At 47.2% G+C, this 144,179-nt stretch overlaps 4 long non-coding RNA genes across 4 annotated transcripts; all 4 read left to right on the forward strand.

The window, feature by feature from the left end:
- The first annotated feature begins 12,992 nt into the window (after positions 1 to 12,992).
- On the forward strand, positions 12,993 to 51,171 carry LOC144180634 (uncharacterized). Its single transcript, XR_013324482.1, has 3 exons — positions 12,993 to 13,164; positions 33,581 to 33,610; positions 51,106 to 51,171. It is a non-coding gene; the product is annotated as an uncharacterized LOC144180634 (long non-coding RNA).
- On the forward strand, positions 20,600 to 26,545 carry LOC144179452 (uncharacterized). The gene is made up of 3 exons (XR_013324230.1): positions 20,600 to 20,922; positions 23,374 to 23,458; positions 25,948 to 26,545. It is a non-coding gene; the product is annotated as an uncharacterized LOC144179452 (long non-coding RNA).
- Positions 51,172 to 51,250: 79 nt separating the features above from the next.
- Positions 51,251 to 78,557, forward strand: LOC144180635 (uncharacterized). Its single transcript, XR_013324483.1, has 3 exons — positions 51,251 to 51,372; positions 70,466 to 70,566; positions 78,116 to 78,557. It is a non-coding gene; the product is annotated as an uncharacterized LOC144180635 (long non-coding RNA).
- A 13,482-nt stretch (positions 78,558 to 92,039) lies between these two features.
- On the forward strand, positions 92,040 to 98,289 carry LOC144179453 (uncharacterized). The gene is made up of 3 exons (XR_013324231.1): positions 92,040 to 92,396; positions 93,559 to 93,828; positions 96,715 to 98,289. It is a non-coding gene; the product is annotated as an uncharacterized LOC144179453 (long non-coding RNA).
- Positions 98,290 to 144,179: the final 45,890 nt, after the last annotated feature.

Here is a 144,179-nt window from a genome sequence, read left to right on the forward strand (position 1 = left end):
CCGACCCCCGCGGACGAGGACGATGTCTAAACGCCGTAGCCCATTGGTTGTGTGGCAGTGGAATTCCCGACGGTTCACCCGCAAACGCCACAACGTTCAACAACTAATTTCGACAGAAGCTACTCCTCCCGCCCTCATCGCTATCCAAGAACCTGGTAAATACATTTAATTAACAGGCTATCAATCCTTTCATACTCCCAACAACCCGTACACAGCGGTGCTTGTTCAGCGAAGCATTCCTGAGGACCATCACACCTTCGACAGTATTTCTATTCCGCATGATTTATTCGTCCCCTATCCGCTAAAGGGCACTGCCTCTAGGCCATATTTCCTCAATGTCTATAGCAGCCCCAAAGCACACAAGCATAACTTCAGCAACTTACTTACGCTGACCAAGCGAGCGGCTGCTCATCACCCCCTCATTATACTTGGAGATTTTAAAGGGACACTGAAGTGATATGTAAACATTGCGGGATTACTAGCGCAAATTGTAGCCCGGAGTCCCCAGGCCATGTTTCGACCACTCTGGGCGCGTTTACGCGATTTTATTTAGTAGAAAAATTAATTCGAAAATGCTGTCCTCCTCTCTTTACGCTCGCCCATTTTCTGTGGCGTTTTCGTATGACGTCAGGAGGTGCCGAGCTCGCAATTGGCTGCGCTACTGCACGGCTCCCCGGCCTTCAGACAGAGTCAGTCGGCCCAGCGTTTCGTCCGCCGGCCGCCGACGGGTCGTCGCAATTCGTTCGCTCAGTTGAAACGAAGCGTACTACTACTAAGTGGTTCAAGTGAAAAGGAAAGGAGATGCACTGGGGATATTATTGAGCCCAGCTAGGGGCTCACATGAATACAACCCAATGCGGGGGGGGGAGGGGGGGGGGAGGGAGGAGGGGTATATAAAGATTAGAGGAGAAAGAAGCCAGGACACGTTTGTGAATGGAAGAATGTGCCTTTCTTTACTTGGTTAGTTTGTACACTGTATCTAGCTCCAAGTCAAGGTCGCTTCACACAAGCGCACATGCGACGCTTCGCTGACTGGTACGCCAGTAGGAAAATATAAGGCCTCTTGAAGGCGGGAGAAGAGTCAGCGAAGTCAATATAGGTACTAAGGAAATAAAATCAACTGATATTTTCACCGTACAGCGTAAAACTAGGGTGCGGGAAGCACTTTTTTGCGCTGGGCGAACAAGCACAGCGGCCAGCAGCACGACTACGCATCTGCGAACGCTTTTCCGTCTACGAAATGCAATTGCTATTGTGGAAACTCGGGGTACGCTTACTGCATGAGCGCAATACAACAAATAGTCACCTAAGCTGCTTGAAATGCCAAAACTAAATAAAAGTGTAAACGTGTTGTACAATATATACATTATATTACCAAGGACGGCTGAGCCGGTCTCGTGGCCTACCATGCGAGACGAACCAGCGTCGACACAAGAGCTCAAGGACCTTCCAGCGTGCAACTCACCTGAAGTACAAGCTGATAAGGAGGGCGAGGGAAAGGAAAATGACCGTTCGAGCTTCAATACAGATGACTTATCACAGCCACAAGTGAAGCAGGCTGCCCAGGGAGGAAGCATCCTGGAAAGCAACCAAGCGGACGGTGGGAAGGAGCCTGACGATGACAACATCGATATGGACACGAGCAACGACCTCGCTAGCAGCCCCTGCGGAAAACGTGGACACGAGAGCAACACCGAAACGACAGAAGGCGACAATGCGACTTTCGACGAGCCGCCTTGGAAAGCGGTGCCAGGGCGGCGTTCCACACATAAGCCCGAGCGTAGCGTTCCACCGTACAGGAAGGCAACAGCGTCGGCGCCGGCGAAGACGCCGACGTAGATGCGCGAGTGGTGTGCGCCAGTGCGCCAGCGTCGGTAATCCTTGTGTCTTCGAGACTCCTGGCCCGTAATGCAGTAGTTTATTTCTGCGCTGCTTTTGAGTCCACGCCCGTACTCGTGGTGCTGTCTGTAGTGTATGTGGGAGCAGGAGGGCGGAACATGTGCCATAAATTGGTATGGGGCACATGACAGCTTCTATGACATTTAGACAGTGCACTTGGCCGACTATACCGGTTCGCTACTTTTCCTGGCACGTATGAAAGCACCATCCTGTCCACACGCTCGTTAACGTGAATGGCAGGGAATCTCCTTTCAGCACTTAAGGTGGCAACAATTAACGTCAGGGGCCTGTCGTCAAAAAAGAGACAGTACCAGCTTAACCGCCTTTTTCTGGAGGATGATATCGATATAATCGCCGTTCAAGAGACGAAAATTGAAAGTCAGGAGCAAACGGACCGGATGGTGCAAACTTTCGGAGCACGATATAACGTTTGCGTGTCTCACTCGGTCGGCGCGTCGGCAGGGTGTGCGCTTTTTCTGCGCAATTCCGTGGGAATTGGTGAAGAAAGCGTCGGTGTTTGCGAACGCGGTCGCTCTATAGTATGCGATTTTTTGTACTCGGAAATGGCATGGAGAGTGATTTGTGTGTATGCGCCAAATAAGGAAGTGGATCGGCGCCCTTTTTTTGAAAGTTTGCAAGTGTATTTAAATTGCGAAAGGCACGTAATATTTCTTGGCGATTTCAACTGCGTTTGTTCGAGCGTTGATAGAACAAGAAGACCACCGACACAGGATTCGAGTGCGGTGATTTTAAATAGCCTAGTGCAAGAGTATGGACTGGAGGACGTGGCGTGTGTTCTTTCGAACATGAATGTACCATAGTACACACACTTTCAACGTGGAAGTCATGCAAGATTGGACAGAGCATACGTATCACTGGGTCTTGTTCCTCTGTGCGAGGCCTACAACGTGAAACCAGTGTCCTTCAGCGACCACAGCATGGTGACGTTTACAATAGGTCAGAAGCATAGGAAAACTTGCTTTAACTGGGATACCTGAAAATTCAATGTCAAACTACTAAATGATGAACTGTTCACAACTGGTGTAAAGAAGAGATTAGAGCAGGCAATCGGAACAGAAAGCGGTTCACTTATCACTGTCTGGGAACAGCTAAAAAGTGACGTTAAGATAAGTGCAATAGAAAGGTCGTCCATGATGCGTCATAAAGAAAAGCAGGAGGAAAAACAATTACAAGGTCAATTGCACTTCTTGCTAGGGGTCGAGTCTCAACAGCCTGGAACTTTTACAAAAGAAATAAGACAGGTTAAAAATAAGCTGGCGGTCATCGACATCGAGAAGTACAGGGGTGCCATAGTGCGCGCACGCGCAGAGCGACTCTGGTTGGGCGAAACGCCAACCAAACGTTCTCTGAGTGACGAAAAGGGTTATGCGCAGAGGAATGAGATTAAAGCTATTCGATACAATAATGTGGTTTCTAGGGACTCTGAAGTCATTGAGCGCGCATTTTTTGAGCATTATAAGGAACTGCTGGGAAGTAAAAAGCAAGGTAGTAAAGATTACGAGGAAACTTTTTTGCCGTCAATGCCAAAGTTAAGTGATGATGACAGAGCAAGCATGGACGCGCCGATCAGTTTGCAGGAGATAAATAACGCCATCGACGAATTAACCGTAGGAAAGTCGCCGGGGCCAGATGGATTGGGAGCCGAGTTTTAAGAGTTCTTCAAAGAAGACATAGCAGTAATTTTGTACGGGGTAATAATGGAAGCATATGAATCCAAGAGAACACCGCCTTCGTTCCGGAAAAGCCATATTGTGTGAATTCCTAAAACTGATGATCCGGAAAAGCTGTTGGCGGTAGAGTCGTATCGGCCAATCAGCTTAACGAATGTTGATTACAAAATTTTCATGAAGGTCTTGGCTAGCAGATTGCAAGGAGTCATAAAAACAATTGTTGGAACTCATCAAACATGTGGAATTCAGGGACGATATATTTTTACCAATATTCATGTCGCAAGAAGTGTATTAGAGTGTTGCGACGCACTAAGAGGCCACGTGGCGATGATTCAAATTGATTTGCAGAAGGCCTTTGACCGTGCTGCGCATAACACTCTTTTCTCAGTGTTAGAACACGTTAATGTAGGATCCGTCATCCTTGAAGGTGTAAAGATGTCGTACGCTCAGTGCTCAGCTAGTGTTATTGTAAACAAAAAAGTGGGAGAAAGTTTTAATATACTGTCGTCGGTGAGGCAAGGGTGCCCCTTGAGCCCCTTGTTGTTTGCGATTTATCTTGAGCCCTTTTGTTTAAAGATTCTTCAAAATGAGAATATACACGAATTCCGTTTGCACTACAGTGAAGTTAAAATTTTGTCATATGCCGATGACATCGCTGTTTTCTGTAGTGATAAGAAAAGTGTGAGTGAGGTGGTAAATGATCTAAAGAGATTTTGCGAGTTGTCTGCCAGTGCAGTTAACTGGAACAAGTGCATAGGATTTTGGCACGGTGACTGGCAGAGTAGGCCAGCGTTTTTCGAGAACATGCCTTGGACGACAACTCCGACGCTTGAAAACTATCAGGACGCTAGCGAGTACTGGGACAGAGAAACTGATAGAGTTAGAGAGAAATTAGCACAATGGGGGGGAAGGGATCTGTCAATGTTTGCCCGTGCATCAGTATGTAATGTGTTTGCCGTTGCCAAGGTATGGTACGTCCTTCAGGCGATTTGTATGTCAAGAAGGAACATACAAAAGCTGCACAGAGTGTTCGCGGTGTTTTTGTGGGGCTCAAGTTGGGAGCGCATGAGTCGAACTAATTTGCTTCGCTCGGTTAAAAGTGGTGGATTGGGACTGGCACATTTGTTTATCCGTCAAATAGTTTCCCGGTTTATGTTTCTGAGAGAGCAGAGAGATTGCTTACTACGTACTGTGGTGCAAGTCCGACTACGTGATGCTATTCCAGACTATGTAGTTTCAACTTCTGAAATCCGATGTGTACGCGTGCGTGGGTTCTTGCGCGAAGTCGTGGATGCTTTTAAGATTTTGAGGGTTAGGTTTTCCCCGGAGTATTTGAGTAGTGTACCACGGAAGAGTTTATACAAAGATATGATTGATGTGTGTCTACCTGTACCGGTTTATCGTCAGTTGTATGCAGTAGGTTCAGGAAAAGATGTTCTAAAAAGAGTGAAACGAATGCCATTACGTTCATCCGTCAAATCTTTTTTCTTCAAACTTCATAGCGGCACGCTACCGGTAAAACCCTGGCTGCAGGAAAAAGGACTATATGAGCACCCATGGACACTTAACTGTCGATTATGCCAAAGCTGGAAACAATTGAGCACATCTTTCTGGACTGTTGGGACGCAGTGTTCCACTGGGACATCCTCCAACGAACCTTGAAAAAAGACTTACCATTAACGCCTTATGGCATTCGCTTTTTGCCCGTAAACAATGATGGAGGCGTGCCCTATGATATGTTCATGGCACTTAGTATGCATTCTATGTGGAAAACTCGAGTGGCAGTTCAAAATGCTGAAGAGGATGCAGGCACGGTGCGGGAGTATTTAATTGAAAGCGTTGTTTATATAAGAGAAGTGTATAGAGTCATGCCGGGAAAACCTGAGTGGTTACCCATTCTGGATGTTCTAGCGCAGTTTAAGATGTTTTAAACCACCCCCATCAGCCGACTGGTGGCTGGAGCTACTAATTTGTGTACTGTGCAGTGCGTTGTGTGTTGTCGCCAAGCAGGCAATAAAGAAAAAAAAAGTCTCGTGGCCTAGTGGTCTGGGGCGCTAGGTGTGTTGTCGCAAGTGTTTTGCAAGTCACGAGTTCGAGTCCCCGCGGGTACGTGCTTTTTTTTTTGGGGGGGGGGGGGGCGCTAGGTGGGTTGTCGCAAGTGTCTTGAAAGTCACGAGTTCGAGTCCCCGCGGGTACGTGCTTTTTTTTTTGTAAGTTAACTTTTTCGTTTTCTGCCGATGTTTTCTACACTGAGTTCACCTTTTTTTTTTGGGCCGCAACGTTCATGGCTCCACGAACTAGTTCACAGAACGCGCGCAGGCTGGCACTGGCGCGCTAGCGAGTTCTCGTTGGCGGGCTGTTGCCATAAGCACCGACTGCTTGCGGGCAGTGGGCACAGGCCAGAATGAACAGACCCTTGGCCTGGTGCGAACACGCTTTTTACGGTACAGGCATGAGTGAGGCAAGCTCCAAATATGGGGGAAAAGCGCATGACATTTGGGCGTCTGCGGGTACGCGGAGGGCGTCCATGCACTGCGTAGGCCTCGGCTAGTGAATGCTACGATTCCAAGCCGTCCTGGGAGGCTTATCTTTATGCATTTTCACAGCTGACAACATGGCAGAAGCGCGGTACGATGATTACTGAGTTATTGAGAATGCCCATCCAACAACGCCACCAGTTGTGTTTTACAGAACCGAAACCGAAACGGAAACTTGTTTGGTTGCTCACCTTGGTAATCGTCCAATCACGGTGCCCGCTCCTCCTAACGTCACAGCTTTAGTTGGTGCGGCCGCCGCAAACCACGCATGGTAGTTTTTCTTCTTTCGCGCTTTGTAAAATAATTACCGATTTGTCAACCGGATAAACGATGAAAAGTGTGCTAATTTGAGCCAGTCTACGCAGTCCAAGCAAGAACGGGAGCTTGACAAATTCACTTCAGTGTCCCTTTAACACCCCGCATACAACCTTGGTTACACGCGTACAACCAAGAAAGGGAGGCTGCTCTGGGTGTTGGTGCAGGCGCGAAGGCTCGCAGTCGAATCTGATCCCACCGTCCCCACTCGGATCGGAAACAGTGCCCAAACCGATGCCTCCCCCGACCTGACGTTCTCGCGCCGAGTCAAAGAACTGAAATGGCACTGCACTCCTCACACTTTGGGAAGTGGCCATTTTATTATTCAGTCCACTCTCCAACTTGATACATCACTCGCCCCGCGGTTACGGCAGACCCACATCACCGACTGGCCAGCATTCAGGGAGACCTATCCGGGGCAGGAGCCTCCCGACGATGATATATCGGTCCAGAGTTGGCTTAGTTGCCTTATAGATATTAAGAAAACTCATGACCTCCATTTGGACCCGGACATTCCTTCAGAAACAGTCGACACGCGTTTGCAACATCTATGGGAAGCTCAAACAAGTCCCCAAACGCGATGGCGCCGACAAAAACACAATCGCCGTCTACGACCCAAACTAGCCCGCCTCAATAAAACGATTGAGACTTACACAGCCGAATTATGCAGTGCTCAGTGGGGGCAATGTTGCAACAGCAGGAGAGGTAACTTCGGCATGCGTCGTACATGGGCTCTTTTAAGGAACATGCTCGACCCAACCCACTCTAAAACGACTAGCGGAAATCGTCTTACTACAATCATACACAAGTTTGACGGAACCAACGAGCAACTTCTATCAAGACGCCGGGATCTATACCTAGCCCCTGTTTACGGGGGCTCTGAAAACTCAGACATGGACCCCGCAATCACGGTTACGGAGGCTCGCGCCGCATTAATCAAAATTCGCCCGAGCTTGGCACCTGGGGAAGACGGCGTTACCAACAAGCTTCTTCGTAACCTGAATGATCAATCCATCGAGATTTTAACGCGCATTACAATCATCATTGGGAAGCTTGTACCCCCCTCCCGCCCCCCCCTTCCCCTCCCGATGGGAAGCACGCAAAGGTCTCGCTCATTCCTAAACCCGGCAAGCCTCTCGACCTCGCGCATCTTCGGCAAATCTCCCACACCTCTTGTGTAGGAAAGGTCCTTGAAGATGTCATTCACTCACGCTTGGTACAGCATCTCACCCACACAGGACAATTCATCCCCTCCCCCATGTTCGGCTTTCGGGCCGGACTCTCCACTCAGGACGTTCACCTTCAACTAAAGCACGACATTATAACTCCCCAGTCTCGTGTAGACTCTGCAGCGATACTCGCCCTTGATTTGCGAAAGGCTTTCGACCGAGTATCACACAACGCCATTCTGCAAAACCTGACAGCCCTAGCCCCGGGGGCTCGTGCTTACAATTACATTCGCGATTTCCTTACCGATCGCACTGCAGTCCTTCAGATCAACGACATACGCACTGACATAATACACATACCCTAAAAAAGCACCCCACAGGGCGCTGTCCTGTCGCCACTGTTATTCAATATAGCGATGATTAATCTCCCCCAGCAGTTGAATAATATACCACCCCTTCATCACCGTCTTTATGCCAACGACATCACCTTGCGGACGACCGGGGGCAGTGATGGGCACATTGAGGATACCCTTCAACAGGGAGCACATGTCGTCGCTGCCTACGCTCATGGCATTGGACTTGAATGCTCACAGAAAAAAAAAAAACGGAGCTGCTAATCTTTCCTGATAAACCTACCAGCAGAGACACTTCTCCTCCGGACATTACAATCCGGGTTCACGAACAGCCCATTCCCCAGGTGCAATGCCTGAAGATCTTAGGCCTACACATACAGAGCAACCGTGCTAACACTACGTTCATAGCACGCCTAACTTCTCAGGTCAATCAAACTATCCATATAATACGTCGTACCCGACATCAGGGGCTGAAAGAGGCAGAGCGCCTCCGGCTGATACAGGCTTATATTATTATTCGCATCACTTACTCTCTTCTCTACTTGCTACCTTCGCCCACGGAATTACCTAAAATTGTCTAATTGGGAAAATTTGTAAAACAGCGCTGCAGGTACTTCAGAGCACATCCACTGCCCGCCATAAATCACTTGGGCTCTTTAACACCGCCGAAGAGTTGATTGAGGCGCATCTCTTGAGCCAGCTCACTCGTCTCACAGCCACGCTCTCAGGCAGAATACTTCTCCGACGGCTGCGCCTTGACTGCCCATTCCGTAGCGACGCGCCCATTCCCCTTCCCAGCCACATTCATGAGTTACTAACGGTGAGACCCATACCGCGCAATATGCACCCGACGTTTCATCGAGCGCACAGAGAGCACAGGGCGAGGACGTTAACGAAGCGGTACCCAATCACCCCCTCCCACTGTCTAAGTTGACGCTGCGAGTCACAGGAGCGTTGTAGCTTATGCGGTAGCGGTCATTAAGGGCGCTGACGCGCCCCCGCTCCCCCTTCCCGTTTGCTTCCCTTACTCTGCACACTCACTGCCCGGCGACCGCGGAAGAGGCGGCAGTAGCCCTAGCCTTCAGCCTCAGGCAGCCCCCTTCCACCGTAATCTCCGATTCCAAAACGGCCATTCAAAATTTCGCCAAAGGAATGATCTCGCCTTTGGCACTGAAAATCCTTCTTCAAAATTCTCCCACCACCCCAGTCGAGCTGGTATGGACTCCGGCCCATACGGCTGTGTGTGTGTGTGGCCGCTCGAGGGCTCACCGTCCGAGCTGGTCCTGGCCTTGCGCCCTTCCATGGAGCCCTGTGAGCCCGCGACAGACTTTCACTGACGGAGAGCGCTGGGCGAAGGCGTTGTGCAGCTCGGACCGAGAGGTCCAGGCTAGGTCATCCAGCGAGCTGCAATGGTCAGTGGCCGGTTACCACAGCCGGTCACCCACCACCCAGACTAGCCCCATGGGGCTCAAATAAAGTTTTTTTCTCTCTCTCACACAAGGAAAATGGCAAGGGGGATTCAGGAGGGGGAGAAGAGTTGGAAAGATGGTCCGCTAATTGGTTCGGAATATTCTGGCCATGCCCCTGTACCCGATGTACACGGGTAGTTAGCTGTTACGTTTTGTGGAGGCTCTGAGTCTGCTGGCAGGCCAGAGGTGTCTTCTTTATTTGCTTTAGATGCTGCACAGCACTGAGCGAATGTGTGAATATACATATACACATCTGTGATGTTTTGGAGTGGACTGGAGTAGCAGAGGCTCCGGAGTGTCAGTAGTGTGACAGAGCGGCCCTTTATTTCGCCGGTGCGTGGGACTGACGAAAGCGTCCGTCTTGCGTCCGGCTGGAGATCTGCGTCTGTGTAACGTACTCAGTGACCTTCAGGGACTGTGGTATCGCAGGGTGGCGCTGGCTGGTAACGGCGACGAAGCTTCGTCGTCGTATTGGTTGACATTGTCGTGTACCACCACGGTGGAAGATCGTCTAAGGTTGAAGTTACGGAAAGCTCATTACAAAAATGTGAATCAAGCGCTGCGGCCAATGGGATATACAAACACTTGAGCTTTCTTGCTTCTGCGTGCTGGTTTATAATCTCCGTTATAATATTGAGCTGGGCGTTTTTCTGTAAGATGGCTATCGGGGTACGACGAGGAAGTGCCGTGATGGTGCGCATGGCTTCTCTGTTTATAGTCTTCTGTTGCACCCATTGTTGCACGCTGCACGGTAGGCCTGTGAAATTGTGCCTCGTAGAGTGAGCGCGGCTAGAGAACAGCACGTACACGTCGTCTAGCCCCATCCGTTCGGGCTCCTCCACTAGGTGTAGCAATCCGGAGGCTCAAGTGAAAGGATATCGATGAGTCCTTGTGTGCCTTTCTGAGCCTATGAACACCGGAGCACTATTGGTGAATACAAAGTCCGAGCACTCGCTGCTCTTTTTTGGCTGTTATGGCAGCTAAGTTAGTTCCCGCGCCAACAAAGTTATGTGAGCAAGATTTTCTTTCGAACAGTAACCACTGCTCAGATTGAGAACTATAAAAGATTAGTACACCCATGAACACAAGTCGATGATCTCTTCACGAAAACTTCCTGAAGAAAAACCGTCCATTTGTACTTCAAAAGCAGCCATCCACTGAACACCTAAAGGCTGGACCGAAAGACGTAAGTCACTGAATAAAGCAGTGAATAAATGAGTTTGTAAAAGGGTAACTGCTTTCAATCAAGTTTTCTTCTATGCTAATGAACCTCGAGGAAAGAAGGTCGCGTGAATAAAAGCTCCGCCGCGCTTATACCCTTCTAATGAGTTGTGAATGTGAAAACAATGTCCAACTAAACCCCGCTGCGTGCTTCATCGAGCAGGTATGTCAACGTCACAAGAAGTCGGAATTGTCACTGCAGCAGTACAATTTACACAAATCACAAAGAGTATTGGTACCTGTGCCACACGTTGCAGAAGTAGCTATTTTTGATATCTTGTTTTTTTCTCTAAAGCACTTCAAGTTTTGTTTGCGAAGTGTGCCCCCCATTGTTTATATTCACTTTAGAAGTGGCTTTCATGATGTTATCTTGTGCGAGGCGAACATATCTTGTGAGGTGTAGTTGGTATATATCAGTATGACTATTCATGACCTCAATACTTGCGAGTAACCGCCAAGCCATCTTTCTTCCTTCTTTCCTATTTTGCGTGTGATTTGCTGCCAAGCTGAAGCATGAGAATATTTATTCAGCCTTGGTACTCCGGCTTCAACTGTCACGGGCCGATGCCAAGGACCGGGTATGTGGCAAATGCGAAGGGGTAAGCTGACTTTCAACACAAATGGGAATTACAGAATTCGCCGTGAGTCTGTGACGGGTAAATTACCTGTGCAACTGGCAAATCTACCACTGGCTAAGTGCCCTGAACGATCTTCACCGGGAAATCAACCTGGGTGGATTTGCTGCTCGCACCTACGCATTCAGATTTATATTTGTTTGCCATAACGTTCAGCCTATCTACGTGCCAAGTTTCGTCAAGCTCTCTGTAAATCAAGGAGCGTGTAGCGGATGACGACTTTACAGCTCAAAGCGTGAGGTCAGGCCTAACTTCGGGCAACTCGAAAAGTTCTGGGGTTAAGGGGTGGCCAATATTACAATGGTGTGTAAGTGCTACGCCCCGCAGATACTGGGAGGTTTATCCGCGCTATTGCTGCTGGCGACGCCGAATGCCGCAGTTTTCGTGCTGTAGGTCATTTCTTGTCCACGCAACAACAACCTTTAGATTGAAACATTTAGCGGCCCTCATCTCCGTATTTCTGTATCTTCTTTCTTTCTCAAACTCTCTATCCTCCCCTTCCGTTTACCCGCACTCCTCTTGCTTTCCCATCTTCTCCGTTTTCTAATGTAATCAGCATCACAAATTCACTTATCTTGCTTCTTCCCTGCATGATGGGGTTTATTTCCAATCCTCCCTTCCATTTGAATCCCTCGCGCGCCCCCTTCTTTCTTCTCCCCGCACCTTTCGCCGCTCTGCATTGTTTTTTCTCCTCTCTCACACACTACCTCTACCCCGCTTTCTCTCCTCCCCGCCATCTTTCCGCTACATTTTTCTCGTCCAATTTCCCCTCTTCCGCCTCTATTTCCCGGAACCTCTGTAACCCCCCTCTCCTCTTTTTCTACGTACACTCGTGTTCTTCTGCCCATTTCATTAGCGGAGCGGTAAACAAATCATAAAACCTTAAGTAAGCAAAGTATCAGTAACATTTAACCAACAGAGAGACAGACAGACCGACAGACAGACAGACAGACAGACAGACAGACAGACAGACAGACAGACAGACAGACAGACAGACAGACAGCCAGACAGACAGACAGACAGAAATGCCAAATTATCCTGGTCTTTCGTCTTCGTCTTCAATGGTAACAGAAGATACGCTCCGTCCTCTCGAAACCGGGCGCGGCGACCCAGTGCCTTATATCTGCGCTACTGCTCGCAAGGTCACTGTCCTGCTTCCTAGCTGGGGTTGTTTGTTTTCTCAGCGAGATTGGATAGAAGAACGCCACAGAGCAAACATTTTGCCAAGGATAAAGAACCCAGATGCGGATGACATCCACCGATAAGCCAACGTTAGCTGGTCGCGGAGAAAAAACCCAACTCGAGCGTAAACCCCAGAAGAAAAGCGGCGAGGCTGGAAAGGGTGAAGAAAATCATTGAGTTCGTCAACAGCAATTATCACAACGGGAATCACACTGCTAGCGTAGACTTCATCGCATTCATGATAAAGATCGCCACATCATTGTGCGTCCAGATGCCACCATGGGCCCATGGCTGCGTACACTGTGTACATGGGCTCATGGCTGCGTATGGTTGCAATGTGCGTATTCCCTACCCAGCCACCTGATGAAGTTGGGGGTCTTCAAGCTTTCACAACGTCTCCCAACACCCTACCATTACGAAACTAATCTTTCGTAAAGGGATGGCTTCTGCCTAAATTGTTTGAGCTTTATTCCACATTCCGGTGTTTCTGTCTTTGTTTTACGGCTTTTTAATTTGTAACATTTTTCCTCTTCCTGCGAAAACCCTACTTCATGCGCCGTATTTTCGGGGGCATTGCCGCGTGGGGTGCCGTGTGCAAGGAAGAAGAAGCGCAACGTTCGGGCAGAGTGCCAGCCATTTGCCTCGTCTCTGGTTCATCGGGACGAAATCCCACCTTTCCTCTGCTCGCCATGGGTAAGACCATTTTTGAAATAAGGCTAGGTGCGGTTTCCTGCGGAGATCAAGCGCTGTATCCGTCAGAAGTTGCGTAAAGCTTCGTGGAAGACGTGACTACACGTCTGCTGCTTCCCTTCTCAAACCTATTGCTCCGAAGCGAGAAGTCAAACAAAAAGGATACTTCTTCAGTTTGGGTACAGGTTCGGGTGAACTCAGTATGCTCCCCTTCAGTCCCCGTTAGACTAAGAGACATGCCCCACAAGTTCGGGATCGTCGAACTGAATTCCAACCCGATATGCTGGATCAAATTCATATCGAAGTGAAAAAAAAAGGTGTTTGGGGGTTTTATGAGCAACGCCGCGTGTGTTTAGATAGCACACGACGCCGAGAAACAATAGAGAGTTTCAGCTGACCGTTTCTGACGGTCCACTCCGCTCCGATAGCTAGCGGGAGTGCCATTGCGCATGCGTGGCGCGCAAGGGCACGGAGCGGGGCCCCACTCCGCTAAACGGGGCCTCTTAACGGACCGTCGCGGCAGCGTGCGTCACCGTGCGGAATATCAACATGGCTGCCCGCGATGCGAGCGCGCTCCCGCGAACTCCGTTTCTTTAGTTGAAACGCGAGCGACAAAATCACGAAAGCTCTTCCGAATAGGCAAACACTGCTCAAGTAGCTTTAGTACGTAAGAGAAAAACGTCGACCGAAGCGCGGGGCTGCTTCTATGCAGCGCCGAGAAAGACAGCCTTGTCTTGGCTATTCCAAAGTTTATCGGCTTCTTTAAAATAATTTAGAACCATTATACCGTGTAAGCGACTACATTGTATTAAAAAGGGGAAATAAGGCACTAGAGACGGTACTTTACTTTACTTGGGTGACCAAATTCTAATTCGTATCTTTACTTTGCGATGACGTTTTGGTTTGCAAACGCACGGAGCACGACCAGTGACGCGAATCATTCCCCATCGAGGTAGATAGTTATCGCTTAGCTAAAAGCCTTTCTGCCGCTGACGCTGCGGTTGCGCATAACGTCCCGTCGGGAGCATAGCGGAGCGTCAAAAACGGTAGGCTAAAACTTTCTAATGACGATGACGGTTTACACGGATGCAATACTGCGCTGTGGTCCACGCCCAACAATTGGCGAAGCTGTTTTCGTCATCCTAAGATTGACAATCGATAACGTTCCGGTTTTTGACACGTTTGTTCTTCTTTTGGAAACGCCCCTAACTCTATTTCACCTCGACCTACGCTGGAAATTAAACGATGTAATTAAAAGGAACATAAAACAGCGGAATATTTGCTGCACCAGCGTTAACCTGAGACGCTAAATGCTTGTAAAACACCCTAAATTTTACCGATCAATTCGAATATTTGGATATCTACGGTAATTTGTTTGGATTTACCGGATAGAGGGTGCGGACCAGCATTTTGCAGAAGTAACCTTTATTGAATCAGGTGCCAATATTTATGCATTGGTTAATGTGCGCAACGTTACGTCATTTTTTGTGATATGTGCGATCATGTGCGCTCGCCTCAGTTCCGCCGGGCATCTGCCTTATTATAGTTAGCGGCAATGGCAATTCAATGACGAATTATACTTCTACAAACTTGAAGTCGCAGTTCTGCCCTAGAAACAGCGGAGAGGGCTAATTTGTAGAGGGGTGTCTTGAATGTTGTTAACACGGCGGGTCTTCAAAAAAAAAAATGACAGCAGCAGAATAGCTAATTTGTTACAAAGTTTGAATCCTAAAAGTTTGCAATGGCTATAGCTTGGGCTAGTTGATGCATAGTTCCAAATGGGGGGGCAGCCCAACCCAGAATAAACACAACAAGAAGAAAGTGGCAACCATGGCCGCTCGTGGTTGTCCCGTTCTTCTTCTTGTTTTTCGTCTGTGTTGCGCTGTACCCCCCTGTGTCAAAACTTCAGCAACTCGCAAGTCGAAATTACGGCAGGAAAGCCCGACCAGAGTTGCAGTGAATAAATAACAGCCAGTACCTTTATTAGAGCCGACATTTATTCTCAGGATACTCAAATGCGAAAAGTTTGCTCTGTCTGTCTGTCTTTCTGCCTATCCCACGATTGAACTGGTTGTCACCCGGCCAAGCACTTGGCGCTTTACTTCGCGGGAAACGAATGTTTTCATGGCTTATTCTGACTACCAGCGTTCCTTTATTCAGGAATGCATGTGGGATTGGCTTTTGCGATAGGGAATGAAATAAAAAAACTGGCAGCATCTCCCCTCCGTGGATGATGGCGAGGGTGGGGAGTACGGGGACATGAAATGACATCCAAGTTGCGCCCCAAGTCACATCCGATTTGCGCCCCGACCGTCACTCGATTTGAGCCGGGAGTTGCACCTTGATTATTCCCTAAATGAAACTGCAACTCGCGGCTCAAATCAAATTTCACTTGATTTTCGCTTGATGGTCGTGTGCGCACGGATGGACGCGGACGGACATTGGGAGGTCCTGAGGTACTCCGCACCGTTACAGGCGAGGGAGTAAGCCGTTTGACTCTCGGGTACTAACTCATGGTCGTAGTCTAATGGGTAAGACGGTTGACACTTACTCTGTTTGGCCTACCAGAGACAGGCCCAAATCATGCCGGTGCGTGCTGAATTTTTTGCGATTGTACATGCTGTGCGCACGGACGCGGATGAACATTGTGCGGTCCTAAGGTGCTCCGCATCTAAAAGGCCTTAAAACCGGTTTCGAAGGAAGGCACGGTAACACCCTTATGAAAATGAACTTTTCCTTTCTGTTTACTTTGTGTCTCCTGCATGTTGACTGTGTGGCCTTTCTTTTGACTTTTCCTTTGTGTTACCTCTAGGACATAAACAGGCTGTGTACTTTTTATAGACTGCCGGATAAACAGCCATGATGTTTTACCTTTCTATGTACTATGGTAAAGACAAAGTTTAAATTTCTATACGAAGATTTTATTTCGGATGAGAAGTATAAAACTTTAAAAATGACTTGCTTTCTTCTCTTTCTGAGTTCCGCAATGCTATTGCCCATGTGTGTACTCAAGGCAAAATGAAGTAAAAAGACTTTGGCCTGTTTCCCCTTTGTTACCTCTAGGACAAAGGCTGTAAGATAGAACTTGAATTTGCTGTCTTAATTCTTCTGTGTGCCGTAATGCTGTTGCTTATGTATGTACTGAAGGCAAAATGAAGTCAAAAGACTGACTTATGTCTTTTGTGTTGCCTCTAGGACACTGGGAGGAAGGATAACTATTTGTTGCTTTACATTCTTTTTCTGAAGATTGTGCTTCCTCAAGTAAACATAAAGTCGAGCATGTAAGCCTTAATTATACTAGAAAGGTTAAGTTTTTTGGCTTGGCTAGAGATGGTAAGAAACAATGCCGATGGTTTGTGGAAATTCTGCAGCACTGTATACATTATTTCGTGCTAGTGAGGTCTGATAAATTCGCAGAATTAATATTACCAACTGGTACGTTTGTATGAAACAGTGGCGTAAGAAGGATACATATTGAACGAGGCTGTTCGAAGTGCCTCGTCCCTCCCATTACGAAAAAAAAGTGGGAGGGAGAAGAATATACAGACCAGAAAAAGTAAAAAGAACACAAAAAGCCGAATAGAAAACGAAGCAATGAAAACAAAAACAATCTAAAAAGTGGCTTCCGATTGTCCTAGTCTGTGTTTTCCTTCAGGGTCGTTGTAAAATGGCTTATCCTTGCAACTAAATGCTGAGCGGTGTACTGTTTTTTGGGGCAGAGCTTGCGGTAGAAATATATTGCGACAGAAAAAAAAGGGACACAGCCAGACGAGAGCAACAAGAGCAACAACAATGTCAAAATATAAACTAAGGCAGAAAAACTTTAATTAAAGCACGGTTAAAAAAAAAATAATACGTCACTTAGCGGGTTTCGAACCTCCGCCCTCTGAATCAGTAAGCGAGTACTTAACCTCCAAGCCACCAGAACACTACACGGTCGTGTCGTAAACCTAGGTATAAATACTTGAGTTCACATAGTCTTGCTAAGCCTCCATTTGAGTGAATTGTTTGCCTGCGTGGATTTGACGCACGGTGCTTTTGTGTGCGTGCGTGCGTGCGTGCGTGCGTGCGTGCGTGCGTGCGTGCGTGTGTGTGTGTGTGTGTGTGTGTGTGTGTGTGTGTGTGTGTGTGTGTGTGTGTGTGTGTGTGTGTGTGTGTGTGTGTGTGTGTGTGTGTGTGTGTGTGTGTGTGTGTGTGTGTGTGTGTGTGTGTGTGTGTGTGTGTGTGTGTGTGTGTGTGTGTGTGTGTGTGTGTGTGTGTGTGTGTGTGTGTGTGTGTGTGTGTGTGTGTGTGTGTGTGTGTGTGTGTGTGTGTGTGTGTGTGTGTGTGTGTGTGTGTGTGTGTGTGTGTGTGTGTGTGTGTGTGTGTGTGTGTGTGTGTGTGTGTGTGTGTGTGTGTGTGTGTGTGTGTGTGTGTGTGTGTGTGTGTGTGTGTGTGTGTGTGTGTGTGTGTGTGTGTGTGTGTGTGTGTGTGTGTGTGTGTGTGTGTGTGTGTGTGTGTGTGTGTGTGTGTGTGTGTGTGTGTGTGTGTGTGTGTGTGTGTGTGTGTGTGTGTGTGTGTGTGTGTGTGTGTGTGTGTGTGTGTGTGTGTGTGTGTGTGTGTGTGTGTGTGTGTGTGTGTGTGTGTGTGTGTGTGTGTGTGTGTGTGTGTGTGTGTGTGTGTGTGTGTGTGTGTGTGTGTGTGTGTGTGTGTGTGTGTGTGTGTGTGTGTGTGTGTGTGTGTGTGTGTGTGTGTGTGTGTGTGTGTGTGTGTGTGTGTGTGTGTGTGTGTGTGTGTGTGTGTGTGTGTGTGTGTGTGTGTGTGTGTGTGTGTGTGTGTGTGTGTGTGTGTGTGTGTGTGTGTGTGTGTGTGTGTGTGTGTGTGTGTGTGTGTGTGTGTGTGTGTGTGTGTGTGTGTGTGTGTGTGTGTGTGTGTGTGTGTGTGTGTGTGTGTGTGTGTGTGTGTGTGTGTGTGTGTGTGTGTGTGTGTGTGTGTGTGTGTGTGTGTGTGTGTGTGTGTGTGTGTGTGTGTGTGTGTGTGTGTGTGTGTGTGTGTGTGTGTGTGTGTGTGTGTGTGTGTGTGTGTGTGTGTGTGTGTGTGTGTGTGTGTGTGTGTGTGTGTGTGTGTGTGTGTGTGTGTGTGTGTGTGTGTGTGTGTGTGTGTGTGTGTGTGTGTGTGTATGCGTGTGCGCGTGTGTTTGCGTATGTCTGCGGGGAATAATTTTTTTATCCGGCCGTTCTGTTTGTGAAAAGCCCACAAACAGTGAATGGTGAATGCTTGGACGCTGAACAAAACACAAAACAGTCAATCTAGATGTAGATGACGATGATAATAACTTTGTTTGTTAATCCATTTTTATTCGCTTTTTGAAGCAAACTGCTTCGCTTTTTGAAGCAAACTGCAAACCACCCCTGAAGCAAACTGCCTAGTTTGCTTCAGGGGTGATGATGAAGGAAGAAAGTAACTGCTAAAACTCTATGACTGCTAGATAGCCAACTGTAGTAATAAGTCTAGTCTAGGCTAGCATATACGCCTCGAGCGCGGCCTGTAGGGGCGCCACTGAAATCCCCCTAGCGGCCCGTTTCGAAAGCAGGCTCGGGAGTCTCCGGCACGTTCCGCCCTGTCGCCGTTGCTTTTTGGCTCGTTCAAGACAGCGATTTACCGATTGTCCGCGTTCTAAATACCGAATAACGGGGAGCAGGCACTCTGTTTGCAAGCGTGGTGTGTTCACGAGAGTATAAACGTTTATGACGCGATCTTAGTGAGATCTATATGAGCGCCGGGCGTGTGTCACAGGCTCACAGGCCGGCGTCCCGAAGCCAGCATTTGCATACAGCTGACTGCAATTCAGCTGCCCTGAAATTTAGTGGCAGTGTCTCCGTATGCGGCCATACACACTATGATGTAAACCGACTTTGTGCACTTACAAAATCCAGCGGAGCACTCATACCTGACAGCACGTAAGTTACGCCTGCCAATATCACATATCAGATATTGATCAGTACCATGAACAAGCCAATGCGGCATAAATTTCACAAACATTGTACCAAAGAAGTACGATGGATAACACAAAATTACACCCCGGAGTCAGCACACGACGACAAATTTAATGATGGGTCGTCTTGTCCCGAGGTGAGCGCTCGCAAAGATTCATCTGTTACATTTATCCTCCACGAGAAGCGCGAAGATCGGCCTATAGAGTAATCCGCGTCCGTGACCAAACTCTTCTTCGAAACATCGTCATATGACACAGGGAGACTGCAGAATCTAGCATAAACCGAAATCAGAGACCCTTATCAGATACGACACTCTTCCAACGAGCCCGTGTGTACGAGATTTCGGCGCATGTTAAGGATATCCAGGTGGTCCAAATTAATCCGGAGCCCTCCAATACGGCGTGCCTCATCATCTCCGTTGCGTCAGCGCGTTAAACCCTGCAATCAATCAATCAACTCTTCCAACGACACCTCGTATCGCTTGTGAACTGCCTACCCTGTATTCTTCAAAAAATGCGTCCGCCGAGAGATCAGCCGTTCGTTGAAGGCGAAAAACAAACGAAAAGTGAACACGCAGCTTGTGTGTGTGATTACTAAAACGTTCAGTCGTTGATTTCGCTCCGCATTTGTAAACAAAGATAGTTGAGCGTCCTCGTCCTCAACCCCCCCCCCCATGTCTAGCGAAATAGTGCATTTGGCACCTAGTTGGTCTGGTGAATACTACCTTGCTCAAACAAACGTATTTAGCATTTCAGAAGCTGCACTCGGTTTTTTTTTTCATTCCCGTACGACTATTCTATTTATTCCTGACTTGCAGACCATTCATTTTCGCCTGGTTTCATTAACATATGCCTTGGTTATTACTATAAGGCATGAGTGGGCACATATCTGACAATGCACAGCCTTTGGGTGTACTTAACATTTTCGCGTGGCTTATATTCCCATAAAAGGCACAAGTTTTTGTCAGCTGTTGGGTTATCACATCCCCGAAACATATTTTTCTACGACGTACATATTCGAAGCAAAGCCGCATTTGTTGTCTGCGCTGCAAAACGAACCAACCTCTTACAGTGCCAATATCAGGTCTAAACGAGGCGACAATAAATAGAATTCACTTGTGCTGACGTGTTCGAAGGTGACAGCGGTGATATGCTGCTGCCGTCGCCGACGCCCGCAAGAGCGGCCAAGACGCGCGCAGAACCGCCTCCCCGGGTAGCTCTTGTTGGCGTTAGAGCGCTCTACTAAGACGCAGCTGTTTTTTTAAGCGCCCTAAACATGCAGTTAGCTTACAGACGTCACCATAACAAGTTGTTTAGTGCGCGGAAAGGCAAAGAGAAGCGAAAGAGAACCAAAACACTGCATGACCACCTATCAGCCACCCAGCGCTAATCCCGCTAACGCCGCGGAGAAGCGGCGGCAGGCGGCGCAGCGATCGCGAATCTCGAGGCGTATATGCAGTCATTGTTATAGGTGCGCAAGAAAAGACGTGGTTGGTTCGTTGTGCGTGGTTTTGGTGGTTTGTTTTCGATTTGCTGGTGTTACGTGAATTACTACGTGCTCCTCCTGCCGTAATATTACGTGTTAGTGCTCCTGTGCCACCTGAAACATCGTGAGTGCTGGCAAAGCGTCTGTGTCGTCGCCGTACTGCGCTGCTGTAGCAAACGCACATCGAGGTCGCCATTTGACAAAATACCTGACAAGTTGTGCGTGCCTACGTGAATCAAGAGTCTCTACTGCAAGTTCCAGTCTGTCGACGCGACGTGTGAAAAATGCTGCGTGTTCTGCCGTAAGTAATTGTTTATCGTGGTGCATGTTAAAATTTTATTACGCGTTGCCGCAGTGCTGTTTTGTTAAACGTGTTGAGTATATTCCTTGGTGTTCGGCTCGCCGCGCTTCTTTTATTGTAAATTACCGGCTGCGTCGGCGCGGTCATAATGAGCTTCCAGGAGCGGCGGCCAGTATGCTGTGTGAGTGATCGACCCCCTTGCCATTGCCGGCAACGAAAACATTATGCTGCAGCGGCCGCCGCTTGGCTTGGGTGGATTCGACGCTAAAGCTTGTTGCATGAAAAAAAGAAAAGAAAACTGCGTTAATGGTTGTAAAACAAAGCGCCCACTCCCCGATTTTTTTTTTTTTTTTAGGAGGCAGTTGACCCACAGTATATTTTTTTACAGGACGTAGGCAGCTTAGCATTGTTCTAACGGGTAGTTTTCGTTTACGGGTAAAGAAATGCAAGGAGGCTGCATTACATTTGTTGTTATAATACGTAAGAGTTGCATATACGTTGAATTTTCAACATTTAAGCATTGCTAGCAACTTTATAAGTAGTACCACATGCACAAGGTCTTTAGGCAGTGAACATTTGACCAGATAATTGTTTAGACGTCGCAGCTTGAAAACATGCTGTTCCAGCCTGCATTGCTGGTGCAGTCACAGGGCAGCTTTCACTGTTTTAATGCAAGAAATTTTTCCAGCTTCCTAAGCTCATCCAGCATCGTCATGATCAGACAGAAATTCTTGTGTTCTTGTGTGGTGTGACATTATGTAGCTGGCTTGCATAAATTGTGTTGACCGTAACATGTTGAGCATGGGTTAAACGTGTTGATTCTTACAAATATGCATGTGATGGGGATACAATCACGGTGCGAAAAAGATTCAACAGGGCGTGGGCTTGCCACCGTGCTCCTTCACCATCCTGTTTTTTCGTTTCGTCAGCATTTCAACTTGCCTACCCCTTAGAGGTATTGGCACGCTGAGACGTTCACCATGTGCCTCAGAGAGAATTTTAATGGCGCCATGAAGACAAAATACAAGTTTGTGTTATTCGAAAGATTTCGTGTGGTATGGTGCCCCCAGCACTTGTCCAAATGCAAACGATGCTTTATTCACTGAGAAATTCATTAATTTAAGCTAAAATTTTGGTTTTCCCGCTAAATCGTGCATTTTCAGGGTCTGCAATGACGTCACAGGAACCGACCGCTCTGCAGCCGATTGGGAAACCTTCTTTACCGTTAGTTAACCTAGATGGTGCCACCATACCGTGGCAAGCCGCTTTCTGCTTTTGTTTTGTTTTTACCGTATTTAAATGTGGCTTGTTTTTGTTCAGCGAGAAAATAATCGTTTCGTGAAACATAGTGCTCGCTCCACAAATATGGTCACGTAAGACACCGTTGCTTGTGTCAATCGGCCATTGTTGTCCGAGACAACCCCAAAGCCCCGCAGTCCTGTGCAGCTAAACCAAGCATAGTGCGCGCAGTACCAACAGCAGTACGCATCGGTACTTCTATGCTTACGTGTGCTTTCCTAACCTTTACTGTTGGTCCCACCATTCTTACTACTGTAAAAAGAATGTGCCCTAAATTTAAGCGCAAATAGTTCGTTCGGCAAGCTTATAGCCTCTGCCTAATTCGCGTTTGCTGTTGCCGCCCTCCGCTAACTGCAGAGCTGGCTGGTATGACATAGGTTCTGTTGCGGGAAATGAGCTAGTGGGCGCATGGCCATTTCCTTTGTTCCTAATTTGTAGCTTATTTGAGTGGAGTTTATGTTAAAAATGGTGTCAGTGTGATTCTAGCAACGGAATCCTTTGAATGAACCAAACTTGTGTTTTCTCTTCATGGCTCCTTTAAAAGCCGTAACCACGTTTCGCACCCTCTGGACCAGAGAATATGCTTGCACAGTGGAAATCTGGGGCCACAGATTTCTACCACCTAGGGATATTTAATAGGCTTAGTTTAACATTAATTCAGTGTAAGGATGCTTCTGTTCCTTTAAAGTATGGCTGAAAGCCTTGTAAGGATTGTCATGTATGTACAGTGCTCACGGATTGAAACGCGACACTGCAAGCGCGTGGCCTGCGCTACATGCAGCGCCGCCAGTGGACGCCCGTGGAAGCTAGGTGTTGCATTGTGGTATACCACGAGGATGAGAGTGTTTTGACCATAAGCTTGCTGCTTCCGGTTGCCAATAAGCGGGGCAGTGGTTCCCCGCAGCGACAGCGGTGTGCTGTCAGCGACAGCGGCGTCCATGGACGGCGCTGCATGTATTGGCGGCCACGCGCTCGCAGTGCTGCGTTTCAATCAGTGAGCACTGTACTTATTTTTTAGCTTGAAAGAACTGAAGGTTCCTTTTTTGCACCTACAAAAAACAAATTCTGTCATGTCCTGTCAGAGCGAGTATTTCACGGCATTATACCGCATATTTAAGGCTTGTTTACTACTTGAACTTCCATTTTTTACAGGGCCAGGTGTTTGACATGGAGGATGTACGTTGTGAGCTACCAGAAGAATTGGCTGCCTCCTGTTTCTATCTATCCTGCACGACCTGTAAGTGGAGTTCATTACGGCTGTGAAATGCATGAAAATCTCGATTTTGAAGGCTGAGAGAACATGAAAACATAGAAAACCATTGTGGCATTCTTGTGGTACCTTAGTGATATTAAGACATAAGAACATTGCAGAGATGGGGCAAAAAATAAGGAACCGATGAGGGTGAGAAACTTCCTGGTACCTTTCTTATTTTTTTTTGTCGCATCAGGGCTGCATCCTTGCTCCATGAATTAATTAATAACGACTTTGTCACCCTTGTTCACTGTGGTAGTTGCGTGGTGCCCACAGACAGTGTGTGGGGATTTTTCTTCTACCACCTATTACAGATGAACTAGATCTTTAGACTTCTACTCAAAAGTCATATTATAGATTACATTACATGAGTGAAACAATTCCATGCACCCAGAAATAGAATTTAGGTGAATTCACTTCAATGCCCTAGATGCAACTTGTGCCTAGCAGTGAAAAGGGTGTATTGCGTGCCTTTTTGCCACTGTGTTTCATGTAGTGTAATGAGTCTCACTGGCCATCGTAGCCCCCCCCCCCCCCCCCCCCCGAACAGCTATTTACAATAGCAAATATAATGATGGTCCTAATTGTAGAAGGGTACCCGCCGCGGTGGCTCAGTGGCTAAGGCGTTGCGCTGCTGAGCACGAGGTCGCGGGTTCGATTCCCGGCCGCGGCGGCTGCTTTTCTGATGGAGGCGAAAAGCAAAAACGCCTGTGTGTACGAGATTTCGGCGCACGATAAAGATCCCCAGGTGGTCAAAATTAATCCGGAGCCCTCCACTACGGCGCACCTCATCGCCTGCGTTGCGTCGGCGCGTTAAACCCTACAATCAATCAATTGTAGAAGGGTACTCAGCAATTGAAGAAAGAGCTGTGGGGGGTTCTGGTTTGTGTATCAGACTTTGTTTGGAATATTGTTATGTAGCCACGGATAATGCAGGGTTTTTGTAAAAATATAGATTATCGGAGCAAACTTGTGCTCCATAGTAAACATAAAAAAACACAAACCTCGAAGGAGTCATCAAAGGGACGTGCATGGATGAGCGTTGGCGAATTGAATGCTGCAGGGTTTCTTTTGCACTCGTTCATTTAGATCGAGAACATTTTCAATAAAAAACAGGAAAAGCTAGGATAGGGATCGCAAAGCAACACCCGTTCCATATCAAACAGGACTGCTGGTGCAGCATACGAAGGAAAAAGGGGAAAAAGACGGTTCCCTTAAAAAAGGATAAGATTGCAGGGTGTGGCCAGGTGCTTGTAACAAAATATTTTGTAAACAAATCTAATGGCGTGGTTGGGGGCAATATTATGATGTTTATAGTAGGAAAAACCTGCATTATTTCCGAACAGTATGAGTGCTCTGTGTGCAAACATATGCAAAAATGCTTGTGTGTTTTTAGCATTTGAGTGCACGTTACAGAGTAGTCAGCTCAAGTTACTGCGGTAGCTTTCCTCATTGCTGGTAAGCATAAACCCTGAAATTAAATTTGCTGTATTCGACCGCTTTAACCCTTTCACTGTCACTGTCCTGGTTTGTCTTCGAATTTCTCCTCCACGGTGTCACTGACATACCGGTGCGTTTTCTGTTGTGCGTTGAAAAATTCGTGCCATGGTGCAAAGTTGGCGCACCTGCACTGTTTGTGCTATCTGTCAAATCTTTCTAGTAGCTTGTATTTTCACAAAGTACAGAGCGACCACGCCCAGCTTTCGCTGCTTGCGGGTCACTCCGTGCACTGTACATCTGTTGGGATGAGTGACCACGTGGCACGCGTGCAATGATGGGTGCAAGTGTGCTATCCACCACGTTTTTCTAGGGTTGTTTTTTATTTCTGTTCCCATGTCTGCTACCCATCGACACAAGGAAATATAAAAAGTGAGGAGCCAACCTAGAGGTTGGTCAGTTCATGGTGATGTACATTTTGCTTTTTGTAAGCAAGCACAGACAAACAAACTAGACAATGCAAGTGCTGTCTCGTAAACGAAATGCACAATAAAACTGCTGGCTTTATAGGTTCCAAAGAACGCGTAGACACAAGCAACTACTCATGATGACGACTGATCAATGCCTGTCTTAGCATGTTCATGCAATTTTATGTTGCCTTCCCTGCCCCCCTCCCCCCCCCCCCCATATTGCTTTGTTCCCACAGTGCTGCTGCAATAATCTCATCTCAAATGTTCTTGCGAGGCTGTATAAATGCCCGTCATGAGGAGGCCATGAATCTAAACAGTACTTAGTTCTGGGTTGTGTTGCCTATGTAACAGTATGTCATATTTGATGTTCGTAAGCTCATTAGTTAATTTATGTGGTCTAAATTTTATGGCTAATTTTGCAACCTAGAAGTTATACCTTCTCTTTCAGGATACTTGGTTCAGTTTTGTATGGGAACACTCCTTTATATTTATAAGCATAACCAGCAAATGTTTGAGACGTGTTTGTTTAAACCCCTTCGTATGCGATCAATGCGTTTGTCATTTCAGGTTCAAGCGTGGCAGTGGCTATCCCGTCCTGTGAGGGGTAAAGATGAGGCGACACCTGGTGTGGCAGGCGGCAGCAGCATGTATGGATCAAACCTGAATAAAATAGTCAGGTTTGCAAGAGTCGTGTGATTCATGTGATTTTCGTCAGCTTGCTCTTACAGAAACAGCTGCAGCATGAAACAGTGACTGTGGAGCTGGCTGACATTTTCTACATGCAGCTGGCTGTGGGGCACTGTTATTTGACAGCATGCAAAGGGCACTCAAAAGGTGGAAGCTTGTGGGATACGTAGAGGACGGAAACATAAAGGATTCTTGGAGGACGCAGAAAGTCGGTGGCGAAATTTCAATACAGGGGACACACAAGGGACGAATGCGGTCTGTTGCCTTCAAGACATATAGGGGACACACAAAGGCCGTATGGTGTCTGTGTTGCCTTTGGGAGATAGACTGGACGCATGGAGGACGGAAACACACGGGACACTTGGAGTACGCAGAAAGTCGGTGGCGAAATTCCAACACAGAGGAAACACACAGGACGCACGCAGTCTGTTTCCTTCGGGACGCAGACTGTCTTTTGACTGGACATAGAAATTTTCATAAGGGCAGAGCGATTTTCTAAGAGATGAGGGCGAGCACTGACTACACAGAAAAATTGAATTGAAAAAACAAACTACCGTTGCATTTACCACGTGTGAAGCCAAAGGGGAGCGCGAGATTGAGGTGGGTGAGCATGACAGGGGGAGAGGAAGTTACGCGGCAGGCTTGACATCGTCCCTAGATGATATTTACCGCGAAAAAGCTGATACATGCCCAACGCTTTTTACTCGCGGAAGCCGAACCAAAACATAATAAAAAACGGTTTGGCGCTTTTCGAAGAAATGGTTTGACGATGTGCAGTTGATAATAAGCGATAAATCTTGTTTGGGCCAGATGTCGTTTACGTACTATCAAGTTCACAATGGCTCTGACACTATTTTTTTTAAAATAGCGGCGTGTTTTCAAAAGGAAAATGGCTTTCACCATGGCTTAGGGCACTCTAAGTTTAAGCAGTGGCAGTTTTGTTTTTGTTTGCACAACAGGGGACTGGTTTTGGGTATTTGGAAACTGCGCACAAGGGGTGCTCGCTGCTCGCAAATTCATACAAAGGCGGCTGGTAGTCATATCCATTAGAAAAATTCCCATCTAGACCAAACACGTCAGAGAATATATAACCTAGGCGTGGAAGTTCTGCCATGCCTAATTTTGCATTCCTTGTAAAAATAACTTCGTGGCCAATGTCTTTTATATGGCCCGGCGCTCAGTGAGCTTACTTCTTACTGTAAAACAAGATTGCAGTTTCTGTGCATTCGTTCATTGGTGAATATTGTTTGTTTTTCGGTCTAAAGTGTGAATCGTTTTGTATAACTGTGACATTTTTTCCTTGAACTTTTTTCATCTAGTATACAGCTTTGGCATAGTGCTGATAAAAAAACAAAAGTGCCGAATAGCTTGATTTCTGTTTTCGCATTGCGCAGAGCGTTCTATAATTTGCGTGCTTTCAAATTGCACATGTTAGAAAGAAGTTCGACAATACGATTGTTACTTTTTTAAGTGCGAATGCACTTTATAAGCGACCCCAAACCATCCACCGCCGGCGGCGGCGGCGGCGGCGGCGGCGTCCGCAGTGCTCCTCTATATTTAAAAAAGAAACAGCATCCGGCGCGAGGTTTCGATCCGAGGACTTTGCGGCCGCAGCGCGACGCTCTACCGACCAAGCCACGGACGCGACGGTGATATCAGTGCTAGTGACGCGCCTTATATCTTTAACGCATTCAAACTACGTCGTCAGCGGCGTGCGTTGGTGACTCAGCGGCGTTATAGCGGCTTGATAACTGCGTGGTGTACACGTGATACTACAAACCCGATGGAAGAGATGGAAGAGAAGGCGGCGAGGCGGTGGGCTGCGGGGGCCGAGCGCAAGCGCCGCAAGCGGGCCGACAACCGTGCATTTGCACTTTCACATTCTCCCCCTCGGGGAAATGCGGGGGAATTTTTAGCGGACACCCCCGAATAAAATACCGCGACAAAAATGCCATTTGTATTATTATAGCAGGAAATAAATCACACGAAATGTCTTTTGAGGAAATATAGGTAAACTAAACAAGCTTATAAAAAATTAAGGCCCTTCCAGTCTTTCAAGAAGGACGACCGGAGAAGCTTCGGGCAGTTAACGGGGGGGGGGGGGGGCGCGAAACAAAGCACGGTCATTAGTAATTTGTGATTAAGCATACATCCCACCCAATTGTACTGAATGAATGTTTGAAGCACCGGAGCTTTATTCAAGTGGACAAACATGACTATATTTCTCTGCCGTGCCGTAGGCATCTTACTGTCGGCGTAATACACAAACACAATCTTCTCGACCACTGAGGCCACCGGACAGGTCGCATTGGGCCGTATGGCGTCCGCGTATAAACCGCCAGCCACCACAACGGACATGTCATCAACGAGGGCATGATTCCTATAGCTTCGCGTGCATGCCCCCCTCCCGCTCCCTCCACTCTCCACCCATGCACGGGCAGCCGTTCACCGGTTACGTGCGCGTGCTTAGCCGTGAAAGATATGGGCAAAAATGTGGCTCTGAAAGCCCTTAAAGCGGACAAAAATGCGTGCTCACGTCGGCGTTGCAAGCAGGGAAGTTGCACTTCGTTTAGGAGGAATTCGAAGTTGTCGACGAGCTGGAACTTGCGGCGTCAACAGTGGCGGCAGAGCTGTTTCGTTGCTTTCGGGCCATTTTACGCTTTTGTTCTAGCCGACTTTCCTTTAAGTACCGCTCTTGTTCCTCCGAGTAAACGAAATCTGTCCGCCCCACAGCGAGTTAAAACCTGGAACGACTCGAGCTTTATTCTAGTGGACAAATGTGCGGCTGTCTGTTTCCGTCTTGCGTCGTAAGCATCGTACTATCTGTGTAACATACCAACCCAAACCCAAACCTCTCGACCACCATGGGCAGCTGACAGATTGCAATGAGCCGTCAGGCTTCCACGTTTAAATCGCGTACCAGCACGGTATGACGCCTAGCTGTGCGTGCAGGCCCCCTCCTCCCATACCTAATCCGTACACGCATAAACCGGCAACCGGTGGTGGCCGTGTGCTTACACGTGCAATACACCGGCGAAAAAAAAGTCGACCCGAAAACCTTTCAAACTGAAGAAAAACTATTGGCTCACGTAGGCGTTCTAAGTGGGAAAGTGGGTCTTCATCAGGGAAGGATTTTGCTGGTACTCGACGAAGTGTAAATTGAGGCAGCAACGGCGGCGGCTACACGTTCGGCAGCTGGGTCTTTTCAGCATGTTTACGCACACTTGCGCTTCTGTTGGCTGTCGACAATTCTCTGATAGCGGCGATATGGTCGTATTCAGCCGATTAGCCATCTTGTGACCGGAATTGTGCGAGTGAAAAAAAATGGCAGCATCTCCACTCCGTGGATGATGGCGATGGTGCGGAGTACGGGGGCTCGAAATGACATCCAAGTTGCGCTCCGAGTGACATCCGATTTGCGCACCGACCGCCATTCGATTTGAGCTCTGAGTTGTACCGTGATTATTCCCTAAATGACAGTGAATCTCACGGCTCAAACCGAATTTCGCTTGATGGTGGTGTGGGTACGGATGGACGCGGACGGACATTGGGAGGTCCTAACGTACTCCGCAACATTACAGGCGAGGGAGTAAGCCGTTTGACTCTCGGGTACTAACTCACGATCGTAGCCCAATGGGTTGGACGACTGAGAGTAACTCTGTCTCGCCTACCAGACACAGGCTCGAATCCTGCCGGCGCCTGTGTGATTTTTAGGGGCGAAGCTCCTTAAGGCGTGAGTCTGTCCATCCTCGACGTATGAATGTAGCCACCTCTAGTTTAGTTCTTGGATTGTTTACTAGATGGCGTGGCTACCTCTAGTTTAGTTCTTGGATAGTTTATTAGATGGCAGGGAGCGTTGTAATAAAATCCGTTCGCTGTTGGCGCGCGCTCGGAGTCGCCCGATGGATAAGGCTGCAGATGTGCGAGCCCGCGAGGCAGAAGCGCTCCGTGAAGCTGCGCGACGCCGTCGCCAAGATCCTGCCGTACGAGAGCGGGAGGCCGAAGCGTGTCGTCTGGCTGCGCGACGACGCCGCCAGATCCCAGCGTTCGAGAACGAGAGGCCCAAGCGTCACGGCAACGGCGCGAGGACCCTGCCGCACGCGAAGCGGCACGGCTGCGGCGCAAAGAGGATCTCCAAAACGTCAGAGAACGGGAAGCGGCGAGAAAGCGCGCGTATCGGCAGGCAGACCCCGATGCAGTGAGAGCTCGTGAGGCGTCTGCAAAACGCATCAGGCGAGCTCAGCCCCAAGGTGCCGACGCGCGGTTTAAGCGAGACTTTCTAGACGTTACGTTCGGACACAGATGTAGTGGGCGAACTTTCACTGAAGGGCCACGGTTTTACCGATGATTTCCCCTCAGGAGCTTCGCCCACTCATCATCATTCACCCCGTGGATATGCTGTGAATTTTTTTGTGATTTTAAATGCTATGCGCACGGACGCGGAAGGACGTTGTACGGTCCTAAGGTACTCCGTACCTAACACAGTGGTGAAAAAGGGGTGGCCCGTAGGTGAGGAGGAGCCCCGGACTGATGCTGGGTAACGACACTTCACCGGAATGCAACTATGGTGGGAGGGTTAGGCAAATACTGCTTCGTAGTAAAACCTTGATCGTCAGGAACGTAAACTGGCTAGTGTGAATTTCTGAGGGCATAATATATTAACACTGGGGCGCCCGAAGGCTATCCATGTATCATAACCTGTAAGTAAAGGAGAGATTACAACGTTGCGTTGCTCGAACAGTAGGGTTCAGCAGCTTACCAGGAGTTATATCATGAAAAAGTTGCATAATGCCATAAACCAAAATAGCGTAACATTATTAAATGAAAGAATCGCAAACAGAATCCCTTAAGATGACCTTTACGATTACTTTGCCTCACCAAATTGAAAGCTGCATGCTCAACCACATTATAACAATTACTTTCTAGCCATCTGTAAATGATGGGTGCCTTGTTTCTCTCTATTGCATTCTGTGTAGTTCCACTTTTCCTTACCCTGTTAAAATTGCTGCAGGTTCGCATGACCACGACACTCCAGAGCGACCAATCATCGTGACGAAATGTTAAAAAATGGCAGAATGACGAAGATCAGCATGCGATTACACCAAAAACTAGTCCCAGCGCTGTGACAACAGCGCAAGGCGTGCATCTGCGCTTTCGTTACATCGCACATATCGAGTTTCGCTGTGATAACATGCTGGGCCTCGTCATTCACCGAATTTCAACATTTGGTCACGATAAAGGTAGAAATTAAAAAGAATTACAAACAAATATACATTCATACGTAATTGTGACATAGTAGTGTAAGTGATGAAACCTCATGCGTGCGAATTACTGCGTTTACGTGTACGCTGTGATCCTTGTGTGAATCTTGGGCCTATGCTTTGTATAATACATAGGAAATGTAGTACTGACCTTGCTTTGTTGATTTGATTGATTGATTGTAGGGTTTAACGCGCCGGCGCAACGCAGGCGATGAGGCGCGCCGTAGTGGAGGGCTCCGGAATAATTTTGACCACCTGGGGATCTTTAACGTGCGCCGAAATCTCGTACACACGGGCGTTTTTGCTTGTCGCCTCCATCAGAAAAGTGGCCGCCGCGGCAGGGAATCGAACCCGCTACCTCGTGCTCAGCAGCGCAACGCCTTAGCCACTGCGGCGGGTGACCTTGCTTTGTGCTATTTCTCTATTACGATTGTGTTACCGTAGTTACCCGATTCTAGCGCACCCCCCATTCTATCGCGCACCCGATTTTCCCGGAAAAATCCGAAAAAACCTGGACCTCCGATTGTTACGCGCACGGAACTTTGTGAGCAAGAAAAACGAATGCGAGAGAAACGGGCGATTTATTTCTCGAAGTAATCTCACTCATCTCACTCCTCGTCGCTCTCCGCTGACCAAAACATCTCGTCCTTGGTGCCGTCAAGCGCGTTCGTGATGCCACACTTCATAACGGACGTTCATCCATGGTCGATGGGATCGTGGCCCACGCCTCGAACGCCCATCCTGCGAGCTTCTCCAGAGAGAGAGAGAGAGAGATAAAAAACTCCTCCCACCTACCCGAAGGGGATCGTGCGGAAATGCGAATGCATTGGGTGCACCGATGAGTGCGCTGCGGCAAGCAGTAACGGAGAGAGGCGTGAGATCCACTGCATTTATATACATTTTCCGAGCGCAGCGAGCGGAGAGAGGGTACGCGGAGAGGAGAGAGAGACCCGCGCAACACGGCCGCCCCGCGCGCGAGCTCTCTCTCCCGCCGAGCTCCGCGATGCGAGCGCCCTCACACGCCCGAGCGCGCTCCTCCTCTCCACTCACTCTCCGCTACTCCGCCCGAGCTCCGCGATGCGAGCGCCCTCACACGCCCGAGCGCGCACCTCCTCTCCCCTTGCCCTCCGCTACTCCCGCCATAGCTACCACCTGCTCCGGCTGCTAGGCGCGCCACAGCTGTTGTTAGAGGCGAGGAGGAGCGCGGAGAGATAACACCTGCGGGCGCACGCCGACGGAGCACGACAACCCCCGACTAAGAAATGCATTCGCATTTACGACGACGACGACGACGAAGGCAGAACTACGAGGCGCGCGCTCACGTGCGCTCGCGCTGGAGGAATGCAGGTGCACACCGGCCAACACCTGCGGGCGCACGCCGCTCGATGGACCCAAGACAACCCCCGACTAATAAATGCATTCGCATTTAAAACTTTTATTGACGCCACTGGCCTAAGGGGCCGCCATGGCTGCCCGAAGGGCTGCCACCATGGCTTGTGCTCGGGTGACCAGTGGGCGCTGCGCACGCTTCAGCCGACCGCTCGTTTTGAAGGCGTGAGAGCCGCTGCTGCCATGGCGGTTATCAAGCGCGCAAGTGGAACGATTTGATGGTTTGTGTGAACGCCGATAGAAAAGCCTAGGCGCCTATACCTATGCTTCCTGCGTCCGAAAAATCGTTGCTAAAAGCTTTGGAGCCATCTCGAAATGGCGATGCGCGGGACGAAATTTTCGTTGTTTCGGCAGTTTCGGTTTCGTATCCGATTTTAACGGGCATACGATTTTTTGACCTATTTTTCCAGAAAAAAAGTGCGCGTTAGAATCGGGTAATTACGGTATTATGCTTAAATTTGTGAACAGACGTGTTATTTTGTACGCTGTAAACCGGGTGGCTTAGGCCCCTGTCAGGCCACGTCCGCTTTTAGGCTCAGCCTCCCCTTGGTTTTGCCAAGAAATAAAAATCTATACTCAAAATAATTGGTCGTTATGGAGTGTTCTGGTGAAGCCCACCATCGTCGAGTTTTAAGTGTAGTCTTCCTTGTTCATGTTGCGAAGGTCAACTGAAAAGTACGCAATATTTAGGCGACTCAATACGGTTTGCTACCAACACGACTGTGCTGCTCAATGCAAGTTTCTTAGAAAGCCAGAGCTTCTCGCCTTCCCTGCCTGGGAGAGGAAGGAATGCATGTCACTTGGAGATCTTTCTACTGTGAAAAATGTTCTGTGCGTTTCTTACACGTTCGATTTTCTTTCAGCGAGCACTGCAGAAGAGACTGAAGTGGAGGGTGAGCACTGTCTTCAATTCTCCCAAATATTTTTGTGAATATTTTTAATCAAGAGGTTATGTACGTAATCCGAATAGAGGGCCTCAGCTTGGAACCAGGCAAGGATTGCAGCGGCAGTCTCCAACGGGTGTCCTGTAAACCAACACAATATAGCTTTACAAGATTGAAGCCTAATCTATGTCTTTTGTGCGGTAAAATCGGATGGAAAGAAATGCAATGCCTAAGTCACCCCCCAAAATAGGACTTAGGTTGCCAGAAGCTCTAAATGGCCTCTGTGGTAATATTTGGTTCAAAAGAAACATCTGTAAGTAAGCGGTAATTTGTTTGTAATAACAAAAAAAACGCTAGGGGGAAGAATCAGACACTTCTAGACTTTGCACACGTTTGTTTCAGACCAAGAAGAGTGTGCTAAGCGCAATGAGGTTTTCTTCCTCTCTGGCCGCTGAATTGTGATTGCGTATGTTAACTCGGCACACCAAATTTATTGGTTCCTTTCTTAATGATTTCACTAGCTGCTGTGACAACCTGAAAAGGAAGCGCGAAATCGAGCATTTTAAATTCTTACCGTATTTACCCGCGTAATGATGGCACTTTTTTCAAAAACATTTTATGCAAGTTTAGGGGTGCGTTTATTACTCGGGGTAAATTTTTCGCGAAAAATGTTTGAGCACCGAAAAAGCAAGCAAGTTGCGGGTCAAAATGTTTACGCTAGCTGTCATGAACAAAAAATAATAAATAAAAACCTAATAGAAGCTTCACACACCGCCGCCAGCCGTTTTGCAAAGTGGCGCAAAATGCATTGTTTTCGTGAATTGCGGAACGCGCCGGAACGGGTTTGCTGCAAGGAGAGAACAGGGAGACCAATAAGTGGCTGCCGCTATCACAGTGCGGGCATCAAAACAGACATTGCGGCCGACGCAGCAAGCTAAGGGCATTTTTTTGTCTTCTGAGTACACTACGGGCATTTACTGAGAGTTTCTTCCTCATCACTATTGAACGCATGCTTGCCGATAACGCTAATGTCGGCAAGTCTGCGGCAATAACGCAGTCATGTCCGCTTTGAAAGCAAAGGAAACAGAGGCAAGCACGATCATCATCAGCTAGACTTGGCACAGATACCACATTCTCCTGCGGCAAGTTCAGGGTGCGTTTATTGCGCGGTAAATTAAAAAAAATCAAATTTTGACGACAAACTTCAGGGGTGCTATCATTACTCGAGTGGGGCCATTATGCGAGTAAATGCGGTATATTGTTAAGATAACTATGCTTTACCTGCTGATTACCCGTGATCATGTGAACACTCGTTCTGCTCAGGAGGACTTGACGGTGTACCTAAGGGTGCACGCGACAGTGAACGCAATGATGATAGCTGAAGTAGGAAATGGGAAAAACAAGTTGTTTTTGTGCAATGAACGAACGAGAAAATTTCATCATGCTAAAAACGGGAGGTACTAGAGTTTATCTGAAGGTAGAGTGCAAGCAGAGGAAAGTAGCTAGTGTAGTCGAAAAAAAAAGGAGAGGTAAGAAACACTCGTGTTTTTTAATACGTCTTTGAGAACAGGAACCCGGCGTGCAATTGGTCGCCGTGATAGCGACCGTGGGTAGCGTAATGCATGTAAACGTTTCCAAATGTGTTAGCCGAAAATTGCTATTGTGCTTCTTGGAATCATTAGCGCTTTATTTTTAGCTTTTTTTCTCTATGTAATGTATTGGATAGCGGTCACTCATTTTGCTTGTAAACAACAAGCAGAGACGGTAATGCAGGAGGCTGAAGACGTCGCATCAAGAATCGGGCTGTATGAACCGCGCCCGCCGTCATTAACTGCTCAACTGCTGACACCCGCAAGCATGACGACAGAGATAGTTTGCTTTGCAGCAGAGCACTCAACGTTTATGCATTATAATTGCGTGTTGTTTTAGTACCACAGCGTGCTTGGTCATCAGCGAAGTATGCCATTCTCATAAGAAATTACAGAAATTCGGAACTTTCACAACGAAGCTTAGGCGTTCGTGTGTTCTCTGAACAGTATGGACACAGCTTTACTTCAAGGGACCTTTAACGAGTGCATATTTGTTCTATTTGACTAAACAAGCCTTTAAGACTCAGTCAGCTCCATTCCAGTGACGAAAGACGTTTCTTACAAAAAAAAAGAAGCCTGAAATAATTAATAGGTGACTGCTGTGGTCTTTTGGTCCTGCCATGCCCCAGGCAGTGCCTTTGTATTCTATATGATGTCTGTGGCGTATGCAATTTACTGTTGTGCGGGGATGTTGAGCTCAACCGTGGGCCCAAGATCGGAAAATGCTAAGGATGTACTAGATGGTCAAACCGAAATATCTTCGGGTATTGCTGCGATAAAGGCCAAACAAGAAAAAAAATAGAAAAAATTGCCTCCGACTGGACCTCGCATTTTTCTAATCTGGAAAAAAACGAACTGCCAGTATTGATGACCTTGTGAAAACAGTAGCTTTACTTGAAGCGAAAATGGCTGACCTTGGAAAGGAGCAGGCGGTTCAACTTGCTAGTTTCCGGCATACCCCCGGAACTGAAAGAAACCGAGGATAAGTTGAAAGACAAAGTGCTGACTGGGGCTTTCGCAAACAAGCTTGAGGTAAAATGCAAATCAGTGGGTAGGATTCATAATATTGGCAAGCCCGGTAGAAATCGGCCCGTTATCGCATATTTAAGATTATAAAGAAAAGGAGCAAATCATCTCGAATGCCCGTCATCTAAATAGGAGAGACATATCGTTTCAAAATGGTTACTCAAAGGAAACGCTTCGCAAGCGAAAGCTAGTTGGGGGTAGCGTGAAAGATGAAAAATAAACAAGGCAAAAAAAGTTAATTTAGTACCCGAAGAACTTATCGTCGATGGAGACAAGTACGTATGGGATTAATAAAAAAACTGAAGAACCAAAATTGGCGGCTCCCAGCCTAGTCAACAAAAACAGTGACCCAAGCGCCCTAACCCTAAGCAACTTCGGCTATTAAACATTAACGCACGCAACATTGCAAATAAATCCCAGCAACTGGGGTCGGTTCTTCATAGTAGTCCGCCATTGTTGTGATAACGCAGACTTGACGGAATGACGAAATCACAGATGTCGTTGTTTTCCCCCTCTTATCGTGTGTATCCTCGTGATAGGAACCGTAGGGGTGGAAGTGTTGCTGTCCTCGTAAAACGCACTCTTGATGCCACCCTGTCGCACCCGATTGACAACCACAAAAGCCTTACTTTAAATGTATCCTGGTGCGAGCGTCCCTGTCTTATTTTTGCTGTGTATCGTGCCCCTGATTCGCCTCCTCGGTTTCTGCATGACTTACACGAGTACATGGTATCATTTAAGCATGATAACATATTCCTGGTGGGTGATTTTAATTTACCTGGCGTTAATTGGGGCTCTTCTTTCTCTTTTATCGTGCATTCCCCGCATGATTCATAGCTGCTAGATATTATGTGTCATAATTTGCATCAAGTAGTGAACTATCCAACAGTCGTCGACGTGACCTGTGCTTCCATACTTGACGTTATTTTTGTCCGTAATTCATTTGAAAAAATTTGCTGTCTCCGTTTAAAACGGCCCTTCTGATCACTGTATGGTGTCCTTTCCATGCCCTGAGGAAGCTCTCTGCACTGCTGCTCGAACGAAATGAATCCGCATTAAAGATTTTTTGCGTGCACAGGACGAAACTGTATTATATTTTGTAGAACTACACCTCAGCAAATATTACGGTTCTGATGTCATTCAAATGTGGGGGAAATTCAAAAACTTGTGTCTGCATTGTATTCATCCTTTTATTCCGGAGAAGGGAAAACGACGCGTAAACCAATCCCTTGGGTCTCTCTTGATAATACCCTTGAAAAGGAAATTACAACGCCTGATTCGAAGAGTGTCCTCTCGTGACATTATTCAAGCCACCTAAGTAGCCCTCAATCAAGCTGTGGGAACTGCTAAACTTAAATATTTTGAGCACAAGTTATCCAACTTTATTAAAGCTGCCCCACAAAAGTTTTGGAATTTCTTGTCCAACAACAAAAAATTACCCCACCTTCCCGCGAAGGGAACCCTGTGGAGATGCGACGCATCTTGGGGGTTCACTTGGTGTTTCCGTTGGGTTGATTCTCTAATTGCGTGAAACGTGTGAGGAACGCGCATGATGTATTCTTTATTTAACACGCGGCGTAACCTTAACGATGACGGCCTTGTGGTCGCTGAAGTGTACGGGTAGTGGATGGTAAAGTAACGGGACCACGTGCAATTTGCAGCGAAGATCAAGTCTATGCACGTGTCCGAAATCGGAACGCCGGTGCTGGAACGACCGCGGTTATGACGCAACGTGGCGCGGCTATGACGCAACACAATCCAACACAATCCAATTTAATCCAATCCAGTCCAATCCAAATCCAAATCCAATCAAATCCAAATCCAATCAAATTCAATCCAATCCAAGCCAATCCAATCCAAGCCAAGCCAAGCCAAGCCAACCCAATCGAATCCAATCCAATGCCCCTCGAGAGACAGTGTTCGCTATCGGAGAGGAGAGGGGATGAGCGGCGGAGAGCGCAGTTTGCGCGGCGAGGAGAATGGGGGAGGGGTGTGGACGGACAACAACAACGCTGTATGGAGGGACAAGCCGAGTGAATGAGATGCAGTCGCATCTAAAAACACTAATCGAAAAACTGCGTCATCGTGACGCGCTCCCCGTTGAGAAGGCGGGTATTGCTGATTATTTCAACACCTGTTTTCATAGTGTCTTTTTCGTAGTTAATGAGCCAATTCCCGAACTTGTTCCTCTTTGCAGAGCTAATGCCGACATCCTGTCCATGTCTGGTGGAATTTAAGTTATGCTTATCTTAAAAACGAAGACATCACCTGGCCGTGATGGGATACCGGACGATTTTCTTTCTCGATACGCTGAAATTTTGTTACATTTTCTTGTAGCAATCTTCAGTGCTTCATTAACGTTTGGGGTATTACCCCCTGACTGGAAAGGTGGACGCATTGCGCCGGTGTGGAAAAATTGCGACGTCATAATTCCTGGTCATTATCGACCCATTTCCATCACGTGAACTTGCTGCAAAATTCTGGAGCATATTAAGGCTAGCTACGTTACTAAATGTCTTACCGACAATGGTTTATTATCTCCATGGCATCATGGCTTCCGAAAAGGTTCTTCTACTTTCACCAAACTAACGTTATTCCCGCCCTTGACAACTCAGGCCAGGTTGATGTAATTTTGTTAGATTTCCGTAAAGCTTCTGACCTTGTTTCCCACGCACATCGTATGCACAAAATACAGTCAATCGGATTTCCTGCGTTCATAATAAAATGGATTTCTTCTTATCTATCTAACCACATGCAACACGTCAGGGTTAAAAATATCTGTTCTAAATCTTTACCCGGAACATTTGGCATGCCGCAAGGCAGCGTACTGGTCGGTTATTGTTTTTAATATTATCAATGACATTGTTAATGTAATTACTCACCCAGGTCAAATCAGATTGTTTGTGTACGATTGTATTCTGTTTAGTAAAATAATTTACCCGAGGTCCAAATCAAAATAAATTCGTACCTTCTTAACGTTCCTACATGGTGCAAAAAGCGAAATATGCAGCTAAATGCCAAAAAAATTGCTTTTTATGAAATTTGCCGAGACGAAAAGTTTGTAGTTTTTCTACAAGCTCCCAGGACAGCCGCTTTTCGAAGTCAGTGCTTGCAAGTACCTTGGTGTCACGATCACAAATTAAGCTGGAACGAACATGGTTCTAACAAATGTGCTTCATTTCGCAAGCTTTGACTTATTGGACATAAAATAAATTGGCTCCTCGAAGTGTTAAACTTCTCGCAAACACCTCGATGGTAAGACCAAAATTTAAATACGCATACTTAGTCTGGGACCCGCACAAGCAAAAAAAAAAAAAAACATTCAGGCTCTTGAAATAAGGCTGTTCGATTTGCCTACCCCGAATACTGCATGATTGACCCTTCCACTAATCGGATGAAAGAACATTTTATTTTAACATTGGAAACACGTCGCAAAATAGAGACTAAAACTCCTTCACCAGGTCAAGAGCAAGAAACTTGGAATTAACCCTGATCAGTGTATTCAACCATTGACTGCTCGACGTACACGGCCTCGACACAGCGCAACACTAACCCCCTACATAGCCAGGACAAACGTGTTCAAATTTTCTTACTTTCCGTGCACCAAATGTGACGGAACAATCTGGCCATTCCTGTTATCAGCCGCATAGATGCAATTGAACATTTGGACAGTTGAGGCGATGTGTCTGTGTGTGTGTCTATGTGTAGGTGTAGGTGCGCATGCGCGCCCGTGCGCGAGTGCGTGCGTGCGTGTCCGTGTGCGTGCGTGTGTCTGCGTGTGTGTGTGTGTGTGTATGTGTATGGGTAGGTGCGGGTGCGCGCCCGTACAGGTGCGTGCGGGAGTGCGTGCGTGCGTGCGTGTGTGCGTGTGGTGTGTGTGTGTGTGTGTGGGCGTGTGTGCGCCTTCGTATGCGTGTGGTGTGCGTGTGCGTGTGCGCGTGCGTGTGCGTGTATTCATGTACGTGTGTGTGCGTGTGTGCGCGTGTGTGTGTGTGTGTGTGTGTGTGCGGGCGTGTGTGTGCGCGTTCGTATGCGTGTGGTGTGCGTGTGCGTGCGCGTGCGTGTGTGTGCGTGTGTGTGTGCGTGTTTGTGCGTGTGCGTGTGTGTGCGTGTGTGTGTGCATGTGCGTGTGCGCGTGCGTGTGCGTGTATGCATGTACGTGTGTGTGCGTGTGTGTGCGATCTGCTTGCGCGTACGTGTGTGTGCCTGTGCGTGAGCGCGTGCGCGCTTGCGCGTGTGCGTGGGTTTTGGTGTGTGTGCGTGTGTGTCCTCCACAGAGTGCACGATACAAATCACGTCTGTTGGTAATTTACGGCTGAGCATACTTCATAGCCAATTACCGGAATGATATTTGGTAAAATCTAAAATCCGATCTTTATCATAGCGGACAAACGCAAAGCTGTCTCTTTCTCTCCCGTGTCGTAGGCATCTTACTGTTTGTGTAACACGCCAACCCAATACACTGTACCACTGAGCACACCGGACCGGTAGCATTGGGCTTGATGCCGCGCCTTAACCTCACGTCGACACAACGAACTTGTCATTAATAAGGGCATGCAACCTTTCGCTGCGCGTTCCCACGCTCCTCCCTGTACTCCCGTCCCGTGCACGCAGAAACCGTCAACCGGTCATGAGCGGTTACTTAGAAGTGAAAGACACTGCCGAAGATGTCGCTTGCAAAGCCCTTTAAGAAGTGATATTGGCCCACGTCGGCATTCCGAGCGGGCCAGTTGCTGTTGATCCTGGAGGGATTTACAGCTGCACTCTAAGAACTCGAGGAGTGCTGGGCACTCTGTCTAGGAGTAAAAACTTTTGTCCCATATTTCACTCCCTTTGGAAGCATTGGGCGACTCTTCCGAGGAGTAGCGCATGGCGGCCGAACGAGAGGCGAAACACTCCCCGTGGGATTTACTTGCTGCTTTCGAAGCGGAGTACTTGAACCCTGTTTGGGAATTTCAATGCCATCTCCAAGGCAGCGTTCCGTCACTCCCTTTAGGCGTAAATAAGCTCTATTGGCGGCGTTCCCGGATACTGCAGACGGGTACTACTACTCTCTCTTGGAAAGAAAACGTTACGCCTCAAGAGCGTTCTGCTATTCCCCGCGAGGCAGCGTGCTTTCGCTCCGCCTGCTACTAGACCCCCCCCCCCCCCTTCCCCACGATGGTACTATAGGCAGTTACAAGCAAACGAAACAGGACAAGCTATTTTGAAACATGGAAAAGAAGAAGAAAACAAGCTCAGACTTTATTTTTCAAAATACCACAACTATCGGTTCATTCTGCAATTTAACACAAAATGCAATTTTTTGGGAATTAAAATATCACGGCATAAAAACGGTTCCTACTCCACATGCACACAGGAGACGTAGCGCTTATTTAGGATACATCCAAGAAAAATTCACAAATAAAAATGCAGCAAAGCAATTGAAAACACTGAAATACAAACATTAAATTATGACGATAAAAATGACATTAACATCCACAAATAAAAAAGTACTGGCATTAGCACGAAAAGCGTCAGTAGAAATACAGCAGTGGGAGAATAGTTAAGAGTATTAACATAAAACAAAATGGCCTTAGTACATCAGTGAGTGCTTCACATGGACTGGAAAAGCCAGCTCTTATTTAGCACACATAAAAAATATTTGCAAATAAATTTTGCGAAACAAAAATCTGGGACTAAAACAATTCAGCGTGGATTACTATTAACGCATTACAAGGTGCAATCAACACAAAGATACAAAGCCATTGACACGGCAACTTTGCAACAGATATATTTTGGTGGTACAATAGGAAACCGCAGGAAACATTCCCCTGGGTTTTTTAGGCGGGTGGTTCTCAAATGAGGATGCGCTAGTAAGATTTAAAAAAGGCAAAGCTTGGTATTAAAAACAAGCACGTTCGAGCTGACTGCTTCATAATGTTGGTGGCGGCCTTCAGAACAGTACCGACCAGGGCACCGTGCTTGAGCCAAAGTAACGTCTACAGAAGCAAGAAGGTGCGCTTCGCCTTTGAAGCGTATTACATAATGAAGGGCCAAACCACAGACAGCAGCAATGGGAACCCATCCACGATGTCCAAAGGTGTGAGGAGAAGTGTCTTGAATGCGACGGCCACTGCTGCTGACGCCTCGGGGATCTCTCCCTCTCTCTCAAAAAAAAAAAATCTTCGCGCAAGTAGCGTCTTCCCGTGGTTCCTACATAGACAGAAAGAGGGAAACAGCAAAGATAAGTTCTACAATGAAAAAAAATATTAACGAGTTTGACAACGTTAAATGAAGTTTATTGGGTGATAGATTAGTTTTTGCGCCGAGAGCACGCACTGAACCCGTATTGGAATGCCATACTGCTTGGCGCAGTAACCAGTCTAGATGCGGATGTGGTGACCTTGGATGCCACCACGCTCATTGTACCACTTGGCCAATGTCATGTCAGACAGCGCGCCCTACAGCTGTCTGCCTACGCACTGCGCCCCAAACCCCTTAGTGCTTACGTGTCCGTAGCTTCAACTGTTTACCCCGCTATCGTTCCCGGTATAAAAACATTGCACAAAATTTAAGGAAACATAACTATTTTTGTAAGGTTATAATCCCTGAATAATTTGCATTGGATTTTGTCCTCAGCCGACTGCAACGTAGGGCCAATTATACGTTCACAAGACTAGCGTGGAAAAGTTGCTAATGGGTCATATAGCTACTGTTTTCTTCATTCTCGAGTACGCTTCGTTGCATGCACGCTGCAGATCGCAACATTTGATGAGAACCAATAGGCTCGTTATTGAACGATCAGAACGCTCGAGCGACGGCGACAACCGACGCGAAAAAAGTAATGTAATGGGTACAACAAACAGTGTGGGCGACAGCGACAAACGAAAAAAAGTAATGCATTGCTGCCGCTCGCTTGTGGGATGCTTCTGTCCGGGAATAAACCCGCGACGGCGACGGCCCGTCGCTGTCGCCGCCGTCAGCGGCCTGCGTAAAAAATTTTCGCTTGTCTGTGTCGCACACAATACCTGTTTCCCGTACACACTGAGTGAGGTTTCTCGCGTCGCTCATCGCCTTAGACGCATGTAATTACCCCTTAACAGTGCGGTGGGTACGCCCCGAAAAGTCCCATTTCCGTCCATCCTACCCTCAAGCAGAACGTAAAAAAACTTGTCTGAACAGCATTTCAGTCTGCTGCTGTACGCGCGGCGGTCACTAAAATTATTGTAATTTAGTGACTACCACGCGCTAGACGCGCTCCTATCACTCAGCCTATTGTACGCAATTCTTTAAAGCCGCGCAGGTAGCCACAGCTACTGCACGGCCGCCACTCTAACCCTAGCCGCCGAGCTAAGAGTACAGCGTAGCGCTGCGACTACTCGCGCGACCATGCTTCCTACCTGCGAAAACATTCCGCAAGGATACCAACACTTCACGAATCAAAGGGATTGAAACGGTGCAAGAATCGACGCTGTTTGCACACGGGTACAAAAGCCGCCCTTCAAAACTAAGCAACGGTCAAAATCAGTCACGAAAACGTTAGGACTAACCGCTTCCGCGGACCGAAGTACCGAGAGTAACTCTGCTCCGTTAAATACACAATACAAGAATACGAGGTTAACTAATGGCTTACCTCTACTTCCCGCCAGTGTTTCTTCGTCCGGTAGATAAATCCAAGGTCGTAATAGCTGCGAAACATCCCAAGCTCAAGGCGCGAAGCCTGCGACGGCCGCGGATACAGTCCGGCCATAGCGCGCGCATCGCTACACAGTGCACATAGTTCCGAAATCGGCCTCACCGCTGTCGCCGCTGTGATGTTCGTCCGAAAGAAAAACTAGTACCACGCACGCACGCACGAATGAACGAATATACGACTTGCGTGTGCAGGATGTCGCGCTGACGCACAAGCGGCCTGCAGTTAGCCAACACGCGTCGTATACTGTGTCGAAGCAAGTATGACGATAAGGGCAGGTCCAACTTCCCATGTTGCACGAAGCGTCTGCTTGAAAGCCCACTTCGTTCGTAGCACATTGACACCACGGTCTGGCGCGGCCTGACAGTCGCCCGTCCGGCCTTGGCGGGTTCACCGCCTGTGTAGGTTTTTGCAGAACACGCGCACTTCGTGGCTCGCTGAAGGTGCCTTTCTCACGCTTGCTCGGGCGGTTCGCGTTACCTGATCCCCCGGATGTATGACGCGTTACGTATCGTGATCCACGCCTGCGCCACCGCCGGGGGGGGGGGGGGGTCATCATTTCTCTTTGCTTAACAAAGGCGCTTGAGTTCCAGCAACCGATCGGTGTGTACGCTTTTATCGTCGCTCGTCAGCCAACGAGATAGTTTTCACCGCAGAGGGTGTATTTGAGATGCCCTCGCAGTGGTATCGCCTGTTCCTCACCCTCCGATCTTGCAGATAGGCCCCATATTGCTGTTAATACCAGTTATGTATACGGATTTTCTTTATTTAACCTAATAAAAGCTATCGTATGTACATGCCTATCTCGGCGACACTAGCCACGGTTGTTGGGTCGGGTTCGTGTTGCGCTTGCAGCTTGAGCTATCAGAAGAGCGCGGACTTCACTTCTTGCAACACCATTTTTCTCAATCGATCTCAGATTTACAATCCGTTTTTTTTAGCTCGACTAGGCGCGGGACAAGCGTACGTCTATCAAACTCTTTCAAAGCGACCGGCCGCAGCGGTCCGTAGATTAGTTCCTTCGGTTTGCCGCCTGCCGCCACTGAACGCTGCGAGCAATCGTTACACGAATTCATATTCTTGCACGTTTAGAATGCGCGGCAGAAGTAATCGGGCGCTTTTTTACACAACCGCTTTATATAATATATTCGTATGCAAATAAAACATCGCTGATGAGTTGGTGTGCAGTGGTGCGCAGATGGCAGGAGTGCATCTCCATGCTTACTCCCGCACTGGACAAGAATGAAATTGAAATTCCACTCTTCGTACTGGAGATGCGAGACGATGCGCAGGTTTACTCTTCACTGGTGCGGGAGCAGAACTGGGGCTGCACTCCGTCGCGCACGAGAAGAGTACGCGGTCAGTTTTGCTCTCCTCCTCATGGGGAGCGAGCATTGCATCCAACTCCCCGCAGCTTTCGAGTGGAGTCCACCAACGCTTGCAAGAGTACAATGACGGTCGGACTCTTCAACTGCTCCCCCGATTTCTTAGAGTGTGCTGGACCAGCTGTAAATTTAATCGGTAATGGTGGCGGCAGTGGCTTTACATTGTGTTTGAACCCATTCACGCTTATGTTCGGGTTGACGCTTCATAAGTTTCTACTCTTGTTCCTCCAAGTGAACAACCTGCGTCCGTCCCATAGCGAAGGTCTGTACCTTTATTCTAGCGGATACACACGTGGGTGTACTTTCCGCTGCCCAGTCATAGGCATCTTATTGTCGTCAAAACAGATCGACCAAGACCCAGAACGTTCAACTGTAGAGCACAGCTGACAGGGCTCATTGAGCCATGAGACTGCCACGCTTATATCTTCCATCACCAGAGTGGGGAGGCAATCTGTAGCGGCATTAAACCCTGCTGTGCGCGCATGTCCAACACCGCCTGTATAAACATTGCCTAACACGTCGCCCGCTTTTCAATGGGAGCAGGAGGGACGCATAGTTTAGGTACTTCCCCACTATGCGGGCGTACCGCATACGCCACTGCTCACGAGTCGCGAACGCTGCACCCACTTCTACGACGTGTGCCTGTCAGCTTGCCTGTTGGGTTTCAAGAGCCGTTTTGCTTGCTCACATCTTAGCCGTGACGGGGCGCTAGTTCTGGGGTGCACTGGGGATCTCCTTCAACGTGTGGCTTGCTTCACACTAGCTGCATTTTTCGTAAGATGACTGACGTAGGCGGAACTGAAATGGTGTAAGAACGCAGTGATTGCCCGACAGACAGATTACAAACATAGAAACAATATTTTGGGATGGTACAACCAGTATTTTACTGATATATTTCTTCCTGGAGAATTTAGGGACTAAAGAAATTGCGTGTACGTTTTCTGTTCAAACGCTCACTTCTACCATTACATTCCAAAAAATGGCACGTGCCTGTAAATTGCAAGAGATTACAGAAAACAACAGGATAAGCAGTTGAGCGTCTAGCCAGGCTTTAAGGGCGCTTTGACAGTACAGTCCTCAGTTTTAAAACTGTGTACCGATTCGGAGTGCGAACAGCGTGGGCAAAACAAGGCCGAAACCCAGAGGGGACAGATGGGGGATGCCCCACTCAGAAAATTTCGGGGCCCGTGATCACTGTACGTGAGCGCACCAAACCGGCATCAACCTGCTGCACCAGAAGTGGTTTTGCGCCCCCCGTTTCGCAGCTGCTTTTATCAGCGCCAGACCAAGACAGACAGGCAAAGTGATAAACGAGAAGGCGTAGGAGCGCCGCCTAGGGAACACTAGACAAGCTGTCAACTATTTTGCATAGTTTTCGAGAAGCGGTGCTTGGTGGCGGACGTGAAAGCACACAGAAAGGCTAAGAGCGGTGAAGGGTAGGAGAGAGCATCAGGAGAGTGGCTGTTTGGCCATTTTTCGATCACGCGTTAGGCGTCGATAATACAGGCGGCGTTGGCATGCCTGCTGCCCTCACGGCCAACCCATGTACGCCTAAACCGACAACTGGGGAAAGGCGCATAATTAGGCATGAAATACTCCGGCGCAGGGAGAAATACTTTATATGCGGCCAGTCTAAGATATATTATAATTCTTCCGCCAGAAAAACTATGACGAGCTGGTTAACGAGAGCTGCCGACGTGACAATGTCATTCGGAATGGCGTACTAGCTAAAGAATTGTGTGATCTCGCCGGTGTTCCAACGGGGCAAGTTGCTTTGAATTGGCTGGGCCTCACAGCTAGTGGGCCAGGGGTGATTTCTTGGCGGCAACCATAGTTTCTTAGTAAGTATACTAGAGAGGATACTGCACCTGCGAATCCATGTCGTCATGGGGGTTATGGGTAGACCACAGCTTCTGGCTTGGGCTTGGCATTGCAATTGGATTTAAAGCGGTTTTTAGATGCGAAGCATCTCATGCTCGGGGTTGTGTCCCTCCCTCCCTCGCTGTCGTTTTCGTTTCCCGCCGTCCGCACTCTACTGCGCATGCGCGTCTCTTCAGCCCCGTCAGCGTCTGGGCTGACGTCAGGGCACTCTACTATAAAAAGAAATAGTTACGCGGCGCCCGGTTTCGATCCCTCGACTCTCTGGCCGCAACCGGAGGTACGTGGCGCTCTTCCCACTGCGCTACAAACCGAGACGGGAGCAGGTGCTACGAACACGCCTTATGTCCTTCACTCATTAAAACTACACCAACAAGCTACTGATACAACGAAGGCACGCGAAGCTGAACATCAACGGAAATGACGAACTGAAAACTAATGGGAACTGCAGTCGACCCCATGGCTTCTTCGCATACTTCTCAGGGTTCCCCTACGGGAAGATGGCGTAATTTTTTGAATTTGCTTTCTCCACTATACCCCATCACGTCTACGAGCTTGGAGGTAGCCGAAATGCTCCCTGTTCTGTAGTAACCGTGAGCCGTGGAAACTGCGTGCTTTATGAATGAGCAGGTAGTGCGTATTTGCACCTAAGGTTGGTAATGCCGAAATCGAAGGAACGTATGTTTGAGCGGGTACTATGCCGCCGCGAAAGGTGTAGCCGACGAAAAAAAGAAAGCAAACGTACTTCGACGTGCACAAGATACGGTCGCCTGCCGCCGTCCATATGATGCCCTCGCACACAAATGTTTAACGCCAGGTTTAATTTTTCCTTCAAGTATGAAGCAACTCGCCCAGGAACAACTTTTGTTAAACCGTAGCTGACTGTCGGTGCACTGGTTCGCAACGAAGGCGACGTTCTGATAGGCTCGTTAAAAACATTTTCAAGCTGTTTAAGCAACTTATTTGAAATAATGGTAAAATTAATAAAGTATCAGTCTCAAATGGGTTTTCCACAAAATATTAACGTCGTTGTTTGCTACCAGGTTGGACTGCAACATAGTAGCCACAACTGTTCCGGCAAAAATACGCCTCACTTCTTTTTTTCCTTATCTTTAAAACAGCCTGTTTTATTTACCATTTATATAATACCATAAAATTCTTTGCGTATTTGTGGCACTGTGTTCAAATATACGGCCACTAAAACGTTTTAATCCAAGCCAGCTATGCAACTACGGTGAGCGTATGATATAATGGCGGCTCATGACGACGCTCATGGCCTTCATGTGAGCCGTATAGACGTTAGTGCCAGATTCATCTGTACTGTATATGGTAAAAACCTATAGCGGAAACGGCCGCGCCTACATTATCAGCGGTGGCGGCGGCTTCGGTTGTTTTTACACCCGTTCGCGCTGCTGCTAATTCTCCGCTACCATGCGATTACGGCGCTACGGCCGCCGCCCAACGACACGCAACTATAGAAAGAGGCATGGGTGGTTGCGAGGGGAATAACCTTGGGGGGGGGGAGAGAGAGAGAGAGAGAGAGAGAGAGAGAGAGAGAGAGAGAGAGAGAGAGAGAGAGAGAGAGAGAGAGAGAGAGGTGTTTACTGATACTGACGTGGTTTGTCCAGCAAAGAGCCTGACATGCTACGTCCGGTGAAAATGAAACAAGTAAGAAAGAAAAAAAACACAAAAAGGAAAAGAAAAGCAAGTAGGAAAGGAAGAAACAAGGAAAATAAGAAAAAGAAAAAGTATGGTGAGAATTGTAGTCGCAACCAAGTTAAGTAGCTCGGTATAAAAAGAAATGTCGAAGTATACTCGAGGAAATGTTCGCTTCAAGTTGCACAGACTTCTGAGACCGTACAGTGGCTTCACGGGAACGCGGTACATTCAGCGTTACCATAGCAGCAATGATGAAGACACAGACGCGGAATGTTCACTTTGACATTCCACAGAGGTTAAGAGTTGAATATATGAGGAACGGGGTCCTATATTATACGTATTATCGATGTTCAGTACTGTGCAGTGTTAACTAGACCTGAACTACGGAGGAAGCTGAGAAAGGCTTTCTCACCCGTGAGGCCATTCCAGCACATGACCAGGGGTCAAGCACATCATGCAACGTAAGACGTGATTTAGGTAGTTTGCTCAAAGTCACCGTCAAGGAGAGTCTGCGGGTATCATATCGTTGACACACACAGGTGATACGGCGGACATCTTCTGCACAGTGGCAATCTTCGCACAAGGGTGATCCTCTGTGATAACATTTGTGATAACCGTTTTGAAATAGGGGTTGGGGGTGGCGAGGAGGAGCCCCGTAGCGGCGCCGAGTAAATCGCCTTCACCGGAATAAAAACTGAGGGGGGGAGATATGTACTGCTTACTGCTTTGCAGTAATAAAAAAAACTCAAACGTCGCGCCACATTGGCAGGAGTGTCGCGACACTAGCCATCCCTGAAGCATAATAATCAGTGTGCCTGATAATAATCTGTATGTAATCGGCATCAATAATGTGCATCTTAGAATTTAAGTGATACGATCAAACGGAACTTGAGGCCCCACGAAAACCACCCAGTCACCCGCCGTGGTGGCTCAGTGGCTAAGGCGTTTTCTCAGTGGCTAAGGCCCCTTTTCTGATGGAGCAAAAACGCCGTGTGTAGCGGATTTAGGCGCACGTTAAAGATCCCCTGGTGGTCAAAATTAATCCGAAGCCCTTCACTACGGCGCCCTTCATCGCCTGGATTGCGTCGGCGCGTTAAACCCCACAATCAATCAATCAACCAATCAATCAAAAACCACCCAGTCATTCTTGTTGCGAATGGAAAAAAGCGGCGGCCGCCAGTCGCATAGAGAAGATTCTGTGACGTCGCAGAGAAGTAACTGGAAACTAGCTGTGGATTCGCTCTTGGTTCATCTGCTTTTCCTAATATAATTATTTGTGTGCATTTTGCGATAGAAAAGGTATGATCATAATCGGGGCAAAGCGCTCATTTGATTAGCCAACTTGTATACTGAATCCTCATCATCCTTCAAAGTACGAGGACGCGCTCTGAGGTTTATTTTCGCGCTTGAAAATGACAGGATCGACCGCACTGCCACAATATCACTACTGCAATCTTAGCATTCCCTGAAGCAAGGGTGTGCCGGAAATCCAAGTGTTAGGGGCCACAAACACGTGTGTGAACTTGGTGGACTATTAAAGCAAAGCTTTCTGCCGTTGGCTGGTAGAGACCAGCTAACGGTTCCTTTGTGGCGTGCGTGAGAAGGAACTACCAACGCGGCTGGGGAGACGGAGGGCGGTTTTAACTCACGGAGCACAGTGCAGATGGCGTTACGAATGGCCCAGGGTTCCCGGCGTAGGTGCCTGGTCACACCGGCGGGTGCGTCGGCGGGGCGGCTGTAGCGACGGTTGTTTTGGGCCTGTTTTGGCGGAGCTTCGCATCCATTGCTCGCTTTCTTCACATGGATTGATTAACTTGTTCGACAGCCCCTCCTGGGTAACCCGGACTCCACGCAATTAAGTGGTCGTAAGGAAAAAATACGTTAACGATTGTATTGCAGGCGGGAAAACAAAATCTAGAGACCGCATACAGACGTCTGGCGCTAAATAAACGCTAACTTTTGCGCAATGCTTGCCAGGCATGGGACTCCGTTTTATAAATCGTTGTGTTTAAATGCGGTTGTGTTTTATCAGGTATTACAAAATGCGAAAGGAGGAACTGGTTTCGAAGAATATCGATTATAAAACTTCCCTTAGATTTTTCCAACTCTCAAACTTACTAACCTAACTAGTTTAAATCGGTGTAAATGTGAATCCCTACGCTGACATGCCGAATTGTTTCGGTGTCTGCGCTTGTGTCGCACCGTGGTTAGCCCCGAGCTATTACATCAGGATGGCTATGTTCCGCAGTCTCGCTCTTCGAACGACGCTCCTCTCTGTTTTTTTTTCTACAGACGCACATCCGGCCCACAGCGAGGGCGGCGCTGCTGCGTTGGAGACGCCGCACCCGCGAATTGCAGGTAACGGCTGGCAGAATAGTTTCGGTGTCTGCGCTTGTGTGCCGCGGTGGTGTAGCGCCGAGCGAGCACATGAGGATGGCTAGGTTCCGTAGTCTCACTCTTCGAAAGAGGCTCCTCTGCGTTTTTTTTATACAGACGCATGGCTGGGCTACAACGGCGGCGGCGCTGCTGCGTACGGGACACCGGCTTCGCGAATGCCAGGTAACGGCTCGCAGAATATCTTTGTAGAGCCACGTGTGTGAATTCAAGTGACGTCGCATGGGCAATTGATGTGGTTGTCGTTTAAAGCTTAGCTTTCCAACCACCTTCAAAGCCGTGATGGGCGCCATTTTTTAAATGTTACACATTGTGCTAAAACGATTGCAAAATACATTGTTAAAATTTTCTCCGACGCTTTTTTCTTCTTTGTATTTTAAATAGGTGCCACGAGCTCACATCATCGGCCAAGTATTCGTAAGAAAAGCGCAAACCTTGTTTTTTGCTGAAAATTAAAGAAACAGGCTGAGCACGTGCCCATTCTGAAAATAAATCGCCATGTGTGCTATCTTCACGTTTCTTTTAGTTTTCGGCCCTAGTGACATGACCTTTGGTAAGTTTGCTGTGAGTAATCACAGGACAAAGTTAGCTTATGTTATCCAGTTGCGGTGTTACGAAAGTTTTTTGTTAGACATGCAGAACCGAAATAAGGTTCAGAAATATACGTGTAAGACACATATTTCATTTCCAGTGATAGGACGTCATTTCGCCTTTGAGGGCACCAGTTGGATTCGCACAAACAAATTTCTAAGGCCGGACGTTATGGAGCACAAGAAAATTATCGCATGAGTGGCTTATTCCTTGCCAATAAAATAATCAAGCGAACTCTGAATATTACTTGGTGAGTGACTTCATATAGCGATATCCTCATGGAATAGACTGCCGGCGCCGTAGGGGCAGATGTCGTGCAACCAACGAGGAGCTGTACGCTTAAAATCTCAAAATTAGGCTTTGAAGCCTTTACGTATTTGAGTATGCCTTTCTGACGGAGCAAGATTATCACCAAATACAATACGTGATTGTACTCTTTCGGATGTATATTTATTCTCTCATTGTGCAGTGATTAAACAGCGGCATGTTGCCGATTACATGCGTTGTGAAACTGCTAGGCGCTAAGTGGTCGCATACCGCGTAAAAGACATGCTACTGGTTAAGCGCCGGGGCATCCGCATGACAGCTCAGGGGCCCTTGTGCGATAATGTTATTGGCGAAATATTTTCTTCACTTTCCAAGAATCATTGCTAGAAAGATCACGTCCCTTTATCGAAGGCAATGCTAGTATTCCAAAGGATTACGAGTAGTTCCTGCAGGTGCCGTCAACGTCAGCTGCAATGAAAGTTGACGAAATAGCGTGCCGACATTGCAAAATGGCTATGATGTCCTCTTTCTCGCAAGGACAGTTGCCAGCAAAGAGAAGGTGCTTTTGTCTGCCGGGCGAACATGTATTTTGTCTGCATGGCCCCTTCAAGGAGCCGTGCAGACAAAATGCACGTTTTTTTATTCGAAAGATTTAATGTTCCTCCAGCGATTGTCCGGTAGCAAATGATGCTGTATTCACAGAGAAAATATTCAATCTAGGTTAAAATTTTGCTTCCCCCGCCAAATCGTGTGTTTTCATGGCGTCAGTACAAAAGTCATAGATGCCGTATGCAAAAGAACTTCCACAGCGTCATTCAGCTCTGCCACGGCCGGACTGGAGGAGCGGCGAGCGCGCAGAAAGTGAGCGCCTGACGCTCCTCGACTCCGGCCATGGCTCTGCCGTGGCCTCCGCGATCGGCTACCGGCGGCGCGCCGTTGCTCCGGCCGTTCCAATCGCCCGGAGAGAGCGTAATTCCGAAGAGGCTGTTTCGCCGTTTTCCGCCGCACCGCGGCGCGCGTAGCCTAAGGTCGTTTTCCCTGGCGTGGGCGGGTGCAGAGGACGAAAACTCGGCCTTCGCAGCCTGTGTGTGACGTTTAATAAAAAAGTTACCGCACACCAATGCAGGTGAAAGAAGTAGTTACTGGTGCCATTAGGGTAGTTACTGGTGCTTTGAATTTTCGACGTAGACTATGCCCGGGGTGATGCATAAGTGAATTCATTGCACAGCCGTATTCTTTTTTGTAGTCACGCATGGTTCCAAAACACAACACGTTTTCTGGTTTTGTTTCTAAAAATCTCGTACATGTTGTTTGAAACGCACGGAACGCATATTCCGTGCGTTCCAAGCAAGAACCAAATTATGGGAATTCAACCGACCGAAATCCAACCATTAATAAACACGAAAATACCCACTAAGTCGTTCCCTTTTTGCTCCTTTAAACGTGCGGTCTTTGACAGATAAAGTAGATTACTTTGCAACACTACTTGAAACGTTTGGCGTAACTTTTACCGCGACACTATTAACAGAGACGTCGTATACTTCAGCATCTGAAGCGTATACTGTCCAAATGGCTATCGGTATTTCTTCCGCAATAGGCGAAAACGTGCTGGTGCATGCTTGCATATACAAATGTACAGAGAGACTTCCAGTCTACCATAAATGGACGTGGTCTAAGTAATGTAATAAAAATCTTTACCCGAGTTACGATTGGTATAGTTCTCCACTCGATGTGTTTATTCACTAATATCCCGAACGACTTACAGCCGATGTTGTGCATACAGATATTAGTGATCAGCTCAACTGCTCACCGAAAAAAATAATGCCCTTAATATGTCATGGCAACAAATGAGCAAATCTAGACATTCAGAAACAGTCTTTCGAAAAAATACATATGTAGAGTCGATAGCGATATGAAAGGCATCGCGGAATATCATGACTTTTTCACTCACTGCAAATAATTTGGTAGCGTGATTGCAGTAGGTACTGCAAGTAGGTAAAGGCAAGTAGGTAAACGCAAAAATATGATTGATTCGTACCCGTGGAAGCCTAACAGATTATTTGACTATCGTAGTCGCCTGCCTTTAAACAATACACGAGAGCTTATCGGTATTACGCTGTTTTCGCGCACGCACGTACACACACACGCACACGCGCGCGCACACACACACACACAAGCACACGCACACACACACACACACACACACACACACACACACACACACACACACACACACACACACACACACACACACACACACACACACACACACACACACACACACACACACACACACACACACACACACACACACACACACACACACACACACACACAACGGATACCCAGAGCGTTCGAAACAACTTAAAAGAAAAAAAAAAGCATATTTTCGCGCAGCGGTATCGCGCGAAAATGATGTAACAGCGAAAAAAGAATTACGCACGCTGGCATTCACTCTGCCCGAGATGACAGAACCCTTCTCGGCATTCGCCTTTCGAGCAAACGACCACTAAAGCTGCGTGCAAAGGCAATCGTGGGTGTTAAACAACGTACGTTAAACAACTTTGTACCTGTAGGATCGAGCCAAAATACATAGACCACATATTGAGAGTTTTCTAGCACGAAGACGCGACAACGAAGGCTGATTTACAACTCAAAGCGCAGGCAGCGTCGGCCAGACGAGCTTCGCTTCAACCTTAGGCTAACGGCGCCGCCTCGCGGCGTGTGTCGGAGTTAGCAAAATTACATCGCTCCCCTTGCTTCCGCGCCGAATGGGGCGGCCGGAGCAACGGCGCGCCGCCGGCAGGAAATCGCGGAAGCCACGGCTCTGCAGCCTTGCTTGTCGTCAGACGTCCCAGATGGCGCTACAATACTCATCCGCGGGCCGTTGTTCGCCGTTGCTTTTTTTTTATCGGCAATTGCACTTGGATTGTTTTTAGTACTGCAGAAAGTAATCGTTTCGTGAAACATGGGGTATCCAAGTAAGACAACGCCGCTTGCGCCAATCGGCCAGTGTCGTCTCAGACAATTCTAAAGCGGCAGCATGCTGTGCAGCTAAAACAAGCATAGTGCGCCCAGTGCCCACAGCACTGCGCATGGGTACTTCTATGCTTACGTGTATTTACGTAACATTCATTGTTTACCGCGGCATTCTTGCTGCTGTGTAATGATTATGCATTATATTTAGGCGCCAACAGCTTGCTCGACAAGCTTATAAGCCATGCCTAATTTGCGTTTGCTTTTGCCGGCCTCAGCCAATCGCTCAGCTGGGCACAAATGACATCACTGGTTCAGGTCTTGAATAGAGTTAGTGGGCCGCATGGCCATTCCCGTTTTACATAATTATATCGCTTATTTGAGCGAAGTCTACAACAAAAGTGGTGTCAGTATGATTTTCGCGAGGCAACCTTTCGAATGAACCACACTTGTGTTTTGTCTGTATGGCCCCTTTCATTACCCCACTGAAATTAAATACTCTTGAACGAAATCCAACATTTTGGATTATGACCTTTTGTTTCTAATAAGTCGTGCATGGGAAGATATAATGAGCGGGTCAAAAGGGGGAAATCCCTATCTCTTGGAGTTTTACCGCCTCATTCTGTCCTTGCCCACGTACCTATAGACAATATTGCGTACAAACTAATTAATGTCAGTTCACCAGCAATTAGGAGTTTGATAAGGGCAGAACTCAAGTTAACAGAAAATAAAGCCCCTTAAGAGAACGATTGTAAAAATGCGAAAGGACAAAGCACTGGCAGCAAGGTCCTATCAACCCTGTTTGTCTGCGGTTATGGGTTTGTCTGCTATCGTCACCGGATCTCAAAGCTTGAACTGAAAAGAGAGCACAGAACTAGAAATGTATCGCTAATGTGTGCTGCGATAATAAACGGGATAGCCGCTTTTTAATTTGAGAGATTGTATGAACCGAGGTGATTTTCGGCAAAGTGGAACTGTATTAGGAGCTGAAATACCATATCAAGCAGCGCACTTTCGTCCCTGATCCACTAAAGGTTCACTCACATGATATAGCCTGTCCAGGTCTGCACATCACACATTATTAGCTCATAAACGTATCCAAGTTGAAGTCCCCTTGTTTTAAATGCAGACTATTTCTTTAACTCACGATGTCACCCGTTCTAGTTGTCCATCGTAGTCCGCACCCCTCCCCCCACACTATATAAAAAAAATAATACACACCGGCACCTGGTTTCGATCCCACGACCCTGCGGGCGGAACGCAAGGTACATGGTGCTCTACCCACTGCGCCACAAAACCGACAAAATGGAGGGCTACGAACGCGCCTTATATCCTTGACTCATTCAAACTACGTCAAGAAGCTGCAGATACCACGCATTCACTACCTGTGGGCGGAACGCGAGGTACATGGTGCTCTTCCCACTGCGCCACAAAACCAACACAGAATGAAAGGCTACGAACGCGCCTTATAATCTTGACTCATTCAAACTACGTCAAGAAGCTGCTGATACAACGCATTCACTACCACCAGCTCCCCAAACACTAAACGTTAATGCAATACACCCACCCCCTATGCGACGCATTTACTGGAGTCCCCCTCGCGGGGAGATGGGCCCAATTTATTTAATATGGGGAGATGTCAGGGCAACTGCAAAAACTTTGTAGTGGGACGTTAAAGACTGTTTTGGTGATATGGTGGTTGAGAGCGTAGTTTCGTTGGCAACAGTAATACTATTAATCTTATTCAATTCGACGTAACCTTGTTTAACCAGTCCTTAAGCTCTTGTTTTTATTCCTGGGCGTTGTGGTTATTTAATTTCTCATAACGTTGAAGTCCGAACACGAAAGTTTAGTATTCTACTAAAATAACGAAGCTAAAATATGATTACAGTTGCAAATCCACCCTATTACTCATCTTAAAATCCGACCACTTTTTGAACACGTATCAACCGCATTTCGCTCGTTTGCACAGACCAATAAGAAATAGTCCGCTTGTCAGGGATCGACAGTGTACCAGCGGTTGCCAATAATTACTTAGGAATTTTAATTTAGTAAAAAGTCTTGTTTGTTTTCACTTCACATGTTCGTTTGCAGAAAACGTTCTCGAGTAAGTAAATGTATTCATTCTCTTTGTTCTGATAACGCTCGGCATTCTTGTCTTTCGGTGTAGTGCACGGACGCCACCAGAGTGATATGTGATTCACTGCCGTTCTGATAGAGTTGCTCACGCATCCTAGAGAAAGCAGAGTCTGGCGCTATCACTAACTCGATTCACGGGAGGGTGGTCCTCGGTAGCTAAGGAATTATAAGTAGTGCTGATTAGTAGTTACTTCGGTATTGTGCTAAGGTTGCTAATATTAGTTTGTTTAGAAAAATCTAGCTACAACAAAACGCCCACTATAGTATGCATTTCCATAGGCAGGATAGGGTGCATAAGGGAAACAAGGATTATTTGTTACAGCGAAGTTCTAATTGTCTATCCCGCCAGTTCACATTCAGGTAAAGTAAGTTTAGAAGGCACCACTTCACTACTCGTCCTTTCCACCAACCACGGTGGCTCCGTGGCTAAAGCGGGATTCACACGACGGAGAAACCTTCTCTTTTTGGCCCGCGGGATCCGCTCACGTGACCGGTTTTAGGCTCTGCCCCTCGATGGGGATAGCCGGCGGTGGCTCCGCGAAAGAAAATGCCTCCGCATGTTTTCGCTCGACGGCGGTGGCCCTCGGCGGGGAATGGAACCTGTTCCTCGGCGCTGTCGTGTGCTAATCACTCCGCGTAGCTCCGCACGTGTGGATGCGCCGCCAGGCCGGATAATCCGGTCATGTGCTGTTGACGTCACATATCCGTCCGCCTCCGTGAGAGGGTTTCTCCGTCGTGTGAATCCCGCTAAGGCATTATGCTGCGGAGTCCAAGGAGGCCGGTTCGATTTCCGGCAGCGGAAGCCGCTTTTCTGAGGGAGGCGAAAATCAAAAAAGACGTCTTCGGCGCAGGTTAAAGATCGCCAGGTGGTCAAAATTATTCCGGAGCTCTCCACTACGGCGCGCCTCATCACCTTTGTAGCGCCGACTCGTTAAACCCCATGATCAATCAATCGATCAACGCTACTTCTTGCCACCGCCATCGCCGTTTAAGGAAGTTTTGTACCCCTTGCCACCACCAATGTCCCTTTCGAAAGCTGGGCAATCAGCTGATGACGGTGCTAGCGCCCTTATCAGCGGTTGCCCTTTTACTTCGCTATGGGACGGACGCTCAGTTTCCTCGGAGGAAGAGCAGTGGGATTGAAGGAGCGTTGGTGCGCACTGCAGCGTGAGTAAGGGCGAGAAAAAAGGAAATCCGCTTGCCCAGAGCGTGCAGCTGCCGCTGCGGCCGCCTCAAATTCAACCTCATTGAAGAGCTGCAAGTCGGTGCCGGATGAAGAGCAACGTGCCCACTTGCAATATCGACGGGAGACAATAGCGAAAATACAGTACTCCCTCGTTATAACAAAATCGCTTTACTCGAAATATCCCTTTATTCGAATTTTCTTCTGGTCTCAACCCAACCGCATGCATTTTAGGCGGCATTACTCGAAGTGCACGAAGAGCTTGACCCGTTTAGAGCGAAGTTGCGGGAGGAGGCGTGACCGAGCGACGGCGACCCAGCCGCGAGTCATGCTTCCAACATGTCGGGTCAACGCAAGCTGGTCTTTCCCCGGCGATTTTCTCGAGCCGGTCATGCTCGATTCGCGCCATTCCGCTTCACACAAACGGTACGAATGCTTGATAGGGTCATTGAATTTTGTTCCTAAACATTGGTGAATGACGTGGACGCGACGCTGCGCCAACACCCACACTCGAACCGTAGAATTAGCAGTGTCGTCGACAACGGGGCGCCGAAAAACTCTTGGTTTGCAAGCTTCACTGCTGCACACCTCGGAAACAAATTCCCAGAGATCATGCAAAAACACTAGTGCAAACGCGGTCAGTTTTCATGGTTGCGCTGTGCACTCAAAATGAGCAGTTAATCGTTTTTTGAGCGCAACAAACGCAACCTCAGACTCAAGAACGGCATTTGCGGCGCTTTCCAGCACGAAACTCGCGTAGCGTTCCGTGACGTCCGCACGCATCCCCTGTACATTGGCCACAACCACTGCCACTTTTGTGATCGCGACCACAACCTCATGCAATGCTTGATAAAATTGGAGCAAGGGATGCTCGGGCCCGGCAATAACTTGAAACAGCCAAAGCTAGCTGCCTTTTTTGCACCTGAATAAAGCTTTGCTTCACTGAATACGTTGTGTTTTGATTCCTTGCAGTCGTCGGGCAATTAAACCTCAACTACTTTATCTTTTTTCGAGTGTTTGCTTATACCGAAATACCGCTTATAACAAAATTTTTCGTCGTCCCGCTGACTTCGTTATGACGAGGGGTTACTGTATATAAATTATAAATAGGAGAACCCACCGTAGCAAAACGCACAACAGCTACGGCGTCTTTTGTGTTTACGTCTCCAAAGGTACTTGGGGTTAAGTTTTGGGGTTAAGTTCTGCTGGAGGAGATTTCAATATGGGTGTCTCACGTCCCGATGCAGGCTGACTGCGTTCCTCCTTTGTGGAGTTGTTTAAGTCGGTGCGTAGCAGAGACAGTAAGATGCCAACGACGTGAAAGAAAAATGGACTGCTCCATTTTGGTGACTTAAAATAAAACTGTAGTCCTCCTAAATTTCATTCAGCTAATTAGCTATGAAGCATAGGCAATCGGAAGTTACAAACATGCTACCTTTCTCGCACACCCTCCACTGCTCCCAGCTTGGCTTGTCATCCTTCTCTACCGAGTCAAAGGCCACCGATTTTTCGTAGGCTGGGTGTATCCCCAAGAGTGTTAGTGGCGGTATAGTCGCCGAGCAGAAAGTATTTTGGTGCACTGTCTGCTTGGTGCCATACTCAAGAATGTAGATTACTTGACGTGGGTTGATAGGTGTGTTGTTTGCATTTGGAATAACAGCAGTGGATTGCTTCCTCAAAGTGGGAGCACTGCGGCAGGAACCTGCTGTGCCTTCAGCTTTCCAGTGCTATGCAGGAAGTATTAGGTGCAGTGCGTGTACCCGCGATTTCTAGAGGAAGGAGTGCAGCCGTCTTAAAGAATAAGAATGCTGTAAGCGGCCGGGATGATGTGGAATCCCAAGTGCACTTTCTTGTTTTTTAAGGATTGGTAATTGTATCGATACATAGTCAGGCCCGGGAAGTTAGAAATCATCATTGGGTGCGGTGCTGACTAAGGCAGTACCTGGATGATTATCGTAAGGTTTGGCTTTGGCAATCTTGCATTACCACATTGGGGAGGATGAGTTCTTGGCGAGAGTATTCTCAAGGCTTGTGGTCCGGGCGGTAAGCACTTCGCTCAGGTTCGGGATGGCTTCCAGGGATATTGTGACCTTACGTTCGAAATCACCGATGGCCTCTTCCAGAGGTCGTTCAATGAGGTGGATGATTCGTGACCGGTTGTGCTCTCCAAGGAGCGCCGCGGTATGCTCGATGGGGAAAGACGGTTATCGGGGAGCTGTCGACTTGCAGCTGCAACTGCCCCCAAGAAACAGAGGCGCTTGCTGTTGGCAGCTTTTTCTTGGAGATCTCCAAGGATATTTTGAAGGTTGGGGCATTGGTGAGTAGTGTCTGAAGGGGTTGTTGGTTTTGGTGGGAAGAAGAGGACAGCTTCAGCAAAGGGACGTTGTTGAGAAGTTGTCGAGAGGACTGGATGGTGAGCTTGTTTGGTGGAAAACTGCTTGTCTGTGGGAGTTTGCGCTGCGATATTACACCGGCGCACCTCCGGCAGGCCGCGGTGCTTGTGGGCGCCTTGTATTGACGGGTGTTCTGCCATGCAGTCTTTCGGGTTTCAGACTCAAGAGGGGAAATCACCCGTTTCGGCTTACTCTTCTGACGACTTGCTGGCTATGCAATGTGGTTACTGGCATAGTTTCCACGTTGGGTGACAGTTGTGGTGGAGGAAGGAGATGACGGCGATGCAGCGGGGCTACTTCGGTGGTTCTGAGAAAGCAAGGTGTCTTGACAATGTGTGACATAGCCACATACCCGACAAATCTGAGCAGCTGTGGGGCTCCGGTCGACCGCCGTGAAGTTCACAGCCCATTCGGACGTTGTAGGGAATACGGATGCCATTGAGCGCAAGGAGTACAGATGTGGTGTGACCTATGAGCCGAATTGAAGGAAGAGCGGGGGGTCGGCTTTCCGAAGTCTTGTAGGGCCTGCGAGGGTGATGTTCTCTTCCAGACCGTGGATCACGCTAAAGCAGGTGTTGAGTGGTACTATCATGTAGAGTACAATATAGTACAATAGAGCCAGCGAGGGTGATGTTCTCTTTCAGATCGTGGATCACGCCAGGGCAGGTGTTGAGTAGTACTATCATGCAGAGTAGAATACAGTACAATATCTCCGAGTACAGTATAGTACGGTATCAATATAGTACAATATCTCCGAATATAGTATAGTACAGTATCAATATAGTACTGTATAGTACAATATCTCCGAGCTAAATAGCCGTTATTTCTGCTTTGCGCGATTCCTGTTTTAGAGTTGGCTATACTTTTTACGAAGTTGGCGTAATCCGGTTTAGTTTCTACGATAACTTCTTTGAGAAGCTGTCTCCTTGAATACACGCTTGCCTTAGCAGGGGGCACAAGTAGCTATACTGACGCTATACAGGAAGTGATTATGTAGCGGCTGTCCTGGATCCGAAGTGGAGAAATTATACGGGTCCAGCCCGGGATGTTTGTGACTGTCGTTGTGACTGTCGATGAATGGCAATTACACGGCTTGGAGTCAGGCACTTTGCATTGGGTGACGAGTGCCGTCTTCGAAGGGTTAACAGGGCGAATGACGCAACCACTTGGCCCGCGACTCTTAGTCGGGTTGGTACCCTGGAGTAATAAAAAATGAAAATTGATAACGATTCCGATAATGAAGCGACACGTTTAGCAAGTGGACACAAATCAATCAATCAATCAATCAATCAATCAATCAATCAATCAATCAATCAATCAATCAATCAATTAATATCTCAAAATGATACATGGGGGTTATATACAGAAGGAGGTCCCAAGGTCAAAGACTGTAGCGGGACCTCCTGCACGGATTAAATTAAAATACACTGAACAATAGCAGCAAATGAAAAGAGGGATGTGTACAAGAATGATGTAAAGCAGAGTCAATAAGTAAATTACATGGTAGCAATAACTATACACAATCAACTTAGAAAACAAAAACACTGAAAAACAAAGCATCAGGAACAATCTTGGTTGCGTCTGAGGCAGGGACATCAGGTAGCACTTTAATTCTTTTTTGAATTTGTGGAATGTGTTAGAAGACTTAATGGCGGGTGGCATAGAATTCCATAGACATATAGCCGAGAAGTGCACTGTCTGTTTGCCGTAGTTAGTTTTTACTTTCGGTAAAATGAAATTGTGCTTAAAAGCAAACCTAGGGTTGTTAGTATTAACAAAACTAGCGGCCAAAAAAGAGAAACACGGAAACTCATTGCGAAGCACCTTAAACAAAAAAATACCTAGGTTATAACTCACCAGTTTGGAAACAGATAAAATATTATTTGAACAAAGCAATGAATGAGCATTCGCGCTATGCGTGCTTTATGAGATCATTCGAATAGCTTGATTTTGTATTATTTGTAATGGGTTAAGATGAGTGTCGTATTTATTGCCCCTGCATGAGATGCAGTATGTAATATGTGGATGAATAAATGAATAATATAGTGATATTAGCGTGGAATGACTGAAGAAAGATCTTGCTTTAATCAGGATGCGCATGCCGTAAGCAATTTTTCTCTTTACGTTAGCAATATAATGATGATACTTCAAGTTGGAGTCAAGTAGGACGCCTAAAAATGAGGAGTATTCACTAGAGAAAATTAGGTGATTGTCAATGGTAACAGATGATGTGGATGCTATGGGCCTTTGGTGGGAATGGAAAACAACGAACTTTGTTTTAGAATCATTAATTTTTAACTTATTAAGATTACACCACTGTAACACGTTACGAAGATCTACATTTAGTTTAGACGTCAGTGATAAAGCAGTACTGTCATAGTTGTAGAGAGTGGTATCGTCTGCATGTAATAGACATTTTGAAGAGGCAAGGCAATTCGGTAAATCATTAATGTATCACAAAAAAGTAGTGGCCCCAATATGGAATCTTCGGGTACGCCAATGTTAGTTGTTCTAGCTTGCGAGTAGACGTAGAGTAGTAGAGTAGTAGTAGTAGAGTAGTGAATGCTTTTAATTTCACATTATCCCGAAGTTCGTCTATTCCACTTCGCAATTTTTCGTGGTTGTTTACAACGCCGCAACAATTCTAGGCTCCATACATCAACTTGTTTTGGGGAATCTGGACCACTTGAGAGTGCAACTGATTCGCTTCTATGACGCTTCCAATGTTACTTGTTTAAAGCGAGTCCGGGTCAGACGTCCAGGTTACTGTTCTAAGGCCTCACCGATCTATACACCAAAACACGCTAATGTGACAGCCCTGAAGGTGTATGTGTGCTTGTGTCGGTCAGGCGTTTTTGCAAGGTGCCTTGCTTCATCATCAGACAAACGTGGACACTCCGTAGACGTGAAAAACAAAACCGGCGAACTGGAGGAGACATGGATAGGTTTTTGAAGAACATATAAAACCACGCATAAACTAAGCAACGAAGGGAGGGTCTGAGATAAGTGCATATGAACACAAATCATTTAGTTTCCAAGGATCTGCACTAAGGGTGACTGCCTCCTTTAAGAAGAATATATCGGGGTTACCAGCTTAGTAATGACAATGTGAACGACCACTTATGTAATGCAATAGATACGAAGTAGTAATGAATGTGGTTGTGGTGTACTGTTACCTGTGTTTAAATATACGTTTCTGGGGATAATAGTAGATAAAGGCACCCTGTCAGCACTGTGGCCTCAGCCGTGTGGCCTCAGCTGTGGCATAGGCCTTGTGGCCTCAGTGACATGTAAAGCAACATTGCCAATGCAACCCATCCGCGTCCCTAATAGCGCCCGAACCCTCATATGTTTATACATTTCGCTGCCCTTTTTAAATACGAGTGAATCCAACCATTTTCGTGAGACTGGAGCACTGCTAAATCTTGCTACGGTAATGGTATCAGGATTGGAAATTTGAGAGCATGGTTTTTTACGTCGATAAGTGTTTGTGTAAACCTTAGGTGCTTGCTCAGTCTTCTGGAAATAAGATAGTTCTAGCCCTACCAATCCGGCCGAATCCTTTCATTTGAACATAACTTTCATGGCATTATCCTCGGTGGCTGCGTTCTTCTGGATATATCAGCGTATTCTCACGGACGTAAAAGATGACACTGTTTTGCTGAAGGAAAAATAAGTTCATTGAAGCGAAATTGTGCACCCCTAACAACACAGGCGGCAAAGCAGCAGTCAAAAGAGTGACGCGCGCAGGCGATGGTCGGCTAATCGAATACCGCGGCTTCGGCTCTACGGGCATTTATCTCTCAACGCGAGTGTTTCTCGAACCGTCGAATTGCCTCCAGAACACTGCAGATAAAAGAAGATATTTCTTGGCTGGTGACGTTATTCGTTACACTTTCCCTATCAAAGGAGATAACACGTGCGGCATAAAAAATGGAACGCGTGTTTCTCTTCTCCCAGTAATAGCACAGATAACACAGCACGGCACAGCCGTTGGGCAAAAGCATAAACGAACAAACCAAATGCTTGGTTCGCGGCATTAAAGCCCCCCTCTAAGAGTGCATCGACCCGATGCTAAAATAAAAGGCAGTTCGAACAAACAACAAAAAAAAGAAACTCTGTTATCTTGCGGAGTAAGGTTTCAGGCGAACCACGTTGACGACTACATGCTGCGTTCCTTGTGATGTTTCGGAATCACCATCGTGGATCACCTCGTAGGTAAGTTGGCCAAAACGTTGTAGAATCCAGTAGGGTCTGCAATAGAAGGCTAAAAGCTTCTCACTGAGTCCACAGCGTCAGATGGGAGTCCAAACCCACTCAGAATCCCCTGGGCGGTACTCGGCGTTTCGGGGTCGGAGGTTGGAGCGTCCGGCATACACCAGCTGCTGGTCCGTTGTGCGAACTCGATAGAGCTGGCTTGCCTCCTCCGCACGCTGATGGTATCTCTGGACGCGAAGGTCGAGGTCGCCGTCTTCTACGTGGGGAAGCATAGCGTCAAGCATAGTAGTCGGTTGTCTTCGGTAGACAAGCTCGAACGGTGTCATCTGCGTAGTTTCCTGGGTAGCCGTGTTTTACTCAAACGTGACACACGGAAGGACTACGTCGCAGGCCTTATGTTCAACGTCCACGTACATAGACAGCATATTCGCGATCGTCTTCTTCAGACGTTTCATTGGTCCTTTCGTTTCGGTGTGGTACGCCGTCGTTCTTCGGTGATCCGTCTTGCTGCCGCGTTAGATTCCTTGCTTAAGCTCCGCAGTGATGGCTGTTCCGCGGTCCGTGATTAGGACTTCAGGGGCTCCATGTCACAGCACAACTTGGTTTATAAAGAATTTGGCGACTTCTTGCGCAGTTCCCCTCGCAAGAGCAGCGTTCTCTGCATTGTCCGTCATGTAGTCTGTCGATACGACAATCCAGTTGTTCTCGAATCGCGACGTAGGGAACAGGCCCAGAAGATCCATTACAATTTGTTGAAAGGGCCTCGATGGGGCAGCGATCAACTGCAGAAGTCCGGCGTGTCTCGCCGGCAGCGGTTTTTATCGCTGGCAGTTACGGCAGCTCCGGACGTAGTGGGTGACGTGGTATGTATGGCGGGGCCAGTATTACTTGATTTTTTCCAATAGTGCAAGCTGTTCCGAGATGTCCGGAAGACGGGTTGTCATGACACGCTGCCAAAATTTCGTCGCGAAGGTCTGCGAGGATGACAAGAAGATAATTCGTTCACGTTCCGCGGCTGAAATTCTTCATCACGAGAACGGAGTTTTCCATGCTGAATGCTGGTAAGTTCCGTTTGAACAACCTAGGCACGGCTACGTTGCGTGCTTCGAGGTAGGCGATCCATTACCTATAAGTCGGGGTCGACACACTGCTGGGCGGCTAGGTCACTCTCCGTCACGACTCCGAAGAATGCACTGTCTTCATCAGAGTCTTGCGGTGGTGCATCGAAGGGGGCATGGGAGAGACAGCCGGCCTCGGAGTGTTTTCTCCCGCATTTATAGACGATTATAACGTCGAACTCTTGCAGGCGCAAGCTTCACCACCCAAGGCGGCCAGAGCGGTGCTTCAAATTGGTGAGCCAACGGAGCACTTGGTGGTTTGTCACAACCTTCAATGGTCTACCTTACACGTATGGGCGAAATTTCGAAATGGCCCATATAATTGCGAGGCACTCTTTCTTAGAGGCTGTCTAGTTCTTCTCTTCCTCCGAGAGACCACGGCTAGCGTCAGATATTACTTTCTCGCAACCGCTTTGCTTTTGGACGAGAACGGCACCCATGCCTACATCACTAGCGTTCGTGTGCATTTCTGTTTCCGCGCTTTCGTGCTAATGAGCGAGCAATGGTGGGTATTGCAGGCGCTTTTGCAGCTCGCAGATTGATATTTCTTGGGCGGTTTCCCAGCTGAAAGAGGTGTAGTCTTTCGTCAAGCGCGTGAGTGGCTCTGCAATGCGTGCGACTTTCGTGACGAAGCGTCGGTAGTATGCGCGCAGGCCGAGAAATCTTCGACGTCGTCCTTGTATTTCGGCCTTGGGAAGTTCGCTATGGCGTAAGTTCTCGCCAGGTCAGGCGGGTCTCCCGCGGCGTTGACGACATGGCCCAAAAAACGTGAGTTCCTCGTACGCGAAGCGGCAGTTTTCAAGCTTTAGAGTTAGCCCCGACGAGCGAATAGTCTCGAGTACATGCTGCAACCTTGGAAGGTGTTCGTCGAACGTTCGAGCGTATATCAAAACGTCGTCGAGGTATACAAGACAAGTGTGCCACTTTAGGCCAGCTAGCAAGGTGTCCATGACTCTATGGAACGTTGCTGGTGCCGTGTACAGTCAGAACAGCATCACCTTGAACTCGTAAAGGCCATCCGGTGTTAAGAATGAAGTCTTGTCTCGGTCTCTCTCGTGCACTTTCGCCGGTAGTAAATGCGAAACGTTAATGTTCCGTCTTTTTTCTTCACGAGCACGACCCGCGCAGCCCACGGGTTTTTCGATGGCTGAATAATGACGTCGCTGAGCAGGTCTTCAACGTGTGTTCGAATGGCTTCGCGCTCGTGGGAGAGCACACAGTACAGTGACTGTCTGGTAGGTCTGGCTCCATCCTTCGCTAGAGGTGTCTGACGTAATTTTGAGTTCGACGAAATACACTCGCTGTAGCGACGCATGAAAGCGAATAATTTGTTCCGTTTCTCTTGCGGTAGCGCCGGGTTCACGTGCAAGGGACCCAGAAGCTTGCATACATGTTCAGGTGCGCGTTCAAAGTCGGCGACCGCGATCACGCCACTTGCTTCTTGCGTTTCTGAGGAACACAATTGCAGCGCCCTTGTTAAATGTTGGTACTCTTCTGTGAAATTATTGACTAGAACGTTGGATATGCCTTGCTAATACCTGTAGCGCCTCTTGCGATGGAGTCACCGCAGTCAAGAAGCAACCTTTGGTCACTCTCTATGATAGGTTCAAAGTCAGGAGCCCACCTTCGCTGTAGACAGTGATCATGACGCTTGGGTGGAGTGGCAGGTTGACGTGGTCATCGGCGATCCGTGCAGCAGCACGGTGTTTCGGTTCCAGCGTCATGGAGTGATCGAAGGAAGAAGTTATCGACTTGGTCGGCAGATCTATTTTTGCAGCGTTATCTGTCAAAAAGTATATTCCAAGAATTACGTCGCAGGGGCAGTTTGGGAAAATGACGAACGAAGCGGGATACGTGGTACAGTCTTTGGTGGCTAGCGACGTGCATGTGCCACTTGGCGTTACGAGATGACCTCCTGCTGTGCGAATGTGTGGACCGTGCCATCTGGTCGTAACTTTCTTCATCTTAGACGCAAATGATTTGCTCAATACATAGTAGTCAGCGCCCGTGTCTACGAGGGCCACTACAACAAATCCGTCTATGGACAACTGGACGTCTGACGCCGCCTTCCTCGAGGTCCGGGTGCGTCGGGGTGTCGTATCTCGGCTTGGGCGCGTCATCGTTGTCGTCTTTTCAGCGGGATTGTCGGTCATGTCTGGTACGCGACGCTCCGTGTTGCTGTAGTCGTCCTCGGGAGTCAAAAAAGGGTTAGATCTGGTGATCGCGCCAATGGCATGTCGTAGGTCATGGTCTTCGGCGAATCGTTGCGTCGTTGGAGGGTCTCATTTTTCGGCCGTCGGGCAACTTTAGATCCAGAAGTTGCTGCTGTTAGTTTCACCTACGTGGGCTTGGGGAACTCCCACACGTGAAGTGTGCATTGGTTCGACAGCTTGGCGATAGGTATGGGTGGAGTGACGGCGAACGGTTGAAGCGCGCTGGACATCGGTTGGAGTTGCACAGGTAATCTTCGATTTCAGTAGGGCGCTGGCCGAGTCGAGGGCATGGTGCGTCGACGGAGAACCCTCGCAAACTTAGCCTCTTGTAGGGGCAGCGACGGTAGATGTGGTCGGCCTCTCCGCAGTGGTAAGAGAGCGATCGATTATCGGTGGTTCGCCATACGCCAGTCTTTCTAGGCAGCTGGTGTTGGACTACGGTGGGTCGGCTGGCGCTAGTGGGCGGCGGTATGACGGAACCTCTTTACGACGAGTTAAAGGTGGCCGGGTCGAGGAAGAGCCGCGGAGTAGGTCATAGCTTGGGGCTAGCTGGGTTCTTGGGATGACGTAGAAGTCACCAAAGCATGTTGAACTTATTTGCGGATCACGTCGGTCAGGGGGGCAACTTGAGGTTGTGACGTCGATGGAAAGTTTTTTAAAGCTCCTCCTTCATTCACCACTGCACGGAGGGTCTCGCGTAATGTGTCGGAGCTTATAACCCCGGCACCGATTGTCTCGGAAACCAGAGCATTGATTGGGCGGCTGTACTGCCTCGTTCGTATTTCAGGCGTCTTCTCCAACTCGGCCACCCCACATGCGAATTCGGCAACATATTTCGGGGTGTTGCGGACAAGGCATGCGAAGAGCTTTTGCTTAACCCGCAGCATAAGAAACCTTAGTGTCTTTTCTTCGCTCATTTCTGGGTCCGCACAACTAAAAAGTCGCTTTAACTCCTCAACGAACACTAGCACGCGTTTATTTGGATGCGGCGTTCGTGTCTGCAGAAGCTGCACGGCCCGTCCCTTGCGTACCAGAGTCGTGAACGTTTTCGAAAGTTAGGTCTTGGATAACTCCCAGGTCGTTAGTGCAAGTTTGTGGTTCTCGAACGAAATGCGTACGGAGTCTTCAATGAAAAAAAAAACACTTGCCTGCGTGTTCCGTCGTCATATCCATCGGGTAAACGTTCGGACCCTCTCGAGATGGTCTAGCCGTTCCGCAGGATTTTCCGTAGGTGACCCGTGTAATGATGGTTCCTCCCGGAGCTGCTGCAGTACAACGGGATGACTAGCTGCAGCAGTTGTGACATCTTCCGCCTTTAATTTATCCGCAGTTTTCTAAACGCCAGCTTTAGGCCTTGCTTTCGGGGGCTGGCGCGAGTTGGGCTTGTTTAACGACAAGAGGATTTAGGGTGCATGTACCCAGCACCGCACCAGATGTCACGAAGCCGAAGATGACGCAGTTGGCTTGAAGGTAAAGCAAGTTTATTGGAGCTAACTTGCGCTCCCCTAAAAACACAGGCGGCGAAGCAGCAGTCAACAAAGTGACGTGCGCAGGCCAGTATTTAATGCGGCATTTAAATCTCGGCGCGGGTGTTTCTCGAAGCGCGGAACTGCATCCAGAACACTGTACATCGAAGAAGATTATTATAGTACGGTGCCGTTAGTTTGGAAGAATTCTCCCTATCAAAGCAGATAACAAGTGCGGCATAAAGAATGGAACACGCGCTTCACCTGGCTCACGGATAACAAAGATTCTAACCAAGCCGGGCGCAGCCGGTCATCAAAAACAAAACATAAATAACCAAACTCAATGCATGGTTCGCAGCAATATGATTGGTGTAAACATTGATATATGTGTTATGTATTTTTATTACGGCTACCTGCAAGAAAGTACCATGCGTCACCAGCAGCGTATTCGAAAAGACGACATAATTTGCTTGTCAAACGCCTTGCAGGCGTTTCATCATAGGTGTATGCGATTCATGTAGCAAGGAAGCTTTAGACAAGCAAAGTTAAATGCTGCCTCGGTGAAGAAGAGTAGTGGCACATAAAAGTGTGGTATTACGAGCTCGTATTGGATGATTAAAACTTTCACTCGTTACGCTTTTGCCCCGACAGTTTTCTGGCCAAATTTATATTCCTGTCATTCATCTCATTGCAGTGAGGAGCAAGACGCGTTCGTAATCCCGCTAATGCTTGTCATCTTTGTGGTCCTGGTGGCTGTGTTCCTAGTTGTCCTCCACATTTCCTTCAGTTCCGAAGGTAAGACTTCAGCGAATACTGAAAGCCCTTGTCGAGATTTGAAAGCGTGCAAATCATTTCGAACATAACCAGATGCTGGAACGTGGTAGCAAACATGTTCATTGCGCACTGTCACGGCTACCTTCCAAACAGTGTCGGGCACGTTCCTCTAGAATAGGAACGAAAGCTCGTTCCTCGTTCCTTTGCAATTTTGAAGCGAGTTCCCGTTAAAAGTTCCTATACTGAGAAAGGGATGCGTTCCAGTTACACTTCGAATTACCGTTACATTTGATTGTTTAAAATAAAATATGCTGCCGGATAATGGTTAAGAAAATGAAGTGAGAAATTTACCACTCACATCGGACTACGTATATTATATGAGCATGGACACCGCCAGCAGCAGATTATGTACAGAAAAGCTCATCTCGAAAACAGGCGCGGAAAGACGTAGACTAAGAAGAGAAATAGACGTAGACGTAGACTAAGACGTAGAATAAGAAGAGAAATAGACTTAGAGGTAGACTAAGAAGCGCGTCGTCCTGTGTATTTCTCTTCTTAGTCTACGTCTTTCCGCGCCTGTTTTCGAGATGAATCAGCACCAACTCGCCCAACTTGCCCTCCTGTTAAGCAGAAAAGCTCTTAAACGAGTGTTTTGATACAGAACCGGACATAGTCCATTGACGTTAATTGCAAGTATGGGGCTCGTCCATTACAAGTGCAACACATATGGTACTTTTCACGTGGGTGTTTAAATGCGCAGTCAGGATACTGCGCTTCAGATGTGCAGAAAGAAAGTTACTCACATGCACGGACATAAATGTCTTGCACAAGAAACCGCATCGAAAGGTACAATGCATAGGCGTTTGATGAATGCTGATTCAATATAACAGTATGAGTGAAAAAAGAATGCCCAGAATGCATATTTTCAACTTAGTAGATTCTCTTGTTTAAACGCAGCTAGAGTTGCATCTCTACGTTCGTGTCGGACAGGCGAACCCGTTTTTTTGTGAACACTTGGTAGGAAATGTTGAAGAGTATTTCCATGTAAGCTTTTAGTGTTCTACCGTGTTGTACTTGAGGATAAGTTGATTCAGCCTATCAGGCTTAGAAGACTGTCTCCGCATGCGCTCATAGGCGTGTGTTAGCATACAACCCGCGCTCTCCACGGACAGTGGTGGTTTTGTGTATATTTTGTTTAGCGGCAATTAAAACACTCTGTGGTGCGATGCACATAACTTTGAATATTGTGGTTTGCTCCACAAATTCTCGCTCGCGTGAGCATCGGAGCAGGTGCGTCAACAACTGAGCCTCAGAGTGTTACTCTGCCGCATTGAGAGTTCATGCTCTCCTTTTTACCGCAGACGTTGTCTGCTGTACCTTTATGCTACAGTTTTTAAGTTTGTCGTCCGGCTTCTCTTTGTCGGAACGGATGAACTCTGCGCACAGCAGGAGCCGCCAGCTTGAGGTTACCAACTCTTTAATGAAGTCGGGACGGGGAAAGGGGGCGGGGGCGTAGCGTACCTTAAAATAGGGAGGCAACGAAATCAGTTTGTCGTTAGGGCGGTATCTTCCAGAAAAATTCACTGTTTCATTATTGTTGCGGCCTCTTGAAGTGGTACTTCATCTGGCTACATGCTGCTCGCAGCAGTTGGTCTTGCTGGAGAATGTACTCGTCAATGTTGTCGCACCTCACGTGGAGTTTCAGCTTTGTCTGAAGCTCTGCCTGGACAGTTTGGCGCTAAGTTTTTGTTCCGAAGCGGGAAGTGCCTTGTTGACCGTGCTTTGGATCACAAAAAAATCCTGCCTAAGTGGTCCGGAACAAATCCCGGACATATAGCTCTCCCTACAGGTAGAGCGCGGGACTGGGAACGTTGTATGAAAAGTAGGGACGGTCCCGCAAAATCCGACACGGGTAGCAATTCTACGTGGGTATACGCTACTCGCCTCGCTATCGGTGCCCGGCTGAAGTACTGGTCGGAAGCGGTCCGTAACAATACACCATAGTCGTGGCACTGCTATGATGCACAAGAAAAGGGGCGCAATAACTCCCAAGCAAAATTTGAAAACCAATCGTCAAAGCAAACCTGGTCATGGGCACACCACGAAGCCGATAATCCGCTCCGTGCGGGAGAAAGTTTATGGTGGCACGCTCGAGCGCCATGTCCGTTCCGTAGGGCGGCACGGACTTCGGTCCAAGGTCAGATTGGGCTTGCAGCCCTCAGGATCTCATGCTGTTGCGCATGAGATCCGATAGCTCGCGCATCGCTTTGGCCGGCAGAGGCAGTATTTCAAGAATCTGAGGTTCAAAACTTGACGCCTTGTTTTTACACGCCTTCAGCGCAACGCCGGCGACCCGGGTGTCCATTGACAGACACCAGAGAAGCCTTTTACGGCCTCTTCGGGTGGCACGGCTGCCTGTACTGTAGATAATGCGTGTGCGATGAACACGGTACAGTCACATCTTCTCCTGCTCGGCTTTCGCGTTCCACTCTTATGCACAAAAGACGAGGTCGCGGCAGAAGACGAATAACAGGGGTGCCGAAGCATGTCTCATGAGCATCTGAAGCCGACGTAAAGACAAGGCCGTGCGGACTCGGTGCAGTCTGCCCGACAGGCTGCGGCCCGCTGCGTGGTTATTCTTCTGCCTTTGACCTTAGAGGAAGCACATTCTGCGGAAGGGCGGGCAATTTGGGCAGCTTATAGGAATATAAATATATTATCGGCCTGTGGCTTTCTGTTCTAACTTCAGAGCCGTAAAGCCTGGGGATCAAAAACAGCGAAATCCTAGTGAGGGAACGTCCCTTTGTCGTTCCCTCCGCCGTAACTTCAACGTAACGAGTTACCGTTACAGTTCCACTCACTCTTAATAGAACGGTGACGTTCCTCCGTTCCTCACAAAAGGAACTACTACCAGGAACGCCGTTCCGCACAACACTGCTTCCAAAGAATAAAATGAAGAAGTTAAATGAAGAGAAACAAAAGCCACAAAAGCATCGTGTATGGGTTACAGGGGCCGGTACAACTAGAAACCTTTGAAGCAGGTGTTGAACCGGAAACAATTCCGGCTCGGTTGCGCCAGGATGGCTTGCTTATGTTCCCGTCCAGTTCATCCTCAGAGAAATAACTTCCCGAACCAGTTCGAGAAAGGGGTCACTAAGTAAAAATAATAATTACTCTAAAACAAGTTGTATTGCGAGGTCTGACGTTTTTAAGAGAGCATACAAAGAAGCGACGAAAACTTTTATTACCGGCAAAACACGAGCGCCCTCATTATCCAACTACAGTTTTCGCGCACCGCGATGGTTAACTGCCCACTATATGGGGATTCAGGGCACTCATGTCCAAAGCGTTGGCGGGGATTAAACCCCAATAAGGGTCGATAATCGTCATCGATGCCATGGAGAGTGGTAGCACGGTAACCGACAAGCTTCGAGGATCACGTGGAAACCACATTATGGGTAATAGAACCATGGGGAGGATATTTTGGAGTGCACAAAGTGCAGGTCGCGCGGTCCGCTTCGCTAGGCGTGTTCAAGGCTAGTGCGCCCACCTCATCGCTGCAGCTGCTGCACTAACTGCGTGATGTGCAGCCAGTGCGGTGGGAGAGAACAGATGTACCCCCCGAATTTGAACAACCACGCTGGCCAACCATTAGACAGCAGAGGCACATTCCACGCGCGGTTCCTGAAGCAGTGCCATTGCAAGTCTGCAGGAGTTTGCCAACAGAAGCAATGTACAAAGAAAATGAGAAAGTGTTTACACAACATACAAGGCTGCTGATGAAACCGGACGTCGAATAAAATTTACGGGTTAAGGAGAAAAACAATATCCAACATATCTCCTATAGCGAAACAATAGAAGGGGTCTTTGTGAAGGCGGCAGATAACTCAGACGAAGCGGCACCTGCAAGACGGGCCGAAGTAAAGCGGTCTTAGGTAAACATGAACAGAAAAGTTTGCGATGGCAGCAGACAGAGCGGGCATTTTGTTTTTAAAGTCCGTGTCATCTTGTTAAGGGCAAGCCCCAAAATGAATGAATACTCCCAAAAACCCTAGGCGGGTGTACGGTGCGGTAAAGTGAGTGAAAAAGGAACAAAAGCACTTGAACAAAAATTATGAAAAAGTGAGCGTAAAACCAGTGAGAAATGGAGAAAATTAATTTCCGGAAAACTAAGGGATGCACAAACGTGAGGTAGTATCGCTGCATGTGACCAATAAAGACCCATTCTTCTCAGAAAAGAGTGCAGAGAACAGCATGCGAATGGCAGTCCGAACCACAATTAGGTTTATTGCCTGTTCAAAAAGGAGAGACGAGTAAGCTTAAAAAGGATAAACGCAGCCGCTGAATTTTTTGATAACCCTTGACAAGCTGTGGAGGATGACCCTCCACTAGCAAGGCTATTAATTCCTGGTACGAAAGGGAGTAAGACAAGGCAATACCGTCTCTCTAGAACTCGTCACAGCATGTCTGGACGGCGGGTTTAGAAAGAACCATTTTACCAGTGAAAAATGGAGAGGGACCTAAAAAGAAGTAGACAGGACAATAGCTAGAAAGCTTGACTGGGAAAACGTAGGCTTAAGGGAAAACGGAGAATACTTAAGCCATTTGAGGGTTGTGGACGACATAGTATTGCTGAGTGAAAGTGCATATCAGCTGTAAGTAATGCTTGACTAACTTCAATCAGTAAGCATGGCCCTGGGATTAAAAATAAAAATGAATAAATTTAAGGTAATCAGAAATACGCATTAAGAAAATAAACGCCAGAAGAAATAAAAGAATACAACTTCCGCGTACAGGTGGCAAGTGCTGACCCTAAGCACGCGAGAAATATGAGGCGCAGAATAGCTATAGGTTGGGGAGCACTCGGAAGGCACTCACAATAATGAAAAGTAAGCTACCTCTGTCGCTCAACAGAAAATCTACAACTAGTGCATGCGGCCGGTGAGGACATACAGAGCTGAAACGTAGGGCCTTACTGGAAATCTAGAATGGAATCTCAGGATGTCTCAACGGGAAATGGAACGAATAACCTAAGGACAACAAACATGCTACCTGGATCAGAGAACAAACTAGAATAGACGATATCATAGCTCAATAAAAAGAAGAAATGAACTTGGGATGGCCATGTAGTCAGACTAACCGACAACCGTTAGGCAATAAGGCAATGGAGGGATGAACTACGGAACTTCAGGAGTGTATTGTGGACTCGAGCGGCGTAGTAGAGGAGCGCTTGGAGGTCAATGGGAGAGGCCTTTGTCGTGCAGTGTACCTGAGTAGGCTTATGATGATGATTAAGATGAATATTTTATGCACGCACTACAGCATGCACCATCGCCCCCCCCCCCCCAAAGTAAAGCTTTGGCCATATCTTGGACTAGCGGTTGTACACGGCGATTTTTGGGTTGACCACGATAGTAATAACAACACACGGCAAGAAAGCTGAATTATTTCTTACGGGGCGTTATTAGCGAGCTCACTGCGAAGTTGGACACAGGAACGCTAGCTTCATGTGGGCTCCTACCGAAGGGGTGTGGTTGAGGGAAACAACTCGTTTTATGTTACCTACTCCAAAGCATATTGTGCCTTAAGTGTACTAAAACAACTACATACCCCTGGAAGGTGTTATAGCAGCACGTGATGAACCCCTGTGAGTCACATTAGCATAATAAAAAACACTGGTTCCGACGGGATGCGTGTGGTTGCACATGGTTGCACAAAGCCCCAATGGATGATGTGCGCCGTGTGGACGCGGGACATTGGACTTAATTCCACGGCGCGATAAGTGTAAAACACAATTGCGACGAAAAAGACCCGACATTAGTTTTTGGACAACAGACTAGGAAGCTTTTGTACGCAAAGATAAATTTTATTATAAGGGGACTGCATATTCATTGAACAAACAGTAGTAAGACATAATTTGCCAAAACTCCTGACCCTCCTTACTAGCTGGCTGTTTTAGGAAAGTATTGTAAAAGAGTTTTTAGGCATTTGTGTTGTTACCAACATTCACACAAATATGTTCGATACCTCAACGGGTCTGTGATAAAGAAGCAAGTCTTGTACAAAAAAGACATTTTAGGGATTTCACTCTGTTAGGGGTATTGGTTTTGAAATGAGCAACATGGTGTTCCTGCACTAGAATAAAACGTTGTCCCAAAATTTGAGACTTTTTAGATCCAGCAGTTTTGCTGGGTGTTCTCATCACCTGTCAGTCCTCTTTGGACCTGAGGGGGGCATATTGAAAAAATCCTTTTTGCCCTTTTAGCGGCATCACAAGGAAAAAGTGTTATTTTTGGTTGTGCATTTATATGAGTTTCATTTATTATAAATAAGGGAATTGAGTATAATTAACAAAAAAGCCCATCTTGCTCCAAAATGCAGATTCGCTCCAGGTATGTTGCTAAGGGCAAAACTAGAATACTTATTTTTAGAGGTTATCACAAACTGCATGCATCAGTAAGAACCACTTCAATATCGAAAAGTATGAGCAAGACAATCCTCAATTTGTGAGAACACCTTTCACCCATTTTTGTGTCGTAGGGGTGGAATTTCGAAAGATCCCTGTTCACGTAGCCTTTACGCAATGAAGGAAATGAACTCTGGAATTTTCAAGCTCGTAGACGTAGCCGTTTTGGCTTGTCAGTCAGCCGCTTACTTCTTTTTATTGGCATAGATTAGTTATTATACTGTTTTTACACAGTCGCCAGGAATAGCCACCAGTTCTTAAACCATGTCCACAAATAAATTCAGGTTTGAAGGACCTTAAAGTAAGTAATGCAGGCGAGCAAAAGGCATGACAAAAAGAACTAGTAACGGGTGCATATCCGTCACAAATTAAATTGGGCGGATTCGCGAAAAAGCAAAAACACCAAGCTTTACCAGCTTTGTAGTGGAGAGGCTCTCCGACAGGTGACAAATTGTTGCTGAAATATGGTGGTAAATGGAAAGGAAAATCGAGTAATAAGGATGGAAATGTGTAAATACTAAAAATCGATTAATTATATTATAACATAATATGAAATAAATTCTTTGGACACCTTGAAGCACATTTGTTGAATTGTGTATGGGAGGGCATTGTTGGCGAATTGAACTTCACTGAGTTCGTAGTTGAGCCCCTCAAGGCTCTTCTTCCAACAAATATCCGGGCTCCACTAGCCAAAATCACGCCACTTTAACCGGTTGACTTCTTTCTTTTCACAGTGTTTTCCGCATGCCCATGCAATGCTTTTTATGGACTTCTGTTTGAACGAACGTGCTACATAAGATGAAGCTTTTTTATGCTTGTTCGTGACAGACGGGCAATGGTGGAATGCTTGCAAACCACCTCCGTTTAATGGAGGCTTTCAATAGGGACGCTGGCTTTGCGCTAAGCTGGTCACATTGTTTTTAGCTTCCATGCATGCCGAATCCACCAATGTTTGTATTGTTTTGCGCTAACGGCAAACAATTTATTCCAATTGTGCATTAACCCGAGCGCCCCTGCGTTGTTGCCACATGTCTGTAAGAACTTGAGGTTGTTCTCGTAAACACTGAAATTGAAGGCAAGACCACCATTTTGGTGCCGTTCCAGATAACAACTATGGAGATGACGACGTGGCCCTTTTCCCGACTGATCAAGAGGAAGAACTCAGCATCGAGGACTTCTGGGCGACGCCCCCGAGGCGTTTCAGGTTTCCTACCTCTACAAACCACTGGACGGACACCGAAACTGAACCAGACACTACTGAACCTGGAGATACATTCCGTACTACGACAACGCTTAAGAGTACTGCTCCTCCACTCATAATTCTGGCTACGACTCACACCCCATTTAAGACTACATCAACTGCGCCTCCACCCCCATATCCGGCTACGACTCAGACCCCATTTAAGCCTTCACCTGAACCTGTGCCCTCCACCGAAACTACGACTACTACGACTACGACTACGACTACGACTACGACTACGACTACGACTACGACTACCTCAACGACGCCCCTACCTACGACTCGTACCTTGAAGACAATAAAAAAAGATCCTAGTAAGTGCAACGAAATGAAGCTTTTGGGAGATTTGGGAAATTAAGAATATTTTTGGTGTTCGCTGAGTTTGCCGGTGAGCCAGGCATGGCGATGTATTAGCCATATATGTCATGACGCGACGTTTTACGGGTGCTCACGAGATATAGGGCTTTAGGTCTCGCGAGCCTCTAGCGACGTTTTAGCATTAAGATTTCATTACACCTGAGAATATAAAGAGGCAGTCCGTGGAGGCATTTAACATTAAATGTTTGAATTTAATTAGGTCCAAATAGGTTTGCGGCATTTCTGCATTACACACCAAATTTTCGTAGACTCTTTATGGCCGAAAAGGGTTTAAAAACTTTGTCCCTATGGACACGCATGTAAAAGGTGTTTTGGCTACAAAGGGTTTTATCCTAAAAAAGGGATGGGCTTGCAAACACCTTCAAATAAAGGTGGGGGCAGCGCAGCTACGCGTGACAGTGTGCATCAGGTGGGTGCGCTATATAACACGCAGACGTATTCGACACGCACACCTGCATCATAACAGAATTGAACACGAAAATCAACGGATGCATGAACAAACCGAGTACATATTTACTTAGAATTACATGTGCCCTTCTTTATTAAATACCCAGCAATGAAAAGTAGTCTGAGCTTGTGGGTGTGTTGCATAAATCAGATATTTTAATGCTAATTTTGGAAGTATGCATTTCATTGTGAGCATGTACAAGTCATAATCCGGATTTCCAAAAAAATGTTTTATTAAGAGGTTCACAATAAGCTCAATAAGCCACTGAATTTTATTACATACCGAACACCTCCTCGACACCCTTTCAACACCCACCAAAGAGGGTGTTTATTAATTCAACGCCATTTTCCTCCATTAGTGTAAAGCTACTACGAAAAGCAGTGTAAAGGACCTTCAGATTTCGAGCTATTTTCTCCCGGTTTACACTGGTGGACGTGAACATTTTCTATAAGCGGCGGGATGTTTTGTACCTGACGATGTTCAAAACAGCATGAATTGGCATAATTTATTACCAGCGCAGCTGTTTATTATTGATCCAGGCTCGGTGGCGTTAGCAAATAATGCCAAGAAAAGCTGCCGTTCCTGTAAATGGTGCACCCCCGCTTCTGGGGTAATATAACAGTGAAGCCGGCTGTAGCGGTTGCTCAAGTATGAGAACACGCGGCGCATGCGTATGCGCACCTCGTCCTATACCATTTTAAATGTATAGCAATTGGCGCAGCTTGAACTGGCAGCGGAAAGATGGAGAAACAGTGCAGATTGGGTAAGACCTCTACATCCTAGTAAATTCCGGCTAAACGTGGCCTAGACCCAAAGCACGTAGCTTAGACTAGCATGAACATCACAAAACCTAACAAACCTTAACAAATCCTAGCAAAATCTAGCAAAATGTAGCACCACTGGAAGAAGCAAGGTCGACCCCGGCTCCCCATTTTATGCAACTCTAAACTATAATGCCTCACCCTTTCAACATCCTAGAAAACATCTACGGTTTCGCGGTCGGTCAACACCATTTTTGTGCACACAAGAAGGGCGTAAACGCACACGTTATGGTGTTGGAACCTAAGATAAAGGACATGATGACTTCCCAAGACCATTATTACGTTTGACTTTTTTATGCAATAAGGGTGTAAAAACGTTTAGTGCGTAGTGGGATGAACGTACCATGTTGCACCGCGTATCGTGTGAGCAAAATTGATTCCTTTTAAGTGCGAATGCACTTCTTAAGCGAGCCTGAAGCGTCCGCCGCCGTCCGCATAGCAACAGCTGCGGGTGCGCGCGCTCCTCGTCTTCCTTGGCAACGGGGGGAGATGGGCGCGTGCTGCCTGGCCGCTGACATGGCACATACCCACGTGGGGGATTGGCCAGGAATCTCCTCGTCTTCCTTGGCAACGGGGGGAGATGGGCGCGCGCTGCCTGGCCGCTGACATGGCACATACCCACGTGGGGGATTGGCCAAGAATCGGGCGTGAGAAGGGCTAATGCACCCGCTTAAAGGAGTACTGACACGAAATTTCAAAGCTGAGATCCGCTCTAGCAATCAAGTACAACGACAACACAAATAGGTGTCTGTGAATAAATGCATCTTTCTTTCTTTGTAGTTGTGTGTGTGTGTGTGATCTCTCTTTCGCGAACATTACCGAACCGCGCAAATTCAACTCGTGCATTCGCACTTTCACATTCTTCCCCTCGGGGAAATGCGGGGAATTTTTTAAACTAACCAGAGAAGAAAAATTCAACATTCTCAAAACGCCTTTGCAGTTTCGTACGTCGTACCTTTGGACGGTGAACGCACATAGTACAAGGGCGTATATACGCCAGATCTGGTTTAAGTACATGGCTTGCATGAATCGTGGCGGAGCACGTTGGCGCGGTTTCCATGCCGATGCTACGTCTCTGCTTCGGCAGAGGCTGTTAAAACACAAATATCTGTAGCATTGTGCCCGCGTTGAGGCGGAGCAGGTCCCGTAAGCGAGGCTATTTGGAATCGCATTTCCAAGGGGTACTTGCTACGCCTTCACCTCGCAGTTCGTTTCGCTACACACCGTGGCATGCCGTAACTCTGCGTACATGCCATCATATACCACAAAAAAGAGTAGACATAACCATAAGCGTGAAGTATTGCCTCCTTGAAACATAAAGAACAAGACCACTAAACACGGTACAAGAACGGATGCACACTTTTGCCGTGGCTGAACGCGGTTAAACCGATAAAATTTACCATCCCTTCCTCAAGAAAGTTTAGAGGAGCGCATAAGAAAGAAGTGCGTCTAACCTTCCCTGAAAGTGCGTTGAACCTAAATTAAAGGCACAAATTTCCAACTAAGATCCAAACCACGCCAGCGACGACTGTTCACTCAATAAGTAACGCATATGCGAATGATCTAAATGTATACTCATGCGTGGTTTATGAGATGATTGTTCAGTATTGAACTCTTTGGTCGTGATAGATGTCTGTATAGTCTTGTCTAGAACCGTTGCTTTTTCGTGATTTTCAAATAACCCGTCTGAGACAATGGAAGACCGGTTTCGCGCACACGGCGTTGTCTAGAAAGCATGTGGCAGCATTTCGTTTGACAGTTTATGGGGAAATGCATTAGTTTATTGGCAGCACCCTATCTGTCCTAATAAGAAAGATTTCGCTAAATATGTTGACCTAAAGCTCGGTTTTGGGTTTGGAGCACGCTGTGATCACAGACCCAATTGCTTCATGATGAAAAACGCAGACGCTGTTGGCATAGTCCGCACTTCAGGGGCAAATGCGTAGTGAACCTGTATGCAGCCAACACCTCCTTGTATCAATTTCTTATGTCACAGCCCCTAACTCTTTGCGTCAACTCAGTTGGAACAAACGGGCGAATTGGACTCTTCTAGCACACGCAAGAGCATGGGGTACTCGCTTGACAGTGGCTGCTGGGCTCGGAAGTCATATTGATTGAAAGAGCCATTGTCTAGTTTCTTGTAATAGGAATGCAAACACAGCGTGTGCGCTGTTGAACACCTAAGCACGCTTTAGAAAGACGGGAGAATGTACGGGACATGCGGAGAAAGTAGATGACGCATTTGGAGATGTGGTCTAATCGCGAGAAGTTGAGATCGGCCATGTGGTGATCAATGGAAACGGTTCAGTAGGAAATCGCAATATCTTTTGAAAGCTGGAAATACGAGGGCTTCCTTCTTATTTAAATGCTACAAGAACTTGTAGCTCTCGGTGACTAAGATAGAGGGTAAGAATTGAACAGACATTGTAATACGCAGCTCAGCAGCAGGAAACGCAATGCACTGACAAGGTGCCACTGGTCGACGACCTGACGAACCATTAGGCATCCACAAGTATTTCTTATGCTGGAGTGACAACGGAATTTCCTAGGCGAAGTTGTTGACACAGCACAACATAATATCCTTCGCTACGTCATGCGCACGCGTCAATTTTTTGAATATTGCCCCTATTGCAAAGGTGGGTATGCTTTGTGGGGAAGAAGACACAAGCCGCACGGCCGCATTTCTAGCAATGTTTTCCTATAGTTGACGCCGCACGCCGCGTCGGGACGTGGCGGATAACGTCTTGTTGTGATGTGACCAGATCTTTAATGCGAATGTGATTACTCCATGCCAAATACAGAGAAGGTATCGTTCCGTTGATCCGACTGTCATGCTCAGGCACGCTTTCTTAGTGAAGGCCTCTACTCGTTGGTTCATTCCAAAAGGCGGAGTATGAAGAGAGAATTGGGGAAGGAGTAAAGGCGCGCTCAGCTAATGTAAAGCAGTGCCTCGTGCAGTTACACAATGAAAGCGTCTAATTTCTGGTTCCTTCCAAGAGGAAGGGGAAATGGCCCATTGCCAATGCACCATCGGTGTGGTGGTGCCTGTAAATTGAGCTCACGTTGATAATTGGCAATGATTGATGAGTACACTCCACTCACTCCAAAAAGATCGGTCCAACCCCCTGCACGTAATGCACTTCAATCATCGATGCGGGCTCTATTGTCCTTAGCTTAGTCATCTGCGTTTCGGGCAGCCAAGCCCTAGGCGCCCTTGCGTCTTTTATTTAGGCTACACCATACTCAGGAAGATGTCCGGCTGCACAAAAACGACCATGAACGCCAACTCCGGCTGGCAGATCCCCGAATGGCGGTATATTGGCGGTCATTGTAGTGCCAAGCCTCGCCCTAAGCCGGAGGTAGCCATGGCCGGCCTTGATAGCCCACCAACGACCGTCAAACCTTCTACCTGGCGCAATGTGGCATCCAGGGCAACACAATTGGGATCAGCTGTACGAATTCTGAGTACGAAGCTGGTGACGAGAGTTATCTGCGTTCATTACGGAAGGGTCTTCGCGGTGCCGTTACGAGGCTTCTGAATGCAGCTGCTGAGGTCTGGAAAATCCGCCTCACCGTCTCCGTCCGACCTGCTGGAGGCAATCAGCGAGCTTAAACGGAAGTACGACTAACCACCCGAGATGAACGAGTTTATCGGGGAGCTGATCGAACCAGACAAATTTAAATACAATTACTCTGGCGTTTGCAGTACCACGAAAATTAAGCGCGACCCTGAGTCTGCTGCGTTCGACCTACAATGATACGCGGACGCCCGGAATGAAAGCTAACAATACCGGCACTTCATGCAAACCAGATGGACCCTCACACGTCGGCTCGTACGCAACGACCTCCGAAGTTGTCCTTCCGAAGTCCGTTGGGACCACCCATGACTGCCTGATACTTCGCGACAGTGTCAAAGTCCGGAGCAAAACTTAGCGGTTGTGGCCCTCTCTGCTGTAAACGGAGGAATAATTGATGCAGCAACCCGATTTGTGAATGCTCAGCCACTCAAGCCACGACAAGACCTGAACGAATATACCGCTTTCTGCACATCACCACGTCCAATCGTCGACCCAAGTCTGTTGGAGTACGACTGCCCGAGATGGAAGTGCAAGAACACCTCCCTCCTACCGCGGTGTCCGACACAAAGCAGCGCTTCTTGCTTCTATGAGAACGAGGGAAGACGGAACAAGCCATCGCTACAACCCGGGGGTGAGGAGGCCCTTTTCGCGGAACCAGCACTTAGCCACGGTTTTGAAGCCAACAAGGCGAAGCGCGCATGCCGATGTCGGCGACGTCGAGTCGCAAAAAACGAAAACGCAGAGAAATAAGCATATGCGAGGAAGCAGTTTTGAGGGATAAGTTGCTCGACGAGTTCTGGAATGGACTCATCGCCTAGGAAACATCAACGCCGAGCCGCACCTTCCTTCGACCCTGCAGAACTGGCGTCGACGTGACAACGTGCGCAAAGCAACGCTCTTCGACCAACCAGAGCATGGGCTGCCATAACCCTACGCCGTGGTTGAGTGGCTAAGCGTTGTGCTGCTGAGCCCAAGGGCGCGGATTCGATCCCCGGACGCGGCGGCCGCTTTTCTGGTGGAGGCGAAACGCGAAAACGCCGGTGTGTTTGACATTTTGGCGCCCATTAAAGATCTCCAAGTGGTCAAAATTAATCCGGAGCCCTCCACTGTGGCGCGCCTTATCGCATATGTGGCGTTCGTGCTTTAAACCTCATAATCAATAAATAAATGAATGAATGAATGATTGAATGAATGAATGAATATATATATATATATATATATATATATACAGAAAGAAATGCCGGCAGTCTACAACGCCAAAGAAGGCGTAGGGGAATGGTTGGACTATTTGTTACCGTTAGTGACGTTACATTATTATTATTATTATTTTATTAATTACGTGATAAAGAAAGAAAGAAAAACACGCGCCCAGAGTGGGGACCGAACCCACGCCTTTCGATTAGATCTCGAATGCCTTACCAATTCGGCTATCTGGGCGACTGTGTTCTCCTTCGCTTTCTGGGTTATTTATATTTACTACAACTGTATCTGACGCTTGAGGGTGGTAGCCAGCGCCATATATATATATGTATATATATATATATATATATATATATATATATATATATATATATATATATATATGATGGCGGTGAGCTGGACTTTGGAAGCGGTCATAGTTATATATATATATATATATATATATATAGATATATATATATATATATATAACTATGACCGCTTCCAAAGTCCAGCTCACCGACATCATTCCGCCTGAAAGCTCGACCACTACACGTGAACCAGAACTTCCGAGAGGACTTATGGGGGTCTACACCTCTTATATCAAGTTGTATTTTCTTTGGTGTATTTGGGTCTCGCAAATATAGTTAATTCACCTCTTATATCAAGTTGTATTTTCTTTGGTGTATTTGGGTCTCGCAAATATAGTTAATTCGTGTCCGACCCCACAGGTCTCGCTTTCTCTTCTCCGGTTCGGAACAACCTTTTTCTTATAACAACAACGGGAGTTATACCAGGCTTTCCCCACTCCGAAATTACGAAGTAGCCTCGAACTGCCAATCAAACGACAAACCTAAAAAACCGGAGGCTACACTAATCGCAGACAATGGCGATTCAGACAATGGCGGTACAAGCCTATGAAAAAAAGGTAGAGAAGTCAAGAACGTATGAAGAGGCGAACAGGCTCCACCGTAAGCCTTACTTCATAAAGGGTGAATGGTTACCGGATATTCCAGAAAGATTGCCAGTAGGTATCGTCGAACTAGTCAAGCAAGGTGGAACATAGACGAGAATGTGAGCGGATCGATCCCACTGAGGTTGAAAAGCCTAACTAATCCTTGCCGCCTGACTCAGGTGAGCAGACAGCGAAGTCAGGTCGACGCCCGAGTTGACACCAAGCCCGAAAACAAATTGACCAAAATGGCAAACTACGGAAAACCAAACCCAAGCCTGCACTGCGCTGATCTCAGAACAGCACCATACTCGCCGCTCAAGCCCTACCTAACACCGATTCGTTGAAGGTTGTCTAACACTACCTTCGCGACAATCACTGTACGTATGAAGGACTGCTAGTGTTGCAGGAGGCGGGACGAAGAGTGGTGGTTGTCTGTTTAACTTTGGGACGCTTGGCTGTCCTGAAGTCTGCACACCTGTGGCAGCACACCTGAAAATGAGAGAGGAAACAACAAGCGTACGGCGACCTCTTTGCAAGGACTGGGATTAGTACCAGAAACTAAACTTCTAGAATTGTCGAACCCCCTGAAATATCTGCTCTGTGCGGGTAGAGCAAAAGTGAGAAACCACTTTCGGCCGACGATGCCTTAAGCGAGCTTATTTACAACGCAGCGTCATCAACAAATCAGCTTCGCGTGCCTCCGTTACGGAAGCAGAAGCCTCGGTTGGTTTGGCTACTGTGCGACCACCCGCAAAAACGCTCCCCTACCTGTCGAACACAGGCTGCTTTTCTAATGGAGTGGTGGAGCGATGAGTCGAGAAGGAAAAAAGAAAGCGAATAGACTTCACGACCGCTGTCTGACAGCTTTGGAAAGGTGACATTCGGCTGTTTAAGGCACGATGGCTGAGATGTTACGAGGGCAGTTTAACAGGGATGACGGCAAAACTGATGACCATGGTGACAGATATGGGAATCGGCAGGGGGGTGCAAAAGGGGCACTTGGCCCCCCCAAGCCACCGCAGCGCAATTTCCCGGCGCTCACGCCCTCTCCCTCTTTCCACTCAAAATTGTTTGTCCCCTCAAGAGAAAATTCTGCCGGCGCCCACGGTGACAGGTGTCATTTTTGCTAGGAAAAGGCGACAGGAGGTGTTTTATTACCGCGTGGATCTGTTTACAAGACGTAGGAGAAGAGACATAGCATTGCCTATCAAACGCAACACTGTTGCAGACGCTTCAGAGGTAAAGGGCATGCGTGTGCAAAGGACGGGTGCAGAATGTGCACGTCCATGGTAAAGCTTCTCCTTAGCGGAGACAAGTACGAGACGCCTCAATGGAGGTGCATCAGCGCGTACCGCTGCAAGCAGCCCAAATTTCCCTCAGGCTCATCGATGCACTGCGAGACTCATTGGGCTAGCGTCGTCCTGAGGCCAACGCCCTTGAGAGGGAGAGTGAGAGAAAAGAACGTTATTGTCCTCAAACGAGTTTCGATGCAGCTATTTTCGCTCAGTAAGAGTGGTTCCTCGTTCACAGGTTCCCATATGCTTCCCGAGCCTCCTGCCCCTCTGGGATCAGCAGACGTTGGTTTTCCAGGGCAGGGCTGGTTAGAAAGATCTCCCATTACTCATTCTTTATGCTCACAGAGTCAGCAAGGATTGGGGAACCTTGAGTTTAGTGCATTTTGCGATGATGAGTTTTAGGGTGCCTGGTTTTCAACACTGGGGGCATTCTTTTGCGTATCTAATTGGAAACATGCGGTTGAAGAGTACGGGGTGTAGGAAGAAGCATGCGACCGGCACAACAGCCTGCAACGAAGACATGTGATTCAAACAGCCATCTGAAGAAGGTCTCCAACTGCCAGAAAACACAGCATGTGGTGCAGCGCTTGTACATAGGGGCAGGCACGAACGTTCCTTGCAGAGAAGGATGCTAAATCTGCCTCTGCTTTTTCGCCGTGTTAAATCTGCCGCTGATTTTGCGAGAGGTCGTACACCGTTTCTCTCTCTTTAAATCGTTCATACCCGTTTCGGGCTGCCATGCCACCGAAGTTAAAGAAGATAAAAACCGGTTCCTCCCGGCTCGATTCAGCGGCGTTCATGCAACGCAAAATTTTAACCAGTCACACGCGTGCCTCCGCATTATCACGGGGACCATGCTTCACTTTTAGCGGCCGATCCAGGACGCAATGAAACATTGTCGTACAGCAATGATGTGGACCTGATGCCAAATGCACTGAAGGTTGGACACAGCGGAGAACACAAACTTCTCGGAAGCGAACTGGCAGTGCCCAGCAGGCGAACTTTGCCTACTGAACAAGAAACGTTGACCGAGATTTCACGTGGTATGTGAAATCACAACACCAATCTGCAGACCATCGTGGCGGGCCTGATAAGGTATACCAAAAGCCAACAAGCAGCGTTTTGCCACGTCGCAGCAAACGCATCCTGTCGGCAAGTAAGGCGCAGCGTCCCGAGACTATCGACATGAAAAGGGACCCGCCTGCTTGCAATTGTCACGTACAGCCAGGTCGCAGTTTAAAGGGGGAGGTGCCGTTCAAGCTTTAGCAAGCTACTGCCAAAGCTTTTAATGAACTGCGAGACTCACTCTGTGAGTATGGTACCAAATCGGAAGTGCTCGAAGACCTGTAGAAGAACTTGCATCGCCAGGACGTTATCCAGTCATCGCGCAAGCTGTAAAAAATGTTACACAGCCAGCAATTTCGGCGTTTGGTGCAGCGCTTCAACATTGCAGACGCAAAAGTTTCCGGAGTGGGTGGACGTTGATACTCCCGCATTACATGAATCAATGGGTATCAATAGAGGCCGGCATTAAGATAGGCATTAAAAAGTGGGTTCTGGCGCCCAAAATAGGCAGTAAAAATAACGTTTGAGGCGTACGACATCGTAAATATATGGACAATATTTTGTTACGTAAATGCGAATAATTCCAAACAAAGGCGTGTGCCACCTGTATGTACAGTGCACAACACTCTTGTCTATAACACTAAGTTCAACGTGAACTGGTTACATCTTAATACTGCGGACTGAAACTTGTCACAAAAAACGTTGAGGTTAAAGTATATGGTCAAGACCTGAGAAGGACACGAGAGTTTTTTTCAAATTCTTTTCGGCCGAGGCAAGATAAGCCTATAAGTACAAAATCTGTGTTATAGACAACGGTGTTGCCCTCGGTACGAGAGGAATACCAAACATGTCATTCTTTATTTTCAGAAAATGGCGGCGATAGTTTAAAAACACGATTAGTGGTGCCATAATACTACTAGACTAATGGCGATCAACTGGCTCAATTCAACAAGCCCACTGCTGAAATTGCACACTAAACTTTTTAACACCCTTAAAGGTGCTAAAAGGGTGCACTCAACATTTTGCACCCTTTTTGCACCTTTTAAGGACTAAAACATTGCTCCGGCACTCAATCATGAGGGTGCCACATATTAAGGGGTGTAAATCTTAACATTTTTACACCCTTTAAGGTGCAAGGAGGGTGTACTGAACATTTTGCACCCTTTTTGCACCTTTCAAGCACCCAAATATTGCTCGGGCACCCCACCTCGAGGGTGCCAAAATTCAGGGGTGTAATCAACAGTTTCATAGGGTGCTACGACCGTTAAAGGGGTGCTAAAAAGTATTTCTTCTCGATTGGGGTGTTACCACGGCACCTTATCGCTAGGGTGCCTAAAAGAACGGTGTGTGAATGCAAGCATGCAAAATTGCACAAGAACAGGCTGAATGTTTAAACCGCACATTGCACTATTTCACCGCCCGTTGAGAGAATAAATATGAACTCTCCACATAGACCAGGGGAAAGGCTCTAAAATTGCTGTTCGTAAATCGAACAAAACGTGCTGAATGTTTAAATTCCACTCTGCACTAATCTACTGCTTCGAGTGTATCACAAGGTTCGTTTCGATGTCTGGGTGCACGGGAAGGAAAGGCTACAAAATGCCTCTTGTAGTCCTATAAATAAAACTTTTACGCGAGGCATCGGTGTCCTCAACGAAATCGAATTTACCTAAGAATTTGTTCCCGTATTATTATGCCCCGGGCAAAAATTCCAACAAGACTTTCTTGTTGGGCTCACAGCACGCCTGTGGGGCCAATACGAAGTTCTGTCGGCACTCTATCGTTCCAATAGCCTAGTCTTCCAACAGGGAGTTTAACCTTGATGGCGTTTGTGGGGCCAATAAGAAGCTCTGTCGGCACTCTATCGTCCCAACAGCGTAGTCTTCCAACAGGGAGTTTAACCGTGATGGCGTTTACCGGCTCGCCAACACGATAAGTCAACGCCAACAGACGCCTCATTCGTAATCAGCGGCGCGAGCGCGCCATCAGACAGAACCGACAGACGCCCTGAAGGTGGTTTTTAGGGCCTAAACAGCAGCGTCTATGTCTGGCATAGACGCTAGACGTCAACGTTTGTGTTCTGAATTTTCCCTTCAGTAAGTAACAGTCAGACGGACGATAACATAACTATGTGAAGATATGCTTTGGCTCATACCACGGCAAGCGCAATCGTTTGTGGCTGCAGCCTCGGTTGCTCTTCGTCCACAACAAACTGAATCGGCTGTACAGCTTTCTTCGAGGGCGTGTATGCAGGGGTTCTATCTTCCTTTTTTGCGCAGGCCGACGGGGGCGGTCGTGTAAAATCATTTTCGCTCGTCGCTGCCATAGGGTTGCCACCTTCCTGGTTTTGGACCGGCCCGACCGGTTTTTTAAACAGCGGGCCAGTTGCCCGTCCATATCTAAAACCAGCCGTCATCAGCCGGTTTTTTGGCTTTTGTGCCGTGATTATGCCCGTTTTGGCGTTTTATAAGCGTCAATTCAACAACTAAGACGATAAATACGTGTCGACAAGCATAGGCGTGCGCACAGGGGGGGGGCAGGGGGGGCGGCCGCCCCCCCTAATCATCTGAAGGGGGCGCCAAATTTGCCCCATGCCTTGCCGATGTAACACATGAAAGTAAAATTTCTGCTCAGAAATATTTTGTGTGTGTTGCAATTCCATCACATTGAAATAAAAATTTTATAACCATCCCTCTTTGCACTGCGTTCGCACCGCAAGGCCTTCAGTGAGAAGAGGTCGGGAGTTGCTCTGGGGGGGGGGGGGGGGGGGGCGCAGCGGTAAGACTTTGCCCCCCCAAATTGAGAACTCTGCGCACGCCTATGTCGACAAGCTGCGCAAAGACACGCGAGCAGAGAAAATACGCGGGCGAGCGCGCTGCCTCAGATGGAGGGGGACCTAAGGGAAGAACAAAATAACGAAATTCTACCGCCGCAGTCAGCAATTGCGGTTACTTTTCAGTGAAGCACATGCAGAGCGATTAACCAAGCTCTCAATCACTTTCAGTACAAACGTTATGTTGATTTCTCTCTAAGAAAACACTACAATAAATGGCACTGCATGTTAAAAAACATGGCGTCTTTTTTCAACACCATCCCCCCTCCCCCCCCCCCCCCCCCCCCCGAAGGCCCGTTTTTTTTTCGGGGAAAGGTTGTAACCCTACGCTGCTGTTCTGCCTACCTGCTTGCTGTACCTATTACGTCGCCGCCACCGCAAATCCCCACTTGTTACAAACTCAGAGGTTTTCGCGCTGTTAGCAGTCGTTTTACACGATGGGTTTGATGCGCCTGGCCAGGAGTGACATCGCTTGTAGTATTAGAGCGACGTTGCTTGTCTGCAAGACGGTGCCGGTCAAACAAGCGTTATCAACGCCATAATTCTAACGGCACATTCCATTTATTTCGTGGCTGCCGTGGCTTGCGCAGAAAAGGTCGGGTTGACTGCGATAGCTTTTCTTGAGTCAAATAATGGAGCTTTGGCTCAATCGCTTGCAGCGCTAGCAATGCGGCCTCGTCTGCAAGACCGGTGCGTGAGAAACAAGCGTTAGGACAGCCAGAATTTCAAAAATGCAGCATAAACTAGACCATCGTTAAAGGAGGCGATGACTAGACACAAGCGACAATATTCGTTGACAACTTACGTAAGTATAGAGTTGTTTTAGGCGCCTCTGACACTGCCCGCCGACATAGCTGTTTCTTAACGCGTCCGTTTACTGTTTTGTAGGTCAATGGTTCGATTCCTTGTCGAACGTGTTTTTTTTTTTTTTTTTTTTACGTGTGGGTTTCATTAGATCCTTTTTTAACGACCGGGGTAAGCACCTATTCCTTGCTTTCTATCACGCCGACATTTACCGCCCTCTTCCTAAACCCAAAGTAGCTCGTTTTCTCGCACGTTCTCTCTTGAGAAGCCCGCCGTGAAAACAAAATCAAAACAAACGTCAAACCTCTTTACAATATCAGTATATATGTCAATTACTTAATGTGTATTCACTTTTTGTGTTTAAAAACCTTAAATTTAAGTTATAAACACATTTCAGACTTTGAAAGCAGAAAGATAATTACCAACATTACAGTAGTAACACAATTTTCGTCAAACATAGAGGTGCTGCATTTGAAGTCTGGCAACTATCTCTCACTTTTGTGTGTGTTTTTTCATGGCGTTTTGTGCCGAGTGGTTGGTGGCGTGATTTAATCTGTTTTATCTATTTCAAGCTTAAATCATAGTTATAGAAGCTTTATGGGTGATGTCTACCCTTCCAACCTACGCGTGTGTTGAACATGGGGACCCCGGAAGAACGATCATCGCCGGATAAAATACTGCGCGTCAAAAGTGGATGACATTGCATCAGAACAAAGCGTGTTCGTGTGTCCGCGAGATGAAGACGACAGTGAAGGAGAATTGTACGTTGGAAACATCGTTTTTGCTCGGGTAAGTACGCATTTTTTATTATTCTGTATTTGGTTGGAACGAGTTCTGGTGTTTATGGGTCAGTAATTCGCTAGACCCCCATCTCGTTTGCTCTGAGAGCCTACGTGAGTTAGTATACTTGTTTGGCGCCCAGTCCACCGTTTCCGCAGAAGTCAGCATCAATTTACGCTGAAGCTAGACCTTGGCTACGATGCTCGCGCTATGGTACACGGCTGCTAATAATTTCACATCACGCAAGGCTCTTTAACACCGGGGCGTTTGTTTATGTGTCTCTCAAACAGTGCCTTTGCGGTTGCAGATCGCAGTCGCAATTTCGCGTGAGTGGCACAACGCTGTGATTAGTCCTCCCTCGTGAATACCCGCGGTATACCAAGAAATAACATGAACAGGAGGTTCCCTGGAAGTGCATGTGAAAACGCGTACACGTGATTCCATGGGTAATTTACGTTGCCGAGCTTCACGAGTCCGGCACGAATATGACGACGCCCGTCTGAGAGTTCATAGAGGTATAGAATTCACATACGTGCAAATTGAAGGTGAAATGCGCGCATGTGGCCTCGCAGGGAGTTAGCATAGTCTCGGGGTAGTGGGGGAGATTTCACAACGCCTACGAGGCGCCTGCCGATTCTGTCGGAGTAGCTCTCGGGAAGTCTGGGGCTTGATATCAGAGGCATATGTATTGTTTAAATTAGTGCAGAAAATTGAGCCAATTCGCAAGTTCTCATTTTCGCAAAACCGCAGGCCATACAGAGACTAACAAGAAAGCTGTAGGCACTCACTCAACTCGATTTATATTGGAGAATTGAACGTGCAGATACAAGTCAGACATTGAAATGGAGGAGCCTCAACTATCGCACACCAGTTCCGATTGAAAGCAAGGGATACAGATGAGCTGCTAGCATGCGTTCCATGCAAATTAGCTCAGTAGCTAGCTTTGCATATATCATGCATACCCCACTCACAGTACCTGCGGGTCTAATAAATACATTCTTACTGTGACCTAAATTTCACTTGGGGTGTTCCGGGAATGTTGTTATTAGTGCCTTGGAGGTTACTGTCTTTAAACGATTAAAAATCTACTTGATGTAAGCATTCGTGCTTTGTGTGTGCTCTTCTTGTATTTCAACAAGTGTCAGCACACTCACAGATTATGCACCTGCAGGTGCTGCTGCTGGCTGTCCTGGGTCAGCTGCCTTCCAGTCCAGTTTCAAAGGCTTTGCAAGGGCCTCCCTTGGCCAACCGACACTGCACCTGCTGTACCCAAGTACTGCCTGGCCTTTCGTTGGTGCTCCGTACGCTTTGCCGCCAGGAATGGTCATTCATCCATCATCTGGCCGCTTGGACCACCCGTTCAGAAGTCAGCGCATTTGCTCGACACATCGGTCCAGGCACTGCTGCCATATCGGTGCACCCACCGATTATGTACTTTCAGGTTAGTTATTGCATGTTGTGGAACTTGCCATGATGTATACCTGTTAGCAGTGCTGTGGCCTCTGATTATTTGAAACATTTTCATGAAGCAGTGCTGTGCGTATGGAGCGTGTCATTGCTTAGCAGAGATATTGAAGAGAATCTGGGGCTGACGACTAAAGGGCAAGAAGAGAAATTGAACTGACTTTGAAGCAAGTATTCGTATGTAATCAAGCCAAGCAAACATTTAGGATCTTTCGATATGGTTTTAAACTTGCAATACAAACTGGTCTACTTCAGGTCATACTGGTAATAATCATACTATACCGAAAAGTACATCCCGCAGTCTGTAGAATTTTGACAGCGCTTTTTTCGCAGTCTCTCATGACAGGCACTAATCTCAATGGTTGGAAGATAGTCGAGGTAGCACCAGTCTTTAAATCAGGAGACGGTACTTCACCATTAAATTTCCCTAACAAGCACCATATGCAAGGTCAAGAAACATTTCATCCACTCTCAGGTCGCTAATTATTTATAAAATCACAATATCACATTCGAGTATCACCACGGTTTTCACAAGGGTTACTTGAGAAACACAACTTTCAGGATTTGTTCACGATCTACATTGATCCATTGACACAGGCTTACAAACTGCGGTAGTTTTTCTCGATTTTTCTAAAGCATTCAATCGCATTGCACACCACAGACTACTTCTCAAACTTCACCCTAATGTCCTCACTTGAGCAAAAGATTTTCATTCTTCTCAAATGCAGTTTACTTCTAATAACTATATACTTCTTTTGCTCGTGCCACTTTGTTGTCCCCCCAGGCAGGTTGCTTGGTCTATCTTCCATGTTGCATATCCTCCCATGTAGGTCTATTTGCAGATGATGTTGTAATTTATCACGCAATTTTTTTCAACTACTACCGTCAATGCTTTCAATCTGATCTTAACACAATTAACTCCTGGTGCTGCAAATGGCTAATGTCGCTTATCTCTAAAACAAAGTGCATGACTTTAACGGTGGCAAGTCTCGGATTGTAAATACTTACTTCATTAACAACAGCCTGATTACCTCTTGAGACAAAGGTGTTTTGGTAGGCCGGTAGGGGAGGGGGGATTGCATGGTGGATTTCAAAAGGTACATCGATTGGGAAAATAAGACGTGTGATTAATATTTTCATTTGCACTCCAAAACTCGCTTTATTTCATATGTTTAACCCACTGCCGTGGCTAGGGTGGTGTGCTGTGGAGGCGAATGTCGGTTAGATACCGCTTGGTGTAGCCGCTTTTCAGATGGAGGTAACACGTAAAGACACCCGTGTTTGGAGATTTCGATGCGCACAAAAATACCCAGATGGTCAAAATTAATGCGAAGCCTTCCCCTACAGTGCTCCCCATATCCCAAGTGTAGCTTTGGCGTGGTAAACCACGGTTTTTTTTTTTCATGTTTTTGGTATAGTACCAGCTGCTGTAGCAGGTGCAACTTAAAGGTAAAATTATACATAATGTTTCCAAGAGCTAAATATAAAGGCCATATTGAAGTGCGTTTATGGGTCTATCTCATAGCAGTAGTGAAAGGTTATATACTCTGGTGCAGGTTAAGAACGCCAATGGCTCATGTGGTGTAGTCCAGTGTTTGACGGAATGCCGTGTAGGCAGGTAAAAGCATTATTGCAGTGATGAAACGTAGGTCACTGACCAAGTCAAGAAAGCCATTTAACGGTTTGTTGCTTGTTCACGGTGAGCATGTGTCGTGGAAAACGAAGCTATATATTGGGCATTACGCGGCGCAATGAGTTTGCATAGATATGGTGCAGATTGCCATCCATTATGTTGATAATGTTGGGCGTCGTCTGAACAATGAGGGACTCGAGCAGTAATCGAGAAGATAGATTGCACTCAGTTGTCAGTAATTTTGTCTTGTTCCAGTCGACCACGTGTCCCGTCCTCTCACGGTGCTCTGCCAGTGGACTTGTTTTTGCATGGCCCTTGTTCACTTCGTTCCAGTGCTGCATTAATCTTCTGTGCAGATTGCCCGTTTCGCCAATGTACACTGATTGGCATTCAGCGCATGGAATCTAATAAACAATACCCGGAAGCTTGGAGCGTGAGAGGTGGTCTCTCACGCTGACAATGTCAGAACGCAGGTTGCTAGTGGGCACATGCACAATGTATGCACTGCGTGTCTTGAAAATGTGTGCGAGAGTTTCACCGATGTGTGGGACGTAGGTAATTGCTGCACGTTTTGATGCAGTCGTTGTCCTGAATATAATGCCTAAAGCATTATATTCAGAAAGAAGCGAAGAGGGCGACTAGCAAGAATCCACATTGACATTAGCAGGCAGAAGCGTCCACAAGGCCTGTGTCAAAACGTGCTGCAATTCTCGTCCTACACATCAATCAAACTTTCGCACGCATTTTGAAGAAACACATTGTGCACATCGTGCAGGTGCCCACTAGCAAGCTATGTTCTGACATTGTCAGCGTGAAAGACCCCCTCTCACGCTTCAATCTTCCAGGTGTTGTTTATGTTTTGAACAAGAAAAAGTGCCATTTAAACGTGACACCTCCTTCCTTGCCGATTTCTGATGCCTGATTGTTCAGTTTGTGGGGATACGTTAAGCAGATTGCTCACATGTATAACCTGTATTTGTGCTTGAGCAGTCAAACGCTGATGTTAGCAGTGAAGTAGGTGAAAATTGTAGTTTGATTGTAGTTGTGTGCAGATTACCTACATTGTGTTAATTCGTAGAAAAGCAAAATTGAGGTAACCCTGCTAACTGTTTCGCATTGCAGCATTTTATTATGCGAACGTTAAGGAGTTCAGCTGATTGTTAAAGGTGAAATAAACAGTGGTACAAAAAGAAGAGCATCTACTAAACAGAAATATCTTCACAATCGCAGGATGCCAACGGTCCGCCTACCAACTTGTGTCCTGCATCGTTTCTGCTGGCTGGAGCGGTTCATGGAGCATTTTCCAGCTTCTCAAAGTTTGTGGTCAAGCGCTCCTCCAAGTGAAAGATGCCGCAGAGGGATCTTTTGTTTTAATGCCACAATTTCACGTGCTCAGCAGCAAATTTACTCGTAAGGCTTTTTAAATATTCATCACCCAAGAGGGCATGTTACCTTCGTCTTCGGTGGAATGTGTCTGCACTCAGGTTATTTGTGATAGAAACAAGTGGACCACGTCATGAGAGTCATTGAGGCCTTGTTGATTTTGCATGCTTCTGAAATGACATTTTCATTAAGCTGAATACCTTCCACATATTACAATTTGTGAACAAATTATGGTAAAAGTCATGATTAGTTGTACTACACTGCAGGAAGGAAATGCCAACATACGTTTTAAGCGCCTCTGATATTTCAGATCGTTGGCTGGTGAGCAATAAAACAAAACTGAAATTTTTTTAAAGTAAGATCAAATATTCGTTGTCACCAGTGCATGACCATAGTAAAAGCTATCTAGTCACCAAATTTAGAATTAGACACGAAATGCCAAGAAAAATGGGGAAATAAACTAGACAGCTGGCTACAATAAACCAATTCGTAAAATTCCTCAATGTCTATCAAGTGATGATTCAGGCGGGTTAGTTAAGATGTCAGTGGGTTTACACACCCAACTTGCAGGGAAGCACATGAGCTCCCAATATTAACATGTTTTTAGTGAAGACCGTCTTCCTTCATTAAGCTGCTTTGCCAGTCTGATAAATGTCCTGAATTTTTGTTATGATCAATCTTTGTATGGGAACCATATATTTTTATATGATATCGCTGTGTATTTCTGAAACTGTATCTAGTCACTAATTCCAATTTGTCGTGGTCAGGTTTTTTCAACTAATTCGTAACTTTTTTAACAATTATGGTATATTTTGTGTGCCTAAAGAAATGCCTCATTGCATGTTTAGCCTATGTAGTGTTGAAAGCGGACATTTTGCTTCAAAGTGGAATGTCGGGCTAGCAACAAGGTACTTCGCGTGCTGCTCACTTTCATTCATGCCATTATTTTTTATATTATCATTTAAAATTAAAAGCCAACCAATTTGCTGTCGTTTTAATTTTGTTACCTACTTTATACTTTCTTTTTTTTTTCAACTTTGTGTAAGGATTGACTATCCATATTTTTATGATACCAAGGCGTTGGACTGGGCTAGCTGGTACATGTTTGAATGGATGAAAAACCATAGGAAAACTCAGGACACAGAAGAGAACGACGGGACAAACTTGTGCCGTCATTCTGTTTTAACTGTTTCCTGTGTTTACCACTGGTTTTTTATGCATTCAAACATTTTTTATGAGTTTGTTGAACAGTGATTAGTTTAGGTGTGTTCAAACAATTGTTGGCTGCGAAGGCTCCCTGTAGCATTTGTATAAGTGCTCTCTGCTTTTTTTTTTTTTTTGAGCCAGTACCCCACCACCAGTCTTCATGAGGTGGTCTTTTGTAGAAATAAGTTGAAATAAATATTTGTTTGCATTGCTTTACATGTTTTGAAAGAATTTCTTGTTCATTCTTGTTTCATTCAACCCCGTTTCAGAATCCTGCTTAAGGCATTTCCTCTGTTATTTTTTTTCAGAACCAGGAAGGGTGCTCATCCTCGGTTCTTGCTGAAGCAGCAGTATCCATACCTCACACGTGAGCTCTGAACACACAGTAATTATGGTATGAAACATTCTACCAGTATAAGCCTGCTTTGTAGACGTCATTGTAGATGTCAAAGCTCTTGACAGTGTAGTCCAATGTCTGGTGTAACGGGCAATGTCTACAACTTGTAAAAATTAATTTTGTGGCTATAATGGTTGTGATTATTTTAAAATGCACGTCAACTACTATTTAGAATCGCTGTCTAAATTGGCAGCCATTTTCCTGGTGGATACAGAAAGTGAAAAAGCGCATGTGTAGAGATTTCAGTGCACCTTAAATGTCCCGAATTTGCTAAAGCTAATCCAAAGCCCTCCTTGTGGTGCACTTCATATCCCATGTACAGTTTTGCGTAAAAACAGCTAAAAATTTATGATCAATTTAAACTTATTTTAATGTTTTTAAATGCAAATATTCTCAGTTTAAGCTGCCATATTTAGAGTAAAATATTTTGTAACAATTATATAGCTACCAAAGGTTTACAAAAAAGCTTTTTGCTTTTGGTTGTGCACCTTCTTATCAAAAGAAAAATGTTGTTAAGAAAGGCAGAAGAAACCCAACTATGGAAATTAGCAAACCCTAAAGCTGCGGATAGAATGAATGTTTTGTAGAGAATCTTTTGCTGATTTCAGTTCTAGTCAACTCTAAAAAAGTCTATCGACGAAGAATGCTTACCGTGAGGCACCTCGTAATACTAGCCAAAACTAATGGGCCCTGGCTGTTGGCTTTTCATTTGCAACAGTGACAAATGACCCCACATCCACCGGCAGGGACATAATGCAAGGCACCATGTACAAGCTAGCCTCATGATAAAATAATGTTTTCTGAACAATGGCATTACATTTCAACCATGGGCTTCACCAGGGAACTTGTATGCATTGTTCTGTGATGTTTGCAGTTCTTGTTATTGCTATGTGGGGTCATTTAGTCTAAAGGTATGTTAATAAAACTCCAAATACCAGCAAACCTTGCAAGTGCTGTACCATATGAATATTTTTCTGTAAAGCAAAAAGAATAATGCAAACGAAAATAAATGGCTTGGGTACCCAACTTTTATAAATAGATTATGAGCCACAGTACGGAGGGAACTATATTATGAGCCGCATTACGGAGGAAACTATACATTTTGCATTTGGTCTTCCTTGATATTGAACCTTCCTGCTCAGCTCAAGAATAAGGCACTAAACATTGCAGGTAGCTACCTTGATTGGAAGTTTGATGCAATACTAAGAAGCCAAGGGTTTTAAGGTTCAAGGAAGTTTTGTGTGGTTGAAGTGTTGCACACCTAATTGCTTTCACTGCACAGCATGGTTAGGCTCTGCAGTGAATCTCGAAGGATGTGTACTGCAGTTCGGCAAAGTGAACATATAATTGGTTTTTTACGAAGTTTTGGGTAATCAACTACCTCTAAAGTTATAACTGTACTGAGATGTGGCTCCTGACTTTTTAAATTGATGTTTTAACAATCGGTGACACAAGTTCAAGGAAATTATCAGCTGATGTTGAGCTTCAATGGAATGTCTCACAGAACCGAGCTTGGAAAGCACGAATGTTTCATACCATAATCGTGTGTGATATTGTGCAATATGTGGTCTCACACCTGCTGCACCTGTGAACCGAGGATGACGCACCCGTTTTGTACCCCTTTAGGTGGGTGCTTTTGCAGAAGATGCTCCTACAGATTGGGGTGCTAAGTAGCACCCTAGGATGCTTTTAGGCGGAAAAGGGTGTTATAAGGCACCTGTCTTCTGGGGTGCTTCACAGAGGGTGCTCCTGCGGCGACAAAATCCAAGCACCCTAAAGGGCGTAAAATATTCAGTTTTTAGGGTGCTCCTGCGGCGACAAGCTGAAGCACCCTTTTGGGCGTAAAAATTTTTAGTGTGTGTTGTTCAGTGGCCAGTGCCACTTGCTCGAGCGTGAAACAGACATGAAACAGAATATCTGAGAGCTGGAAATACGAAATAAAAATACAAATAGTTTAGGTCTGCCTGGCACAATTAAATTACAACCCAACAAAATCAGACAAGTACTAAAAATTGGGAGGTGACGATTTATCAAGAAGTTGACATAATCTTACATGACGATTGTTAGGTACCTGTCTAGTAATTTTCTCCTATAAAATGATATCTCAATTGTTCACGCAAGGCGTCCTATCACTGCCAAGTACACTAGCATACAATCGCAGAACACGTTTAAAAGTTGTGGAGCCGAAGAGATTTTTTATGGAAATGCGTATTTTAGAGCCGGTCGGTAGTCTGAATTTTAAGGCGTAAGGACATCTCGCTGTGCAGCTTTAATTCCCCTTTGGTTCATAAATATAGCAATTGACTAATGAAAGAGCCTGTTCCAAGCTCAACCATGGCGTTGAAAACAGAGTTGAATTTGAGCGTGGCTCTAGAAACGAGCATGCGACTGCACATGTGTGAAGAAATTGTTTGGACCGCAGGCGGAAAATAATCGAAAATCACTGCAAACATTTGTGGAAACAACAAAAATCTAGTGGAGTCTCCAGTTTTTTGGATTCAGAGTTGCGCTTGGCGTCACTGATATTGAGGTTCTCATTCTCGGGTGGCTAGCACTGCACTCTTCCCAAAAAAGTGCTGCAATTACTAACAGGACACTAACTACTTAGTTGCCAAAGCATCAACGAGGTATCCAGCAGCTGGAAGTATTAACTAGCACGCATAACCTAGTAAAAAGCTACGCAAGGCAGCGCGGATAGGCTGAGCGCGCAGCACCACATAGACATATTCAACAATGACTTACCACACTTCAACAATAAATAACTTGGGCAAGAAAACCAACAGAATGCACGCGGAGATCTAGCATAGCTTCGTGTACTTAGAAATACATCTGTCCTACTTGTTTTTACGGCCAACAGCGCAAATGTCTTTGATATAATTGGTGGGGCTGTCGCAAGGATGAAATATTTTAGCGATAATTTTGGAATTATGCCTTTTAATGTGAGAATATACGTCAGCATGTGGATTTGTAAAAACTTCTGTATTTGTACTAACTAATCCCTACCAACAGGAATTTTGCAATTTCACGACGATTTGCTTGCAGGGTGGGATAGATGAGGACATTTTCTCCGTCTGCCGAAAGGATGCCCACTTTGTCGCGACTAATTATTATATCTAACTTAGGTCTCCGTTGCTAATCAGTCCTTAAGAAATGCTTTTATTTTGGTATATGGACATCTACTAAATTTAGTCAGCTGGGGCAAAAACGTTTACCCCTACTAGAACTCATACCACTGAAAGATTGCTCGAACTTTTTGTTCATCAGCTTTTCGTCTTACCTCCTCAAAAGCCTGATTTTATCGAGCTCACGTTGCACCGAAGCTTCTCCACACAACTTTGTCATTATTTGCTGGTACAAGTGTCCGCCATGTCCGCCTCTAATGAATTTACATAATGGAGGAATGGACTTCCGGTTTGTGTGTTTATTATGCCGGAGGTAATGACGTAAACTGTTATGGGACGTGAAGTTATGGACGCCCAGTTTTGTTCATGCGGGGGACGTAAAGTTATGGACGCCCAGTTTTATTCACGCGGCATGGTTAATATGGCGCAAAACCTATAAATCATATCGAAGTCATTCATTTCAACACAAAGTCGCAAAATGTGGCCAGTATTAGTAACTTTTTCTTTTCACGTTGTAACAAGGATTGCAAGGAATGGGTTGAATAGAAATAGCTCTGGCGCATACGAGCCAACTAGGCCAAATTCATTGTTCATTACACCTTGGTATGTGTCTTTCTCGTCCAGCCCCATATTCATGCTATCATGTCAACAAAACGCAGGCAAATCAACATCTGAGTTCCCGGTATCCAGAATACCCCTATTTTTACATAAATCTTAATGTAACCGCTGAGGCACCAAACAGCCTAAGCGCGTGTTTGTCGGTGAAACGACTAGCAGTCGACAAAACCTTGTTCACAGACCTTCAGACGGTCGAAGGTTGTAAGTAACAATAACTCCGCAAATGCCTCGCAATTATTTTCCTGCTATTGCACAAAGAAAAAAAAAACGAAGAGGAGAACTTTCCCGTGGCACTTCGGGTAGCATACGTGGATTTCAGTTCTTTTAGAGTCTGCAGTCGTCAACCGGGAGCTGATGAGGACTGTTGCGGATCTATATTTGCGTGTGTTGATTGGCAGGACATAGTAGAAAAAGCCGAGAAACTACAATCGTGGCTCAAGTTACATGTGTGGGTACATATGAAGAAAAATCGCATTTCTAAAACGATCGTAAGTGAACTCTGTTTTTTTACGTTTGTCCGTTTCAAAACTCATCCATTTTTTACGCGCGTTCAGGAGTTTAATTTATCTTTAGACTATAAATATGCACAAATATATACGCAAATAACAGCGCCTATAGAATGTATGCAGAAAAAAAGGCGGGTGTAGTGCTGCAATAAAAGTATACGGAAGTAGCTTCACCCATTTTCAAACGACGAATACCGTTTTATAGAAACATCAGGAGAGCAAGTGGAGAAAACGCCCCCAGCGTGGGAACGGAAAAATGCAACCATTGGATTTTGAGTTCGATCCGTCACCAATACGGCTATCGGGGCTCCTGTATTTCCCTCCCCCTTTTTGGTGTACTAGATTTACCCGAGTAAATTTACCGGAGCGATCCAATTAATAGATAATGTAACAATAGTGCTGAACGTAACACGACGACGACAGGATAAAAAAAACGACACACGAAACAGTTCTTTTACGGAAAAAATAGCCAGAGTCACTCTGAAAACCCTGGGTAACTGGGCCCTTGTTTTCACTCCGGTGCCATGACTCGAGGGAATCATCTCTCGCTACCGCTAACACGAACACTGCAAGCTTGAAAACACCGCTTGGATTCGCTGATAGTATGGGCGGCACGAATGATCCACAAAAATAATTGAGGGTAATTCTATTGCCAAGTAACTAGATAAATGTGACATACGAACTCTGAAATAATCCCTAAAAATGGCAGCATCTTCACTCTGTGGATGATGGCGAGGGTGCGGAGTATGGGGACTCGAAATGACATCCATGTTGCACCCCGAGTGACATCCGAGTTTCGCCCCCACCGTCATTTGATTTGAGCCGTGGGTTGCACCTTAATTATTCCCTAAATGAAACTGCAACTCACGGCCGAAATCGAACTTGATTTTCGCTTGATGGTGGTGTGCGCATGAATGAACGCAGACGGACATTGGGAGGCACTAAGGTACTGCGCACCGTTACAAGTGAGGGAGTAAGCCATTTGACTCTGGGGTACTAATTCACGGTCGTAGCCCAATGGATACGAAGACTGACACTTAACTCTGTCTGGTCTATCGGACACAGGCTCGAATCCTCCTGGTGCCTGTGTGATTTTTTGCGATTGTTAATGCTATGCGCACGGACGCGGACGGACATTGTGCGGTCCTAAGGTGCTCCTGACCTAATATCTGAATTCCATGGCGGCTTGTGCTCTGCAGAAACGAGGTTGCTGGGTCGATCTTTGATCTGCACAATAGGAGCCACGGGTGGAAACAGCGAGCTGCACTTCCCTCCCGACGGCATCTGCGATTTTCTTTTCTACGACTCGATTTACCTGACAAAAGAGGACACGCTGTTCAAGGAACCAGGGCCCAAGCTGAACAGCATGCTGCGAGCCGCCTCTCAATCCAGCGCTACAGACTACGGCCTTTCCATCGATATAAAGTGAGGCTTATTGTCAACACACCATGTCTTTTAAGCGAAGCTGTGTATGTTCTAATGTCGACTGTACTCATGCCTGTGTAGAACGAAAGTTTGGGGTTCGGCATTTTGGGGGTATTACAACTTACTCCTGCTGGCGACCTACGGTAGGTAGATGGCGGCTCTGTCACGTCCGCGCCTAATTTTCACGGCGGCCTGTGATGAGCTCATGAAAAAATTCATCAGAAATAGAAAAATGCCTGCGAGAACCCACATTTTTTATTCAAGGTGTGTTAAGTTGAACCTGTAACAGTCTTTCCTGACTAACATTTGCGTTTGCAGATCGAGCCGACTATACAGAGATAGGTATGAGCTTGGCGTTTGTAAGCTGGCTTTCATACATTGCTTTGCTCGATGAAGCACGGGCATCCAAAAATGGAGTACGGTTACAGCCCCACTCCATGCTTTTCTTCTCTTCCGCACTTTTTTTATCGAGTGGTGTATACTGCTCGCAACGCGCGGTGTATCTCCCCTACCATTGCTCAATGGCGCGCGCTCCACAGCGGCCAGCTGTGCAGCTCCCTAGAGCTTGCTCTGTGACCGCCAATGCCACGCTATAAAAAATGGCATGGTGTAGACTTAAAAAGAGTGCGTGTACTTTGTCTGCGACGCAGACATCTGACCCCCGTCGTTATAATTTAAAATAGAAAATCTCTAGGACACCTAAACGGCAACATCGCAAATCGAACAAGATCTCCAGCTTCGCTAGATTCCCTTTTCCAAGGGTGCAAGGGCTCTGAATTTCACACGAAGCTGCTAAGCTGTTACTTGGCTAGTTAAAGCGCGCTGCTGGGTGCCGTTCCCGGCATGCGTAAGAGGGAGCTACTCGCAAGAACCCTCCGTAGAGCAGCTCTTTTAACAAACGGGTTACGATATGGCTGTACTCAAACTGATATTTGTTTTATGCGTGCATTTGCATTAAAGGCACGGGCAGGTTAACATATCACGTTGGGGAGGCTAACATATCACGTTGAAAGGAGAGACTCTGTACCGGGTGTAAAAATTAGCCGGAAGAAAATGAAGTATGGACAAATTCACTGCTAAAGAGATAGGGTGCCTAGTTTGCTGCGAATAGTATGTGCCCTTGCGTGCGAACTACATGCTTGTGGCCAGATTGTATGTAAAGACAAGTATCTTCATTAGTGGAATGCAAGGTCCGAGACCATAGTACTTAACGAAGACTACATTTCCGGAATGGTAGTACTAATAAGAATCGGAGCGTCTTGAAATGTACGACAGGTGCTCACATAAAATAAACAGGAGAAAAGAACGCCTTCGCTTCTAAATCACAGAGGATACAGCCTCCAGAGCAGCTCCTAATGGGCCATACTCTCCTTCCCTACTTCCTTATGATATTGCTCTTTATACGCTAGCGCATGCTGCTGACTACTGAACGCGAAATGCTAGATTGGTAGCAGTGACGAACACACCGTATTTTCGCGCGTATAACGTGTATCAAAAATGCGAAAATTTAACTGGTAAAGTAGGGGTGCGAATAATACGCGAGGTTTTCCCTTTAGTGCAGCTTCACTGCAATGCACGTTGTGCCGTGTACCTCCTACGCGGAAACACTGACTAAGCCTTCGATGGCAGTGATTGCGCAACACATACAAAGACAGGGAAGTAAAAACAAGGACGACCGCACTCTAACTGAATTTTACGCGTTTTCTGTCTACGTAGTATGGGATCTGTTGCTTGAGCAGTAGCTTTGGTGCAGCCTTTCCTTATCAAATGTGCGGGCAATACGCGAGGATTCTTTTTTCTTTTCCCGTAAGCTGGAAGTGGGGGTGCGTATTATATGAAGAGGCGGCCTATACGCGGGAAGATACGGCACCTCATGCGCCCGCAGAATAAATCTGTGCGTCTGTGTTCATTAGTAACTGCGCACCGTGTGATTGCCGGCATTTGCCAGAACGGTCAAGCTAGCCAAATGTGACATACTCCTACAACATTCGTACCCCTTAAAAGTGCTGGAACACATAAAATGAAAGCCAAAACTTGGCTGGCGGTTTCATTGTAATTCGGACCGAGAAAGGCGCAAAAAGACAGCTAACAAACAAAAATGTTCTACTCAATCGTGACAATTCTAGACCGAAGACAGAAGTCTTAGGCGAGATTAGTATAAAACACTGAAATAAGAGTCCGGAGCCTTCACTCAAATGCATTGTTGACACTTCTATTGTGCATAACCAAGCAAAATAATCTCAGTGTTTTTCGATTGCTAACAAACAACCGATACCGGTGGCGCCACGCTCCGAATTATGAAAAGCATAAACTTAGTACAATACATATTTGTGTGTTTTGTGTGTGAGTGCGTGTGCGTATGTGTGTTTGCGTGTTTGCGTGCGTATGTGCGTGTGTGCATGTGTTTGTGCATGTGTGTGTGCGTGTGCATGTGCGTGTGGGCGCGTTTGTGTGACTGTTTGTGTGTGTGCGTGTGTCTGCGTGTGCGTGTGTTTGTGTGTGCGCGAATGTTGCGTGCGTATATCTGCGTGTGTGTGTGTGTGTGCTTGCGTGCGTGCGTGTGTGTGGTGCGTGCGTGTGTGCGTGTGTGTACTTGTGCGTGTGCTTGTGGGTGTGTATGCGTGTGTGTGCGTGTGTGTGCATGTGCGCGTGTGTGTATGTTTGTGTGCGTATGTGTGCATGTGTGCGCATGTGAGCGTGTGTGCGTGTTTGCGCGTGTGTGTGCATACGTGTGTGCGTGCGTGTATGTGCGTGTGTGTGCGTGTGCGCGCGTGTGTTTGTGTGTTCGTGTGTTTGCGTGTGTGCGTGTTCGTCCGTGTGTGTGCGTGCCTGTGTGCATGTGTCTGCGTGTGTGCGTGTGTGTGTGTTTGTGTGTTCGTGTGTGTGTCCGTATGCGCGTGTGTGCGTGCGTGTCCATGTGTGTGTGCGTGTGCGTGTGTGTGTGCGTGTGTGTGCGTACGTGTGTGTGAGTGTCTCTCTGTGTGTGCTTGTGTGTGCGTGTGTGTGCGTGTGTGCGCGGATGTGTTCGTTTGTGTGTGCGTGTGTGTGCTTGTGCGTGTCTAGTGTGAGTGTGCGCGCGTGTGCGTGTGTGTCTACGTGTGTCCGTGTTTGTGCGAGTGTGCATGTGCGCGCGTGTGTTTGTGCGTGTGTGCTTGTGCCATTGCATGTGTGTGTGCTTCTTTGGGTGTGTGTGGGTGTGTCTGTGCGAGTGTGTATTCGTTTGTGTTTGCGTGAGTGGGCATGTGCGTGTGCGTGTGTGCTTGTGTGTGTGCGTGCTTGTGTGTGCTTGTGTGTGTGCGTGTGTGTGCGGGCGTGTGTGTGCGTATGTGTGTGCATGTGTGCGTGCATGTGTGTGTGCGTGTTGTGTATGCGTGTTTGTGTGCGTGTGTGTGCGTGTGCTTGTATGTGCGCGTATGCATGCGTGTGTGTGCGTCTGTGTGCGTGTGCGTGTGTTTATGCGTGTGTGTGCGGGTGTGTTTGTTTGTGCGTGCATGTGTGTGCTCGTGCGTGTGCTAGTGTGAGTGTGCGCGCGTGTGTGTCCATGTGCATGTGTCCGCGTGTGTGTGTGTGTGTATGTGTGCATCTGTTTGCTTGTGCGTGTTTAAGTGTGCGTGCGCGTGTGTGCATGTGCGTTTGCATGTGTGCGTGTGTGTGTGCGTGTATGTGCATGTGTCTGGGGGCGTGTGTGTGGGTGTGTGTGCCTGCGTTCGTGTGTGCGCGTGTGTGATTTTGCGGGTGTGCCGGTGTGTTTGCGTGTACGCGTACGTGTTTGTGCGTGTGTGAGCTTGTGTGTATGCGTGTTGTGTGCGTTTGTGTATGCGTGTGTATGCGTGTTTGCGTGCGAGTGTGTGCGTGTGTATGCATGTGTGTGTGTTTGCGTGTGTGTGTGTGCGTGTGTATGTGCGTGTACGTAAGTGTACGTGTGTGTTCGTGTATGCTTGTGTGTGTGCGTGTGTGCGCTTGCGTGTTTGTGTTTGACTGCGTCTGTGCGAGTGTATGCGTGCGTGTGCGTGTGTGGGTTCGTGTGTGTGCATGTGTGTGCGCGTTTGTGTGCGTGTGATTGTGCGTGTGTGCGTGTGTCTGTTCGAGTGTGTGCGCATGTGCGTGTGCGCGTGTGCGTGTTCGTGTGTGTGTGTCTGCAGGTGGGTGTGCGTGTGTGTGCGGGCGTTTGTGTATGCGTGTGTGTGCGTGTTAGCGCGTGCGTGTACGTGTGTGGGTGTTCGTGTGTGCTGTGTGCGTGTGTGTGCGCGCGTGTGTGCGTATTTGTGGGCGTGTATGTGTGCGTGTGTGAGTGCATGTGTGTGCGTGTGTGTTCATGTGTGTGTTTGTGTGCGTGTGTGTGCGTATTCGTGTGAGTGTGCATGTTTCTGTCCGCATGTGTGCGTGCGTGTGTGCATATGTGTGCATGTGTGTGGATGCGAGCGCGTCTGTGTGCGTGTGTGCGCGTGGGTGTGCATGCGTGTATGCGGACGCGTGTGTGCGTGTGTGGGTGCGTGTCTGTGTGTGTGCGCGTGTGCGTGTGTGTGCGGGTGCTTGTGTGTGCGTGTGCTTGTATGTGCGTGTCTGTGTGTACGTGTTTGTTTTTGTGGGCATGTGTGTGCGCGCGTGTGTGCGGGTGTTCCTGTGCGTGTGTGTGCTTTTGTGGGTGCGTGTCTTTGTGTGTGTGCATTGTGTGTGCGTGCGTGTAAGTGCATGCGTGTGTGAGTGTGTGTTTCTGTGAGTCTGTGCGTGTGTGTGTGCGTGTGTTTGCGTGTGTGCGTGTGCGTGTGTGTGTGAGTGTGTGTGCGTGCCTGTGTACATGTGTGCGTGTGTGTGTGTGTGTTTGTGTGTTCGTGTGTGTGCGTGTGTGGGTGCGTGTCTCTGTGTGTGTGCTAGTGTGTGTGTGCGTGCGTGTGTGCCTGTATGTGCATGTGCGTGTGTGTGCGTAGGTGTGCGTGCGGGTGTGGGTTTCTTTGCGTGTGTGCGTGTGCGTGCGTGTGCATGTGCGTGTGGGTGTGTGTGCGTGTGTGCGCGGGTGTGTGCGTTTGTGTGTGCGCGTGTGCATGCGTGTGTGTGCGTAGGTGTGCGTGTGCGCGTGCATGTGTGTGCATGTTGTGTTCACGTGTGTGTTTGCGTGTGCGTGTGCGTGTGTGTGCGTGTGCTTTTATGTGCGTGTATGTGTGCGTGTGTGTGTGTATGTGCGTGTGTGTGTTTGTGCGTGTGCTAGTGAGAGTGTGCGCGCATGTGTGTGCGTGCATGTGCATGTGTGCGTGTGAGTGCGCGGCTACGTGTGTGCGCATGTGTGCGTGCGTGTGTGTGCATGTGTTTGTCCTGTGAGTGTGCCTGTGTGTGTGGGTGTGTGTGCTGGCTTTCGTGTGTGTGTGTGTGTGTGTGTGCTTGTGTGTGTGAGTTCGTGCGCGTGTGTATGCGTGTGTGTGTATGCTTGTGTGGGCGTGTGTGTGCGTGTGTGTGCGCGTGTGCGTGTGTGTGTTTTTGCGTGTTTGTGCTTGTGGGCGCGTGTGTGTGCGTGCCTGTGTACATGCGTCTGCGTGTGTGTGCATGCGTGTATTTGTGTGTTCGTGTGTGTGCGCGTCTGCGCGTGTGTGTGCGTGCGTGTGCGTGGGTGTGCGTGTGTGGGTGCGTGTCTCTGTGTGGGTGCTATTGTGTGTGCGTGTGTGTATGTGCGTATGTGTGCATGTGTGTGTGTGTATGTCCGCGTGTGTGTGCGTGTCTGAACGTGCGTGTGTGTGCGTGACTGTGCGTGTGCGTGCGTGCGTGTGCATGTGCGTGTGGGTGTGTGTGTGGCGTGTATATGAGTTTGTGTTTGCGTGTATGTGCTGTGTGTGCGTGCGTGTGTGTGCATGTGTGCGGGCATCCGTGTGTGCGTGTTGTATGCGCGCGTGTGTTTGCGTGTAAGTGTGCGTGTGTGTGCAGGTGTGCTTGTGTGTAGGTGCGTGTGTGTGCGTGTGTGTTTTCGTCTGTGTGAGCGTGTGTGTGCGTGTGTGTGCGAGGGTGTGTTCGTTTGTGTGTGCGTGTGTGTGCGCGTGTGTGCGCGTGCGGTTTATGCATGTGTGTGTGCGGGCATGTGTATTGGCGTTTTGTATTTATGCGTGTGTGTTTGCGTGTGCATGCGTGTGTGTGTTTTCGTGTGAGTGTGTGTGTTTGCTTGTGCGTGTGTGAGTGTGCGCGCCTGTGTGTGTGCATGTGCGTGTGCATGTGTGCGTGTGTGTGTTTGTGCGTGCGTGTGTGTGTGCGTTTGTGTGCGTGTGTGTGCCTGTGTTCGTGTGTGTGTGCGTGTGTGTGCCTGTGTTCGTGTGTGTGTGCGTGTGTGTGTTTGCGTTTGTGCCAGTGTTTGTGCGTGTGCGTACGTGTGTGTTCGTGTGTGGGCTAGGGTGTGCGTGTTCTGTGCGTGTGTGTGTGCATGTTGTGTGCATGTATGTGTGCGTTTGTGTGTGCGTGTGTATGCGTGTTTGCATAAGTGTGTGTGTCCGTGCGTCTGCATGTGTGTGTTTGCGTGTGTTTCCGTATGTGTGTGTATGTGTGTACGTGTGTGTGCGTGTGTGCGCTTGCGTGTTTTTGTGTTTGAGTGCGTGTGTGTGCAAGTGTATGCGTGCGTGTGCATGTTTGTGCGTGTGTGTGTTTGTTTGCCTGCGCGTGTGTGCATGTGCGTGGCGCGCGTGTGTGTGTGTGCGTGCGTGTGTGTGGACGTGTGTGTATGTGTGTGCGTGTGTGCGTGCGTGTGTGCGTGCGTGTGTGCGTTGGGGTGTCTTTTGTTTGCGTGTGTGTGCTTGTGTGTGCGTGCGTGTGTGTGTGCGTGGGTACGTGTGTGTTAGCACGCGTTCGTGCGTGTGTGTGCGTGTGTCTGTGCGTGTGTGCATGTGTGTTCGTGTGCGTGTGTGCATGGATGTACGCGTGTGTGTGCGCGTGTATGTGTGCGCGTGTGTGTGCGTGCGTGTGCGGGCGTGTGTGGGTACGTGTATTTCTGTGTTTGTGTGTGCGTGTGTGTGCATGGGTGTTCGTGTGTGTGCGGGTGTGCACGTGCGTGTGTGTGTTTGTGTGCGGGTGTGTGTGCGTGTGGGTTTGTGTGCGCGTGTTGGTGCGTGTGCGTGTGCGCGCGCGTTTTTGTGCGTGTATGTGCGCGTGTGTGTGCGTGTGCGTGCGCGTGAGCTTGTGTGTGCGTGTTTGTGCAAGTGTGTGTGTGTGCTTGTGTGTGCGTGTTTGTGTGTGCGCGCGTGCATGCGCGTGTGTTTGTGTGCGTGGGTGTGCGTGTGCGTGTCTGCATGTGTTTGTGTGTGTGCGCTCGATCGTGTGCGTGTGTGTGCGTGTGTTTGTGTGCGAGTGTGTGGGTGTGTTTGCATGTGCGTGTGTGCAATTGTATGTGCGTGTGTGTTCGTGTGTTTGTGTGGGTGTGTGGGCGTATGTGTGTGTCTGTGTGTGCGTGTGTGCGCGTGTGAGTGTGCGTGTGTGCGCTTGTGTGTCCGTGTGTGCGTGTTTGTTTGTTCGTGTTTGTGCGTGTGTGTGCGTGCGTGTGTGTGCAGGTGTGTGTGCGTTGTGTGTGCGCGTGTGTGTACGTGTGTGTGCGTGTGTGTGTGTTGAGTGTATTTTTGTGTGCGTGTGTGTGGGTGTGCTGCTGTTTGTGCATGTGTGGGTGTGTGCGCGCGTGTGTGTGCGTGTGCAGTGCGTGTGCGCGTGTGTGCGTGTGCGTGTGTGTGCGCTTGTGTGTGCGCGTGTGTGCTTGTGCGTGTGCGTGTGTGAGTGCTTGCGTGTGCATGTGCGTGTGCATATGTGCGTTAGTGTGTGTGTGTGCGCGTATGTGTGTGTGTGCGCGGGTGTGTGCGTGTTGTTGCGTGTGTGTGCTTGCGTGCGTGTGTGTGCGTGTGTGCGTGTGCGTTTTTGTTTGTGCGAATGTGTGTGCGCGTGTGTGCATGTGTGTGTGCGTGTGTGTGTGTTTGTTCTTGTGTGTGTGCGTGTGTGTGCGTGTGTCTGTGTCTGCGCTTGTGTGTGGCCGTGTGTGTGCGTGTGCGTGTGCACGTGCGTGTGTGTGTGCGTGCGTGCGTGCGTGCGTGAGTGCGTGCGCGATTGCGTGCGCGTGTCAGGGCTGTATTTTGCTTCTGCTTGTGCAAGTGGCCATGCGGAATTTTAGTGTTAGGGGGCGACCTTGAGCGTCGAATGGAGTCTAAGAACAAGAATGTCCGCATGTCGGCGTTTCGCGTCTGTTATGCACCCTAGCTCCTCCGCAGCGTTACTGAGCACGACTGTACGGAACGGGTCTTATTTTACGTGCAGCTCCTGGTAATAGGAACCACTGTTTTAAAACTTTCTTCCGTTTGCCTTTATGCTCAATTTGCGTGTTCTACTCGCTCTGAAAATGCTTGAACCTCGTATCCTCAGAAATGACTAGGAAAACTGCTCCACATACTGGGAAAGTTTTGACTGAAACAGCGATGTTTGTCAATTTTATGCATTTTGGGGCAAATATATTTCGCATTGGTCTCACGTTACGACCCAGTTTATGCGTAGGGTGTGGCGCACCTTTATATCATTGAAAAGCCTTCGTAAGTGAATATCTTTGGAATTAGTACTGAAGACATAAGGCATAGCAGGGAACCTCTCTGATAAAACAATATTGAACTTGCATCTCCGATATACCGCGTAAAAAAATCATCCTGACACTATTCAACTCCCGAAGTTCAAATCAAGTGCCAGTAGTTCTTTTTGTCGTATCAAAGGCAGGCCCCCCACCCATGCCCGGTGAACTGGCGATGAATTGTACGAGCTTTATTCTGTTGCCTTCGTTATGGAAGAGAGAGTAAGTTTTATGGCACGACAAGGTAATGAGCCTTTTTATTGGTGATCTTTGTTCACAGCAACGTTGACTCATTTACATCGGATGTTGCTAATCCCACGTCAAGAGAGAAGATCGCCCAATACTGGAGCAGAAACGTCTTCCACTATGCCTTCCTAACGCTGGATCAGTTCCGGTCTGCAGGCAGCTCAATCCAGAACGCACTGGTCGCCTTAAAGGTAGGCCTCCTTTCTGCTCTTTGTGGGAGGGCGCGAACACGAACGAAGGATGTGCGTCTTTCGGAACACTTGACAGATCTCCACGCACAATATCCCGTAGTTGCACAAAAACCTGAATGTCGTACCCAATTGCCGCTTGGGATTCTGTTTTAAAGGCGATAGTCTTTCTGGTGGCCCCTAAACCAACAATTTGTCTGCCTGTATGTCTGTCTGTCTGTCTGTCTGCGTTTACCTCGATAAATAATGAAGGCAAAACGTTTTAGGGGCTCAGCTTTTAGGGGCTGGGGCTGTTGGGGTTTCCTCTCCTCTCGTCATCGTTGTCTTTATCGGCGTTGTACCCGTCATTTCGTGTAGTCACGGAACTAAAGCATCGCAAAACTCGGTTACGCCTTGCGCTCTAGCGCTTGGTAACGCGTACTAAGAAACACCGGGACACTCGTTTAAAGCTCGTTGAAGAGAGCTTCGTGTTTCAAGGACAAGAGACTTTTACGGCAAACCAGTATACCTCTACTCCCCAACGGTTTCATTTCCGCGGGGGAAAACGCCAAGGTGCTATAAATGCCTCATACACTGCATGCTTCGCCCCTTTTAGGGTTTACGTAAGTGATGTCCCGAGATTTATTTAAACACCTAGATCTGGTAACACAATACGGCTTACCAACATTGCTTGACAAAAAGGAAAAGGTAGGCTTTTTCGAGGCAAAACGGTATTACAAAACTGGTACTAAACAGTGTTCGCTGAACTGAAAATAGATGTGCACACAATATCATCATCATCACCAGCCTATCTACGCCCACTGCAGGGCAAAGGCCTCTACCATTATTCTCCAATTGCCTCGGTCCTGTGCCAACTGTGACCAATTTATCCCCGCAAACTTCTTGATCTCATCTGCCCATCTAACTTTCTGCCGCCCCCTGCAACGCTTGCCTTCTCTAGGGATCCACTCTGTTACCCTTAATGACCAGCGGTTATCTTGCCTTCGCATTACATGTCCTGCCCACGTCCATTTCTTCTTCTTAATTTCTACTAATATGTCTTTAACACCAGTTTGCTCCCTGACCCACTCCGCTCTCTTCTTGTCCCTTAATGTTACACCTATCATTTTCCGCTCCATTGCCCGCTGATACGTTCTCAATTTAAGTTGAACCCTCTTAGTGAGCCTCCAAGTTTCTGCCCCGTAGGTGAGTACCGGTAAGATGCAGCTGTCATACACTTTCTTCTTCAGCGACAATGGTAGGCTGCTATTCATTATCTGAGAATGTCTGCCATATGCACCCCATCCCATTCTGATCCTTCTACAATATATGTAATAGGGAAAAAAATACTCACCGGAAGCAATATTTTCTCTCTAGAATACAGTTAGAGGTCGACACCGAGTTTATGTCTGAGGGGGCCTCCTCTGTGCAAAAATAACGAAAAGGTTTATAGATGGCTGGCGAGGAATGGGACGCGGAAAAATTGGTTTCAAGCGAACCACCATGCTGTTTGTCTCAGCAGGAGCAACAGAGTGAGAAAGAGCCTGATGAGGTGAAATAGGAGAGAAGGGAGGCATTTACTAGGCAGAGACGCCGTCACACAGGAAGAAAGAGCGTGAGGAGGTGAAACGGGAGAATAGGAAGGCATTTACGAGGCAGAGGCGGAGTGACGCAGGGAGAAAGAGCGTGAGGCGGTGAAATGGGAGAAAAGGAAGGTATTTACGAAGCAGTGGTGGAGTGACACAGGGAAAAAGAGCGTGAGGAGGTGAAATGGGAGAGAAGAGAAACATTTACGAGGTAAAGGCAGCAGAAAAATGCCGTCTTTCGACGACATTCAGCGGAGGGAGCGGATACGCGGCCACGTTTTTGGTCAGGTTACGCCTCAAGGTGCGCAGATTTTCTGGCTTTGCTGTGTGGATAGTGCTGTAACTTTCGAATCAGGCGTATAAGGCGTTCTGCTGAAAAATACATCTGCACTGGAACCTGCGAAACTACCGGTATTCGCAAATACACCACTTCTGCGGCTCCGACTCGCTGTAGTAGAACGTTGACGGCTATCAGTGTAACAAATTGTCATCCGGCAATTTTTGACGTGTTAGCTATGCACGTACAGGGACATTTTTTTCTTGAAGAGCCCATATGGAACACTTTCGGTGAAAACTGAGAGTACGAAACCCCCCTGCCAACACCAACACCAGCACAGATGAAAAAAAAAACGACTACATCCAATTTGCGTTCATCTAAAAATTATTGTAATTATTTAAACACTACCTGCTACTGCACAGTTTTTGTTTATGAACATGAAACGCATGCAGGGTATGAATGGCGCGTATAGATACTTGGCCACTGAGAAATAATGATATAAATCTATCTCGCAAATTCAAAAAGCGCTTATGCTGTAAATTCAGTTCCGGTTAAGCGACACTTTCTAGGCATTTCTGATTCCGTAGTGAGGATACGTTGAATAATTTCATGCACTGTTGCGAAAAATTACAAATCCTCTAACAGGGTAGGAGTTTCAGCATGAGGGCTTAAATTATTGCAAGAATGGCTCAGTCGCCTCTAAAAGGCTCTCATTATTATTTATTTATTTTGATTGATTGATTGATTGATTTATTTTATTTAATGATTATTTATTTATTTATTTATTTATGTATTTATTTATTGTTGAATATCTATGGGCAGGGTTAACCCAGCTTTTGTGGAACAAAGCCGCAACGAAATTTTTTTTCTACGGTGCAGTCTGTGCACGGATAGAATCCGGTAATTTAATTTCTAACAATGCGGAAAAAACTCAAATGTTAGAGTAAGAAATCCAGAGACGACCGCAAGCGACACCGCAAATGGGTACGCATATTGCCCCTCACGTATCAGTGTCTCTAAGTTTATGACCATTGCGTGACGAAGAGTGCGGCTGACGGGCCATGTATCGCCGTGATCCCAAGGCCAGATTCACCTACGTGGCGAAACAAAAAAAAGGCGAAAACAGGACATTTCGAACACTGAGCAAGTTCTGTACCGCAATGTATTCGCTCAAACTGCCGTAGATTTGCAAAAGAACGCCCGTGCCCCCAAACTCTGAACGTATCAAGTGAGAAATACCGCGGGTGAACTTTCGGGTTAACCGCGATAAACTACAAAAACGTGGCCGCACCGCTAACCAAAGCTGCGGAGATATTAAGCAAAAAAGCCAGACAGGTTTCAACTTTAGTTCAAAATATAGACACCGGGGGTGTTCGCGGCCGCGGGACATTTCGGCAGAGCGAGCTCCCTGGGGTTTGAAAGGCGTCGAAATTACCGCGATTTTACGGGTGGGCGATCTTTGGTGTCTTTTACTAAACTGAATATTTCACCCCCAAAGAAGGTGGGTGTTGGATGTTATTTCGGGGGAGGGCATTCGAAACTTTAAGGTATATATATCACGGCGTCCCCTTAATGAAAGAAAAATGAGATACTGCATACCGCGTAGTTTCCGAATTCGAAGTAAGAGATCCACCAACAATCATGCAAGCTTCGCTGGTCACCCAATGTGAGAGAGCGGAACGGCGGTTGATTTGAGTGCGAAAGCGCTTCTGCCTTCCCTCTCGGGATTTCGCGGATATCAGGTGGAGCCTTACCAAAGGAATCGCAGTGGCTAATGCGCCGACCGAACTGCTGGCGGTGGAGCGACGGGAGGGCGCGCTCAGGAGCACGCCCGACTTCAGGCTGTCGTCGGGCTTTATTAATCTATTCATTTGTTGAATTATGGCAAACGGTATCTTGAACGTAGAATAAATTTTAGGCTTTAGCCAGGTCCATAACCGCAATGTTAGAGCTGGCAAAGGTTAAGCACAAACAGTCCTAAGAAGCCCATTGCAAAGTGCTCTGCAGTCCTCCTAAAGCGGGCAAGAAAAAGACACAAATAACGCAAAATTATGATGAAGATTTTAGGCGCAAACCTTAAGTGGACTAAGCTTAGAGCGGCCTCCCAAGGGCCGCAGAAAATTCCTTATAACCGCGCTCATTTTCAACACCGGTGTATAAAACCATTAGTCAACTGCCCACTTCAGTCATTCAAAGTGTTCATTCGATCGATCGTTCGATCAATCAATCAATCAATCAATCAATCAATCAATCAATCAATCAATCAATCAATCAATCAATCAATCAATCAATCAATCAATCAATCAATCAATCAATCAATCAATCAATCAATCAATCAATCAATCGATTAGTAAATAATTGATTTATTAATTAATTAGTATTGTTATTTATTACAACATAAAAATAAATAATAATAATATATAAAATATTTAATTACTATTCAACCAATCAATCAATCAATCACTAAATCAATTAGTAATTATTAGTTATTAATTAATTGTTTGACTAATTGATGAATTAATTATTCACCCAACCAATTAGTCAATCAACCAATCAATCAACCAATCAATCATTCAATCAATAAATCAATCAATCAATCAATCAATCAATCAATCAATCAATCAATCAATCAATCAATCAATCGATCGATCCCCTAAAGCACAACCACTCGGATGGTCAACCCATAAAATTTGTGCGCGTGCAATAAAGCCTAGGAAAGGGTTACATACTCCTGTTAGAGAACACACCCACGATTGTGTGTTAGCGTCTTGCAAGCAGGAGCGTAGCTACTTCCTTATACTATTGCCTCGTTGGTGCAGCGGCACCGTCTGCAACTTTTTAGTTCAAGGCGTGCACCTCTGTTCTCAAATTTGCGCTGCTAGATAAACTGCTTTTGAGCACTTTCTTGCACAACGCTGAGCTCTGCTAGCTGGTATACGCAGTGCGTTCTCTTTCTACTTCTTTTTTTGCTGTTTCAAGGCGGTTTCAAAGTTGGTGCGGCAACAAATGCACAGGGAGATCCACACAGTCCTTGGCCTATTCGACCACGGCGAGGAGAAATGCAGCAGAATTCTCAACCATATCAAGTAAGCATTACTGTGTCTGCATATGCGTAGCCGTTTGTTTCATCTATCATTTGGGCTTTGGGTAGGTCAGGACACGGAAACGTAAAAAAGAAACATTCAACAATTAAACATAGAAGTGGTAAAGATGCCTTTTCTTGTTCAAATTTAGGCTAACCTAAGGCATACCCAAAAGCGAAGTTTCACTCATTAAAAATTATCTCCGCCAAGAAACATTTAAAACGGGAACATATATTTTAGTTGCACATAATGCTCTTTGTTCAAAATGATTTTCAGTAGTGGATTTAAGGGGAGATTAACGCTGGCAGAGACATTCAGTGCGGAATACAGCTCCGGACACGACTACCCAATATGAAGTTCTGGTTTCTAAGAGGTTAATGTTTTGTGGAAGTTGAACGTTTGCTTGACAAGGTGTATAGACGAATGGCTATTACAGCCACGGCCATCTACACTGATTCTTAGCGAAAATTGTACATATATTATGTGGCTCCTAGCGCCGATGAAATTCGAAAAAGGTGAAGAAAATTTTTGATTCCCGGCAAATTTATGAGAAGCGTCATTAAAAAAGGCCGAGTAAGTAAGTTCAAAAATTATGCAACTGTGATTCTTAGCGGGGAAAACTCCCAACAGTGGCTATGGAGTCATAACCTGCTCCACACAAGCTCCCGCATGGAGGAAAGAAAAGGTTAGGAGAGGCCCTGACGTCACGTTTGTGAAGCCACGACCGTCATGTCGATGAGCCAATTTAGCCCCGAACTTTTTCCCACTCTCCTCTGCTGTTTCCGGTTTGATTTGATCAACGTGGCGGCCCCCTGGCCCCCGCTTCGCAGCGAAAACAGCTTCGTCGCTTATTGATTTCACCTTCAATTTGCCCATTCTAACCCTCACCCAAAGTTTCAATCGAAAAGTGGCGTTTGTTTTAGAGGTAGAAGGACGATTTTAAGCCTGGTGAAGTAGCGATTGTCATCGTCATAGCAACAGGCTCGCCAGCAGTGTCTGTTCGTAGGTGGCGCTAGGCATCCAGGCCCTCTACGCGCGGTCTGCGTCGAGTACGAGTTGCTAAGTACATGCGCGTGGACTACGTACGGTTTCCACGTTTGCGTACGTGAACTCTGTACACTCGTGAAACTAAAACTGGCTAATCTCACTTCCCCTGAATGAGTCGCTGCAGTGGTTTACAAGATGCCTCACTGTTTTGTGCCGGGTTGCCGGTCGCACTCGCGGTTGCGCCATTGGGCATCACTGTTCACAGGTAAGTATATTCACCCATGCGCTATTTTGTCGAGCAAAGAGCAGAACGGAAGCACAACATGTCTGCCTCACTTTGCCTTGTGTTCGTTGAGAATAGATTCCCAACTGAAGCAAATCGCCGCAGAAAGCTGCCAACACGCACCTGTTCACAGGCAGACCGATGAGGATCGAAAACCACTGCGCGAATCGACGAGATATTGCCACGAGATAACGGCAACTATGCTCACCGACGACGCAAATTATTAACCATCGGATGTTGCCTGGGAAGGAACATTGGAACCACAAAGGAAATGGCAGTAGAAGAAACGCTGCGAAATCAGCTGTAGTGCACAGATTGCAGACGATGACGACGCCCCAGCGGCTGTTACGCTGTGTTGCCAACATAGCGAGGAAGCCACAGTCAAAGCGCCTTAAAAAATTATCCGTGGCATTTTGCCAGGTTTAGCCGCCGCAGCCGTAAAAAATTAGGCAACACTGTCTATGTGCTCAAGAAAAACGACGTCACTTCTTTCACGATTTTAGCAATGCATTGGGATGCCATGGGCCTTTCCTGAGTATTCTTTCCTCCATGAGCTCCCGCTTTTGCGGCTTTTCATGGGGAAAAAGGCCTTTCACGTTTCTCAGTTGTGCGTCAAGAACACGGGCAAGTCACCATGAATCGCCCGTTGCCACGTTTGTCGCGGTGAGTGAATTTTACGCCAAGATTTCAAGCAGTTGAAATATCGCATCAGGCTAAGCCTCACCAGCGCAACGGTCCAATGCCGGCGGAGGAGAATGCCTCGACGAGCCAGTAGCACATGCCCGCACCACGCGCATGAGCAGGAGCGTGAGCTCTCATCGGCAAGCTGCGGCTACCCAAGGGCTCCATGAGCCGGTCCAGGCGCAGCTGCTCGTCTCTGACGGAAGCTCCCACTACCCGACGATCAACCAAGCACCTGACGCGGCGATGCAAGCGCAAAGCAAGGAACGAAACGGGCAGGACAACGCTATGCACACTTACTCTACCGAAGAAAACGGCTTACCAGCGAAGTGGGCATACGATGAAAATAGCCGCAGAACAATTGATTTATAGAATCAATGGAAAGTGACCAAAAGGAAAAGAAAAAAGACTGCCGCCACTCAAGGAACGCCACCAGCCGCACAACCTACCTCCCTGCACTCGGTTCCGGAGACGGCGCAGCGGAAACGTTCTCGGATGCCACCATTGTTTGTAGACGACACGAAAATCATTCATCAACCACAAACCGGCCTTGAACTCTCGAAATGGTCCCTCGCAGAAAAAACTAACGCTATAGGAAGAGCAAGCAAAATCTTGCAGAAGGAATTCTACGACAATGTTCGCATGTAAGTTCAGCGCATCGAAAACCGCGTCATTGCAAGTACTCCAAAGAAAGATCTGGCTTTCAACTTTCAGGGAGAAGTCAGCAGCACACAACTGGGACGTGACATATTCACCGTGCGAGCTCATGTGGAAACACCGGAATGGATCAGCAGGAGAGTCATCAACGGCGTTCCACCGAATACCACTCCCGGAGAACTCGTGGATGTACTCCGCCTGCCAGAGAGATGTATGGTTGTTCCAGCACGAATGCTGAAAAATCGTCTGAAGCCGTCATCTACTTTAACGGCCCTCACGTACCGTTCAACGTGGCATATCCGAGGTGGGGCTGCCGCTGCCGGCCCTATCGCAAGACTGTACAGTACTGCCGTTCCTGTGGGGAGCTGGGTCACCGGTATCCAGGTCAAAATATCCGCCACACATGCGGCTAGACCAATCAACCACCTGACCACGGCTGCCGCCATACTGCAAAATCTGAAAACAGCACATGAGACGGCAGGGACAGAATGCAAACACAAGCTGAAGCCAGGATTTCCCCTCCTCCCCCCCACAAGGTTCAGCAGCAGTGGGAAGTAAAGAGCCGAGAACCACAGAGCCAATATCGGCCCCTCACAGAAGACTTCCCGGATCTACAAGAAGCCAACAGACCCACTTCCAATATCAGCTAGAACAACTCGCAGAGAAGAAGCAGAGACAGATATAGAACGCCTCCGCAATGTCGATCCGGCTAGCTAGCTCTCTCCCAGAAGAGAGTAAGCTACGCGAATGTGGCAAGCGAATCTGGAAGAAGCTCAGAAGACGAAGCTGGTATCAAAGTCTTGGAGGTAAAGATCCAAAGCCAGCAAACTCTCCTTAATAAGCTGCTCCAGCGCAGTCGAGAGCAAGAAGCTGCTAGACGTCCTCCACAACAAGTGCTACTCACAGAGGAGCGAGTCATCCAGATAACTGAAGTCAGAATAGCCGCAGTTGAACAGTGGATCATGGCAAACACAGCAAGTCTTCGCGGTAGAAATTTAGAAAGTCATAGCGCCTTTTTCACAGAAAGCATGCCACCACACGGTAGTCTTTGACAACTTCGTAGCATTCGCCAGAAAGAACTACATCACCAAAACGACGCTAGGGTCAATCCTCAAACCTATAGATGTGGTGCGGATAAAGGTACGAAAAGATAGCCACGACGCTTAACGTTCTTGTTCTGTAAGCTGAGAAGAACTCTCTGACGTTGAATCCATCGAAGATGGCAGTCGAAACTGATGGCACCACAGGCGCCTTTCAAACCAACATCTGGCAATGGGACTGTAGATCTATCAGGCTCAAAATGTCTAACCTCATAAAACTCAGTACACAAGATGAAGCAGATGCGATAGCCCTCTAGGAAACGTACAGCACTAACATTCGCCTTCAAGAAAAGAGCGCCTTCAGCAGAAGAGAGCGCACCGCAGTCCTGACTAAAGAAACCCTTATCGCCCGATTGCACGAAATCATGGACACAAATGTGGACCATGCACTTGTCGAAATCTTACCTGAAAAAAGACTCAGCAAAGTTTCTTCATTTTAAGCATCTACGGCCCACCTCGGGACCAACTAGCAAAGTGAGCAATTTATAAGAAAAATCTGAAACATTCCTAAAGGGCACAAGTCGTGATCGTGGGTGACCATAATGATCTTCACACAGTGTGGGGGTACCCATCAACCACCAGGTAAGATACCCGCATACATGACGCCGCCCAATCTCACAATTTAAGTTTCTTGAATTATCCACTGCAACCAACCCGATGAGGCAACAGCGTCTCCAGAGACACAAATCCCGACCTCACCTTTACCCACGGCATCCGCCAGGCAGAGTGCACCCGACTGCAGGAGCCGTTAGGAAGTGATCATCACATACTACAACTCGAGCTAAGCTATGAAAAAAAAACCACTTGGTCTGGGACAGCAAAAATCACAGTTTGGAAAGCATTCCGTACCGAAATCAATCCTGGAAACATCGAACAAATTGACAAATGTCTTTCTAGGATACTTAAAAAAGCAGCAGAGCACAGAGCAATAGTTCCACTGTACGCAAATATTCCCGCTGTTGACCTTCACCTTTCCCACTTTTTGGAAGCAAGGATAGGCCTCCTCAAACCATGGAAAAGACAAAAGCACAACAGAAAACTCAAGCTGAAAATCGCCGCCATCACAAAAAAAGCCGAAGAGTATGGAGCCCTAATCTAGCGGCGGAATGGGGACAAGGCATGTGACCAACTTCAGGGCACCCTCAGACCAAAATGGACCTGGCATATCTTACGAGGCCTCCTGGCGCCTACACGGACAAAGATGCAGCAAAAGCAAGACCTCTAAAAATCGTCCATTCATACGCGGGCACCCCACAAGAAATACTAGATGAGGCTCAACCCAAGAATGACGGTGATATGCCATCGAGTCCGACAAGTACTGGTCCGTACCGTGGCCAACATAATCCCGACCTCGATAGACACTTCACAAAAGCTTAAATGGAGGCCGCCCTGGCCAGACTCACAAAGAAACTGACAAGGAAGACAAGATTACTGATAGGTTCCTCCGTAACCTCCCTCCAAACACAACAGAAGCGCTCCTAGAGTATGTTAACGATAGCTGGGAAGCAGGCGAACAACCGGCAACGTGGAAGCATTCGGATGTGACAGTGATTCCCAAGCCAAACAAGCCTCTATGTATTGAGAATCTTCGCCCTATATCGTTGACTTCCAGCGCGGGGAAAATTCTTGAGCACATGGTCCTCGAACGGCTGACGCTATATCTCGAGGACAACGGGTACATACCGGACATGATGTTTGGGTTCCGACAGCATCTGTCTACCCAAGACATTTTTTTGCTTCTGGAGGAGGACGTAATCGACCGCTTGGATCGCGCCATCGACGTGAAGGGCACTTTTGACAATGTCAAGCATGAAAAGATCCTTGAAAATCTGCAAAGTACGAAGTGCGGCCCCAAAGCTTACAATTATGTTCGAAACGTCCTCATGAATCTCACGGCAAAGGTGGGCATCGGCAACCTTCGAGGCGCATAATTCCGCCTAAGAAAGAAAGGCGCGCCTCAAGGTTCAGTGGTCTCCCCGCTGATTTTTAACACCGCCATGATGCACTTGCCAAAGAAACTTCAGACTATCGAAGGACTCAGGCATGCTCTTTACGCAGAAGACCTCACGCTGTGAATGAGAGCTCCTACAACTGGGAGACAACAGGACGCTAAGCAGGAGGCTATCGACGTGATAGTAAACTGCTTCGACTCTTGCGGTCTCCAGTTCGCTCCGGAGAAGCTAGATCTTCTCGTGCTGAAGGCTCGAATTCGAGGACAACCACCCAAATTTCTAGATCCGAATCCAAGCGTCACTCCTTACGGAGCGGAAATTCCCTGGGTCAATTCACTTCGTGTACTGGGTCTTACCATACACAAAGATGGATCAGGTGCAGCTCATCTTTCCAAGTTACAGCAAACGGTGGCACAAGTCACCCACCTCATTAAACGAATCACAAATCAACGAAATGGGCTCAAAGAACAAGGCACCTTACGAATTGTTCAAGCATTATTAACCAGTAGGATAACGTATGGAACCCGATACGTAGCCTTAAAAACGCTGAAGTAAAAAAAAACTTGTACATAATTATTAGGAAAGCAACCAAGACAGTTGTAGGCCTTAATTTCATGGGATCCACCGCTAAGCTGCTTAAACTAGGCGTACATAATACGTGGCAGGGGATGGTCGAAGCCCACAAAGCCAGCCGACCAGTACGCCTCAAGCTCACTCCTACAGGCATAGCAGTACTCGCCTTCCTCAATTACAGTGAAACCTACATCGCGGACACCGACCAAAAAGCGAGACTACCATCGGAACTCTGAGAGACAATCTGTATAGCACTCATGACGCGTCACAAGCACCCCACTTACCACAAGAAATGAACACAGGCAAGATTGAAGGCACTCTTCCGAAAATATGCAAATGATCCAAACACCCGCTGCTCGATACCCAGACCACAATGCTCTCGCAATAAGCGTCACGGACCAACGAGGCAGGGAATTGACATCGGCAACCATACCGGCTCGTAACCCCGAAACTGCCCAAGAAGCAGCCATCGCCTTGGCCACGACGATCTGCAGCGACCGAGCAGTGATATTCACCGACTCCCAAGCGGCATGTCGGAACTTCCAAAAAGGACGCATGTCCGCGGCGTCACTAAACATCTTGAAGACGCGCCCCACCGTCCTGACACCTACGTCACCTCTATCCCGGGGCATGAACGGATGGCGGCAAATGAAGCAGCGCCGGCTGCAGCCTGAGAGCAGACCAGCCGGGCCTTCTTGCCGCCCCACATCCGTGCTGCAATGGGCGGAGCAAACGTACCTGTAACCTACAGGGCCATACTTCAGCACTACCCACTTGAGCGGAGGAGATGTTTCCCAGCACACCCCTACCTTACCAAGAAAGAAAGCGTAATATTTCGTCGGCTTCAAACAAACACTTACACACACGGAATAATCATGAACCGCATCTACCCCACGCAGTTTTCATATCTCTGTCCTTGCTGCGACATACCCGACTCCTTGGCACACATGATCCTGGAGTGCCCTTGCGAAGACCGCCGGCCAGATCCACCTGTGGATAGCTAAGCACCCTCAGAAACACTGACTTCCGCACTACAAGACAATGCAAGCGCTCATACAGCCCGTGGCCACGACATCGCTGAAAAGTGGGAGGCACTGCTCGTCTACGAGGATCCAGAGAACCAGAAGAATCCGGTGAACCGGGTGAAGACGGCAGCCGCAACCTGAGGTTCCCTGAACTGAGGAGACCCACCACCTCGTACCGGCCAGGACCAAGTCCTAGGTTGTCGTTTCAGCCAATAAAAGTTTCTTTTTCTCTCTCTCTCTATATATATATATATATACTAGCGGTAGTACCCGGCGATGCCCGGGAATGCCCAGACCGTCAGTCAGTCAGTCAGTCAGTCAGTCAGTCAGTCAGTCAGTCAGTCAGTCAGTCAGTCAGTCAGTCAGTCAGTCAGTCAGTCAGTCAGTCAGTCGGGCCCATGTCTTTATAGCCATACATTGCGATAGTATGCCGCGATGCTCGTGGTGCGCGTAAGGCACAGTAGCGTCGTGAGGCGGCCATGAGTGTCAATGATACCTAAGTAAGTTGCCTATCTCAACCAGAACCAGTTCCATATCTCCAATGGCGGGCGGTAAAAAAATTAATATCTGAAAAACTATTTTACCACTTTTCACTCTCCCCATGGTGTAATTTTTAAAATTTTCAGCAATACTGACCTCCAACACCGTAATCAGAATGAGCCCTTGAAATCTGTAGCTGTTTGACAGAGAAGTTTGGCTAGACGTGTACATAACCTGTTAGCCCTTTTTGGTTCGTCAGCCATGTTATTTGTAAAAACCAATTTGGCCCATTAAGCGGCGTCGCAGAGCGAAACCCTTATAACTGGTTCTGTGCATTTGTATGAGTAACATATGCTAGCAAAAAACAATTGGATAATTGAATCGGCGAAAGATTTATTTGAGAATCTTTAGGAACACCATTTTATTTCCGGAATGCAAAATCACCTCGCTAGTGTAGGTTAGGGCGAAATCCAAAAACTACTTCTTAGATATTCTTAAGGGCTACATATAGAAGCAAAAAGCGCTTCGATATGTGAACGGATGACGGAGAAAATCACGAATTCGCGAAACCACAGTTTCGCCCTTTTCCGCGGTTAGGAGTGCAATTTCTGAAAAACCTGCCTTAGTGAGCACCTACTCACTGACGCGAACAAACTCTCAAACTTTGAAGTCTCTAGACCTAACAGTTTTGGCTGGGCGTTGATGAGTCAGTCAGTCAGTCAGTCGGGCACTTCTCTTTATAGGTAGAGATGACACCGGCTCCTACTGGAGGCGCGCAGTTGCCGAAGATGCCTACAGATGGCGAGCGCTATGCGAACGCGGGAAAACTCAAGTGGATTTTACGTGCAAAGGCATGCAAATTGAAAAATCTCGCTGTCCTTCTTGTCCGCACGTTAGGGCAAAATCCTGAAATTGGATTTTGGGCAATTAAATGGGCAGCATTTTCAAGAAAAAACGATTTATAATATCAACTGGCTGCGTAGTTATTTGCGAATATGTAACAACACAGTCCTTTCCAGAAATCCCGTTTGCCGCTATTGGGAGGGTGTCATTGAAAAATGGTGTAGAACAGTGCTTAGATACCTAAGTAAGTTGCCTATCTCAACCAGAACCAGTTCCATATCTCCAATGGCGGGCGGTAAAAAAATTAATATCTGAAAAACTATTTTACCACTTTTCACTCTCCCCATGGTGTAATTTTTAAAATTTTCAGCAATACTGACCTCCAACACCGTAATCAGAATGAACCCTTGACATCTGTAGTTGTTTGACAGAGAAGTTTGGCTAGACGTGTACATAACCTGTTAGCCCTTTTTGGTTCGTCAGCCGTGTTATTTGTAAAAACCAATTTGGCCCATTAAGCGGCGTCGCAGAGCGAAACCCTTATAACTGGTTCTGTGCATTTGTATGAGTAACATATGCTAGCAAAAAACAATTGGATAATTGAATCGGCGAAAGATTTATTTGAGAATCTTTAGGAACACCATTTTATTTCCGGAATGCGAAATCACCTCGCTAGTGTAGGTTAGGGCGAAATCCAAAAACTACTTCTTAGATATTCTTAAGGGCTACATATAGAAGCAAAAAGCGCTTCGATATGTGAACGGATGACGGAGAAAATCACGAATTCGCGAAACCACAGTTTCGCCCTTTTCCGCGGTTAGGAGTGCAATTTCTGAAAAACCTGCCTTAGTGAGCACCTACTCACTGACGCGAACAAACTCTCAAACTTTGAAGTCTCTAGACCTAACAGTTTTGGCTGGGCGTTGATGAGTCAGTCAGTCAGTCAGTCGGGCACTTCTCTTTATAGGTAGAGATAAGTGGGGTTCTAACCATGGGTTTCTAATGCAAAGCATAACCGCAGATGAGTCACTTTGTCTAAAAGTGTACAGTGCGAATCCGTTGTGCTTTTCCAAAAAGAAATGCATTTAAACACATATGCTAGGTTCTACATAAGTTGTTTGAACATGCCAATACAGAATACAGTAATGTCAGTAGCAAAGTTGTCTTGCTAATAGGCTTCATTGCTTGTCGCTGTGAATGCGGGGGTATGGGAGTCATTGTTGCTGAGAACCATGAAGAACAACGGGAAAAAGATGACAATAATAAGTGGAAATGCCCGCACTCCGCGCACTTGTTTGTGCAATCTCTACATCGCAAGGAGTTGTGGGGGTCCTCGAATTTTTTTTCGTTCCTCTCGAATTTACCGCTACAAAACATTACACCACTCAGCATTTTGGTGCACTTTCATTCTACTCAGCTTCATGGCCGTAAAGACACCACGAGGTGACATTCAGAAGGTGATGGGATGCCAGTATATACATTAGCATAGCCCAGATGTAAAAAAAATATTAGTGTAATTCATAGTATACATTGGGTAGCAATATTCAATAATAAAGATTCCCATTCAAAAAATTGATTCACCTGCGGACAGCCGATATTGTGCTAATTGTGCCCGCTATGAAGATGCTAATACGGTTGCGCCTGTCACTCTGACCACTATTTCCAGCAAGCTGCTCGTCCGGGAAAAGGACATGGTGGGAACTGTCATTGCCAAGTCGCGTATTAATAATGTTTTGTCTTCACTTGCTGCAACGGCCGTCAGTATTTCTGCGTGGGTACCCACCCGAAAACGTTCATTCAAAAGCAATCGTCATATGTTATTTCGAGGGGGCTGACACTGGTGCTTTTATGGCGGGGACTCATCGCCCAGTATTCTATACCTTAAACAGATTTTCGAGCAGGACATAGGTGTCTGCGATGTTTGTCTGAAAAGGCATACATTTTCAAAATGAAACATTGTCCTACGTCACTCCATACGTAATCATGAGTAGAAAGGAACAGGGTGAAATCGACGTGCTCATACGCAAGTCTATAAAACAAGCCCTTGGATGACCCATGAACGCATGCACAGACAAGTTGCTACGTGTGGGGCTACGCAATACAGTATCGTGACTAATTGAGGCCTCCTTGTCAAATCAAAGGGCACGGCTCGCTCGTACACGAAAAGGCCGCAGTGTACTGACCAAACTTCAGTGAGTTCCGCGAGACCAGCCTCAGTCGCAGATGATACCGGAATCGTGGCGTCAATCTATAATAGTCCACCCGATACCTAGAAATATGCACCAGAACTACCATCAAGTTCGCAGAGAAGCACGCACAAAAACGCTGAATCAGATTTACTACCGAGTCCCGAAACGTACACCGACGCAGCCCACCACAACGGTAAAAGAGCCATGGTGGCCGTGGTGACGGACGGGTGTAAGCATTTGACCAGTGCATCCATTCCAAGAGCCACGGCCAAAGAAACGAAGAACTTGCCATCGCTCTCGCTCTCACGCAAACCAACACCACGACCATTGTCACAGACTCACAAGAGGCATGCCGCAGGTTCATGTCGGGATGGGTGTCACCCCGGACGCTACGCATCCTGAAAAGCCAGACGCCGGACAGGAAGGTCGCAATCGAGTGGACACCGACCCACTGCTTCATCAGAGGCAAAGAAAACGCCCATCTCATGGCCCAAGATCTCGCCCACCAGGCCGCGTAGGAGACACCGGAACCCACGCCACTCAGAACCTTCCACGAAATTACCCGTCACTGCAGGCTCAGTAGAAGAATATTGCCGGCACCACACCCAGAGCTCTCAAGTAACCAAGAAACCACACTCAGAATAATAGAGACAAATACGTTTCCGCGTCCAGTCAGGATGCATCTTTAATTTCCTACACAATTCGAAGCACAATGTAAATTCTGTACTTGACCAGGCACTCAACGGCACATAATATGGCAGTGTGTAGAGAACCCAGACCTGCCAGCCCCATTTTCTTCCCCTACCCCACAGCAGTGCGAGATACTGCTGTCCAGCTCCCTCCCTCAAGATCAACTTCTGCTGGTCGAGAGGTCTAGTTGAGCCGGGACGGCACATGGCTACCTGAAATGAGGAACCACCCCACCTAACCTTAGCTCAATAAAACATTTCGTCTCTCTCTCTCGCCAACATTACGCCGGAGTATTTTAAGAGTACTGTGTCGTGTAAGGGTGCTAAAGCTGACAACATATTCTTGCACAATCTATAGCGTGTTTATACACATGCACATGCTCCAACAGGTGGAGACAAAGAAAAAAAAATGGAAAGAATGCTGAAAGATTTATTCCCTGTTGCGGTTACGAGAACACAGTAGACTTTACCTATCCTTCCTTGAAGCGAAAAAAATTGGTACATTAACCTGTTTACCATTAGTTGCCTCGTGCCTCGGTGCGACCGCCGAGAGTTCTCGGCACGCGCAGGGGCTTTTGCAAAAAAGCACTGGAAAAAACCAAGGTGAGAGAGAAAATACTGACCACTCGTGAGCACATCCCTCGCAGGGAGCACCGGGTCTCCGGCTGACGCAGTGGCAATTCGAAAAAAAATTAACAGTGGCTTATCTCGGCTACTCCAGGATATACGTAGCGTGAGCTAAGGTTCAGATGGTTATTCTTAGCTTTCCTGGTTGTCTAGGAGTAGCTTGATTATCAATCTTACTGCTTTTTCAATGAGACACACACGGTATACGCGTTATTTGACACATGTTTATTTATAAAGCGGCCCCGGTGCAGCGTCACCGATTGGCCCAGAGCTGAGCTGGTTCCATAGGCGCACGCTGGTGTTGCTGCGACGCACGAGCCATCGGTTCCACACCAGGCCACCACTCGCATGATCATCAAGTCGACCAAGCCGCCACGTGTGGAGTGGAGGTCGGCGAAGACGCTGGGCGAGTGGGGTGTGTGAGAGACGCTGGACAGTGAGCAACGTTCTGTGCGCCGTGTGACGTCACTGCTCCTCGCGCACCCGGAGCATGGCTCTCCAGCAGCCACGCCAAACTGCTCAACCTCGGCCAGTGTAGCTGATGCTACAAAGGAAAACGAAGTCAAGGGTATGACGGAAGCCTCTCTGGAAAACTCCAGCGCTCTCCTCTAGCGCTACCGCGAATGTTATGTTTGGCATGAAGAACCGGACGATATCGATTCGCGGTGACTACTACAAGCACACTGCAAAGCAATGACAAGACATGTAAATGAACAATTTCAAACTTGTACAAAAGCGTTGTGGTGTATCCTTTAGTGATCACGTATAAAGAGATCCGGCAGATTTCCTATGGTTCAAGATTTGCGTGACTTATTGCAAGATTCACCAGTTGAGGTGGTGGAAGTCTACACTGCTGAGAATGAATTCGTGTCCACCCCTCGCCGCGAAGAAGACAACCTCCTTGATGCATATGGCATCGATTACTAGCGGTTCAACTCTGCTAAGAAACAATGATACTGATACTTAACTATATGTCCGGCAATGCTCCCCTACAACTACTTCGTCCTTAAAGTCTTCCGCGTGAGTGCAAGTTTCCCTGAATGTTTTCATGACTAAGGTAGGCACTTGCACGTGGCGCCCTCCGTGAAAGTCATCTGGTGTAGAGAAGAACAGGATGACCGTTACCATTGTAAACTAATTACCCGGATAAAAAACATCATTCAGAGCCGGTAAAGCATCCACGCCTGCACTATTCCCATTTACAATGCTAAAAGCTTCCCATGTCACCATTCCCAGTTCACTGTTATCGGACCCCTCCATTCAACCTCAACTAACGATATCTCCGGAGTTCCCCAAGGGTGTGCACTGGGGCACTGCTGTTCTTATTCTTTATAAACAACCTACCCAGCAGAATTTTATCGACAATCCGCCTCTTCGCAAATGAATCCGCCTTGTATCGGCGAATAGAACCTAACAACGATTCACAAGTATTGGAGGTTGATCTTAATAGCTGGTATTTTTAAAATTTATTGAATATAAACATCATTAAGTGCAAATTCACGCAAATAACAAAAACGGTTTAGTACTATCAATTCATATGAATTACGCTGTTCGACCCTCTCTTTGACCTAATATTACCTTAATCCAGGAGTTCTTCACAAATATTTTATCATGGTCTGAACATATAAGAAAAACGCGTGGGTGACGCATCGAAATCACTTGGTTTTATCAAAGGTCCCTAGCTTCATGACTTTCATGTATCAGAAAACTCGCCCACGAAACCTTTGTTATAAGCAAACTGGGATATGACTCATCTATCTGAAACTCTCACAAATCCTGCCTAATCAATTTTCTAGAGTTCGTACACAACCACGCCGCTAACTTCATAATTACAAATAGCCCTCACAATATCATTCGTAGCATCAAGGCATCCCCTGGAATTTTCGCCCTGATATTTCGCCGCAAAATCACTGGATGTTGTCTTTTCCATTTTTTCTTTATTTTCCTTGTCCTCGATATACGACTCATGATCCCACCTGCCGGTTCGTCGCGCGCCCTTTTAACCTTTCGCAGTATTCAGTGCCTGCATGGCTCCAGAAACTCTTTTATTATACCATGATTACCGTCTGGAATTGAAGACGAAATAGACTACCGAAGCATTTGTTGTCCATGAGCTTGATTCCCAAGAATTCGGGCAGTAATTTACAGCTAATTTCTACGAATAAATATTTCCAAATTTCTTTTTTACGCGCCCAATTATGCTAATCACTATGGGCTTTTCTTTCTTTAGTTGTGTGGTATGGAACTTGAAGCCCATGTTTTGTAGCGAATAATATTTACAATTATAAAAATCGGCATTTGTTGCCATTGTTTTTTAATCATGTTTGCTTTATTTCATCGCGATGTTTTACTATCTTACTTGTTGACCATGCCTCCGCCGCCGCGACTTTATGTAATACTCCGAAGGCGGCCCTTAACGGAAAAATAAAGGATGACGATGGTTTACTTTGGAGACAACTTCAAGGACATACGCTCTAGATTGATGCTTTCTCCAGATAAGTGGAACTCAGCCTCGAGTCTTTGTCCTTCCTCAGGTTGGGCTGCCAGTTCTGCCATTAGAATCGCATTCGCCCACTACTGCCTTCCTTACAAACAGCGTGCGGCCAATGTGCTATTTTTGGCATTGCAGAGCACCCCGAGGTCGTAAACTTCAAACGGAAAGTGCCGCATGCTGGCTGTGATAGGTTGAAAAGCTTCAGTGCCCAATGTCATGGCTTTTTGCTTGGGACGTACTGAGGCCTTTATTTCTAATATTTTCTGGAAAAATTTTATCCTTGTCCTTTGTTCCTTTGTGTCGTTTTAAGAATTGCCGTAATGGTTTCGCAAATTTATTCGTTTTTGCCAAAGACTGCAGATTATATCTGACCTAAGATCAATAAAAAAGAATATCGTATCTGTTTAGAAAATACATGATCATACGACAGTCGTGAAAGCATTTCTCACCTTAATGAAGCAAGCGCGGGGGGGGGGGGGGCGTTGGTGCTTGTCCAAGACAAAGATTAAGTAATGGAAATGTCACCTCAAGGTAAGTCAGTGACCCGTAGGAAAACTTGTACAATGGTCCCACATTATGGAGCTAAGCAGTGAAATATGCAATGAGTGATTCAGTTATTCCTTTGCATCGCTATCCATTGCTATGCCCTCCTCATTCTTGCATTGTACAAGATTTCATCACAGATGTAATAGAAGTTTGTTCAGATGCACCCACGTGCAATTTTTTAAGGAGTAGTTCAAACGTTCGGCGAAATTGGGTCCACGGCCACTCACCATCCTTGTGTATGCCACACGTGAGAACAATAATGTGTCCTTCGAAGAGCGAAGCTGTTTAGCAAATCGTATTATTTCCTGTCCGCAGTTGAAAATACCAAGAAATAGCCGAGTGCGTGCGCGAGAGCCCAGGTCTCGTGAGACCGCCCGGCAGTTGAACAAAACTAATAAGTGTCTGGTGCCCCTGTGAGCGTGCCACGCTGGGATCGCCCAGCGTCCCCTGCATACGTTCGTCAATCCAAGCACACCCACTTAGGGGTATTGAGAAAGATTGAGTATACCGCTCGGCACTCAACAAAACCTAGAAAATGTCTAGCGCTGGTGTGTGTGTGCCTCGCGATGAGCTCTCCTGCTTGCAGTCGTCAAGCCCACCATACCCAGTTCGGGAGATTGCCAAAGATTGCGGCGACCGCTGTGAAGTTAAAAAACGAAGAAAATCCGAGCGCTCGTGCATGCAGGCCTCGCGGCAACCGCCCAACCTCCCTGGCGTATGTTTGTCAAACCAAACACACCAACCTAATGAGACTGGCCAAGACTGGCCGAAAAAAGAACTCCAGCGTTCGCTCTAATCGTGGCAACACTTGCTCGGAACGAGAAAAATACGTCATAGCGTACAGCCTTCCCAGGGGATGAGCCATGATTATAACTTGCAAAAAAAGTTGCAGAGACATCTACGTTTGTATTCTATGATGTCAGGCACGATGGGGCAATAAATCTACTCCCATAGAGCGTTCCCGTACGCAGCCGCTGCATTTCCGATCTACGCTTCACGATAAAGAAGGGCTATCGAAGAGAGAAAGACTTGCAACCAGGGTTTTTAAGCGCCGCGTCCCAGGAGAGACAAAGGCTCTCTGCACTTCTGTGTCTTAAACATGTGAGCGTGAAAGGTTGCAGATGCGAGGTGTTGGCCAGTTTGAGCAAGGAGGAGTAAGTGTCAGTGTATAAAAATGTTTATTATGTGATGTGTAGGCCGGAATGAGCAATTTCGCTTTTTTAAGTGAGAGTGAAAGAGAGAGAGAAATCTTTGTTCAGGAAGAAATAATTGTGGTTTACAAAATATAGGTAGAGATATGGCAGAGAGCTCAAAGATGGAAGCTGCGTCTGTGGCACCAGATGCCGCAGCTCCTTACCTTGCCCACTCAATCAGGTCGTTCTGATCTTGAGGTAACGGCTGGGCAGATCTGCCTTCCATGTATTCGCAGAAGTGGAATGTATTATGTTGGAGTTGTTCTCCCATAGCTACCCGTACGCTTGGACATTGCTAGGCTGCGGGAAAGAGGGTGGATGTGTTCCCTTTTTTGGCAGAGTTGTAAGTTAATGTCGGAGGTTCCCACCCAACACATTACCGCACATGGATTTTCAGAAATCTGTGTTGGTGTTTCGCCCACAAAGCTAGTGCTTCTTCGGCATTGAGACCTCGTTGTAGCAAAGGGAAAGATTGTGTTTCTTGCCATAGGATGAGGATCCGTTCTTAACGTTTTGAGAGAATGGAAATGTGGTGCTCGTGGCCACAAGCAGCACAGTACGTCAGTTCGTGTGCCTCTTGCATAGTGCGCCGTTCTCTTTCAGTCCCTTGGATACGGCTGTCCAGGTGACGTTCTTAGCTTTCTGCATTATGAATGGAAATATCTTACCGAAAAGCGTGGTATTCTGCCTCCAGAAAACCGTATAATGTATTTTTGGAGTACATAATGATGTTATACTTTTATTTGATACTTTGGCTATTCGGATTGCCAAGAGGATGGCTCCAATTTTCACTACACGGTTCATGTATGTTGGGGGGTTCTAAGGATTACCCGAGTAGTGAACTACGACATTCGGTCTGTGTGTCTGTGGTCTCATGATAATAAAACTTTCCCCGAATGACCTTGGGCCGGCCATACCACCCCTTCTTGTGTCGGATTGTACCCATACTTTTGGTAGAGGAGAGTTTTTATTCGGGGTCGGTGGATCGGTGCCGTGTGTATCATGGCGTGCACTGCTTTCATTTCAAAAGGGGGGGGGGGGGAGGTGGTGCCTGTCTTTGCTTTTCTGTTTGGGGGTGCCTGTTTGGTGATCCCTGTTTCTTATAAAAGGGGGTATGATGGCCCGTACAGATTGTTTTTACATCCGCTTTCTCGGTGGTGTGAGAGCGCACTGTTTTTCCTATTTCTTGAAATGCGTTAGGAAGATGCAAGTTGAGGACCTATTAATCTGCATTATCCCCAACGTCCTCTTTGGGACATCTGCAGCGTGAAGGCCTCTCCTTTTGACCTTCACCCGCTGTTCTCCTGCACTTCCATATCCTATTATTTGCTCCGGATACTGCTATTTATTTCTTTCATTGAGCAAATGGCCATTCCCTTCTTATAGACCCATCTATTAATGTTCATTTTGTTTTCCTGGTGGTCCACCTTTTGTTAGTTCTTCTAAGGGTCAAAATTGCGAATTTGAGAACTGCCTTATATACAGTCCTAATGATGGTGTTCCTTTCTCTTTCTTTGGCGCGGGTAAATTTTTGGGACCGCAGGCTGTGCAGTATTGTGGTCATGATCAGTGGTTACATGAGTCTTATTTATCGTTTCTTTTGCCTTCTTTTTGCTCTTTCTTGGTTGGACGTTTGCCTGTGGGGAATAATTGGTTAAAAACGTGGTTTTTGGCGATAGTGAGTTAACTACCCGCTTGTCTAGAACTCCGCCGTGAATTCTTACATGGCTGTTCTCTGGGAGGATATTCGTATATATGTTCAGGTTGACTTTTAACTTAGTCGCGTGGCGCCATCTGTCGTTTACCAAACGGAGCTTTCAGCGGCGACATAACCGTGGGAATATTGAAAAGTCTTTTGAAAGCATATGTGATTAGACGCTATATAGTGGGCTTTAGTTTAGCTATTTTCGACTTACATTCTATGCCTTCCTTGGTTTTACCGGCGTTAATCATTTGTCCCCTGTTTTAGATAGGTCACCAAATGTTGGTGCCGGCATAAGTCCCGTTGGGAAACAGCGCGGTAGTTCGGGCGTTGCGCTGCTAAGCCTGAGGGCGCTGGTTGAATGCTTGGCCGTGGCGGTCGTTTTTCTGGCGGAAGCAGAAAACAAAAACGCCAGTGTGTCGAGATTTCGTCGGCGCACGTTAAAAATCCTTAAGTGGTCAGAATTATTCCATGGGATTCCACTGTGACATTCTGCGTAGCCCATGAGTAGCATCGGGGCAAGAATGACCGGAAATTCATGTTTTTCATCTCCTGGTGGAAAACAGCTTTGGCGGGATGACGCAGGCTGCGGGCACGGCTGGAGACTGTGTCTGCCGAGCATGCTACCACCTTCTGGGCATAGAACAAAACTTGCCGCAGAGGCGCGGAACCTGGTGAAAACGCGTGTCCTTTCTTACGTATCCGAAGTTGTATCATTGTCCTTCTTTCCAAACTTGTGTTGCCGTAGTGCCACATTACAGGTTCAGCGGAGCCGACGAATCTTGTTGCCTCAGTTGTAGCTTTAGGGTGGCAGCGGTGACGTATTTCCGTGGACGTCTGATGAGCACGGCTGATAGCGGACGGCTAGGAGCCACAGGGGAATCGAAAAATGAGCCTAATAACGCTAACGCGTTAAAAATAAAAAAGCTCACACTTATAGCAACAATGATGGAGTAAATGTTGTTGCGGTAGCGCAAATGAAACTAGTCGGCTGCAATCATGGAATTAAACTTTCGTGATGGTCGTGAATGCTGCGTACAGCTTCGCTACCCTGAAGTCTTGCGTGACAGTGAGAGGTTCCTTTATTTTTTATATTTGCATAAGACGTGTTCTTCAAAATAGTGTTGCAATACTTAAGGTGCTCTATGATTTATGACTTGCTAAATATAACTCCCTCATTCTACAGGGACGTCGACTTCAGTCCATCCGCCGTTGTGGTGCTGGGTCACCTCTCTTACAAGGACAAGAGCCGGTTCGGCTGCAGAATTCTTCCAAATTCCCTGTACGGCGTTTCCGCTGACGAAATACGAAGCATCAACTATGGACATTTATTTGTGAGTGCCATGTTCCTCTTTCTCGCGCAACAATATACAGAGAATTTTAATTCGGAGCATAAGCACAATGTTACTCTTAGGACGTCTAACCTAGTTCGTATTGGAGTTTATATTGTTTTGGTGTTTATATTGTTTAAAGGGACACTACAGGGCGGAAACAGTCAGCCTGTACCGCTAGAATACGGTGTGCCGAATCTGAATACACCATTCTAGCAGCTATCAGTTCTTTAATAAGGAAGAGAGTGCCTACAAACGTGAAGCAGGTGTCGGCGTCCCGAATCGTTTTGCGTACTACAGTTTGTGACGTCACAAAAGTTGTGAACGCCCAGTGCTCACTGAAGGCGCCGGTATAAAATATTTCCTGAAGTAAGCAGTTGTCATATGCTTGATTACGTTAATTAAATGTGGATCAAAACATTAGGTGAGCCCACCGTATTTATTCGACACAGACCACAGTTTATATACATTACGAGGTCGCTCCAGCCACAGGTCGCCCGAATGAGGCCGCCATGCTCTCAAGTTCGCTTTTCGAAAAACAGGTTATGCCTTTGTTCTCAATTAGCGAAATCCATATTTTGTGAATGTTAACTCCAACAATATTTTCGGCAGGAAGCGGCAAAAGGAAGTACATGTACGGCCGGTAGGTACCGCCACCTGTGAGCTTCCGTTCTCAGACCGCTAATTTGGACCACCAGCTGGTAAAGCTCTCCTGTGCCCACATTGCTATTGCGTGCCATCGCCTGACTCGCAGTTATATTTTCCAACGTTCTTAGTGCAAGGTAACCATGCCGGACTCGTACAGGCGCACTTAGTGAACACGAAGACGTGCAATTTATTGAGAACTATCCGGAGACTTACCGGCGTCGTCCATGCCTGACCAAGCACTACGAGTTAGGTCGGGCATCACGAGACGGCGGTACTTGTCTGCAGTTGCATTGGGCGGAGCACAGGACATCGCTTTTATCACCCGCGAAGATATGCTGATACCGTTCGACTAGTGCCATTGCACCTTATATCCCACCGATCCGGACCTCCTGCACCCCGGCGCCGTTGTCCGAAACTGAGGATTCGTGCGTACTCCAAACTACAACCTTTTTGCAGGCGGATACGGCCGCATCTTTTTTCTTGAGCAAGGTCTTCGCTTGTGGCCGGCTCGATGGGGTATGGGCGGCTTTTTAACACGGCGATATCGGTCGCTCGAGCCTGCAAAAGCATTGCTCGTTTTATCGAAGTCAGATGACGGCCAGCTTCCTCGACGGGAGTTTCGTTTCGTTGTCCGGATCGGCCATGGCTTGAATGTTTGAAAGCTATCGCTGTCGGGCGTTGGAGCGGTTAGAGCCAACCGCTCACCGCACTGCTGCCTCACCCCCACTATCCGATGCGATGACTCCGTCCTGAAAAGAAATGAAAGGGAAAGTAAGGAGAGAAATGCCAGCTTTATGTGTTTATTTCTCTGTGAATAAGGCAGCGTCGGCCGTCAAACAAAAGCCGGGAGAGCTACGAAATGTATGATCTTTCAGTTGAAACAAAATGTTATTCAGCCTTTAGCGTCCCTTCAAAATTTTATGAAACGTCTTCTAGGCAAGTTTAAAGTGTACGTGCGAGTCCCTGCAGTTTGTTACATATAAATATGTGGAGCCAATTATTTGGTTTTGGTTTTTGAAGCCCAGTAGCGCTCTCAGCACGGATAAGATCTACAATTCGCTGAAACGTGTTCAGTGTTGTCCTACTCGAATTTCAAGACAAACTGAAGTGACTTTGTCGGGCTCTTGTTATTACTTGCATTGCATAGACCGCCTGAAATAAACACTTTTCATCGCTTATCTGGTCGATAAGGCGGTATTTATTTTATAACTCCCGAAAAAAAAGAATAATAGCATGCGCGGTCGGTGGCGGAAGCACTAACGACTTCCAGACACGGCGCATGTGATTGGATGATGTCCAAGATAACAAATCAAACGAGCTTCGGTGTCGGTTCTGTGATACAACACGCCTAATATCCTACTTTACCATTGGGTGGGTATTCTCGATATCTCAGTAATCGCATACCGGGCTTCTGCAGAGGGTCGGTTCCCGTGATGTCACTTGGGACCACGAAAACGCACGATTGAGCGGGAAAATCAAAATTTTAACCTAAATTGTTTAATTTCTCAGTGAATAAAGCACCGTTTGTATCCGGACAAGCGCTGGGGGCACTATAAAACACGAAATCTTTCGAATAAAACCAACTTGCATTTTGTCTTCATGGCTCCTTTAAGCCTTGGGACTAACCACGGGTGAACCACCGGGGTAATATAAGGGACATGCGTAGACGGGTCTAGAAGAAGGGGAAGGCCATTAACTTGATGGAAGGATGAAATAATAATATTATGAGCAAAGAACGGATTCGGAAAGCTCAGGACAGAAGCGGGTGAAGGTCAATTGGAGAAGCCTTCTCCCAGCAGTCATCCGAAATATGATGTTGTTTTTAATGACGATGAATATATCCTCAACTGGTGCCTTCTAAATGCATTTCAGGAACTTTCAGAAACAACGCTCCTATCCCGCAGAGGGCGGCTGGGAAAAATATCGGGAGGGCGCATCGTATAGAAGACCCGCACCTTTCTCTTTCGTAAGGAACTATATGCATGCCATGATAGACATAGCACCGATCCAACGACTTCATTTAACAAAAATATGGACACAATTTTGCACGAGAAGAGGCGACATGGCAGGATCAAGTTCATTGGAGGAAGGTTCCAAAATCACGATACCACAGTATACGCTGACGCAGCGATGAACGAGAGCACGAGGCCGCAATTGTCGTAGTTGACAACTCCGGCTATCTTTGTCACGGCACGGCCCTCTTACATACAGAAACAAAGAAGAAGTTGGAGATAGCCTCTTGACAATCCGACAAGGAGGAGGAATAAACGTCCCTATGAAGCAGTTCGCCTTGTGAAAGAGTCCTTATTCCAGGACCCTTTGAGACCATCTGGCTTCTTGGGCTCTCCTCACCAGCCAAAGCTGGTCGTCAGGGTCCGAGCTGGGCAGTGCTCTCTCCCAGTGCTCAGGGGAGGAGAAAAGCAGGGGGGTACGTTGGGGCTGTCACGTTTTGTGGCACGTCTCGACCAGCTCAGAGAGATGGACACGGTAGAATCGTTGGCACGTTTACCACAGCCCACATTTATTATGCACAACTACAACCCCTAAGCAAAATAAACAACAAAGCAAACAAAGAACTCTACCAAAGAAATCCCTAAATACTAATCCCTAACAAAAACCCACAACAGCCAACAAACCAAACCAAGAGTCACTACAATGAAGTCCATAATAATCCAACCCGTCCTAGTGTCAGTCTATACAACTCCAATATTAACAATCCTAGCAACAATGGTCATATAATACCAAGTCTCTAACGGACGGGCCTACCGCTGTATCTGGCGCTGATGTGTCGTACCCATAGCGTGGCCATGACACGCTAGTAGTCTTAGTTGTCCGCTTCAGCGGTGCCGGTGTTGGTGGTACCGGAGTAGTTGTGCGTGGTACTCACATGGTGGACCCCTTTTCAGCTACCTCTCGTCGTAGCCCTCGTAGCAGGAGGTAACCCCTGGCCTCGGGGCCGTCGCCGTGGTAGCAGGTAGAACCAGGAAGCTCCGGGAACGTCGCTGCCTGGGGACCGCCAAGGCGTTAGTTGGCGGTGCGTGCTCGCTGTACGCAGGCGCCCGACCGTCGCCGCTGGGGCCATCAAAGCGCAGGTTGGTAGGAGCCGATGCCACGTCGGTCCAATCCGGCCCAGGATGACGTGGCTCTGGTCGATGGCGTGGCCTCGTACCGCCGGCTTGTTCCTTGGACTCGTGCAGCCTGACCTTCCTGCCATGGCGTTCTTCTTATGTCTCTCCCTCCCGGCCTGTTCCCCGTGAGAAAATAGCATTTGCTCTGCCGTCGCGGCACTGCTGCATTCGCTGTGCCCGTGACCGCTGCATGGGTCAACGCCACATTGGTTATTTCTGCACGTGCCTCCATCACGGCACCTCGTCATTAGTCCGCCCTCTTCGCGGGAAATTTGAATTCTTTCTTCGTCTTCATCTTCGTCGGCCTCTGGCTTGAGCAGTTTTTTCACAAAAAACTTCTCAATTGTCGCCGATGTATCTTCTGATCACCACCACTGTTCACTACTCACACACACCACCGTTCACTTTTTCATTACTTTACAGTTCACTTCTTTCTACACACCTTAATATACATTTTGTCTGCACAACCTTCATCACTTTACAAACCCCCAGGTAATCATGTCTCACACCAATCTACTGATCCAGTCCGCTACCACATTTTCTGTACCTTTAATATACTTTATATAGAAGGAATATTCTTGCAGTGCCAAACACCATCTTATGACCGGACTGTTGGTTAGCTTGGCTTTCTTTAAATACTCTAGCGGCTGGTGATCGGTCTGCACCTTAAAATTGTTGCCATGTAAATACATGTGAATTTTTTATCCCCAATAAACGGGCTAGACACTCTTCTTCCACAGTGGAATAGTTCCTAGCAAACGACTCGGGATGTAACCACCCATCCTTTGCTTGCATTAATACAGCCCATAGCCTTATCTGAGGCATCCGTTCTTAATATGGACTCTGCCATTACATTTGGTGCAAGTAATATTGTCGGGTTGGCCATTCGCGCTTTTAGGGTCTCAAATACTATTTCATGCACCGGTGTCTATTTTACCACGTTACGGGCTCCTTTCTTGGTCAGATCCACCAGTGGGCTGGCTATATCTGCATAATTCCGTATGTACTCTCTATAAAACCTGTAAGTACAAGAAAGGATTGGACCTCCTTCTTGGTCTTTGGTTGACTCACTGCTTGGATCTTATCCAAGATATCTTCCTTGGGGGCGATTTTCCCCATACCTAACTGGTGCCTCAGGAAAGTGACTGCTTCAAAACCTAGTTCACATTTTGGTGGTGTTACTGGAAAGTGAGCTCTTCGAAGCCTCTAAAAGAGGCTATCTAGAGCTTCTATGTGCTCTTCCCAGGTGTCTGTTGCCACTAGTATGTCATCAATGTAATGTTCAACATGTGTCAGCCCATGCAGTACTAGTCTCATCAACTTTGTTAATGTAGCCGTTGCTGTTTTCAACATGAAAGGCATGAATCTAAACTGAAACAGGCCCAACAAGCATGAAAACACCTTTTTCTCCTTTGAGTTTTCATCCAAGGGAATTGGCCAGTATCGTTTCGTTAAGTCTAACTTCGAAGAAAACTTCTTACCCGCGACCTTCGCAAACACCACATCCATTGTAGGAATCGGTTCAGCATCTGGAGCCAAGACATTGTTCAGTCTTCTAAACTCAACGCACAGCCTAGTAAATCCATCAGGATGTTTCACAGCCACCAATGGTGCATTGTATGCTGACTTTGACCACTCAATCACTCCAGGTTGTAACATCGCGTCCACCTCTCTTTCAATAGACTCTTAGACTGCCAACGGAAGTGGATACTGTTTTACATGGATTGGCCCTTGTGATGACAATTGTAATTTGCATTCAATGACATTTGCTCTCCCTGGAAAATCTGTGAACTATGCATCTTATTTTTTAAGCAAGCACTTCAACTCTTCTACTTCACTTCTCCCAAGACTCGGGCTAATAATCACACTCTCCACGTCCAAGCTTTTCATGGGGGGGGGGGGGTAGGTGGATACTTCTATATCTCCCTCTTCCTGACCTTATACAATGCACGCTACAACTGGCTGATTTGCTTCTCTTTCTTCATATTTCTTTAGCATATTCACATGGAATACCCTTTTTCGGTGAATGACTAACAATTCGTAGTCCACATCATTTTTTCTGACTGTCGCAACAAAGGGTCCTTTCCATTGCATCAGGAGTTTGTTGTTGTCACTAGGCAGAAGGGTCAGGGCTCTGTCCCCCACTTCTAACTTACGGTCTACTGATTCGCGATCGTACGCCTTCTTATATTTTTCCTTCGCCTTATCCAAGCTCTCATGCGCCAAGCGACGCGTTTCTTCCAACCGTTCCCTTAACTCTAGGGGGTATGTGTAGGTTGTTTTCACCTCCTCCTCAAGCGTGGCGGTTGCCCACAATTCTTTAAGGATTGCCAGCGGTCTCGGACCGTTCTACTGTGGAAAATTTCAAAGGGATAATACCAAGCTAGTTTGGGGAACCTACCTGTAAGCGAACAGTGGTACGGGCAAGTATCCATTCCAATCCTTCGGCCTTGCCTGGCACATTTTCTTTATCATGGTTTTCACCGTGCCAATAAACTTTTCTACTAAACCATTTGTCATAGGTTGGTATGGCGTCATAAGAAGTTGCTTGATGGACATCCATCTGTCGATCTCCTGAATGAGCTCTCAATATTTCCTTGGGAAACCCATATCGGGAGAACATCTCCAAGAGGGCCTCAGCATCCTGGATGGTATCAATAGTTTTTAGGGGGATTGCATCAGGATATCTGGTGGCGACATCAACTAATGTTAGCACGTACCGGTTGCCCTTCGCGGATGCCGGCTTTATCGGTCCTACTATGTCTATAGCTACTCGCTGGAACGGTATCTCGATGGTGGACATGTTAGCCAACGGCACGCGGACGTCCTCTGACATATGTCACGTGATCTCACATATTTCCTGACCTCACTCTGCAACCCATTCCAAAAGAATTCTTCCATTATTTTGGAAATTGTGCGTTGGACTCCTTGATGTCCCGCCATAATTCTGTCGTGTCATAGGCTTAACACAAAATCTCGAAGACC

Source organism: Haemaphysalis longicornis, unplaced genomic scaffold (assembly GCF_048455015.1).
Source record: "Haemaphysalis longicornis isolate Haplotype H1 unplaced genomic scaffold, Haemaphysalis longicornis Haplotype H1 scaffold_4, whole genome shotgun sequence".
Lineage (NCBI taxonomy): Eukaryota > Metazoa > Arthropoda > Arachnida > Ixodida > Ixodidae > Haemaphysalis > Haemaphysalis longicornis.